The sequence below is a fragment of the Glycine max genome, chromosome 3 (genome assembly GCF_000004515.6).
Source record: "Glycine max cultivar Williams 82 chromosome 3, Glycine_max_v4.0, whole genome shotgun sequence".
Taxonomy (NCBI): domain Eukaryota; kingdom Viridiplantae; phylum Streptophyta; class Magnoliopsida; order Fabales; family Fabaceae; genus Glycine; species Glycine max.
Window position 1 is genome coordinate 28,316,578 of NC_016090.4, and position 144,179 is coordinate 28,460,756.

At 33.6% G+C, this 144,179-nt stretch overlaps 2 protein-coding genes, 1 long non-coding RNA gene, 1 other non-coding gene and 4 pseudogenes across 7 annotated transcripts in view; 3 read left to right on the top strand and 5 right to left on the bottom strand.

Annotated features, from left to right (window-relative positions):
* Nucleotides 1-1,859, bottom strand: part of LOC100802375 (protein FAR1-RELATED SEQUENCE 5-like) — a 3,108-nt gene extending 1,249 nt beyond the window's left edge. Inside the window, exons 1-2 of one of the 2 annotated variants that reach the window (XM_006576178.4) lie at nucleotides 1,711-1,859; nucleotides 622-1,046 (exon numbers count right to left, since the gene is read on the bottom strand). In XM_006576178.4, coding sequence (XP_006576241.1) covers nucleotides 622-1,046; nucleotide 1,711 — 426 coding nt within the window. In that variant the 5' untranslated portion in view covers nucleotides 1,712-1,859. 2 annotated transcript variants of the gene reach the window in all.
* Nucleotides 1,860-22,984: 21,125 nt separating this feature from the next.
* Nucleotides 22,985-26,833, top strand: LOC100800579 (cytochrome c oxidase assembly protein COX15-like; annotated as a pseudogene).
* Nucleotides 26,834-39,668: 12,835 nt separating this feature from the next.
* Nucleotides 39,669-46,493, bottom strand: LOC100801667 (nuclear transcription factor Y subunit B-3-like; annotated as a pseudogene).
* A 798-nt stretch (nucleotides 46,494-47,291) lies between these two features.
* On the bottom strand, nucleotides 47,292-54,301 carry LOC102660602 (uncharacterized). 3 transcript variants are annotated; one of them, XR_005890665.1, is made up of 6 exons: nucleotides 53,267-54,301; nucleotides 53,094-53,194; nucleotides 52,838-53,016; nucleotides 48,523-48,579; nucleotides 48,093-48,334; nucleotides 47,292-47,916 (listed from the first exon to the last, which is right to left on the bottom strand). It is a non-coding gene; the product is annotated as an uncharacterized lncRNA (long non-coding RNA). The 3 variants fall into 3 exon arrangements; XR_413543.4 differs by having other exon boundaries at nucleotides 53,094-54,301; XR_005890664.1 differs by having other exon boundaries at nucleotides 52,838-54,301.
* Nucleotides 54,302-69,633: 15,332 nt separating this feature from the next.
* LOC113001238 (lysine-specific demethylase 3A-like) lies at nucleotides 69,634-70,657 on the bottom strand (annotated as a pseudogene).
* Nucleotides 70,658-71,679: 1,022 nt separating this feature from the next.
* Nucleotides 71,680-73,149, top strand: LOC102667762 (BAHD acyltransferase At5g47980-like; annotated as a pseudogene).
* Nucleotides 73,150-77,475: 4,326 nt separating this feature from the next.
* On the bottom strand, nucleotides 77,476-89,858 carry LOC100803793 (protein transport protein SEC23). The gene is made up of 12 exons (XM_003520959.4): nucleotides 88,911-89,858; nucleotides 87,982-88,155; nucleotides 86,149-86,310; nucleotides 85,438-85,580; nucleotides 84,201-84,276; nucleotides 83,947-84,122; nucleotides 83,768-83,849; nucleotides 82,259-82,336; nucleotides 79,947-80,108; nucleotides 79,581-79,844; nucleotides 78,700-78,804; nucleotides 77,476-77,781 (listed from the first exon to the last, which is right to left on the bottom strand). The coding sequence occupies exons 1-12, from the start codon at nucleotides 89,649-89,651 to the stop codon at nucleotides 77,641-77,643; spliced, it is 2,304 nt and encodes a 767-aa protein (XP_003521007.1). The 5' UTR covers nucleotides 89,652-89,858; the 3' UTR covers nucleotides 77,476-77,640.
* Nucleotides 89,859-134,245: 44,387 nt separating this feature from the next.
* LOC113001292 (small nucleolar RNA R71) lies at nucleotides 134,246-134,352 on the top strand. Its single transcript, XR_003266611.1, has one exon. It is a non-coding gene; the product is annotated as a small nucleolar RNA R71 (small nucleolar RNA).
* The last annotated feature ends 9,827 nt before the right edge of the window (nucleotides 134,353-144,179 follow it).

Sequence of the window (144,179 nt, forward strand, 5' to 3'; positions counted from 1 at the left end):
AGTCCAGGTCATAGCTGTTCAGAAGCATTGAATTAGAATAAAATAAGTTTTAATTCTTAAAAACCAAAAAGAACAGCTACAATGAGATTTTTTAGCATTTTACTAAATTAATCTTGTCAGCATTCTGGATGCTAACAAAATAAAATGAAATAAGAAAGAGCATACGTCAGTGGTGTTCAATCTAGACAAGTTTGAGGATACAAACAACAAAACAATCTTTAAAATATAGGAATCTAAAATTAATTACATTTCCACACTGCACCTATAAATTATAATAGTCACTCGCGACTACGTGCTACCTAAGAGAACTATAAGTAACAAATGATTTTACCTTCCTAGAAAGAGTAACAAATCTGTAATTTACCAATATTTATGCAGATTTGGCAATCTGTAATGAAGTCTGATAGCAACAATCTTCAATAAATATTCTTAAAGACTATCACTTCAAAAGTTAAAGGGGTGCAAACAGGAATAACTACTTTAAATAACATTTCAGGTCCCAATATGCAATAGATTAAAGTAAAATTCGAAACACAACTGTATTCAATTTTAAAAGTTTTAACATTATCAACGCAGAGAATTAACTATTCAATGTCTGGGACTGAAGAAGATAAGACTCACTATCAGTGAATTATAAGGCAAAGCAGAAGCATTTAGCAGATGACTGTGTTCCTTCACAAATTTAGTAACCACCCACTTCCCGCATGTATTAACTTTAACATACATCATAGCTTCACAGCCTTCTCTTATGCTAGCCCGTGGTTTATGAACAGGCTTGGTTTTATTTCGTACCCTCACATGAAAACCTTGCTTATTGCACGAAAAACGGCGTGAAATGATTTGCTTGTCAACCTCAGAACGATGGCAGCGATCAAGGCGCACAACGAACCCTTCCCGTCTCGCATATTCTTCATAGAAGTTCTTGGCAGCTTCTTCAGACTGAAACTCCATCCCAACATTTGGCTCCTCAATGGAACTGCCTTCACATGCTGCTGATATTATTTCAGCAGAATTTTCAACAGCCTCTGCCACAGCTTCCAAATCCACTAATCAGACAACAGTAAGAAAATCATCATCCAACGAAACTATTCAATCCTGAGCTTATCTACTCATACTTAAATCTTGCATATATACATCTTCAATAAAATAAAATAAAATAAAAAATCACTGAAGAAAAATACTATCTTCAAATTTCAACAACAAAAGTCTTATCCTACAAAATGAGATCAGCTACATGGATTACACAGTGCCATGTGGCCCAGTTAAATATCAAATTTTTAGAGATATCATTCATTGTAAGATTTTTCTTAACAACTTCTGCTCTCCCAGTCTCTCTTTTCACATGACTGAAGACAAGTGCATTTCTAACAATTTTCAATATGCAACCAGCCAAATTGAACCTACCCTTCAACAAGAGATAAAAAAAAATTACATAAGACCCATATTGAATCCCAATATTTCGAAATCTCAACAAACAGTAACAAATTGCCATTTTCTGAACTCAAATTACAAAATCACACACGACCCATTTGAAATAACCAAAATTCCTTGGAAAATCCAACCCTACTTGAGCTCTAGCAAACACAAAAACAAAAGGGGCAAAAAGAAATTCCCCACATACATGAATAATCCTGGAATTACACACATAAGTGAAAAATGTGAAATTTTAAAGACAGAGAAGTGAAGTGAACCGAGAATGAGTAAACATACTTGGTACGAGTTAACAAAGGGGAATGTGAAAGTAGGGTTAATTGGGTGGAATAGAACGTGTGAGAGTTGAACAATGGAAATGTGTGTTCAACGAAGGAAGTCGTCATGATTTTTATGTTTTTGGTCATTTATGACTTCTCTCATTTTGTTTTCCTTCTAAATTTCGTTGTGAGTAATTAGTATTTAAGTCTGTGTCTGATGCAGTACAAAAAAAAGTCTATGTTTGATAAATAAATATTTGTATCTATATATGAATTATATTATAATGAAAATTTACAATAAATTACCATATAAGATTATTTTTAACTATTGTCAAATTCTTTTAAAAAAATTTATTGAAATTTAATTTAGAGATAAGATAAAAAATTATATTAAAATTAATATATAGCTAATATTTTTTGTATGAGTAGACATTAAACACATTATCAAGATTTATGACACTTATATATTTGCTAAACCAACTCAACTAGATCTTGTTATGATCGGTGCAATATCCTGCAATTCGAGGCCCAGGAAATCCTCCAGAAAACAAGATAAGAGAAGGAGATTTTATTTATGCTTACATTTCTATTACATTTATTGTTCATTTATAGGCACCAAATGCTAAGGCTAATTCCTTCTGCAGGTCCTACAATGGTGCTAGCAATAACAAAATTTGGAAATATCCTAACAGAAAGATGCTTTCTTTCTAGCAAACAGGATATTCCTCCTGACCAATACTAATGTGCCAGCTGAACGTTCTTTGTCAGAATTGGTTATGAAGTACCTCAGGTATTGTGGCCTAGTGCTCTGCCTTTTTGATTCTCGGGTAAGTGTTTGTCTCTTCTCTGTTTGGTAGCATTTTTCCCTTGCCTGTGTTGTGTATTGCTTATTCATAACATCCCTTTGCTCTTCTGAAAGCACCTTTGTCCTCAAGGTGATAAGCTTCTTTCAGCTGGGCCCATGATTCCCACTAAGTATCTTCAGGTAGCAGGCCCTGCCACTGAGCCAGGACCATTAACTTTGGCCCAGTGTCTGAAGTAACCCACTTTGTGTTAAGAATGACAAGGGGAGTAACTACGGGTTCATTATCTTCTGACTGAGAGGGTAAGTCAGCGACATGCGTGGTCAAAGTGTTGGAAGGGTGGAAGGGCTTAAGGAGTGAACAACGAAAGACAGGGTGTATTCGTGACTCTGGGGGAAGCTTAAGCTGATAAGCAACTGGGCCAATTTTCTGTAAGACTTAGAATGGGCCGTAATATCGTTTGGCTAGTTTAGAGATAACCTGTCTGACGATAGATATTTGTCGGCGAGGTCGTAACTTAACCAACACCCAATCTCCTTCTTGGAAGTAGACCCTATCGGCAAATCTCTTCATAGTCTATTGTGCCTTAAGCAACTCTTCTTTAACATGGAAAAGACTCATTGCGATTCACGAGGAAGTCATCGATGACATCTATGTTAAAGGCGCCAACGAGGTATTGAGGTATGCTCGGAGGTTTCTTGCCGAAAGTTAATTCGAATGGAGTGAGCCCCATTGTTGAATGGACAAAAGTGTTGTATAACCACTCCGCCTAGATGATGAATTTGCCTCATAATGTTGGATGGTGATGGATGAAAGATCAGAGGTATTGTTCTATGGCCCGGTTCAGGACTTCGGTTTGCCTATTCGACTGGGGGTGATACACGGAGCTCATTCGAAGCTTGGTGCCTGAGAGTTTAAACAATTCTTGCCAGAAACGACTCACGAACAAGGGATCATGGTCAGAAACTAAGCTCTGTGGCATGCCATGGATCTTCCCCACGATATCCATGAAGAGGTTTGCTACAATGGAAGCCGTGTAGTTGGGTCAGAGCATACTCAAATGCACCCCTTTTGAAAAACGGTCAACCACCACCAAGATGACCGTGTGGCCTTGGAAGGCTGGGAGTCTGTCGATAAAATCCAGCGACAAGTCTTCCCATGGCCGAGAAGGTACCGACAAGGGGCATAATAATCCTGGGCTTTTTCAATGATCGTATTTGGTTTGCTGGCACTAAAAGAACACAAGCACGAAATTGCGGACATCATCTTTAATTCTTGGCCCGGTGAAGTTTTGACCAATCCGGCCTAGAGTTTTGGTGATTCCCATATGTCCCCCCGTCGGAGTTGAATGAATTTCTACTAATAATAATGGAATAAAGCTACACCCTTGTGGAAGCAAATTCGATTTTGCTAGAGAATGGAGTCCTTGGTTACAACGTAAGTCGAGTGAGCTTGAGGATTGTCCTCGATGTTCCGCCGGAGTTCTTGGTAGCTTGAGTGATGCTGCAACTCTGTTTTAAGATCCTGCAAGAACATAAAATTAGGAACAATTAACGTCAGTAATTGGCCCGTGGAGGCTTCATGCACCTGAGATAAGGCATCAGCAACATAATTGGTTTTTCCTGACCGATACTGGATGGAATAGTCATAGCCCAGGAGGCGTGCCAAGTAAATTTGTTATTTTGACGTCTGTATCACCTGGGACATGAGTTCGTTAAGACTTCGGTGGTTGGTCAAGATGATGAAGTGATGGCCCAATAGATATTGGCGCCACTTCTTCACTGCCAATTCTCGAACATACGTGGATGAATGGAGGAGTTTGGTGCAAAAGGGCTTGCTGAAGAATGCGATGGGTGGTTTTTTTTAAGTGAGAATAGCCCCCATGCTTACGCTTGAAGCTTCTGTCTCAACCACAAATGGTTGAGAGAAGTTCGGAAATCTCAGAACCAGAGCTGTGCAAATTGTTTCTTTGAGTGTTTCAAAAAGCTAGTCGGGCCTCTGGCGAGCACTGGAATTGATCCTTGACTAGAAGACGAATCAAAGGGGCCACGATGGATGCATAGCATTTAATAAAACGACGATAGAAACCCGAAAGGCCAAGGAAGCCCCACAATGCCCGTGTAGACCGAGGAACAGGCCATGCTTGAATCGCCTAAACTTTGGTGGGAACAAGTTCAACACCATGCCGGGATATGATATGACCCGGGTACTTAACCTGTAGTTGGGCAAAGGTGCACTTAGTGAGTTTGAGGAAGAAGCGTCCTTCTAGTAAAACCCTAAAGGCTTTTGTGAGGTGATCCAGATGATCAGTGAAGGTCTTACTGTAAATTAATATATCGTCAAAGAAGACGATGATGAACCTGCATAGGTAAGGTCCAAAGATGCTATTCATAGTGGCTTGGAAAGATGATGGTGCATTGCACAAGCCGAACGACATGACACATAATTCATAGTGACCATGGTGAGTGTGAAACGTAGTTTTGCATACATCTTCAGCCTTCATCAGAATTTGATGATACCCTTGTAAGAGGTCAAGCTTCGAGAACCAAAATGTGCCGCCTAATTCATCTAATAACTCATCAGTAGTTGGGATAGGGAATCTATCCTTAATTGTAACAGCGTTTAAAGCTCTGTAGTCTACACAAAAAGACCAGGATCCATCGCATTTTTTGACCAATATGACAGGGGAGGAAAAATGGCTGGTGTTCGGACAAATGATGCCACTCTGAAGCATGGATTCTACTTGAGTTTCAATCTCTTGCTTTCGGAAATAGGGATAGCAGTAAGGATGAACATTGATGGGTTCTGAGTTGGGTAGTAAGTGGATGGCGTGGTTGGTGGTATGGGAGTGAGGGAGGGTCGTCGGTGTTTGGAACAGGGCCGAGAATCGGTTGAGTAAATTGGCGATTTCTGGGTATTGGGTAGTCTCTGGTTTGGTTGTGGGTAGGTCTGGGTCAAGAACACAAATATGAAAGAAGGCACTAGCATTATTAGTTTGCACCATTCTACAAAGTTGAGCTGGGGTGATAGCATGAAGGTCATTATCTAAATTCCCCTTTAGTTCAATGATTTTTAAATCATGAATGAATTTCAGAGTAAGGTCATTATAGTATGTAAGTACAGGGCCCAGGGACTTCAACCACTGAACACCAAGGACCAAGTCTGATCCACAGAGGGGTAAGACATGGAGGTCGACGATGAACGTCTGTCCCTGAATGTGAATTGCGAAGCCAGAGCAAAGCTGATGCCAAGCCAATTCGTTGTCGTTAGTCACCACAACCCAAAGAGGATGTGTGGGCTGGGCCCTGAGGCCTAGAGAACGAACCAGTTATTCTTGCATGAAATTGTGCGTGTTTCCTCCATTGATGAGGATGACGACATGCTGCTGTGAAACCCGGGCCAACAAACGAAGTGTTTTTGGGGCTAAATGACCCAAAAAGGCGTAGAGGCTAATTTGGGCTTAGGTTGGGTCTAGCGCGGACGGGTCTGATGAATTGGGGTCAATATTAGGGACGCCGCAAGGGGTTTTTCCTTCCTCATCAGGGTCGGTGATGAGAAGGAAAATTCGAGAGGAACACTTGTGCCCTCGAGTGAACTTCTCATCGCAATTGAAAGAAAGACCCTTCTCTCGGCACATGGTCATCTCTTCTGGCAACAAGAGACAAACATGGGTCGGTGGTGGCTTCACAGGGGAAGGCAACAACAGAGGGGTTGGTGGTGACGGAGGGAGAAGAGGGGAGAGGTTGGGTGGAGCTCGGCCGCAGAAGCCACCATGGACGCCACGGCGTTGGTCGACTAGTTTCTCTTCCTAGAGTCTCGCGAGACCCGCTGCTTGGACCAGTGTCAAAGGTTAGAGGGCCTGAACCTCCCGGCATATATCAGGAGCCAAACCCGAGACAAAGCAACTTAAAAGGAACGATGTTAGTAAGCCAATGATACGATTGGCGAGCGTCTCAAACTGAGAAAGGTAAGCACTAACGGAACCCTGCTATGTTAGTTTGAACAGGGAACCTGTGGGGTCTTCATACTGGGAAGGGGAAATCAATCCTCCAGGGCATGAAGAAGACTTGTCCAGGAGGAAATTTGACCATTACGAGTCAACCATTGGAACCAAGCGAGTGCAAGTCCTTCCATGGCGAAGGAGGCAATGACTAGGCGTTCGGGTTCAAGGGTTGCGTGGTACTCGAAGAATTGTCTAATTTTAAAGGTCCATCCTGAAGGATCAGAGCCATCAAAACGAGGGACCTCGAGCTTCATGCTAGGAAGAATGGGGGTTGTGTGAAGGGAGTGAGGGTTAGCTGATGAAGATGAGGGTGTAGGTGAGTGTTGCTGACTGGTTTCTAGCACTGTGATGCGTTGGATGAGTTCGTCAAGTTTGGTGGTGACATGGAGTTGGTTAGAGGCTAGCTTGGCTATGGCTTCTTCCATGCGCTCCATATTGGTTTTAGATCGAGTTGCTTCAGCCATGATGGCATGGGCTCAATGAAAGCACCAAACTGTTATGATCAGTGCAATGTCATAGAATTCGAGGCCTAGGAAATCCTCCAAAAAACAAGATAAGAGAAGGAGATTTTATTTTTGCTTGCATTTCTGTTACATGTATTGTTCATTTATAGGCACCAAATGCTAAGGCTAATTCCTTCTGCAGGTCCTACAATGGTGCTAGCAATAACAAAATTTGGAAATATCCTAACAGAAAGATGCTTCCTAGCAGGCAAGATATTCCTCCTGACCAATACTAATGCACCAGCTCAGCGTCCTTTATCAGAATTGGTTATGAAGTCCCTCAGGTATTGTGGCCTAGTGCTCTGCCTTTTGATTCTCGAGTGAGTGTTTGTCTCTTCTTTGTCTAGTGGCATTTTTTCCTTGCTTGTGTTGTGTATTGGCTGATTCATAATAGATCTCCTCAACAATATAAAAATTAATAAGGAAAGGAAAAAGTATTGTTTAAGATGGTTGATATTTTTTATAGAACTAATAAGTATAGTGTGTGAAGTACACTTCGACAAGAAAAAACAAGAAAATATTTACTAGAAAGAGCAAAGAAAATGAAAGTCTCGATCCTTTAAATTATATATTCTAATTTATAATACAATAATTAATTTGAAATAATTCAAATTAACCTATGTAAGAAAGAAAAACAAATCTTTGCCTTTTTTATCTTTTATTTTATAAGATTTGAATTAAAGAATTTCCTTACCTTTTTTATTTTAAGAAAAATATTAGTAATATACTATATGACAGACTCTTTTAAACACATTATATCTCATACATTAAAAATTATTTTAAAAAATGACAAAATTGCGTGGATTTCATGTTATATCTAATGATTTTCTCTAATCATTTTTTAAGTCATATTGTTGTAGTTGGTAAAATAATCAAATTATTGGTTAGTACAACACTTAAATCCTATACATGACCACACTAGATCCTTTTTTTACGCACATGTATTTATTCCATTTCATTTATGTTATTATTATTTTTATAGGAAGAAGAAATTAAAAGGGGAGATAATGTCAATTTATTCTTTAAATTAATTGTGTTGCATTGATCGTGAAAGTTTTAAAGGAAATAAATTTCACAACTTGTTTCACGATGTGAAGGCCTTTATGCTATGAAAAAACAAAAAAGATGTATAAAATGAGAAGAAATAATACGTAATGCCAAGAGAAAGTGTGAGAGATAAATAATAACTTAAATAAGAACAAAGAAAAAGGCATGAAAAAAATATGTATAAAATTAGAAGATATAATAACGTGATGCCAAAAAATAGAGACATAAAATAATAACATAAATGATAAGAACAAACAAAAAGATATTTAGGTAAATAGGAACAAACAAAATAAAATAAATGAAATAAAAATGTATGAAAGATGGAACTAGAAATTTTAGATTGTGGCAAAAGCGAGTTAAGGATTTGTTGGTACAACAAGATCTTCTGAAGGGGTTGGGCGAATCAAAGCCTAATAATATGGAGACTTTGGATTTGAAGGAGAAAGATTTGTGGCAACCATACACTTGTGTTTGGTAGACAAGGTCTTCTATCATGTGATGGTGAAGTCTCCGAGGGAGGTATGGAAGAAATTGGAGGGTCAATCCATGTCCAAATCATTAATGAATTGTATCTGAAGCATTAACTGCATGGGCTGAAGATGCAAGAGGGTTTGAATTTCCAACAAAATGTGAATGTCCTCAATCAAATTATTAGTGATATGGCAAGGCTAAATGTAAAAGGTATGGAGAATATCGAGAAACATACCAAATTTTGTGCAAGCAAAGTGAAAGCGTGACAAGAATACAAGAAGATTGAAGATGAAATTAAATTTTAATTGAGGGAAGGATTATTGGGAAACAATTCAAATTTGTAATTTCAAAACTCTTGGATATTGTCTTTTTTCTAGGATGCTCTTTAGAATTAAAGATATATTATGTAAATTAGATATTTGTTTCCTCGTTTAAGATTATGCTACTAGGTCTATATATAGAAGTTCTTAATATGAGAATAATTACCTAGCCCCTGAAGAGGGGGTCACTGTTCGCACTCTCCCAATTGCGATACTAATCAACAAGTGTACTGAGTTGCGCAAGTAATATAAAATGGTAATAACCAAGTATCGAATCACAGGGAACTTGTTTCATTCAGAGAACATTCATTCAATAGGTAAACATTTGTGTAAAACCAATAAATATAAAAAGAAGTTGTGTCTATAGTTCTAATTTAACTACAAAATTAACTATCTAAAGGTGGGAGATAAACAGATGATTAACAACGTTGGGTCTTTCTACTGAACATACTTGATGCTACTGAATATTTTCCTCTATTTAAGGCTGTTTTAGTGTTCTGTGTCAAAAACAACTACCCAAACCAGGATCCCTCGAGTGAATGAGTCTAACTCTATTTAAACTTCGTTCTAGATCCCTCATCGAACTTAGCCTAAACGAGTTGCATTAAGATTACGACATAATATAAACTAAATCCCCGCACTCCGTGTCCAGACAGACAGTTCTCTAGCCCACTCTATCCAGTTCTAAGGATTTAAAACACTTTCCAATGCTAAAAATCCTAACTTTACACACAAATGGGTGATCAAACCATAAGCATGAAAGAATTAAGTGCAGATAGAAGCAATGAACACATACAAACAACTTTAAATAGATAGTAAACGATTTTACATCATAGTTCAGCAGAAATCCCCAACAAGAGATTTAGCCTTCCATTGCAAGTTAGCACCTTTTAACCCAAGAACAAATTTTTGAAGGATAATTAAGATTGCAAAGTGGTGGGGATGTCTCCTCCACCTCTAAAAACCTAATAATCACTTTTAAACTCAAAATCTCTCAAAGGCTGAGGCTTTTCATCAAAGCTCTTCTCTCTTGTCTATTTTTCGGCTCTGTTACGTCTCTCTAAAAGAACTCCCTAATTTTTCGCCAACTTCAGTCTTTTAAGGGCTTTTTGATCCTGAAGGCTCGTTTAGCGCCATTTTCTTGCTAAGCGCGACTTAGTGAATTTTCGCTTAGCGAGTTGGGCGCGCTGAGCGTGAAAAGAGACAAATGACTTGCTGAGCTAGCTGATGGCGCGCTGGGCGCATGCATGAATGGCAGATTCTCTTCCAGATTCTTCCAACTCGCTAAGTGAGCTGAGTGCCTCACTTAGCGGATGTTACTCGCTAAGCGCATATGCCTCACTTAGTGAGACACCAGCTGCTTCAACCTTCTTCTTCTTCTTCATCCTTTAGCCTGAAACTGAAGTTGAACCACATTAATTCACAATATTGGGAATATCTACTGCGTGAAATTAAACTAAACATAAAAATATGTACAAATCTACAAAAAGAACCATAAATTGGGGAAAAGATATAAATTTCATGAAACTTTTCAATCCAAAAGTTAGTCGTAAATAACGACTAACAGTTACCACCCAAGGTGAGAGAATTGGTTCATGTTGAAGGAAGGTTTACAAGTTTGTCCAACTTGTCCTAAAAACTTCTTGTAATGAGACTGTGGATGTAAGGATGAGAGCCTGAGTCACATTAAACAAATTGAAGTTAAGGTTGTGGATGTAGGGGTGAGGGTCTGAATCATATTAAACAAATTTGTGTTTTTTTTTGTATTTCATTTATGATGTTATCTTTTGTTCTTGATTGTGTGATTTTTGAGTAGTAAAGATACGAGTGTGTCCCCCCTATCAATTGGTGATTGTTGGAGTACAATTGGTAATTTATAATCTCAGACACAATGGACAAGGTTGTTCTTTTCAAAAAGGCTAACTTCTATAAGGGAAAGGAATTGCTAATAAAGGAAGATGAAGATCCTCCACCAACCATATACATCACCTTCAAGAACACATGTTCAACATTTGGAGGTTGAGGTTTTAGAACTCATGAAGCTCTTGCACAAGCTCTAAAAGATAGCTAGTATGATGAGGATCAAGAAGGAAAGTGGTGCTAGATTGGATGCAATGCATTATATTGTGGCATATATGATTCTGCATCTGATAAATTGACATGTTCTTAACTGCCTAATCTTATCAGTCTTTTTACATCTTTTAATTTTTTTTTTGTTTGGCATCATAAAAAAATGTTAAAAGTTGTGTCTTATGCCCACTCAAATTAAAATATTGCATTTAATCTGAAGTTTCAGACAAAACCTGATAAATGTTATGATTTAATGTAACATTTAAGATCTAATTTAAGACTTCATTTAATGCTTTATGTCTGAGATTCATTTTGCAAGAATTGCTTAAGAGGCATTCTCATAGGATCTATCAAAATCCTAAGAAGAATAAAGGAACTTTTAGTGTTTTGAAGTTCAAATAAGTATCAAAAGACGTGTCCTGTTGTGACAGACCTACTATAAGGAAAAACAAGTGGTTTTTTGTTGAAGTATTCTACAAGGAAGCTAAACAGAGTGGTTTTCCATCATGAAGAGGATGTGCATTTAATGCAAGATGCCCCAACAGACACTTCTTCAGGCACGAGCTTTAGTGAAGAACTTTATCTATTTATACACAACGAACACTTAAAGAAGAAGACCTATATATACCAGAAGCTTTTAAGAGTTGTGAGTAATGAACCTACATGAAAAAATTCAAATTCTCTTGTTCTTTCTTCTCAAGCTTTCTCTATATATTTTCAAAAGTTCTCAAAACACCTTAATGTACATTCGTCTATAAGACAATTAAGAACTACTCAGTGAGCAATCACAACAAATATTCTAATTTGTGTTAGATGTGACACCCTCTACCCCGACATACATATAAATAAGAAAAACATATAAAAATGTAGAATTAACTAAAATGATTTTATTCAATTAACATAAAGGAGCTCACGTGAGTAAAAGGGTCACATTCGTTTCACTATTACCAAATAAAACTTATTAAAAACATATCCGACTCAGAACAAGGCCATCAAATTTGACAAAAGAAATCTTATTAAACAGTGGAATAAAATAAAATTATATAACATCATGCAATTGAAATAAAAACTCATGCCCCAATGTCACATCCTATCAAAGCATTGTGTCTCAGTATCCTCTAGCACAAGGTTCTTTAAAGTCAACCACCTAGTCATCTGCTCCCACGAACACAAGGTTCGAAATCATCACAGGATCCAAATACAAACAACACACATGGAGTGAGTTATCACATTTCTAAATAAAATACAGATAAACAAAGACATAATCAATATAAATTATAAAAGTATTTATAACATAGCTCAACTTAATACAATCCACATTATTTCACCACTTTATCATTTAAAATTTATTTTTCAATCACCAATCACATTACGCATGAATCACACACTCGAGTCAAGACATAGCAGCACTCATCAATTTCATAATAAACAATTCAGAGGCATTATGCAATATTTATACTAAGACTCAAGCCTATATGCAATGTGGTACCATGTCAGTGAAAAACAACACCAGGGCACTTAGGAGTATATAACAGGACATGTCACACATTGGGTATGTCAGGTTGATCTCATTAAGTAAAATCATAAGGTGACCAGTCAGGATCACTCTGTTTTGCAAGAATGCTCCAATCATATGGAATCAACATATACTTAAAGGAGCACTCAAATCGAGTGTATCTACCCTTAAGGCCTAGACTCCGAAAAATTCATTAGGGTCTCACCTTCCTAATTCATGTCCAACTTCTCATGAATAATACAATACTCACGACCTCACATTTGTTTTCAAACACATTTAATACATTAGACTACAATTTAACACCTCAGGTTCCTAACTTGGAACCCTACACTTTTCTTTTAACACCTCGCGCATTATGCTCCAATTTAACACCCCAGGTTCCTAAATTGGAATCCTACACTTTCGTTTTAACACCTCGCGCATAAACATTTTTCTCAAGGTAAACACCAGTCGGGTTATTGTATAATTCACAATTCACAACACAAGTAATTGTCATAGAAAGTATTAATCACATACTTATTCACAACTATATCTCATGTCCACAATTTAACAACTCACAATGTCACAATCCACCATCACATGTTTATGTGTATCTCACAAATTAACACATTCTCAACTTTGCATTTATACTCAATCTTAATAATAATGTTATAATCTCAAAGCAACATGTTATCTCATAATTCATCACATATTCAATTTATCACTTATACACAATTTCAATCACAATTTCATGATCCCAATATAACAATTTATCTCGCTAATCTAGTAAATCTTATCCAAAATACATACAAATTATACAAAAATGTTTCTCACAACATGGAGAGTAAAACCCCTCAAACAATTTCACATAATCACACATGAAGAATTACAATACAATAAACATCCCAAAATAAACTCAGTTTGATCCTCTAAAGATCCCTACACGTTTATTTTAACCCCAATTGCAATAAACACATCCCTTACCTCTAAACGGGCTCATGTGTGTAGTTTGGTAATGATAGCAGCGTCTCTAGTGGATCCCTAAGATTACTCAAATTTTTCCTCTGTTTGCTCAGTTGGATTTTCAAGCATTAGAGAGAATGAGAAGGGATTGAAACCTCGAGTTCACTGTCCACGTGTGATGAGGATTTCTCCATCCACAGACAATACTTTGCAAATCCCAACGGTGGAGATGTGTGGAAATTGATTTTGAACCTGGTGTCCAAATTTCATAACGATCCAATGGTTAACAAGTCCGAAATCATAATTTTGCTAGGATAGATTTGGGTGTATGTGGCAAAAATAAATAGCTACGTGCGAGAGACATTCCCCTCACCACAGACAATGTTTTGAAGATCTCAACGGTGGGTATGTGAGAAAAAAGAGAGTTTTGGAAAAGGAAGAAGGGAAAATGAAATTGAGAGGAAAATGAAGTAGAAACGTATCATCAATGTGAAAACTAACCTAACATGTCTCTATTTATAACTAGGATACTCAGGGCTTATTATTTACTCTATTTTTCTTCGTTTTATTATTTTATAAAAAAAACTTTATTTTACGACATATGTTTATTTTATTTACCTTAAAACTATTATAAAATCTTCATTATTTTCCTAAAGCTCTATTTATTTTTAAATAAAATTCTTTTTAATTTATTTTACGAAAAATAGGGTGTTACATTAGAGCTAGTAATGACCTTGTAAAACAAAGAATACTAGGTTTTAAAGCTTGGTGATAAGTTTTGTATGTAAGAGGCATAAAGTGACGGTGAATAATACTTATAATATGTTAAAGTTAGTGAAATGTAGCATTTTGTCAAGAACTGAAGGCAGCCTCAGTCGTTGAGACAAACCAGTATAAACTTTTGTGTCTTATAATCTTTTTTTTTTGTCTTCAACTGACCTAAGGTGCAATATTTTTTATTTATTGAAAAATACGTTCTATCTACAAAATCAATTTTCATTGTTTGATTCAATCTATTGTGAAAATACATTATCTATCTTTCAAAATCTCATTTCAGACAATAACTTTGTATTTGCGAAAAAGGGTTAGAAAATTTATAAAATCACTACCCTACCTCGCCTCTTATGATATTTGTCGCTACAATGTTTATCCAATTTTTTTTTATAAAAAAAACTTTACTTCAGGCGTTAACATGCTATAAAAAAAATTACTTAAGAAACTATTTTACTACTTTTAATAAAATAAATAAGGGATTGTTTTGTAACTTTTTAAAAAATTAAAGATCAAATTACAAAGATAAAGAACTAATCAAGTAATTTAACCTATATATAAAGAAGAATGATACAATAAGATAGGTAGACACATGGAAAAAATAAATAAGGCAACATTAGGAATGTACAATAGTATTTATATAAATAAGACTGCTAAAAGGCCTTTTTTTAAAAAAACTTTTTAGCAGTGATGTACATATTAAGAAATATGATGAACATCTAAACTGCAATGGATATTTTTAAATTTTCTAACGTGAACTTATATAAATGGCGCTATAGAAAATAATATAATGTCATTCAAGCCCATTAGTATCGAAAATCATGTTCACATAATGTTGCCATTACATGTATATCTCAGTTCTTTATTAACAAAGATGTATAACTTAATTGGTAGTAAACCTTTTAGCATCGTCTTGAATTTTTATGGATAAAAAAAAATACATAAAAAAATATCAATTTTTTTATTTATTTTTAAAGCTATTTTAAAAGTTAAACCTCAAAATAATTTATTTTTTTACATCACAAAATAAATAATTTAAAAATAAATTAAGTAGAAGATGTTGGGTATCTTCTTTTTTTTTTTTTTTTTTAGTTTTAAAGCTAGTTTTAAGATAAAAGATGTTGGGTAAATTAAAAACAAATATAAAAACAATTGATAAAATAAAATATTGATATAAATAAATAAAAAGCATTATGTCAAATTAGTTTCGTCAACATAAATTTATTTTAATAAAAATAAATAAAAGTATTTAATTACATGTTAATTTAAGAAAGTTATTGTTTTCAAAATGTTAAAATTATTTAAATAAATAAAAAATAGTTTTAAGGAATATTTTAAAATATCTTGTTCTATAAAATTGTAATTAAAAATTAATTATTAATTACCAAAAATAAAATATTTAAAATATTTATATTTTATTTAAATAATACTTTATAAGATAAAATAAGTTATATGAAAATGATTTTTTATAAGTAATCTAAAAATGTATTTTAATAAGTGATGTAACTCCATGCGGAGCTTGTAGGCCTTGGATCTTCTTCATCAATGAATTCCTTTGCTTCTTGAGGTTTGATTGCAACGGAATGGAGAAGGAGAAAGATGAATGGAGACCCCACTTCAAGTAGAAGATGAGTTTAGAAGAAGTTCACCACCATAGGAAGTCATGGATAAGAGCTTGAAGGTAGAAGATGAATGAAGGGAGAGGAAGAGAAGAGCACGAAATTTAGTGCCTCTAAAGAAGTTTGAACTTTGAAGTTTAATTCTCAAATGATCAAAGTTGAAAAAAATGCACACACATGACTTCTATTTATAGCCTAAGTGTCACACAAAATTGGAGGGAAATTTGAATTTCTATTCAAATTTCACTTGAATTTGAAATTGAATTTGTGGAGCCAAATTTTGGAGCCAAAATTTCACTAATTATGATCAGTGAATTTTAGCTATGCTTCAGCCCACTAATCCAAGATCAAGTCCAAGATTCTCCACTAAGTGTGCTTAGGTGTCATGAGGCATGTAAAGCATGAAGGACATGTACAAAGTGTGACTATATGATGTGGCAATGGGGTGTAGAAAGCAAATGCTCACCTCCCCCTCTAAAATTTAATTGGATTGGGCTTCGCCCAATTCAATTAAATTTATTTCCCAACACACACATCAAATATTCACTCAATGCATGTGAAATTACAAAATTACCCCTAATACAAAAACTAGTCTAGGTGCCTTAAAATACAAGGGCTGAAAAATCTTACATTTTAAGGGTACCCTACCTACATTATGGTGCCCTAAATACAAGACCCAAAAATAATGAAACCTTAATCTAATATGTACAAAGATAAGTGGGATCATACTTAGCCCATGGGCCCGAAATCTACCCTGAGGCTCATGAGAACCTTAGGGCCTTCTCTTGCATCTCTGGCCCAATCTACTTGGAGTTTTCTATCCAATGCCCTTGCAGAGTATGATTGCATCATTCCCTCCCCCTTGAAAAGGATTTGACCTCAAATCCCGAGGTTCCTGAAACTTTGAGGTTTTTTCCTCAACACCTGTAAAAAGAACAAAAACATATATATTAGTGGTGTTTGGTATCTTGAAGTAAGGTAAGGTCTGAAAACCCATTTCCTAGGCATCTTCCCATGGAGGAACATGGTTCCTCACCAACTCAATGAGTGGTGCTACAAGTATAGAAAAATATGGGACAAACCTTTTGTAAAAGTTTGTTAAGTCATTGAAGCCCAAAATTTCCCTTATACTTGGTGGAGTAGGCCACTCAAGAATGACCTTTATTCTCTTAGGGTCCATGGGAAGCCCTTGATCACTATTTAAAAAGTTAAGAAAAATAATGGAATAAAACATACCTTTTTCTTTATTTTCATGTTGATTATTCCTACAAAAATTACGACAAACCTAAGGTGTCCCATATGATATGAGCACCTAGGTTTGTATTGAAACAAAAAAATAAGAACAAACCTATCTAATGAGTCCCTGTGTACACAAATCATGAAGATGTTGGGTGCATGAGTGATTTTACAAAAGAGGGTTGCACCATTCAACACATTCATCATACCACCTATCATAGGGATTTGGTGTCTTATAATACCTATTTTGGGCACTAACAAAGCACAAGGATTTAAGCTCTTACAAACGAAACCCTCATCCAACAACTCTTTTACTTGAGGAATAACCTCAAGCTCAAGAGGTATGGCGGTGCTAAGGGATGTTTCCCTTGATAGGAGAAGGTAGAAAGATTGTTTAAGAAGGAGTGCTATTTTGATATCACATTTTGTTGCAAAATGATTTTCCTTTTTAACATTCTTCTTGGAGGAATCCTTTTCCTCTTTTTCCTTCCCCTTGGCCTTTGTAGACAAGGCCTTACTATCATTCGTTTTCTTTTGGTTTTCAAGTTTTCTTTTCTCATCCCTCTTATCTTTTATAGTTAGTTGATCTTTGGCCACCTGTGAAGGTGTTTGAGGATGCAACACAAATTTAGTGCCAAGATGGGTGAGGGTAACCTCATTAGTTAGGTCATTGTAAATGATCTTCCTATCAAATTTCCATGGTCTTCCTAAAAGAATATACCCTGCCTCTATGGGAACTATATCACAATTAACTTCATCCTTATATGGCCCAATGGAGAAAGGTACCTTCAATTGTTGGTTAACTATCATTTCCCCTTGCTCATTGAGCCATTGAAGTTTATAAGGTTTTGGGTGGGGAATGATAGTGAAGTTTAATTTGGAAACTAATCTTGTGCTACAACAATTGCAACAAGATCCACTATCCATAATGAGAGAACAAGTTTTATCTAAAATTTTGCATCTTGTATGAAAGATGTTCTCTCTTTGGGATTGAGATAGATCACAAGATTGACCTCCAAGGAGCCTTCTAACCATTAAGAGGTCACCTTCTTCATGGGGGTAGACTTCCTCACTACACTTTTCACCCCTTACTTCATCTTCACTTCCACTAGAGGAAGGGCAAGAAGTAGTCTCTTCTTGACTACTATAAATGTCTTGACCCCTCATTATTAGGGTTTTCTTTGTGGGCCATTGAGAGGCAATGTGACCTTTCCCAAGATATTTGAAGCATTTAATGTTGCTAGTCCTTTCTTAGGAACTAGTCTTAGGGGTGTATTTCCCTAAGGTATTACCCTTATCTTCCTTGGGTTTTGAAGGTACAGCCCCTAAAATTCCATGGGCTTGGTCCTTCCATGGATAAGAGTGAGAGCCATATGATTTTGAAGAAGGTTTTCTTTTAAGTTGTTGCTTTACTCTTAAGATCATTCCAATACTCTACTAGAGGATCCCCATGAATCATTCGTTTCCTAACAAGGGAAGTCCACCAATAGAGGGCATACCCTTGAAAGCTAAGGGTAGCCAATGAAACGTTTCTCTCTTCGCTAATATGATGGCAAGCAAAGAGTTATTCAACCTTCATTTCCCAATCTAAGTAAGCCTCAACATTATCTTTTCTATGGAAATATGGGAGGCAAATGTTAACCTCTTAAGGCCTTCTATCCTTTTCTCTTCTTTGGGAGTGATGTTTAGTATGTGAACTATGACGTCCTCTATAATAGTTTTTAAGTTCTTCACTTAAACTCTTGCAAAAGTCATGACTACTATAGGAGACATGTTTTTCTCTTTTCATTTCTTTCATTATTTTTCTTCTTTCTTCCTCTCTTATTTTCTCTCTTTCATCTTGACTTATTTCTTCCACTCTTTTTTTTTACCTTTTTCTTTTCTCTCTTATTTTTCTTTCCATAACTTAAGGGATCTCAACTCATCTAATATCTTATACAAGGGGTCCTTAGGAGTAGAACCCTCACCATTAACACTAGATGAAGAATGAAGACTCATGTTGGTTCATAAGTTGTGGTTCTTTCTTGGTGGGGGTTTGAAAACAAAAGGTAAAAGAAACTATGGTTGAAACTAGCCAAAATAAACACTAAAAGAGGTGTGAAAGATAAGGTAAAAACTAATTGGTAAAAGGCAAGCTATCTAGGCAGTTTGACAATGGAAGGTAAAGGAAATAAGTTATGAAAGTAAGCAAGAAATGCAAACTAGGCGGATCTTAAGAGTGTTTGGATGACCGCATTTAAGGTTCCCAACAAAACACTCACTATCCTAAGGGAAAATTGCCTAAAATTATTACACACAAATGGAAGTAGGGTGACCTATTGGAGGCTCCCAACTTACTTCCAATGAAAGGCCTTTTTGTTACAAAATTTGAAAGCAAAGCAAATTGTCAATTACAAAATTATGAAAAAAAAGTCTTCAATTGCGGTGGCTATTCTCTCTTTGGTGTTTCACTAAATTTGGAGTGCTTCTTAGTCCAATAGCTCTTAAGGTGGTTGGCCCCTTGCTTCTTGACTCAAATTCTTCAAGGGATGACACCAATCCTCCTTTCCAATTCCCTATATGACAACTCACAAACAAGGAAACAAGGAGGCAAGCAATAACCAAAGACCAAAAAATAAAATGAAAGCTAAACCAATAGAGTTTTAACATGACAAATTTTCAATGATTATTCAACAATTAAAGCAATGAAAAGCACATAAAAGCAAGCTAGGACTCAAATAGAAACTTAGAATGGCTTTAGAGTAGAGTAAAACAAAAAAACAAAAAAAAGACTCAAGAATCCTCTAGTTTTGGCACTTGTTTTCAAACTAATTTTCAATTGAAATTTCAGAACTAATATTGGTATAAAATAGGCACCAATTATAGAACAAATTTCGAGCCAAAACAACAAACACACTTTCCTTTCACTTTTTTTTCCTGTACACTGATTTTTCTGCCAACTTGTGTGATTTTTCTTATTTTTTCGTTTTATCCAAATCGCTTGGTTCTTTTTTTATAATTTTGTTCCAGATGGATAGAGAATTCAGTAAAAATTTCAGCTCAAAATTCATAGTAACCAATTCTCAGTAATGTTTACAAGTTCGTATGTTCAAGCTGCCAACACCAACAATTTCAACCTAGAAATTAAGAGTAGTGTTTATGTTGCTTAAGGCTTGGATAATTACAATTTGTGTTTGCTTATGCTTAAATGTCTTGAATAACACAATTCAAGAGAGCTTAAGACTTATTTGATTCACAAATACAGCCACAACTTAGCACCACAGCTCAACTTCATCATAGGCATCATGTAGGAAACTTATAACACACAAAAAAAAGTTCAACAACAAGACTACTTCTAGGAATTGATTTAGAACATGTTATGAACTAAATAACATGCATGAATTAGACTCAAAATTCAAAAGATAGGCTAAGAATGACAAGAATACATGAAAAAATATATCTAGAATTCAATCAACAAAATAAAAATTCAACACAAACTTAGAACATAATGTGACAATTATTATGACTAAACATGACTCTAAGACTACATGGATTAAGTGATTTACACTTAGATTTTTGTGTTTTTTTTTCTAATCAATATTTTGGAAGAAAATTTAGATCTAAAGGTTCAACACAAGAAGATTATGACTGAAAAAATGATAGAACCTAAAATCAACACAAAAACATGATTCAAGAGTAGATCTATAAAATTTGAACCATAGAAATGCAAGAACAAGTGTAGATCTAAGATTTAATCGGTTTATTTTATTGAATCTACTCTAAACAGAACCAAACCACAAGACAATTGAGGATATACATGGATAATAAGATGAAGAACAAGGAATTACAGTGAGTTGGCCGAACAAAAAGATAGAGAAAGCAAAAGAACATCACCTAGACGAAGATGCTCTTGATACCACATGATGTAGCTCCATGTGGAGCTTGTAGGCCTTGGATCTTCTTCATCAATGAATTCCTTTGCTTCTTGAGGTCTGATTGCAGTGGAATGGAGAAGGAGAAAGATGAATGGAGACGCTACTTCAAGTAAAAGATGAGTCTAGAAGAAGCTCACCACCATAGAAAGCCATGGATAAGAGCTTAAAGGTAGAAGAAGATGAATGAAGGGAGAGGAAGAAAAGAGCACGGAATTTAGTGCCTCTAAAGAAGTCTGAACTTTGAAGTTTAATTCTCAAATGATCAAAGTTGAAAAGAATGCACACACATGACCTTTATTTATAGTCTAAGTGTCACACAAAATTGGAGGGAAATTCGAATTTCTATTCAAATTTCACTTGAATTTGAAATTGAATTTGTGGAGCCAAAATTTGGAGCCAAAATTTAACTAATTATGATTAGTGAATTTTAGCTATGCTTCAGCCCACTAATCCAAGATCAAGTCCAAGATTCTCCACTAAGTGTGCTTAGGTGTCATGAGGCATGTAAAGCATGAAAGACATGCACAAAGTGTGACTATATGATGTGGCAATGGGGTGTAGCAAGCAAATGCTCACCTCCCCTTCTAAAATTTAATTGGATTGAGCTTCTCCCAATTCAATTAAATTTATTTCCCAACACACACATCAAATATTCACTCAATGCATGTGAAATTACAAAACTACCCCTAATACAAAAACTAGTCTAGGTGCCTTAAAATACAAGGGCTAAAAAAATCCAACATTTCAAGGGTACCTTACCTACATTATGGAGCCCTAAATACAAGGCCAAAAAATAATGAAACTTTAATCTATTATGTACAAAGATAAGTGGGTTCATACTTAGCCCATGAGCCCGAAATCTATCCTAAGGCACATGAGAACCCTATGGTCTTCTCTTACATCTCTGGCTCAATCTACTTGGAGTCTTCTATCCAATGTCCTTACGGGATAAGATTGCATCAATAAGTATATCGATGTATTGAAAAATTAAAAAACTAAACTATGAATTATTTTTTAAAAATATGAAATCCAAATTAAATTTAAAGAATAAATTTAAATTGACTTAAAAAACTAAACTATATATTTAAAAATATCAAAGTTTTATGTAACTATTATTACTCATTTTAGTAATGCCTTTTTTATTTAATACAATGAATACTTTTAAAAAATTGAAAATAGAAAAAAATATTTTAATTGATAAAAATTAATTTTTATTTGAAAATGTTTTATTATATTATATCACTACTACAAAAATGTTCTTTTACGATACATGACCAAAGACACTTCTATAAAACCGATATGATAAATTACGTTGTGGTATTTTTGCAAATTATCACAACTTTTCGAAGATGGTTTTATAAAAACCGTCTTTGAAACGTTTGTTCAAAGACAATTTTTGCTAAGACTGCCTTTGAAATAAGATACATAACATTAGTTTTATTAAAATTGTCGTGATATTGATTTCTTCTTCTTCTTGTTTTTTCTCACGACCAGACATCTACACTTTCATATTTTATGTGATATTGAGAGCTGCGGGAGTAGACTGGTGTAATCTTCGCATGCACATCACCCTCGGTGTGGCCCATGACGCTTTCAACACCTTCCTTAGCGAAACTAGATCTGACAAGCATGTTGTGCACATCATCTTCGTCGATCTTCCCACCATCTTTGATGAAGTTCGCTGCGACACCTACTATCAAATCTTCCACCCCAAACAACTCGTCTCTAGCAAGGAAGATGCCGCCAACAACTTTGCCAAAGGCCACAACACCGATTCCTCCCTCTCACATTCTCACTCAATTTCATTTTCTCTTACCTATTTTTTCAATTTCTTACCTAATTTTGATTTTCCCCAATTTCAGTTAGCAAAGAGATCGTAGATCCACGCTTGGATCACGTTCGAAAACTCAAAGACAACAGTGCTAGTCTCTAAGGCTTCCTCGTCTTCAATGTTGTTGACCATGGCATCAGTTTCGGTCTCAAATCTCTCTTATTAGAATGTCTCTTTGTCCACCCTGGTTAAACCCTAAACTCAAAGTTGCATTGCAGGAGCAGGAGAGAAAGAAAGAAGAAGAGATATGTTTGGGAGGGGAACGATGTGGTTAGTGTTAGGGCGCAAAAAGGAAGCATGTGGCGGAATTCACAAGCCAAGAGGAATGCCTTTCTCTTACTTTTATTCTTCAACACCTTTCAAATTCTTAACCCCTCCCATCTCCACCCATTGCTTTCATGTTTTTCGATCCCAACTAATCTCCAGGGTTACCTTACTATCTGATCTAGGCACTCTTCAATTTTCAATTTTTATCCCTTTTAAACTTGTATGATCTTATGAGGCCATGATATGGTCCTTTACTTTTTATATATTCACAACTACTCCCTGCCATTTTCTTGTTCTTTTTGAATCCTTCCTTGTCTTGGGGGATGCTATTATGCGAGTGTGAATGTTTAGTTAGTTATGAGGAAATGATGCTTTTATTTAGGGTCATTATGTTCATGTGCCATAAATGAGGAACTTTTCTAAGATGATTTCTGCTTAACAAAAGAAGGGATTGAAGCTACTAGTGAGTGGGGGTTCTCATGCTTAGAAATTGGTTGGAATATGGCTCTTTGGCAACGACACAGGTGTTCTGTGACACCCTCTACCCCTCACATATATACTAATAAGGAATAAAAAAATTCAAATATTAATTAAAAGTATTTTTAAAACATTTTTTTTAAACAAGTCTTTCAAAGGGGAAAAAGGCTCACATTCATTTTCTTCTACATCATATTCAAACTTGTCCAAATAAATAATAAAGTATTCTCGACTCAACAAGGTTGTCTAAGCTTCATACAATTAATATAGAACCTATATCCTAATGTCACATCCTATCAGAGCATTGTGTTCCCGTGTCCTCTAGCATGAGGTTCTTCATAGTCATCCACCTATTCATCTGCTCCCTCGAACACAAGTTCAAGATCATCATAGGATCCAAACACAACAACACAAAGGGAGTGAGTTATCACATTCCTAGCTAATAGAAAAACAAGACAATTAAATATACATATTATATAAATGAGATACCTCTTGCTTAAACATAGCTCACGTAACTTCACCACTTCATCATTCAAAATTCACTTTTCAATTATCAATCACATTACACAAGAATCCCACACTTCGATCAAGATATAATAACACATCAATTAGCAAACATATGCAATAGTTATGCTAAGACTCAATCCTATATGCAATATGGTACCATGTCAGTGAAAAACCACCCTGGGGCGCTTAGGAGTACATAACAAGACACACCACACAATGGGTTTGTCAGGTCACTCTCACTAAGTAAGATCATAGGGAGACCAGTCAGGGTCACGATGTTTTGCGAGAATGCTCCAACCTTATGGGATCAACATAGGCTTAAAGGAGCACTCAAATCCGGTGACCCCTAAGGCCTACACTCCGAAGAGTCCGTCAGGGCCTCTCCCTCCTGATTCAGGTCCAACCCCTAAAATAATTTTTTTTACATGCAGACACTGCTCATGAATTATACAATACCCACGACCTTACACTCGTGTTTTAAACACGTTCAACACAATTGCGCTACGATTTAACACTGGTTCCTAAATAGGAAGCCTACATTTTCTCTTTAACACTGAGCATCAACGCTTTTCTCAATATAACACTGGTCGGGTTATTGTACAATTCATAGCTTACAACACAAGTAATTTCACATCAAGTGTTAACTACACACTTATCCACAACTATAACTCATTCACAATTTCACATCTCATAGTATCACAATTCACCATCACATGTTTACACGTATCTCACAAATTAACACATGTTGAACTTTACACTTATACTCAATCTCAATAACAATATTATAATCTCAAAGCAACATGTTCTTCTACAATTCATCACATACTCACAATTTGAATCATCATTTCATATCCTCAATATAACAATTTATATAAAAGACTATCACAACATTAGGACTAAAACCCCTTAAATAATATTACACAATTATATCAAAATCATAGGTCGAAATATACAAATATCAAGAGCACAATTTATCAAGAAATTTTCATTAGGACATCAATATTTTATTTATAATCATAAAGGAAAAATTGCAATTTAATAAACATCTCAAAATAAAACCTCAATTTAATCTTCTAAGGATCCCTACACATGTTCTCACTAATCCCCAACTGTGAATAACTCATCCCTTACCTATGAGCGGACTCACGTGTCTTCAGCCAGCGATAGCAACATCTCTAGCGGTTCCCTGAAATTCTTTCACTTATTCATCCGACTGCTCCGATAGAATTCCCAAACGTCAGAGAGACGGAGAAGAGATTGAAATCTTCACTTGTACTGTCTTCATGCGATTCCTTTTTCTCCCTCCACCACAATTATCTCGCAAATCCCAACGGTGGAAGCGTGCGGAATTGAATTTCGAACACAATATCCAAATTGCATGAAAATCCAACGGTTAACGTAACCGGGATCGTAGTTTTAACGAGACAATTTTGGATTTCTGCGGGAAATTAAAATGCTACAATGCGAAGGGTTTTCCTCTAAGCTCAGATATAATTTTGAAATTCCCAACGGTGAGAATGTTTGGTATTGGGTTTTGAACATGATACTCAAATTTCAGGACGATCCAACGGTGAATGATTTTGAGATCGTCGTTTTTCTGAGACAGGTTTTGTGGGCTGCGGGAAAAAGAAAGGGTTTTGAGAGTAAAAGGGGAAAAACGAAAATAAGGCCAAAAAGGAGGCAGCTGACTTAACATAACTATTTATACCTAGGATACTCAGTCTATTATTTGCTCTATATTTATTTATTTATTTATTTTTTACTAAAAAGCTTTTTAAATTTATTTACGAAATATTAGGATGTTACATGTTCAACATGGTGGTGCTCAGGGGTTTAACAAGACTCTCCTGATCTAGTCTTTTAATGACTATTTGGAAATTCATCGATACTCTTCCTCTTTTATCAAATGAAGAATGGTTGCAAAAGTTTGACAAAAATAAGCAATCACCCGAGTACACGCGGTAAATTGCAAACATTTTCTATAGCTTATCACCTTTAAATGCATTTCATGTACACTTTTTATTTTCCATTAACTTATGAAATGCATCAAGGGACTCATTTTTTTTATGAGAGAAAAAGATACAAATTCCTAAACACATGTAAATAAGTCCTCTTGAACTTGACTAACTAATTGCTAATGTTAAAATGAAACGATGGAACTTAGATAATTAAAAATAAAGGAATGGTGGAGAATAATTGATCGAATAGATCAATTTTTAAAATTAGCCTTCTATAACTTTTCCAATGGACAAGCTTGTTTTATCTTTCAAGTTCTAATTACAATATACATTTTTTTAATATTTGTTACGTGAAAAACAAGGGATTAATTAACAAGAAGTGATTCGACACTTGACACTCATTCTGAAAGAGCTTATTAGTTCTTATGAATGTTATGATGATAATTATTTTTGCCCTTGTTGCAGTGTTAACAAAGGCATGAAGATTGAAGAATTCAAATTCATATATTGGATGAAATATGCACATTGTATGTGGGGAAGGGCACTAGGAGTTATGTTTTCTTTGCCATATTCATATTTTCTTCATACGGGGTATATTACCTTGAGATTGGGATTGAGACTCTTTGCTTTGTTTGCCCTAGCTAAGTGTTGGGCAGGGTCTCATCGGTTAATGGATGGTCAAAAGTGGTTTAGAGGTTGGAACATAAATAAAATAAATTTCTCTTTTTATTTGAAGTTAAATTGACTTGCCCTGACAGATTCTAATAACATTTTCTGTCTTTAGTTGTTTCATGATTAACATTTGGTCTAAACTGTAGGTATCCCTTAGGGGAAACAATTTTGTTCGAGTTAGAGGACTTAGCATTCGCAATGTGAAAGTGATATGACTAACATTCTCAGTGAATATATTTAACCATTGAAGGAAATATTGTATTTGGATTGTCTTAGGCTTATAGTCATTTATGTATTTGATTCTAATATTTTTTGTCAGTATAATTTTCCTCTTTTATGATTTTGACCCCTATACTTTTAAAGTTTGGTTTTTAGTGTCATAACATTATTTATTTATTGCCATATATACTATTGAATTGGTTTCCTATACAATTAAAACTTGCTATAATATGACTATAGACCTTTCTGTAAAACAAAATAAACAAAAATAAACAACATCAGTTTCTAGGAAACCGTCTTAGAAATGACACATTCTAAGATTATTTTTTTTTGGAAAAAAACCTTCCTAAGAAGATTTTCTAAAAAATCATCTTTAAATCTTCAAATTTTTAACAATTTTAAAATAAAAAATAATATATTCAAATACAGTTTCTTAGAAAATCAATGTAGAAACTGAGATTTTAAGACGGTTTAAAAACCATTGTAAAAAATGTTGACTTTTCACAATGGAAAATTCAAAGACGATTCATAGCCGTCATGGAAAGCATAAAACAACCGTCTTTGAATACCTTTTTGTGGTAGTGCAATATTAACTTAAAAAATTAAGAATTAATTCCACATGATAAAATATTTAAAACATTATATATTATGTATTCTTTAATATTTTTCAACGATAGTTTTAGAAAATAAAATAAATATTTAATTGCATTAATTTATCTTTTAAAAAATTATTCAATGTAATGAAAACTAAAAAAATAAAAATATATATTTTTAATTCTTTAATATAAATATTTTAAAACAAATTAAGAGCACACGATAAATAATTTTAAAAAAACAAACTAAAATAATTAGAAGGGTAAAATATGCAAACATTAAATATGAAGTATAAACATGCTCAATAAGTTATTGCAAACATCTTCTATTGAGATTTTTTTTTAGAAAAATCATTTGCAACTATGGAGTCAACAAACTCCCTAATTCATCCAATTCTTATATTTCTTTTGGTGTGCAAATAAATAATTCTCCCTTAGACTTAATTAGTATAGCAATAGTGAATGTACTTTATCTAATTTAGTTTATATAAATAAGGTGTTCTTCCATAATAATAACAATAATAAATCATGGTAAATTAAATTATTATGCATTAATTCTTTTGTCCCACAATATATATAATTAAACTAGGGTTTTCATGCAAACAAAAGTAACCATTTTACATAGGAACATGAAACCGAAAAGGGTCAAGTTTCAATAAGTTATTTATTTGCAAAACATCATATGTAATTTGCATCAAGTTAAAACGACTGCTCCAATCCTATCATATAAAGCTCTTTTGAAGCCTCAGTTCATTTACGCCAAATCATCCAAAATGGATTCTATGGTAGCAAAGTCTTCTTCCTGTTGAAGCAAGAAAAAAGAAGGAATAGAAATCAATAAATAAACAAAAAAATATGTGTCCTAACATGTTTGTAAGTAAAAGAGTAAACTAAGTTATGGTTCAAAGCTAATAAAAAGGAGTTATTTCACATGTTATTGTAGGTCAAATACATTTGTAAATAATACAATGTTATAAAGTTACTTTATATGTAAATCATATTTTTTAAATTTACATTTTTATGTCTACCAACTTATTCAAATATTACATTGAGTATGAAATTTATGTTAAATTGGATATGACTACTATGCAACATAATTTTTAAATTAGCAACTCTTAAGGTTTCATCATCTCCTTCTAATCTTTTTCATGTGTTTAAATTGAAGGGTTAACCTAAAGAGGTAGAAGAGAACTACCTTTTCATAGAGAAGTAATCAAGATGAAAAAAAAAGTCACATAAATAAATCTTTCAAAATGAATATAAAAAGTTGAAATTTTACATACCAAACTTGTCTCATTAAGGAGTGGGTCAAATAGCGGAACGTAATCATGACTTTGGTTCAAATTAGCATGGCTATCTGAATTGACTGGTTCTTCATGCTAATAGAAAAAAAAACATCAAATTTATGTGAAAAAGAAAAAACTATATATATATATATATATATATCACTTAAGTTAAAGTTAGTTAGAGAATCTCGCTAATGCTTAATGAATGAATTACTTTAGGAGTTGTACCAATATACCTTCACACTTTTTATTATTGATTAAATTTACTAATAATGGGTGATCCTTTCAATAAATTTTAGTCGACAAAAATAAATGTGGTATCAAATATGTTGCTAACATTTTTCATTAAACTATTAGAAATTATAAAGAAATACAAACAATAAAATACAAATCATGGGGGACCAAACCAATAAAGACTACCTATAGGTAGGAAGACCTAAATTATTACCCCATGATTTCTTGTTATCTTTTCTTCTTTTTTTGGTAATATATATATATATATATATATATATATATATATATATATATATGCAAAATAAAAACAAAATACTAAATCTCAAGAACAATAAAATATCTCAATCAATTAGGAAAGAAAATTATGTGTACTTGCTCATAATAAAAGGTAAACTTTATTGTGATCATAAAAAATATTGTTATATATCTTTTTTATAAGGAGAAAATATTTACATACATTTGGTTCTTTTAAAAGCTAATGGAAATAAACAAACTCTCATGTACCCAAAAGAATTATATTAACCCCCAATTGCTTGTCAAATAACATTAAAATTGGGCTAAGTAAACAATATTTGGATTGTTCTATTGCTAAAAATTATCACCAATGATTGAATTTATGTAATAATATTTTGACAATCAAATCAATGTTTTAAAAATCTTTCACTAAACCTATGTGTTCATGCTCTTACCAAAGAACAACTAGTATGTTAATTAATTATTGAAAATCTCATTATATACATATAAAAATATATATATTACCATTAGTGTAAATCACTATTTTGTTTAAATGATAACTTTTCTTAAATATAGGGAAGCAGAAAAGGTAAATAGTTTGAAATTTTTCCTTTCATGGTAAAAAACACTTACATAATTATTCTTTGATGTGTTGATACCAATAATAAGCAATCCAAGTTAAAAGAAATAAATTTGGAACTCAAATCTTATAGTCCTATTATTTCCACACTCATGAGAAGACTGTGAATCACAATTCATATCGACATTTGAATGAGAAATTTGATGGCATCTGTTAAATTTTAAGGGTTTTGATATTGTTATTGAGAAACTCTTTTCCTCCTTCCTCTTTCTTTATTTTTCTTTATTAGTGTGTTTATTTTCATCTAACTATTGACATAAAAAATCAATCATACTCAAATTATTAAATTTCTCAAAGTATACTACATCAACTCTCCATTTGAATTACTAAAACTAAACATATAGGGAAGACAAAACTATCATAACAACTAGAGAAGTTATTTTACATACCTGCATGTGGAAGTTGTTAAGAATGTCTTCCATTGAGAAAGGATCATCAATTTCTTTGAAATGGAACCCATCAAATGTTCCTTGAGAAGCAAAATTATTGTCCATAGTTGCAAAAGTTTGATGATATCCTTGATTATAAATCTGGTGGTGTTGCCGGGGTTGAAATAAGTTTCCTCCCATAATATTTTCAACATTGTTAATGTCTTCCATTGATGTTGGCAAAGTTTGATCTCTGCTATAAACCTCACCAACAATAGACCCTAAAGAACTTGGTTCCAACAACCCTACAACATTGGAACTTGATGCTTGGCCTGATCTAAGTATTTCAGAAGGGCTACATAGGAGATTTTGTGATGGCTCATTGCATTGCACTAAATTTGAAGAACTTAATGCATCATTAGCATTAGCATTTAGTTTGTTATTGTTGTACTTGTCAAGGTTACTCAACAAAATGGATAGTTTGGATTTTAAGTGAGATATATATATTTCATCGGACTCTAAATGTCTCAAACTTTTACGTTTACTATGCTTTATTGTTTTTTCCAAATAATGTCTAATGTGGTTAAACACTAGTGACCAGTGTATTGATGCCTTCTTAGTAAAAGAGATATCATTGTCTTCATTTGCTTTCTTTATTATCGCAACAAATATTCTTTCAACCTGCCTTAAATAATGCTTATATTTCTGCAAAATTCATATAATAATGCTACAATTACTCACAATATTGAATACAAAATGAACATAAGATAACATATAAGATAACAACAATAGTTAATAATGAATTCTTCAATTCATGTTCTTTTTATATTGCAAAATATTATAATGAACCTGGCTTGTAATAATTTTCTAACCAATATGTATGAAATTGCAGTATTTTGACCATGAACTTAATTATAAAAAAATACATCATGTGAAAAGTATTAACAAAAGAATGTATATGTTATTAATTTTCTTGAATAATGCATATAATTTATATGTTATTGGTACATATTTAAGTTAACAAAAAATTAATAATGTTTAAATTTTCAGACTTACATGGAAAATCTGGAAATCCTAAATTAGATAATTGATATGCAATGTACATGTTATGTAAAATGTTGAAATTGTCAAACATCTCATTAGTTAATTATATTTTTTTGCGATCAAAGTAGTATTATTTTGAATAATTTTCCAATTCATTTAAGCAAGGAAAACTTATATTTTGAATATAATGTTAAGAATACAAAATGATTACTTAATACCAATTGAATTTGGGTGTATGTGTTTATGTAAGTAAATTTAAATTTCTCATTTGAGATAAAAAATTATTAACAAAAAATAAGCATTTTGAAGTCTATGATGCATTGCATGGAATTGTGCAATTTTATAAGACAAGTTTAGTCAAAGCCAAAAAATCTCCTTCATTGAACATGTGTTGAGGTAAAAGAATCCACAAACAAACACTTAGTAGTTGCCATGAAAGTAACAAACCTGCAGATGACTTGCCACATTTCTCCTTTTTAACCCTTCAACATTCATGACTTGAACAATTTTTGTTGGAATTACATCTAATTGAAACAAAAATTGAGACTAAAGTAAGTAATTAATCAATTTATAAGAGTTACATATATATATATATATATATATATATATATATATATATATATATAATGCACAAGAATAAGTCATTATAGCTAACATTCAAATTCATGAAACAAGATTTAGAGAACAATTTATGACTCTAATTTTGACAGGGTCAAAGTTTTTGGAGTGTGTAATAGCCACATGAAGACAATTGTGGCTTCATTAGTCGCATTTGTTACTAATTTCTCACAATACCATGAAATGTGATAAAGGAAAATAAAACCTTGCATTGCAATGAAGTAAAAAAAATAATAGAAAACAAAAAACTACAAAACATACTCTTTGGGCCAAGAATATTAATGGCTTCCTCAAATCGATATCGAAGGTCTTTTGTCCAAACAAATTTGGTATTCTTAGAGGTAGTAGGTTCATCCTCGTTCACAGTATTCATCGATAAATGTTCCTTGCCATCATTGTTTTTCTCATCCCTATTATCTTCTTTTGAAAATGATGCACAACACAATTCTTTGTGATCTTCAATGATATCTCCAACTACTTTTGTCATAGTTGGCATCTTACCTTTCATTACAACTACTGCAAATTGCCAAATACCTATGAAATCTTCTGCTTTTATTGGTTTAAAGATATAGCGCATTACACCAGACATTAAAGCTTTTTCTTGGGTTTCTTCACTTTTGTCAACTGAAATCACTGGATGAGTAAGATATTGTTAATAGAAAATATCTACATAAATTATTTATGTTTCAAACTATTAACAAAACTAGAGTTGAAAAAAATGACTCAACATATGAGCAAAGACTCTCCTCAAAATAGTTTTTCATATGCATAAATTTCAAAATTCAACCCAAGACTGCATACTTGAGATAGAGGTCCCTTCTACAAAGAGCAACATGTTAAGTAGTTGAAATTTTGATTTATTTTGAACAAAGTAATATTCAAATGATATAATTTTGGTTTCGATACAAGCTAGAGAAATATAAAGAGGGTTGAAAACATATAAAATTAAAAGTCATATCTTTTTTTTTTTCAAACCTTTATATATATAACAATATTACTAGTTACTGGATAACATTAAAAGTCAAATATTTTAGAATGCATCTTACTTATGACTGGTATTGCAAATTCTTCATCGATGATTTGTTTTAGTTTGAATCCATCAAGATCTGACATATGAACTTCCATTATAATGAGATGAAAATGTCCTTGATTTTTATGAAGTTGGTCCAAAGCAAGTAAGGAATTTGTGGTACCTACAGCTGAAATACCAAGTATTAAGTAAGGATAATTATAAACATACATTCTCTCTTTTTTAGTGAGAATAATAATTAATTTTTATGAATAGTTATATCCATACACACATTTCTCTATGATTTCATTTTTTACCTTTTTGTTCTTCTTAGATCATCCTATCTCTTTTTTAAAAAAAGTTCACCCTATCTTTTCAATCACATTTCTCTCTCTCTCTCTCTCTCTCTCTCTCTCTCTCTCTCTATATATATATATATATATATATATATATATATATATATATATATATATATATATATATATATATATATTTTCTTTTTCTTCTTATCTCTTTCTTCCACCCCAATCACTTTAAAATGGGGTGGACATCTACCATTTTCATTAATTAATTATTTTGCAAAAATATAGGTATATATATTTTCCATTACATTGGATCCACTAGATAGTTAATTTGTTGCAATATCAGATGAAATAATTTGCCCAAATACTGAGAAAGAAGAAATTGCATATGGAGGAAAAACCTTGCACATAAGCATCCTTGATCTTAATTTTAAAGTCGAAGGACAATATCAATGGATTCATTATTCAAGATTAATCACAATTCTATACACAATCTGAGTCTAGAAACTTAATTTCATTTTAATTTGGGTAAATTCTTGCCTACAAAAAATAAGTTGAGTGAACTCTTTCTAATTGCAATTACCTGATGTATTGGTTAGACAATATGTCTACACCTTGTGTTAATCTTGTGGTATTATGTTTATAATAAATTTTTATCTTTTGTTGTTTCAAAAACAAAATTCTTAAGCTCCAAATAGATCACTCTAATCCAAATTTGGAATCAAAGTGTAATTTTCATCAATGAAATATAAATTTTTCATTTATAATTCTTTAATAAATCTTATCTGTTAATTCATTTGTAGTAGCATAGCCGAAGCAAAAAACAAATGTATTTAGAGAGAAAGTAATCAACACAAGTGTTTTCCTATCTTGTTTAGGAGATCACCAAACTCTTATTTGAAATAGGAAAAACAAAATATTCAATGAAGTAACTAGAAAATAACTTATGTCAAAATAAAATTAAAATAAAAATTGCAATTCAATTAATAAAAAATCTTGTTTCTGAAACAAACTGTGATGTTAATTGTTCAATACTTTTACAAATCTTTTACTTAAGATAAATATATAAAGTACCTTCCATATATATTAAACTTAAGATGAATGTATAAAGTACAAAAAAAAAAAGGCAACACTTAAATATATGGTACCTTTGTAATTCAAGGTTGTTAGTATTTCCATTGTTGTGTGCAGTGCAATAGCATCTTCATCAATAACCATAACATTCACATTGAAGGGAGACTTATTAATTTTTGAAGGATTGCACATAGTCACCTCACCACCTGTTTTCTAAAATTTTGGTTGAATGAAAGAAAAGTTAATGAAAGAGCTTTTATATATGAATTTCTTTCATTCTCTTTATGGGAAAAAAAATCTTTTTTCAATGAATACAATTAATGTAGTGTCAATTAAAAAAAGTTAAAGAAAGGTAAAGTAGTCATACTTTACGCTCATGCCCACCGAATACTAAATTTCATCAATGCAAGATAATATTTTTGACTGATAATTGCATTAAATATAGCTTTTCATATATTAAATATTATTATATAACTATTCTTTAAAACAAATATTAACTATTGCCCTGGAAGCATCTATTGAGGGAGGGAAAAGAAATTGAAAAAGACTATTTATTATTTAAGTAATTGGAAGCATTTATTAAGGTTATTAAATATTTGTTATTCAATACAGTTTGGACACTTGCTACCTAGATTATTTTATTTCTCTATTTATTTTAAAGAAACTGTGTTTATTTTATTTATACCTATTAAAAATTTCAAGCAACATTAACTCTTTTACTCAAAACAACACTAATTCTACCTATTTTTAAAATATTTTTCATACTAATAAAAATGAGAGATAACTAATTATGAGTATCATATTAAAAAGTTAAAAATAATTTAAATATATAAGAAAATGCTAATTACATATGTATTTTGTATGCTATATATCTTTCAAGATAGATAAATAAAAAGAAACGGTTAAATGAGATTTTAGTTCATTTGGTTGAGTAAAATGTGTGAATTATTATTAATTGGTACATGACTTCTATTCTTAACTATAAAAAATAAAATGAAATGGATGAATAATAAATACCTTATAATTTTTTAAAATTAAACTTAAAAATTGATGATAGCATTTAATACCATTTATTATTTTTCCCAGTTCCTCAATTTTAATTGTCATTTGAAAACTAAATTTGTTTCTATTAGGGTAAATACCATTTTCATCCTTGAATCAGTTAGACGATGATAGATTGATAGTTAAGTCCCTAAAAGATGAAAATTTTTAAAAAATTCCTTGAATTTATAAAAAATACGACAAATTAGTCATATTATTAGTTTTCTCCATTAGCACAAATGGTTATACCTAGGTGGCACTCTTGGTGATGGTGTGATAATTGATGATTGCCGCATGTTATCCACATGGTTGCCATGTGTGATTTACATGACTTCCATGTGTCAAAATATTGACTTTTTATTTGGTCTTTTAACTTAGTATCTTATTGTCATTTTAGTCCCTAAATTTAACCACTTATTGACATTTTAGTTCTTGAACTTAACATATACTGTCATTTTGGTCCCTGAAAACACTTTTAAATTAAGTCTCATGTTGCATGAAATTATTAGCACAAACATTACCATATTTCCTCACATATGTTCTTTTTGCAATTTTGTCATTTTAAACTATACTATAATATGAAACTAATTTATGAGTGTTAAATCTAGGACATTAGACCCAAAATATGAGTTCTTATCTTATATGAGTGCTAATTTATGAGTGCTAACAAGATTCTACAAGGTTCTAAACCAAATATTCTATCCAGATCAAGTTATTATCTTATATATTATTAACATGTGTAGAATATTATATTATTTAACTAATCTATTTTGTAGTTTTCAGGGGCGAAAATAAAGTATATGTTAAGACATTATAAAAATAAAAGTGTTAGAACCATGTTCTTGTTTAGTAGTTTTCACATGTTGTTCAATGACATAGACATTACATGTTACATATTATAAGTTAAAAATATACGACCTACAAATTAAATTGAATATAAAATATAGTTCACCCATTATATTCTCAATGGAAAAAAATAGTTATCGTCTATCATGTTGGAGTATACAATGTATACGACCTACAAAATTGATTATGATGAAATATAGTTCACTCATTATATTAGTTATATTGTAGTATAGAAAATAAAAGAAAATAATAAAAGGTGAAAAACAAAAAATATCTAATTCCATCTTAAATTTTCGTTAAATAAAATGATCCATGTTCTCTTTGTTTTTAATTTTCTCCTAAATTAAATAAATATACTGACTTTTAAAATAAATTATTTGTTAGTATCTATATATTTGCTCAAATACACGTTTTTTATTTGATTTTATTGAAAAACTAAATTATTTTAGGCTTAATTGAAAAAATAGTCCCCTTATTTATCCCAACTCACTAAATTGGTCCCCTCTCATTTGATTAACTAATTTAGTCTCCCATTTTTTTGTCCAATTCGGTTATTTGAGTTCTCAATCCCAAAATTAGACATTGACGGTTAATAGGTAACATTAACTGCTACGTGTGTCATAATTCTATTGGACATTAAAATGGTGTATGAAAATTAATGTCCAGTAGGATTATGACACGTGACTGTCAACGTTATCCATAAACAGTTAACGTCCAATTTTTGTTGGATCAAGTGGTCTCAGAATAATTAAGAGGAGGGTGAATTAATTATTAATGTACCTTGACTAATTAAAACTTATCCTTCTTAATGCTACTAGATTCAATTAGACTTTTACTACCAAGTTAAGAAAGTAAAGAGCAGTAATTGAAACTTAACAAAAAGTAAAAATGATAATTAAAAGTGCACAGCGGAAATTAAAGAGTATAGGGAAGAAGAAGACAAACACAAGAATTTTATTCAAAACTTGTCATTGGTAATCGATTACCATAACCATGTAATCGATTACACAAAGCATTTTATAAAAAGATGTGACTCTTCACAATTGAATTTGAATTTCAACGTTCAGATACACTGGTAATCGATTACCAATATATATATTGTAATCGATTACACCATTTAGAAATCATTTGGAACATTGCAAATTCAGTTAAAACTTTTTGAAATCAAATTTTATCACTGGTAATCGATTACAGGAAACAGGTAATCAATTACCAGAGAGTAAATACTCTGGTAACTTAGAAAAATTTGAGAAAACTCTTTTTGTAAAACAAAATTGTGCTATGTTTGGTTTTGGAAAAATCTTTTTCAATACTTCCCTTGTGAAGTCTTGACTTGTTGCTTCTTGGTTTCTTCTCTTGAATCTTAAATTTATCTTCTCTTGAATCTTGATTCTTCTTGATGTCTTTTCTTTAATCTTGAAATTAATCTTGATCTTGAACTTGTTGACTCAATCTTGACATCATTCTTTTGGGATTTTTGTCATCATCAAAACTACTTGAATCATACTTGATTCATCATCATGAAGCTTGCTTCTACAATTTTGAGATTGGGGACTCAAATGACCAGATTGAAAAAAAACGAGGGACTCAATTGGTGAACTAAATTGGAGGGGGGCTGATTTAGTGAGTTGGAATAAATAAGGGGACTATTTTTGTAATTAAACCTTTAATTTTCATATGTTTATTTATTCTCAATTTAGTTATATTGTTAATTTTCAGTGTTATGATGTTATTTGCCAAAAAATTAACTTAATAAAATATAATAAATAAATTAATAGTGATTACAAATAAAATAAAATATTTTTTATTTTTATACTTGATAATTATTTTTCATTTAATTTTCATCATCATAAATCATTGTTATCACTATAAACAATGTCATTTATTATCATTACGCTAATAATTTATATTTAGTATAACATTTAATTAAAAATTCAAAAGTGCTTTCAGTGATTAAAATGACAATATGTGTTAAGTCCATAGACCAAAATGATTAAATTCAGAAACTAAAATGATTACAAGTCTCTAAGTTCAAAGACTATATTAAAAAGTCAACTTTTTGAAACATAGTAAGTCAGGTAGATAACACGTGGCAACATGTATATGACACATGATAACCTTCTATTGTTATGTCATCACAAGTCAATGGAATTCTAAAGCTAAACCTAATTTGTCACACTTTTTGCAAATTTAGAGATAAAATTTAAATTTTTCATCTTTTAGAGACTTGATTGTGAATGTCAAACAAATTCAAAAATGAAAATAAATATTTACCCTATTATTAGTTATTAATCATTTCAAGAATTTGAGATAATATTAATAAATATTTGACCAATTATATTTATATTTTTAAATAGTTCTTAGATTATTTTATACATTTATCATAAATGATAGAAAAAGATTAATAGTGGGAATTAATTAACAGTTTATTATGTTTTTAGTTACTAAATGTTTTGGATTTTTTTAGTTTCTAAATTTTTTATTTTTATTTTTAATTCATAATTTTTTTCCTGATCTCACTTTTAGTTCTTTTAAAGGACTAAAACTAATGATAAAAAAATTAACTAAAAGTAAGGAAAAAAAATATGTTAAAGGACTAAAAGAAGATAAAAAGAGTTAAAATATTAAAAACAAATAGAAAATATTAGGGACTAAAATAAAAATTTCTTATTTAAGAAATAAAAAGATAATAAATCATTAATTAATAATATCAACACATAAATAGAAGGAATAATTAATGACACGTTAGAAGGATGATAAAAAATTTCAAACAAATTAATAAAATATCCATCATATTGCTTAATATGTATATTATTACCAAAATGGTCAATCAAAACGAAATGAACAAGCAATTTTTAAATTTTTTAAAGTGAACTTATCTAAAAATGGTGCTATTCAAATGATGTCATTCAAGCATTTAGTTTTTTATCCTTCTTTATATATAACTAGTTTGTAACCTGTGCGTACGCACGGATTGTTCGATTTTTTTATCCAGCAAGTATTGTAATTTTTTTATTGCATGGTTTCATTGCTCATCTTTCTTGTAAGGTATTCACCACTTGAGCCATAGAAGATGTTTTTTTGACCAATAGGTACATAAACACATATTACATTTTGTCCCTGTTGGTTGAGAATAGTATATGATGGTCTGTACTCAACATAGTGAACAATTATGGCTATGCAAGAGATATCTTCTATTGCATGATAATAATAATAATAATAATAATAATAATAATAATAATAATAATAATAATATTAATATTAATATTAATAACAATAATAATAATAATAATAATAATTAGAAATGAAGGACATAGATATATGATATGCACATAACAAAGGAAACTAACAACATATCAACCTCAATAGGAAAGAAGAAATTTTGACTATAATTTGTTGTCACTCATAAATATAAAGGGAAATAATTAAAATACATTGAACAAACATGAGCAGTTGATTAATCATCATCCTACATAATTTGTCATCAAATAAAATAGAACACAACCCAGTGTTTTGTATTGAAAAATAAAAAATCAAACACATAAAATTAATAAACTATATAGCAAAATTTATAGTGTTGGAAATGGAATCTATACTACTACAAAATTGGCATTCTACATCAGTTAAAATGGTGTTTTTACATCGGTTTTCACGCGTCATTGTAGCCAGTGTCGTTGAAGCAGCTGCGTCTTTCTACATTGGTTGGACGACCATCTTAGATTGAGACGGTTCAAAGACGGGTCTAGAACCACACCTATCTTTGAATTGTGACTATTCTACATCGGTTGTCAGGACAACCGATTTAGAATGTCCAGTGTTCTACATCGGTTTCGGCTCTAAAATGTCATAGATTGTCATCCATGGTAAAACATTCTACATCGGTTTTGCGTAATAACTGATGTAGAATGTCAACCAATTCTACATCGGTTTATTTAATAACCGATGTAGAATTATTGATTTTTTTTTAAATTTTCTTTTTCTACATGAATGGCAATAACAATGCAAATATAATTAAATTTTCCAGAATTGAAAGACGTATACAAGACACAAACCACACATTCACATAGACAAAAGCACACATTGATAAAATCTTTGATGACGGAAAGAAAAACAAAATAACAAAACTAACGAACATGATAAATAATAGGCCATACATTTATGAAAACAACAAACCGGATAGAGAGGAATAAACGACAAACATTTCATGCTCTAGTTAAGATCAAAAGCAAATTTTAATCACTTCCTACCACGCTAAACTGAATTTAGGGCCTATTAGAGACTCAAGCTCCCCATTTAAGAATTAATATCAACATTCCATTGAAGTTCCAAATTTTAAATTTGTTTTCTATGTTACTGAAATCTTGATACCCATAGCATTAAAAAGGATATTCCAAACACACGCAAAGATAAGGGATTGGAATATCCCAGGACAAAGTGAAGAAATATAAGCAAGTCAGGAAATAAAGGAGTAAACTGTAATGGTAAATATGAAGTATAAATGGAAGGTATTAGTCATTATAGATAATCTCCTCATCTCTTATACCTACAAACTATGAGTTATCTTTTATAGAACATTTTAATTGTAGTACTTAATCTAAATTCATAGGGCCGAGACCCAGAGAAGATTCTTAGATAATTCCTTGGTATTTTAAGAGTTCTCAAAATGTGCATTGGTTAAGAATACTATAGTATTATTTACCATGTTTTCACATCTTAGATTGAAGGACAGTTCTACAAGAAATGTTGCCACATAACACTGGCTATTTTTTTTAACAAAAACCAAATTTAACCAATTACATAGCTTTTAGGGGAGCAAATGAAAAAGAATGACTGAGACCTCCAACAAGAGTATATATAGTTGTGGCACCATAGAATTTACTCATCAAGGAAAAGAAAAAATATATATAATTAAAAAAAGAAGACACCTCCTAGGTCATTGAGCTACTGCACTTGTAAAAATGGACAAGGAAACTTACCACTAAAATTCCCTCTAGAAGAGATGATTTAAGCTTGCAGACTTCATCACTAATTGTGAAATTGGTTGATTCATTCCCGACTGTACTTTCTACTACCAATCTTTGCAGATCCCTGTAAGAAATGAGGTTATTCAACTTATTGGGAGTTGAACCATTCACTATAGCAGGAACTTTGAAAATAACATTGGAGAAAAGTATAACTTAATAACCGAAAATCTACATCCTCAAACATATCCAAAGACAACATAACGACATAATTAACATTAGTAACATTGGCTAAATTTAACCAAAAATGAGTTACAAGGTGAGACTCAAATGTAGAGTAGTTACTAGTTAGTATTGAATAAATTATAAAGAAACGAAGGAAACAAAAAGATTAATATTGAACTTGAAGTGTTGGAAAAATAATTCAATGCGATCATGATAAGTAGTTAATTACAATGAACTTTATACACGAGCTCGTGCAAAAAGCTGGTTATAAAATATTTCATTCATTCAATTCATGATACCAACAGCTGAATAACAAAATTTAAAATTAATCATAAATAACTACATCAGAGAAAGAGATATAAGAGGTAATTAATGTGAGTGAAAGAGAGATATAGAAAGAAATAAGAGGTATTGATGGGATGTTTTAAAAAAGTGAGTGTTCAAATATCGTTGTCCTTCCTTTCACCAAAAAAATTATTTCCTCCACTTGTGCCCGTTATGTTCTAGTACAACACGTTCTTGATTTGGATCCCGGATTTCTTCGATAGCTACACCAAAAAATCATTAGATACATACGAAAATCAGTAGTGAAATATGTATATGCATGTTGGTTCCAAAAAAAGAAAGAAAAAAAGATGTTTATATATATATATATATATATATATATATTAATTTACCATTTTTTTGCATGGCTTCTTTTTCTTGTCACAATAATTCTGATTAATTATTATGGAGTTGGTGACATTGTCCGCATTTCTATGTTCTGAAACTGGATGTTGCTAGCACTTCCATTTCAGTATGACTGAATTTTTTTTTTTACCAATATTGGTATAATTTTTTTTAAAATTATTTAATTAGTTATAAAAATGAGAAAATAATTAAAACAAGAGTACGTACATGCATCTAAAAATCAGAAAATAATTAAAGGGTACATATATCATAATTCTACTAAAAACTATATTTATACTAATTAAATAATTAAAAAACAAGAGTACGTACATGCATCTAAAACATGACTACTAATTAAATAACTATATTTCATTTTAAAACTATAAAAATGAGAAAATAATTAAAAGGTACAGATATCATAATTCTACTAAAAAACAAGAGTACCTACATGCATCTAAAAAATAGTATATTTCAACAATTAAACACCATAACAAGTTTTAGGCTTGTAGTCATACTTGAGATGTATATCTAGAAAAAGAATAACAGAAAACATCTAACAGTGTGATCGGAATAAATAAATTATTATACAAGCCAACCTTTGTTGTTGAAAACTCTAAGCCCAATGCAAAGAGCAAAAAGATGACACCAAATTAAGCAACTGTCTCAACCTGCAAGGAATGAACACAATATGTGAAATTACTAGGAGATAAAATAGATGACATTTAAATGATAACTTCATTTCAGTATGACTGACAATTATAACTTCATTTCAGCATTTCAAATTACATTATGGTTGACAATTATAAGCCTGTCTGTTTCTTTGTCGGAAATAGAATTTAGGATATATATATATACCGTAATTATAACTTTCTTTGCATGCATGGGCATAAAAACTCATTACAAACTCATTATCATAATTGTTATATGTTTAAAGAATTTTGGTCAGAATTAAGAGGATTTTCATAAGGAATTAATCAAAGATCTGCTAATAATCATTAGCTCCAACCAAACATGCCATAAAGAGAAAAAAAAATGGGTCAATTTAGAAAGTGGAGTTCATGTTTTCAAGCAAGGCTGCTAAGAAGAAACCTGTGTTAAATTTAATGATAAAGCATCTCAAAGTCACTCAAAGAAATTGGTAATTGATGAACCTTTACAACCAAGTACAGACACCAGATAACTTCTATTACTACAGCAAAACATATAGCGTCAGACTTAAAGGGTGCTCATTGGCACCTCAAGATCAATTAGTGAATCATGTATAATAACTACATGTCTTCAAGTACATTTTTTTTTCTTTTTGTTTCTAACAAGTGAAATGTGAGTACCCGACCAATAAGTACAAAAATGCAAGCAAAAAAGCATTAATAGCCAAAGTTCAAAATCTAGATCAAATCAGAAACAAGTGAAAAAACCAACAGGATAGGTAAATAGATAAACCTTTTGTTTATAATATATGCCTGAAACAAAAATGTTAGGAACCGTGGATAAGTGTTTTAAGGTTTAAAACCATAGGCCCAAAACTAAAAAAGCATCAAAGCCAGGCGAAACTCTTGCATTCCTTCTATTCTTGTCTGATAAATATATAATTAGTATTGCTGCCATTTTTCTCAACCTTTTAGAAAGGTTTTCCCTCCCCAATTGTGGTAACAATAGTTGATATAAATGCCTTGAGAACATCAGACATTATGTAAAATAAATAGCAAATCTCTGCTTCTTTACTTCAAGTGACTACTAATTTTCTCTTTGTGCCAATAACTATATAGATAAAAGGTGAAAAAATGTATACGATTATACTGCCATACTCTCACTAACCTCGTTTTGACTATCTCCACTGAAAGATGCCCCATCACAGTACCGTACTTTAACTCTGTTCCAGTTAAAGAAATCTGTGCACACAAGAAAATATACTCAAAAAAGAGAACACACAAGACTAGAGTAAGCATATCATGTAATCTCCAGAAGTGAATAAAGCAAGCATGCATAAACAGATTAATAGCCTATGAAAATATATATATTAATCCAGATGCATCATCAGACATTTCATATTTCATTTCACTAAACAAGTAATAAAAGATTCAAAAGATGAAAAAATCATCAAGTGCATTCTTCTTTACACCACTATAGTACCATTATCTTTACCACCTACAGGACAAATGCAATAAAGATAAGACCATAAATCTAACCATAGATTTACAACACATAAAATAAGCATACATGCTTCAAAGCAATATGTTGCTTTAAGCTGTGAAAACACTAGGTTGCTCAAATGAGTGATGACTCAACATTAATGTTTGCATAGATACAAAGCCTAATGCTGAAGCACATGTATATTGGATAGGCTATATAAAGCTATCAGATCATACAATCGAAAGAATATAAATATTATCATCAAAAGTAAATTTTGATGCACTAGAAATGGTTTTTAAAAGGATAAAAATATCCCAAAACAGACAAGACACTAGTAAGCACAAATAAATTTGTGGAACAAAATAGTTACCAGGTACAAGCCTCCATTACCAATTAGCATGATTAATAGTGGTTCATATAGTTACTAGCCAACTTGTTCATATGTTTGTCATTCTAATTTTGCAGTACATGTTGAATCACATACGAGTCTTTTACCTAGAGAAATTTCTTGAACAATTGTTGGAATAGTAATGCCAGAGTATGAATTGCCACCAATGTAAACATCAGTTGATAAAAAATTTGGATGTTCAATCAACCACTACAAACATTTAAGCATGATTGTCACAATTTAATTGACCAACAGATTTAACTACAAGGAAAACTGAAATCATCAGATTGTGAAATAAAAACAATAAAATTTGGAGGAACACCTTCCTAAGAAATTGAAGGACTTGGTGAACTAGTATCCAGTCCTTCGTTGAGTAGCAAACTTCGTTGTGGCATAAGTGAAGCCCGTGGAAACAGCCAAGTCTACAAATATAATGCTACTAACCTACCAAAAATAGTTATGGTAAATACCAGTAAATAAGCATAACATAATCAGCGGAAAAAAAAAAACAATAAAAGCTAAAAATATCGATTTCAGCCAACAAAATATTAGATGCATACAAGGCACCTTTGTCCATGAGTGTGGCCTCAAGACCAAATTGGGCAGGCTCCCATTGTACTCCTCATATTAAAATGCAAGTGGACCTGCAACATGCAAATAGAGTAAAATTTCTAAGTCTGAGCTCTTGTTACTTGGTACATACATAAGTATGGAGCAAAAGTAAAATTTGGAAACAGAGTTGGTATTACCTATTTCAATGACAAGGCCAGAGAAAGCTGAGCAACCAGGGCCACTAGTGAGCCAAAGCATGAGAGGATTCTCCTTTGGATTGTTCTCTGACTCATGAGAGGATCCTCCTTTGGAACAAAATAGTTACTAGGTATCAACTACCGGAATGAAGAAAATAAATTTAAAAAAATTAATTGGCAATATATGAACTACTATTAATTGCATAAGGTTGACAATTAATCATGCTAATATATTTTTTTTCATAGCCTGAAACATGAGAAGATCCAAGTCATGCATACCATTGTGCTTACCAAAAGAACAAAGATGTTGCTATGTACATAACATGGTCATGTCACTTAAAAGGGGAAAAATTTCAGAAGAATACACTTACACTCGAGGGCACACAAAGAACTATGCCAAGAACAACATCAGTATGCAGCTCCAGCTACTGAACTGAGTCCAGTGAGGTTAGATTCTTACTCTCAAGTTCTCATTTCAAGCTTTTCATCAACATATAAAGAAGCAAAACAACACAAAATAAAAAAGAATAAGAAGAAATTTATTCCCTCAAAATCTCAAATAAAAAAAATAAAAACAAAATTAGGTACCAGAGATAGCCATGGTGAATCCACAACCACCACCGCAGACATCCTTCCAAGAGTAACCAAAGGGCGGAACCCTAACGAGAACCAGCGTCAACAGTGGCATCCTATGCGGCAGAGCTCTGGGAAGGTAACCCCACATTTTGATCCTTGGTAAGGAAGGGTGTGAGAGTTTCTGGGAAGGGAGCCGCAGTCTTCTCTCCTTCCATTTCTTGGAAGCGCTAGAGGTAGCCTTTGAGAGGCTCCACATAGTCCTCGAAGCCTAGAGTGGTCATCGCCCAGAGCAGGTCGTCGCCGTTGATCACCTTGCGCTTCTCGCGCTGGCACTTGTCGGAGGCCTCGTCGATGATGAAGCTGATGAACTCTGACACGCACTCCTGCACCGTCTCCTTTGCGTACTTCAAGATCTTCGCGTTTGCCAGCAGCGCCTTCTTCATGATGCGGCTCACGTTCGCGATCGGGAGAAACCGGTCCAGCTCCCGTGGCAACACCTTGCCCCCCTTACCGCTGTTGTGTGCGCCACCAGAGTCGTTGTCAGAATCCGCCATTGACTAACGAAAAAATCAAAGGGGCGATGACAAAGATGAAAACGAAACAAAGGCACGAGAAGCGGAATCGATGGAGATTGGAACAAACAAAGGCACGAGAAGCAAAATGGCAGAGTTTATGAGATCTGAATTTAATTTTCAACTTAAAATCAAAGACGGTTAAATAAAAGCCCGTCCTAGTAACCTCCAAATCAAATACGGATTTTCAAAAATCGTCGTTATCGTATTTAAAAAGTTATACTTAATTTAAAAAATGTCACTGGATAATTTTCTACATCGGTTTTCAATAACCGACTTAAATTTGATGTCATGGAAACATGCTTTTTTAGTAGTGCTAGATTTGCTAATTTAATCCATATAGAAGTAGGAATCAGTGAGAAATTAATTAAAAAATGAATTCTTAATTAATAGTAATATAAAAGATTTTATTTAGAAGAGAATATCTATTATAATAGATTATATCTATAACCTGTGCGTATGCACGGGTCGTTTGCAACTTATTTATTTGTTTTGCAATCTAGAAATAAAATGAAAGAAAGTATGAAAATTAAGATAGATTTAACATCGATACATGCACGGGTTGTTTCTTAAATTACTTTGTGAGTTTTTTTAATTGCAATATAGACTTAAAATTAAATTTAGAAATAGGTGAATATTGTTTGAAATGAAATATAAGTAGCTTTTTAAAAAGCATAAATGTTTGAGAAAGGAAGTAACAAAATGAATAAAAACTAGTGGAATGAATAACAAATGAATTAGACTAATTAAGTGGGAGAAATGTTACACAGTAATTAGCCCTAAAAATGTGGAATCACGGGTAATTTGTTGAAATTGTTCCTTGTAGTTGTTTGCTCTATGAGATATTGGGTTTATAACCCACAACACTAGGCATCACGAGAGGGAAAAGGAAGGAACAAAGTAAAAATCGCAAAAAATAAAAATCGAAAAAACCGCAAAAAAGATACTCTGAGGTGGAGAGCTTGCATGCAAATCTCGATAATTAAGCACTGAGGAAAATGCATAAAAATTATAGCTTACCTTGTAGACTATCCCGTAAAACTCTGAACAATATCAGAAATATGAGTTTAAGGAAAAAATAGCAATGAAGCATCCAAAAAAACCACAAAAAATCAGACAAAAAAATGTTCATAACCATTAGAAGTTCAGCGTAAAGGGGAAGAAATTGTTTCATACCCTAAGGTATTTGACTAACAAAATTAAGCAAAATATAAATCAAGCCAAAACCCAAAAAAATATAGTTGTCTGTGGGATGGTCTTCAACTGGAAAGGGTGTCATCCCATATGACTTCTTTCCTATATAGCAATTCCCACGCATGTTCGTCAAACTTGAAGAAGAAGACAACTTCATCTCCAGGCATTAAGTTATTTTCAAACAGGTATTGAAACCATGGTTCCGCAAGGGATGGCAGACCATCATGAATGGTGATCTGCCACTGGTTATGTCTACCATAACCACAGTGGACAAAAATATTTTTTTTTTAGCCAAACAAAAAATTTGAAGCAGCTGCTGGAAGAACCTACAGCCAAATTATAATAGCAATTAAAGGACAATTTTTTTTAATTAGCAGGCAATGTTATCCGAATATAAGGAATATAAAGTACAATTATTTTGCTAATAGTTTTGTTTGAGTGTGTTTAAGAAAAGTTGGCACAAAAAACCAACAACATAATTGAGTGGGTTAGAAACTCCTACCAAAGGCTAGTTGTGTTGCACCATGTCTTGTGTGACATCATTTGTAAAGACGTACCTTCTGGTTGTAACCCCTGACCTTCTCGTTGATTGCCCATGGATAGGTCCCATGACATCAACCTCGAAAGATGTATTTTTTTCGGGAGCAAAAAACTAGATAATGACACTGTCGTTAATGTTGTGGGCTCTCCTAAACTCTTTCAGACCATCAGCAAAAAAAATAGCGGTTGCCATATTTCCGCATCCTAACAAAATGTGTGCTTCCATTATAGTAAAATAAAACATAAATTGGGTAATATGGCCTCCACTGTCTATGGTAAGACAAAGGGACCTCAATGACGTTTTGCAAGGAAACTTGTAAAGAATAGAAAAGTTTTTTTTTTGTATGTGGAAAAAGGAAAATGGGAAAATAGTTGGGATAGTGAATGCTGACCTTGCCAACACGAAATGCCGCTAAAAATCGGGTTTTCACCATCCAATGGGAGGGGCCCTATAGCACAATATATAATGTAATTAGTAAGAGAACAAAATATGAAGGAATTTATAAAAAAACTGAACAGAAACATGCACCCCCAAAAACGGGGTAAATGAGAAAACATTGGGTGCAGTCATGTCTGTGGTGTAAAGAGGATGATATACATGTAAGGAAGAATTCTCCAGTAATAGTAATGTAAAAAAGATTAATGATAGAGGAAAAGAAGAAATATATGAAGGACCATACTGGAACAGATAGTCATAAGGTTAAGATGAAGTCTGGTAAACTGAAAGAAACTTACAGCAATAGAGGTATATACGGAGGTACTCATTGTGACACCCTCTACCCCACACATATATGTACTAATAATAAAAGAAATAATTAAAAAAATTAAACTTAATTCAAGATTTTAAAACATATTTAAATACAAGTCTTTCAAGAGGGTAGGAGGCTCACATTCACGTTTCTAACATCATCATAAAACTTTTCTAAATAAATAATAAATTCACTTCGACTTAAACAAGACCGTCTATAAAACCCTATACCCCAATGCCACATCCTATCAGAGCGTTGTGTCCCGACGTCCTTCAGCACATGGTTCCTTAAAGCAATTCACGTAGTCATCTGCTCCCCCGAACACAAAGTTCAAGATCATCACAAGATCCAAACACAAACAACACACGGGGAGTGAGTTATCACATCCTAACTAATAGAGAAACAAGACAACTAGATATACATATCATATAAACCAAATAAAACTTAGTTACACGTAATTCACGTAATTCCACCACTTTGTCATTCAAAGTTCACTTTTCAATCATCAATCACATTACACAAGAATCACACGCCCTGATCGAGACATAATAACACATCAATTTCATAATAAACAATTAGCAAGCGCATGAGACAGTTATGCTAAGACTCAAGCCTATATGCAATGTGGTACCATGTCAGTGAAAAACCACCCTGGGGCGCTTAGGAGTACATAACAAGACACACCAAACAATGGGTTTGTCAGGTCACTCTCACTAAGTAAGATCATAGGGAGACCAATCAGGGTCACGATGTTTTGCGAGAATGCTCCAACTATATGGGATCAGCATAGGCTTAAAGGAGCACTCAAACCCGGTGACCCCCAAGGCCTACACTCCGAAGAGTCCGTCAGGGCCTCTCCCTCCTGATTCAGGTCCAACCCCTAAAATCATTTTAGCACACAGACACTGCTCGTGAATTATACAATACCAATGACCTCACACTCGTGTGTTAAACACGTACAACATATTGCGCTACAATTTAACACTGGTTCCTAAATAGGAAACCTACATTTTCTCTTTAACACTGCGCATTTACACTTTTCTCAAGATAACACTGGTCGGGTTATTGTACAATTCACAGCTTACAACACAAATAATGTCACATCAAGAGTTAATCACACACTTATTCACAACCAAAACTCATTCACAATTTCACATCTCATAAAGTCACAATCCACCATCACATGTTTTCACGTATCTCACAATTCAACACATGTTCTACTTTACACTTTTACTCAATCTCAATAACAATATTATAATCTCAAGGCATCATATTATTCCATAATTCATCACATATTTCATTTATAAACACTGCTCATGAATTATACAATACCATGACCTCACACTCATGTTTCAAACATGTTTAACACAATTGCGCTACAATTTAACACTGATTCCTAACTAGGAACCCACACTTTCTCTTCAACACTGCGCATAAACAATTTTCTCAATTTCAACACTGGTCGGGTTATTGTATAATTCACAACTCATAACTCAATACACATGTATCTCAAATCTAAACATAGTATTCTCAAACTCCAACACTTGAATAATTTTTGGAATCACACAATAACAACACTACAACATTATTTACATAAAATATTAATATAAATAAATATATAACTAAATCTATATATATATATAAATCCAGCAACGTATATCATATTTGATCATGAATTTTAAGAAAGTTTTCAATGTACCAATTCTAAATAATTATATAAACACTTTCTCATATATATAAGTATACATGAATTCATTTATATATATATATATATATATATATATATATATATATATATATATATATAAAATCTAAGAATACAACACATAGTCTATTAGAATTCTTTTCTCAATTTCAAATATAATATCAATTTTAAACTATAAAAAAAACTAAAAAGCATGAATAGGGGAAAAATACAAACTCAATATCTCCTTACTTAATTTCATCAACTACGGTTCACACTCAACACAAGAGCACATTAATTTCACAAAAATTTCTCATTGGAACATCAAATGATTCATCAAACATATATAATTTATATATAACTCATAGTTATAATTATAAGGATAAAGTAAAAATTATAGAAACACCCCAAAACTCATTCCAATTGATATCTCTAAGGATCCCTACACATATTCTCATTCCCAATTGTGAATAACTCATCCCTTACCTCTAAGCGATAGTAACATCTCTAACGATTCCCTGAGATTCCTTAAGTTATTCCTCCGACTGCTCGGATAGAATTCTCAAACGTCAGAGAGACGGAGAAGAGATTGAAACCTCCACTTGTACTGTCTTCATGCGATTTCTTTTTCTCCCTCCACGAATATTATCTCAAAAATCCCAACGGTGAAAGTGTGCAAAATTGAATTTCGAAAAACATATCCAAATTTCATGAAAATCCAACGGTTAACGAAACCGGGATTGTAGTTTTACCGATACAATTTTGGGTTTCTGCGGGAAATTAAAATGCTACAATGCCAAGGGTTTTCCTCTAATCTCAGATATGATTTTGAAATTCCCAACGGTGAGAATGTTCAAAATTGGGTTGCAAACGTGGTACTCAAATTTCACGATGATCCAACGGTGAACGAGTCCGAGATCATCATTTTTCTGAGACAGGTTTGGTGGGCTGCGGGAAAAAGAAAGGGTTTTGAGAGAAGGAAAAAAACGAAAATGAAGCCAAAAAGAGGTACCTGACTTAACATAACTATTTATACCTAGGGTATTCAGCCTATTATTTGCTTTATATTTATTTATTTTATAAAAACAAACTATTTTATTTTCTATCAAACAAATAAATGAAATACCCTTTTTATTTTCTCTCAAATCATTATTTTAATTAATAATTATATCTCCTTATTTATTTATTTATAAAATCTCATCATTTTTCTAAAACTATATTTATTTATAAATAACAATCTTTTTTAATCTAGATTACAAAAATTTGGATGTTACACTCATGTTGCCATGTGGAAGTTTAAGGTGTCAAGCAAATGGAAGGAGTTACAATGAATATAGTAAATATAAATATATGGCAGTGATTATTGGAAATATTAGCGGTGAATAGTTGCAATGAATAGTTAATAATGTTTGTTTTGTATTTGTCTTTTACGCTTCCCTAAATTGTGTATATCCAATCTGTATATATTTATGATTAGACATAATGGATGGTAGCATTGGGAATCAAAAGTCGTCAATTATGTAGGATAATAAGTAAATGGATTGTGATCTGAGATACACAATAATTACCGTGTACTATTATATGTACAGAAACTATGCAGAAACCAATGCAAATAAAAATTGCAAAGTAAAGCTCGATCAATTAAAATCCCTGAGGAATGGAAAGACTTAATAAGAAGGGTAAACAAAAGCACAACAATGATGAAGATTTTTTGAAAATAAAAGCTAACAAGAAATTGTTGAAAACAAAAAACTGGGCCCCCCAAAAGAACAAAGCACGGAAATTAGCAAAACACGAAAAAAAAAACCTATAAAATAAGGAAAAAAATGAAACACAACCATGCACAATATAAACAAAAGCAAACTCAACCATGGACAACAAAAACAAAAGCAAACTCAACCATGCACAATATAAACAAAAGCAAACCGTAAACCACGAAAGTTAGAAAAACATAACCTTTACTTTTTGCAACCAAGCGGAGAAACCGAGTAAAAGCAAACTGAAATGGGAAAATGGCCTGGTCACATATGTATATTTCATGTTCACTATGTTACAAATATGGAGCCTTTGTTGCGTGAACACTCAATGGCTATCACAAAAGACAAACAAAAGCAGTACAACCAAATGTCTAATTTAGGATAAAAGAACACAATTGTAAGGGACTATATAATAATAATGATAAACAATATAAGTAATAACCTGCAACAAAACAAAAAGATAAGATAAAAACATAAAAATAAGATTGCAAAATAAATCCGCAGAAATGAATACTACCTGGAAGTCAACAAAAAGTTCATTGAATGGCTTGGACAACCTAACTATGGGCCCAGAAACTCTCGACTCTCCTCTTGGAAGGAGTTTGACATTCAGAGGGTGACCAAAGTCATAATCAGAACGCAACTTCTCTGCTAAGGCAGAAAAGTTGTCAAAATCCTCTAAAGAAAAACTCCAACCTGAAAACATAAGAAGATATTATAAACAAATCAATGTGATTTGAAATAAAACAAAAACAAAACAACCGATTACTTACAATAGCGACTTTGTTTTCACCAACAAAAGCAGTAGGCTCATCAGCAAATTTAATTTCAGTTGAAGCAGGACCACTTTGTTTCTTCAAATAGTCAACGATGCCTGCCATTTTAAACATATAAGAGAAAGAAAAACATAATAAAAATGACTGGAAATGAAAGAAAAAAGAGTTACCTTTTCCTCATATTGCACCTCCAGTTGCACATCCACTCAACAAAGCAACAATTTATTTTTTGAACTTGCTTTAAAAAATTGAAATTTAGGGATAAACACTTGTTTTAAAACAAAATAAAAAACTCAGAAACTATAGAAGATCAGAGCCTACATAATAATAATAATAATAATAATAATAATAATGAAACAAAACCAAAATATAAGCATAAGCACATTCCCATGAGTACGAAAAATATAAGCAACTAAAATTTTGATTTCTTAATATCTACAAAAGATGAACCACTTCCCAAATTGCATCCCTTTTTTAAGAAACCCAAAGAAACCAAACACAGAATAACAAAGTGGAATCTTGAAGCATCACAGTTCTGGGTATAAGGTTTCTAAGTCTATTCTATACATGCCTTGAAATGTCATGTATGCCTGTCATTTGTAACATATAAGAGAAAGAAAGACATGTTAAAAATGACTGAAAATGAAAGAAAAAAGAGTTATTTTTTGCTTATATTACACCTCCAGTTGCACATCCACTCAACAAAGCAACAATTTATTTTCTGCACTTGTTATAAAAAATTTAAATTTAGGGATAAACACTTGTTTTAAGACAAAGTAAGTAAGTAAGAAACTATTGAAGACCAGAGCCTACATAATAATAATAATAATAATGAAACAAAACCAAAATATAAGCATAAAGTATGATTGATATCACTATCATCCCAATTCGACATATCATGTGTCGATAAAGTAAAGAAGAGATGAAGAGAGAGGGAAAACGTCGATGAAAAATGAAGACGTAGAGAAGAGAATGATGAATTGAAGAACCTAAACTAACAATATCAAAAAACCAAACAAACCAAAAAGATCAATGCCACCCGCTTTCTCTCTGCCACCGCCATTGCATCTGCCTGCAACCAAGACAAAACTTTAATGTCCAAACTAAGGGAATATGAAACTAATTCACAAAGTTGAGTACTCTGAAGCTCTGAACACAATTGTAAGGGACCATAATAATAATAATAAACAATATAAATAATAACCTATAGCAAACCCAGACAAAACTTTAATGTCCAAACTCCAAACTTCCAAATAAAAAGATGTTGGAAAAATACAGCAACTTGTTGAACTGAATTAGTATATGACATTATCCTTAAGTACCTTCTTTGAAGCATATGGTGTCATATCATTTGATAGAGTGTAGAGCAGACAGAACTCTGGATGTCACGTACATTTTCCCTTAAATAACTCTTCCACAAGCTAACAACACAACCAAGAATAAGATAGATTTACAAATTTATGGGGCAAACAAATAGAAAGATTTTCTTCCGAATAAAAAAGTAAAATGAGTTCTCTTTGTTTATTGTTATAATAATAATAATAATAATAAACAAAATAAATAATAACCTGAAACAAACCCAGACAAAACTTTAATGTCTAAACTAAGGAAAGATGAAATTAGCTCACAAAGTTATGAGTAGTCTGAAGCTCTAAATGCAATTGTAAGGGACCATATAAATAATAATAATAATAATAATAATAAACAACAATATAAATGATAACCTACAACAACAATAATAATATAATAAAATTTTCAAATTTTAAGCTAATCTAATAATAATAATAATAATAATAATAATAATAATAATAATAATAATAATGATAATAATAATAATAATAAAAGAATAAATTGAACAAATAAGTTCTTTAACATGTGACTATTAGGATAGCGGAATATTAATCAAATTAAAACAACAAACTCCCTAGCTACTAAGATGTTTCAGTTCACCCGACTGTCTCTTGCCTACTCATGGATTCAGCGATAGTTCGAAAGGTTGACATATATCGGGAATTCCCGGATCTACGCTTATTAATTCTCCAATCTTATTTAAGTCAATATAGAACTAACTCCTAAGAGTTGCTACTCTGATATCAACATTTCTTTAAATAAATAAAAAATACAAAAAGAGCACCTTTGTAATACATTGAAAATGATATTACTCATCATCAAAATATCACTACACAAAAGAACTAATCACTTTACTAACACATGTTCAAATAGGACTACAATTAGAATCCCTTGCACATGTTTCTCCCCATTTTAATTAACTTCTTAGTCAAAACAGTGAATTAAATTATGAGTGAACTTTCAAAGCTTATCATGGATAGTTTTCAGGGACTTCCAGCAAAATCATTTATCATTTCTAGATCATTTTCAGTTCACAAAACAAACAATAAAGGCTGAAACAGAACATCCAACAAAAGGTCATTTTGTAAGAATAATAACAAATTCATTTCTCACTCAAATAGAACATATTTTATATGGATTTATATGCCCCAAAAGCCTATTTTCATAATATAATTTTAATTTTATAATACAAAGTCTCAGTAAGTCCCAACATTCAATTTTGTGAGACATGTCACAATAGAAATTTTCACAAACACTTCATATGCACAATTTTTAATACCGAACAACATAACAATCATATATATCAAACTTGACCATCGCGTCATTTACTGTGAGTGATGTCATACCGAGCTAGTAATATCAAACAACATAACAATAATATATATCAAACTTTAAATTAAATAGGTATTCAAGAATATCCAAATGCAAAGATATCATACCGAGCTAGTGATCTCATAGACAATGATAGCAGCAACAAAACCTCTATAATACATTGAAAATGATATTACTCATCATCAAAAGATCACTACACAAAAGAACAAATCACTTTACTAACACATGTTCAAATAGGACAACAATTAGAATCCCTTGCACATGTTTCTCCCCATTTTAATTAACTTCTTAGTCAAAATAGTGAATTAAATTATAAGTGAACTTTCAAAGCTTATCATGGATAGTTTTCAAGGACTTCCATCAAAATCATTTACCATTTCTAGATCATTTTCTGTTCACAAAACAAACAATAAAGGCTTAAACAGAACATCCAACAAAAGGTCATTTTGTAAGAATAATAACAAATTCATTTCTCACTCAAATTGAACATATTTTATATGGATTTATATGCCCCAAAAGTCTATTTTCATAATATAATTTTAATTTTATCAAATTCATATGCACAATTTTTAATAATAAACAACATAACATTCATATATATCAAACTTGACTGTCACGTCATTTACCGCGCTAGTGATATCAAACAACATAACAATCATATATATCAAACTTTAAATTAAATAAAGAAACTTAAACCTTGTTAGGTTCCTGAATAAAATATTAAGCATCAAATTTTGATGCTGCAAAAAAAAATGAACAGTAAAACAGTTTCTACACCACCACCAAGCCCACATTGAAAATTTATTTATTGAAAAGAAACTATATAATCAAGCTCAAGCACATACAAACCAACAGTTTTGCAAATTGAAAAATAAAGAAGTTATTATTTCATCCAAAATCCATTAAAAAAATACAAATGGGTTAAATCCAATTAATGGAGGAAAAAAAATTGACATGCAAAAAAGGAGAGCACAAAGCATACTTCGTCGAACAAAAAGAGCTTCAACACCTATTAGCTGGCGAGAATATCACAAAACATAGGGTAACAGCGGATCGAAACCTAGACCAAAAACACAGAAAAACAAAAACTTAACATGCATCAGAACAAGAAGAAAACACGAATGAGAAGAACAGCGGGGAAAGAAAAGCAAAACCTCTTTGCAGTCGAAAAAATGCACTCCAACAAAACCAAGCACGACCGGAACCGAGCTGAAGAATGGACGAAAGTGAACAAAGCCATTCACTAATTCTTCGGCCATAGCAGAAAATACTCGCAGAGAAAAGGAAGGTTAAAAAAAATTAGATACCAAGCTGCCGTGAAAGAAAAAAAAGAGGAAATACTTGAGGTGAGTGTGTTGCGGTCAAAACTCATCCTTAGCAACTTGCGGGCATGGAGCCGGAATCGCCAGCATGAACGAAGAAACAAAATAAATGGAAAAGAGAAGAAGATTCAGGAAGAGAAAGATGGAGAAAGAGAAGATTAAGGGAGAAAACTCAACAGAGAGAAGAAACAGTAATGGAGAAGACACGCACAGTTCCGATTATTAAGCGGAATTAAATGAGCCGTTAAATCCGCCAATCAGGGAGCGACACGTGGCAATGGAAAAAAAAAACTCATCATCAAAAGATTTCTACACAAAAGAACTAATCACTTTACTAACACATGTTCAAATAGGACTACAATTAGAATCCCTTGCACATGTTTCTCCCCATTTTAATTAACTTCTTAGTCAAAACAGTGAATTAAATTATGAGTGAACTTTCAAAGCTTATCATGGATAGTTTTCAGGGACTTCCAGCAAAATCATTTATCATTTCTAGATCATTTTCAGTTCACAAAACAAACAATAAAGGCTGAAACAGAACATCCAACAAAAGGTCATTTTGTAAGAATAATAACAAATTCATTTCTCACTCAAATTGAACATATTTTATATGGATTTATATGCCCCAAAAGTCTATTTTCATAATATAATTTTAATTTTATCAAAAAAAGTCTCAGTAAGTCCCAGCATTCAATTTTGTGACACATGTCACCATAGAAATTTTCACAAACACTTCATATGCACAATTTTTAATACTAAACAACATAACAATCATATATATCAAACTTTAAATTAAATAAAGAAACTTAAACCTTGTTAGGTTCCTGAATAAAATATTAAGCATCAAATTTTGATGTTGCAAAAGAAAAATGAACAGTAAAACAGTTTCTATACCACCACCAAGCCCACATTGAAAATTTATTTATTGAAAAGAAACTATATAATCAAGCTCAAGCACATACAAACCAACAGTTTTGCAAATTCAAAAATAAATAAGTTATTATTACATCTAAAATCCATTAAAAAAATACAAATGGGTTAAATCCAATTAATGGAGGAAAAAATATCGACATGCAAAAAAGGAGAGCATGAAGCATACTTCGTCAAACAAAAAAAGCTTCAACACCTATTAGCTGGCAAGAATCTCACAAAACATAGGGTAACAACGAATCAAAACCTAGACCAAAAACACAGGAAAACGAAAACTTAACATGCATCAGAACAAAAAGAAAACACGAATGAGATGAATAGCAGGGAAAAAAAAGCAAAACCTCGTTTGCAGTCAAAAAAATGCACAACAACAAAACCAAGCACAACCGAAACCGAGCTGAAGAACGGACGAAAGTGAACAAAGCGATTCACAGATTCTTCGGCCATAGCGGAAAATACTCGCAGAGAAAAGGAAGGTTAAAAAAAAATTAGATACCAAGCTACCGTGAAAGAAAAAAAAAGAAAAAATGGAAGAAATACCTGAGGTGAGTGTGTTGCGGTCAAAACTCATCCTCAGCAACTTGCGAACATGGAGCCGGAATCACCTGCATGAACGAAGAAACAAAAGGAATAAATGGAAAAGAGAAGAAGATTCAGGAAGAGAAAGATGGAGAAAGAGAAGATTGAGGGAGAAAACGCAGAGGGCGAAAACTCAAGAGAGAGAAGAAAGAGTAATGGAGAAGACACGCAAGTATTAAGCGGAATTAAATGAGCCGTTAAATCCGCCTATCAGGGAGCAACATGTGGCAATGGTAACAAAAAATGGTGGAGAAAAAAAGAGGGGCAAAATGACCAAAAAACCAATAAATTGGACACGTGTCAAACTCTCAACCATGGGCATTTTAGGGTTTTCCACGACCTTCTCTTTTATTATATACCTTGGATTGGACTAGTGTTCCAATCCGGCATTGCTAGGGTATTTATGTCTTTGAAATATCAAGTTGATATAAAAAAAATTGACTATTTATTCTTCACTCTAGCTAGAAACTGCAATTTAAATCTAATCACTACAAAATATTGGTTACACCTCAAATTCATGCACATTATAATTAAGTTTTTTTTTTTTACAGAAATATACATTATAAGTTTTTTTACAGCAAAATATACATTATGAGTTATAATTAGCTAAAATATTTCTTTTTTCACTAAGGATTTTTTTTTTCAAAATCTACCAATACGTTAATTTTATAATTACTACACAATTTAGCATGTTTTTACAATTCAAGTTGCTAAATGTGAAAAGAAAATAAGAATATAAAGGTTTAGATAAAAAAAATTGGGTTGTAATTATAATATTTTGATGAAATCATATTACTATGTTCCTTTTAATTAAAATAAACATTCAAATAAACTTAATTTAAACAACTTAATCCAGTGCACTGGGTAGAACTAAGTTCAAGTTTCTTAAGTAAAACTTAAGTTTGATTATTTATTGTAGATGGAAAAATTGTAATTCAAAGCAAAAATCTTGTTAAAAATGATTAATCAAGACACATATAAAGATGAATTATTGACAAAACTTATGATACTCAGCAAAACCTTTGAGTGTCTATCATTGTTTGTCATCTAATGCTTATTACATATTAAATATATTAATAAATTACTTTTTTGTAAAATAATTATTATTATTTAATTTAAATAATAAATATTGAATGATTTAAAATTAATTATATTTTGTATTTTCTATTATTATTTAAATAATATATGAATTTCAACTTGGACGAAAATTAAATTTAATTTCAAAGAACAAAATATTTTATATCTTAAAAAGCTCCTTTTATTCAGTAAAAATAACACTTTTTTAGAAGGAAAAAAACACATTTTATATACAATATATATGGTAATTAAAGTCTTTTTTTTTTACAAAACCCATTTGGTTATTTATTACAAATCAAATATTTTAAATCTTATCCCCTCTTCATTTATGAAATTGTAATGGGTAAAAGTTAATCTTTCCTATCCCCTCAAAGAAATGATATTTTTGTCTTTTATTTAAAATATAGGAAAATTTACATGATACATGCTGAAAGTAAAATATTTTAAATTAGAGTTAAATTAAGTAATTTAAACTTAAAGAGAACAATAATCTTAATATATACAAATCTACTTACGTCAGAAGTCAATCTTTCCATCTAATTGCATGACGAGGATGCGCAACACAAAATGCCAACGCCAACGTGGGTACGTGGTCAAGGTGAAATTTCGAGTAAATAGGAATTTTAGTCCTTGACTTTGTAGCCCTTTTGCATATTAGTCCCTAGCTTATTGAAATGTTAAAAATAGTCCATATCTTTACATCCGTTATGCAAATAAGTCTCTGCTGTTAAAATCTAATTTCCTCTGTTAGTCAAATGTCTATGTGGCAAACCTTAGTTCATGTAAGCAAACACATGTGACAAGTTTGAGTTCATGTTAGCAATCCCATATGGCAAGGACTGAATTGAAAAATTAGGAAAAGTTAGGTTAAAAAGCATTCAAAAATGAAGTAAACGCATTTTCCCCCATAACGCGGTTTCATTGTCTTACTGTTATTTGTAGGGTTTTTTAACTGTTCGCACTTTGCTCTTTCCTCGACAGCATTCCCTTTGTCGGTGATTGTAAGTCTTTGCGCTTGGCAGTCAGGTTTGTGGTTGTTTTGTGTTTGTTTTTGTTTGCATTGTTTCTGTGGATTCATTTGGGGTTTTATATGTTGAAGGGTTTTCATTTGCATTGTCTTCACACTTCGCAGTGAGGTTTATAGTCCTTTATTATTTTGATTTATGATGCTCTGTTTTTATAGATGACATTGCATTTTGTTGTGTGATGCGCCTATGTTTGAGTTAGGTTTTTTATTTCCTAATATATGGCAATGTTTATGGTTTCTGATTGTGTGGAATGAATGACAATATAACTTTAATATTGCACCATGGAGCAAGATTCACTCCACGTTCCAGTGATGGAAAAGGTTGCATATATAGGCGAAGAATTTGACGTTTGGGAGGATATATCTGCAGATTGCATGAACACATTTATCCTATATGATCTGATGAAAGCTTGTAAGAAGTATAGCAATATAGGAGATTGATTGTTTTTGGTTGATTGATAAGGACTTAGATTTTAATCATGGGTTAAGGAGTTGTACAACAGATGGATATATATTATACTTAGTGAGGGATGCTTTGGAAAATGAGAATTAGATAAACGTTTATTTTCATCATGAAGTAGATCCAATTTTAGAACAAGTCCCACAAATGTTGTACTTGGAATGTCATCCAATTCCAGAAGTTGTTGAGAATGAGGATGATTTAGATGATGTACCTGTTGCTGGCCATGAGGAAGGTAAGTTTTAATTCATCTGTACTTGGTCCAACATGGTTACCATAATTTTGAATAATTTTGGAATTTAATGTTTATAATTAATTAATATAATTTATTTGTACTTGATCATCATTGATGCAGATGTTGGTGGTAGAGAGAAAGGTATTAATGTGGACGCTGGTGCTGGTGAGCAGAGAGAGACGTTGGTGGTGGTGAAGAAAGAGATGTTGGTGCTGGTGAGCAGAAGTTGGAATTAGGGATGGAGTTTGGTACTCTGGTTGAATTTAAATCTTCCTTGAGGGAGTATAGCATATTCATGGGCAGGGAGTTCAAGTGGAAGAAGAATGATAAACAGAGGGCTAGAGCAAAACGCAAGAAGGCATTTTGTGATTAGGAGATCTATTGTGCAAAGAATGAACTCAGAAACTCTTTTCAGATCAAGTCATTTAATCTACATGTAAAATGAATTCTTGTGCATTCTTTCATTTAATCTACATGTGCATTCCTGCTGCTCATGTTCAAGAAGGTCCTGTGGAGATTAATTTATCTCAGCCTAATTTGTCACGATAGTGACATGGAGTTCATGGTAAATATTTGTCACAACAGAATATTTTTATCTCAACCTAATTTGTTGCAGCACTCCATTTTTATATATTACAAGTGTTATTCATGTTTGGCATTTGCATGTAGGTCCCTACAACTATTGTTCCACCAGTAGCAAGGAATAAGCTAAACATAACAAGGCCCAAACAAAGGAAGGTTGCTGATAAAGATGATGCAGTATAAAAAATGAAGAAAACTAAAGACCCATTTTTTGTTTTATTTTGTTATTAGTATGTGTAGTTGTATATCACTAATTTTTATTTTGTTATTAGGATTCAATAGTTGGATATTTTGAAAGCTTGAATGATGTAAACATTATGGTACTTGTATATGAAAACTTCACTTATTATGATTCAGTAGTTGGATATTTTGAAAGCTTAAACAATGTAAACATTATGGTACTTGTATATGAATGCTTCACTTATCTATTTTGGTTTATGGTGTGAAAGCTTTATATGGTGTGAAAGCTTGCCCTGCTGAACAATTGCTTGTAACTACCACGCTTTGGTATGTGAAACGAAATTATGGCTGAGCCATGTTGGTTCTCTGGTTTAGGAAGTGTTAAATGATATTTGCTAGCAGTTCTCTGGACTAGGACCAGTGTTAAACCTTACATCAGCTTCTAGACTTTGAAAAATAATCACATGATTTAATGTCTGTTTCTTCTCTTTCTTTTATAATTTACACATTGTTTTGGAGCTAGACTAGGACCACCTAGTTTAGTGCTTTTTTTTTCCGGATTGGTTTTTCAAAATTTCTCATGCATTTGCTACTTCAATAACTTCAACAAGCTATACAACAACAAATTTTATTTAATAAATAACAATAAAATTATATTTAATTCAACTGGCTATACAACAACAAATTTTATTTAATAAATAAAATTATATTTAATTGGACTAGGTTTAGGCGAATTGATTAAACTGCAAATTTCAGCAACAAATTTCAGTAACCAATTATATTTAATTGAAATGGGTAATTGACAATAGCAACAAATTTCTTCCTACTACAAATTCTTTAGCAAAACAACAATTACAATATCAAAAGATGTTATTACAAATTTTACCTAAAATACATTCCCCCTAAAACTAACATTATAATTAAAAATGAAAAACCTAACAACACAATGTTTGTTAAATTTCTCATTTTCTTCTGCAAAGCTTCAATTTGTAGGTTCAAATCAGCCACTAGCATTGATCTCTTGTGATAGAAGAAGGATTAGAAACTTGGTTTTCTTCTTCAATCCATTGAAAAATTGACAGTTATCTGGGTCTATTTGGGGCAATGCAAGTATAAAATAACCTTCCTAGGTTCCTCCTTGTTCTTGCAGTTCGAATAGCTGCACGTCTTCCATGGTGGCATTGTCGAATGGTTCTACCAGAAAATGCACAAGAACTATCACTTGCTGACATGGAGAAATCAAGTGAACAAGAAAAAGCAAAGGGTAGAACCTTTACAGATGAGAGAAGAAGAAGCAAGTGAGCGTGCGAGAAGAAGAAGCAAGTGAGTGTGAGAGAAGAATAAGAAGATGCAACTGAGCGTGAAAGAAAAACAGCTTCATAAACCCTAATTTATTTGAGGAAGAAGAAGAAGCAAGTGAGCATGAGAAAAGATTTATAAATGCAGACTTCAATGCCACGTTGGATAGTTTACGTGGCACTTAATTGCCAACAATGCACCTCACTAACAGCATTACTTGGGAATTTAACGACAAGGACTATTTTGCAACACTTATGCAAAGATAGGGACTATTTTTAACATTTCAATAAGCTAGAGACTAATATGCAAAAGGGCTACAAAGTCAGGGACTAAAATGCTTATTTACTCATGAAATTTCACCTATAGGAAATTTTAATTTTAAATATATGAATGTTACAGTCTATTACTAAAATTACGCAATCAATCAGTGTCGTCGAGAACCTTTAAAGTATATAACAATTTTTGAATATTCAATGTTGCGATGAACCTAAGATGTTATGGGCACAAATTAGAACTAAAATACTAACTAGTATAATTATTAAACAAAAAAAATTAGTTATTTCATATTGTGTCAACAACTTGTGATATTCGTGCAATTTGTAGAACTTCAAATTATCACCATAAACTTTAAAATCTCCCGATTAGTACATGTACTAAAGAAATTAATAATGATACCAATAAGTCATTTTGTTCATTTGCCAATAATTCACTAATGTGAAAAGGATGGCATGGCAAAGTCTAAGCCCTCCATCTAGAAGAAATCTTGATCTTTCACTAATATATTCCTTAAATAATAATTCTTATTTTCTCATGTACATAAATTATTAAAAATAAATATATAATTTCTCATGGAGAAAGACTAAAAAAATTGAGGATACTTTAATATTCTCAATTTTTTTTATATCTTTCTCCTCAATTAATCAAATAATTATTTTTTATAACTTAGGACACCCTATTGCATGTAGCTTATGTAAAAATTAGTGCAAGAAAATGTAACTGAAACATTAGTATTTTATGCATACATTGAAAACTTACACATTTTGTTCATTATTTTTCTTTATTGTAGGACTATCACCATCAACATTTTCCTCTTTTATATTTCTTCTTTATTTTGGAGCCACTACCACCAATTTCTTCCTACAAAAGAATTATTTGACACATCAATAGAGGTAGATGACTATTTTTTATCCAACCTCTTAGTGTTCCAGTTGCAAAGATAATCAATTAATCATCCATCATCGTTAATGTATCAAGAAGTTCTTCGTTCTTGATCTTCACTTGTAAAACCAGTTATTTTGTGTTGTTTAACTCTTATGTTATCTTCCAACTTCCCATCAAATGATTCATTCATTGCCATCACTTGTGGGAAAAGGATCCTCGCTTTCTTGATGCACTTCAGCAACAAAGGTATTGTTTTCATGTCACACTAGTGTAGAAAGCGCATTCTATGTCAGTTATTACTGACATTCTGTGTCAATTCTGCATTGTCTTAGAAACCACCGTCGTTGAAAGCAAAAACTTTTGACGACAGTCAAAAAACAACCGTCTAATTGTCAACAATTCAAAGATATTTTTTATTTAAAGACCATCTTTGAATGAGATCATTCTAAGATGGTTTTTAGCTAAATACCGTCGTAGAATGGTACCATTCAACGATGATTTTTATCTTAAAACCCGACTTTGAATTATTACATTTTACGACGGTGTTTACTTAAAAACTGTCTTAGAATTTTCACATTCAAAGACGGTGTTTTCATAAACGCCGTCGTAGAATGTAATCATTCAAAGTCGGGTTTTAAGTTAAACACCGTTGTAGAATGATAACATTCAAAGATGGTTATTTGCTAATAACCATCTTTGAATGTGTTCCTTCTAATTATAAGCCTGATTTCACCTTCTGTTTCACCAAGCTTGCTTGTAGCAGTGAATATAAAACAAACTTAATGATAACAACAAAATAATTTGTACAAATTTAATATCATTCATCAATCTGTCATCACTTTTTCATCTTTAATACAAATGAAAATAACAATACTATTCATCACTTTTTCATTCATTTTTTTTATCAATGTTAGACATTTATACATTGATATTCCATATAATCAACTATAGACTAATAGATAATATTGTCACTAATATATTCTCGTATACAATCATTTTGTATCCTGTCTTTTATTGTATGATCACATATTCATTTAATATACCTATTTCTAACACTTAAAGTATACAAGGAATACACCAATAGGAGAGGTACAACCAATATACATTTGTCTGTCATCCCAAAAAAGCATGATAAAATATACATATCATTTTAAATAGGTATGCTATCACTATTAGAACCATGAACATAAATAGCATGGCCTTGGGTTTTGAAGCTCTGTGCTTAGCTTACAACTAGAACTTCATCTTAAAGTTTCATGTTGGGTTTCAATAGGGTTTAACTGCTTGATTTTGGTTAGGCACGTGAGTTTCTCCCTCTTCCAAATAGGAAGGTTGGAAAAACATCATTGGCTCGCTTTCTATAATATAAAAAATCATTATTAACTACAAAAGGCATACCTTATGTTTGTTGTACAGTGCTCTGCGCCTCTGTTTTGTCCCTTAAATTCCATATTTGATCCCATCATTGTCCATGTAATCACTATTGCATGCCCACTTGCAAGCTATTATCCTCCTTGCATTAACTTGAAAATTCAATGATTGTTATACCTGATATTACATTGATGCATAAATAACAAGATGCAGTGATGATGTTACTTGTAAGTTGACATCTGATTCAACAACAGCTAGGCACTTTCCTCCAAGTTCCAGAATCACTAGAGTAACATGCTTTGCAACAACAACCATGACAATGTGACTTACTATAGCACTACCTGCAAAAAGCTGGACTATCATGCCTGGAACCTTGTAATCAACTAAGCATGTTAAATGAACTAAATACATGTGACTTTATAATCAACTGAAAGCTTCAACCGTGTCAACTCAAATTTCTTCATGCAACTTATGATAACTAATAACTAGAATTAGACATTTATATGGGATGGCTTAAATTAGAGCCAAATTTCATACGGCTTCAAAAGAAAATGATATCAAACAATTAGACCGTACTATTAACATTGATATTTTACTTTTCATGTTGCATACATTCTTTGAGATTGATGAATCTGTTTGATATGGTATGATCTTGTAGGATATTGTCATATTCATACAATAGGAATTAGTAGACACATTACTTGTATAAAGTATCTTATCCCACTTCTGATCCAGGAGTGTAGATGTTTTAGGAATAGCCTCTTCAATAACTCTTATGTTAGCGTTGTCTACATATTGTTCGATCAAATTTGCAAGTTGTTAACTTGTTGGCAAGTGCACCAAATTTGTCACAAGTAATAAAGTACTCGGAAGTCCAAGTGTCGAATCCACAGGGACTTTGTTTGTACTTAGATTAAAACAAATCCAACTTACAAGTAAGAGATAAGAAATTTAAAATATAAGATGCAGAAAGATAAAAGATAAGATAAAGATTTAAAAGGAAAGATAAGGGATAAAAGATAGAGAAGATAGAATATTTAAATTAAAAGATGATAAAGATAAAAAATAGAAAAAAATAAGATAAGAAAAGAAAAATAAAAGATGAAGAATAAGATAAGAAAAAAAATAAAAGATAAGATGAATAAAAGATAAGTTATTAGAATATGATAATGTTGAGACCTGACCTGTCTTGTTTTTCTAGGATGTATGATTTTATGATTTTTCTTTATCAATTCAAGTGAATTTATCCTATCCACATCTATTCATTTACTTGTCCCTAATTCCTCACGATGACAAGCCTATTTTATTTATCTATCTCCCAAATTCCTTTGAAAAGACTCAACAAATAATATGCATGAAGTATGAACTCTAGATGTTTGCATGAATGCATGGGCATAAAATTATCATTCTATGTCTAGCAATGATTTTCTTATGAAATCCTTTCTTTTTGTTCTATTAGAAGTTACCCTTTTCCCGAGCGTCTAACCCCTAAAACTAATGCATGCATACTTTCTTTAAATCTTATTTAAAAGTTACCCTCTCCTGACCTTCTAACCCCTAAAAGAATATAAAGATGAATAATGCAAGATAAAAGCAGAAAAGATAATAGAATAGAAAACACTTGGTATTGCATTGATAAATAGTGAAGAGTATATCATACATCGCTTTGGCTTTTAGGCCTGTCAAGCCCTAACTAGGGGTTTAGCCACTCATGACCATGAGGACTTTACAATGAGAAGGGGTGAAAGAAAGAAAGGGAGAAAATGGTGAAAGGAAGGAAAGATTTTCCCTACTAGAGGGGGTTGGAGGTGTGTTTTTCTGTTTGGCTTGACTCTCTTTTTATAGTTGTTGTAGTGGACTTGGGCCTGATGCTAAAAATCTTCCTTTTTAATATTTTTTCGATCTTTTTCTCTTTTAATCTATCTTTTTCATATTTGTAAGCCATAAATAATAAAAATATCAATTCCTATCATTTAAGCCAAAAATAACTGCTAAATAAATATTTTAAAAGATATTTCAATACATTTTTATTATAAAAAATAGTTCATATTTAGCGGTTATCACAAGCAGTGATGATGTTACTGGAGAAATTGATGATGGTTTCAGGACCACTACATTGCCTGCAGAAACGGCTCCAATGATTGGATCCATTGATAACACTTAAGCCAAAAACTTAAATGAATTAGCAGGTTTCACTTCCTTCATAGGCTTTGTGGAAGCAAAGCTACCATGATGATTCACCAAGATGTTTTGATGATGCCAAAGCTCAAAGAGTTGTTTCAAGATTAAAGAATCAAGCATTCAAGATTCCACTCAAAGATTCAAGAATCAAATGAAGAAATCAAGAAGCATCAATCCAAGTCAAAGTAGGTAGTAAAAAGTATTTTTCAAAAAACATCAAATAGCACACTTTTTGTTTTAAAAAGGATTTTCTAAAATCTTCTAAGCTACCAGAGTTTTTACTCTCTGGTAATCGATTACCATTTGGTAGTAATCGATTACCAGTGACTAGGATGGTTTTCAAACTGGTTTCAATGTTTTGCAACGTTCCAAAATGATTTTCAAATAGTGTAATTGACTACACTATATTAGTAATCGATTACAAGTGAATCTGAATGTTGGAATTCAAATCCAATTGTGAAGAGTCACAACTTTTCATAAAATACATTGTGTAATCGATTACACTATTATGGTAATCGATTACCAGTGAATGTTTTTTGAAGAAAATGTTAAGAGTTATAACTCTTAACATAGTTTTCTCAAAAGGTATCAAGGTTCTATATATATAAGACCTTGGCACGCATTTTAAATAATACAATATACAATAACACAAAAAAAACACATTTTATTACACAAAACTTTCCACTACTTTTCTCTTGCAAAACCTTTGCCAAATTCATTATAAGTTTTTGTTCAATCTTTCCTTGAAGAAAGGAAAATTCTGCAAAAACAAAAATTGTGTTATCCTTCTATTTTTTCTCTTCTTCTTTTTTTCTTCTCCCTCTTGCCAAAAGAGTTCAAAGAAATAATCGTCTGAGAATTCTTTTGATTCCTCAAACAAAGAATTCAAAGAACTAACCGTCTGAGAATGATTTGCCCAAACACTGAATTCAAAGAACTAATCGTCTGAGAATTCTGTGTAAGAAGCGGGTAGCTTCTTGGTTGTAAAGGAATTTTACAAGGAAAGGAAATCTCAAGAGGTTGCTTGAGGACTGGATGTAGACACGAGTCATTGCCGAACCAGTATAAAACATGTGTTTGCTTTCTTCTTCCCTACGCTCTTTACTTTTTCACTGTGCACTTTTTATTTCCGCTTTACTTTTGTCTAAGTTATTGTTTCTATTCTTTACTTTCTCATAACTTAGTAGTAAAGCCTAATTGAATCTAGTAACATTAAGAAGGATAAATTTTAATTAGTCAAGGCACGTTCATAATTAATTCAACCCCCCCCCCCCCTTCTTAATTATTCCTAGGCAACTTGTTCCAACAGGCTTGCTTTGCTAATGAAGGACCTAGGCTTTATTTAAGGAAGTGAGCTAAGATACTATTATAGTGTGTCAGAACCACACCTAAAATCATAAAATACTTATCATTTTATACATTTCTACGCAAACAAGGATGCATCATACCTACAATAAAGATGAAACAAATTCACCATGTATAATCATTTTACCTTCAACATCCCCTACCTTCTGAATAAAAGTCCAAGGCTCAATTCCTACAAGAAATTATGTAACCATCAATGTAGAGGCATAATTCAAACCCTTGCCCCCATTCAAAATATGTGTTACTAACCATACTCCTCCTTAAGCTTCCTTTTATGCTCCACAGTCAGATAGAAGGTCTGGTCATGGATAAGGTGAATAACCTACATTACCAAAGGATATGCCCCATTTAAGAAAAAATAAATCCTAATGAGTGAGGTACTCCCAGATTGATGGATTATCTGTATACATAGTTATTTTCTGCCAAATCAAAACTTCAAAATTGCTAAAGCCAATTACATAAAACATTTATTTGAAAAACTAATGAACATTTTCAACTGGTAATAACACCATAATATTTTTCACTGCTTGTGTTTAAAGAATGGACACAGTAACAAAAACCATTTAATCTCATCTTTAAAAAACTATTCACAAATCACAACTACTTAATAGCAGCTCTATCCTTCACCCAATCCCATATGACATGTATCTAACGAAAATTTTATCAGAAGAAAATAAGGCAATGGAAGAAAGCCAAGGTTATAAGTGTGAAAACCTCCAAATATTATAAATATAACCCAACACTAAAACTATTTTCTAAGAACCAAGCCTTATTAATGACTCAAGTTCACAAGGACTACCCAATATTAGTTTACCTGCTTTAAAGGAGACAACAATGAATATGCCTAAACTCTCTTAAATGCTTCCTCAGATATTCTTGCAATTTAGGTACATCTTGCCTCCAAAAAATATCCCTGAGAGCACCATCTGAACCATCCCCCACAAACAACATATCACTGTCTTGCTTTAGTTTTACTTTGTCAACCTCTTTAAGCTCTGATCTGCATGAAAGACCACCCTCATTAGCAATGGCAACCTCATTACCACCAGAGCGTTGATGGAACTGGTACACTTCTTTCCTATCATATAATCCACCTTTGTGTTCCATGACTTGGACACTGTTTTGATTGTCCAAAGCATTAGTAAAAGATGTATTATTAAGCATGTCAACACTAGTTTCTCTATTATGATAATCACCAAGTAGCTCCTTTTTGTCTTGTTCAAAGTGCTTTTATTCCAACTCCTCTATGACAATAAGTTGGTCTGGTTCTAATTTCACTTCAGCAATATGAGTCAACACATTTACCTAAAACAAACAAATTATTAAGTTGAAAAGGAATAAAAAGATACTTCAATTTCATCATTAGCACGCATGCACTCAGGGCCACATACAACAATAAATATAAAACAACAAATATTTGATCAGGAAAAGCTATACAACAGGCAAAAGTATACACTAATTACACCTTTCTCTAATCCAAATTCACCATTCATTTCAACTTCTTAAAGATACTAAATATGTATATTTTTGTTTAGTATGTATATATGCCTATACATTGAAGGGCAATACATATAATCGTAAATTCTAATTCTATTTAGTAGATTGTTTTTTTACACCCTTCAATTTGGAAGATCTAGCAATAGTATGCATATTTTTGTTCTCTGCCTAGGAAAAATTGTCAACATTTTTTTTTACTCTGGACTGGTTATTTGTCCAAGTGGTAAGGTCGTTAATTCTCTTCAAGTATGATTTCTCTGGGTGGCAAAAATAGGTGACTTTTTTCCCATAATAAACTCTCCAACTTGGGTCAAATTAACCAAAGTTTAATGAAATTTTATAAATATCAAAGTCTGGGAAAATAAACAGAAGGCTCTAATTACCTTAGTATATTGCGAGCCAAATCCATATGTAAAAGTTGAGTTTTTGATAACTAAAAACAATTCAGATACAACTCCTTTGGAAAAAGTGGTTTTATTTTCTATAATACATATAAAAGCTTAAGTGAATTTATGTTCATTTTGTTATCCCTCTTCCCTGTTAAAGAATAAAGAAAGAAATAATACCTTGGATGAAAATTGAAAAAGTTATTGATAACTTTTGTGTGTCTGACCATAACGATATTGTATAATATGTTGACAAAGGTTGCATAATGTATTATAAAACAAAAAGTAGTGTAATAATGCTCAACATTTTTTCAATTAAAAGATTTTTTATTTTAAAAAATTATAACTAATGCACGATATTAATTATCAACTACTATGACGAAATCAACCCTAAAAAGGGGAAAAGAAAACAAGAGTATATATTTGAAGTGAATGAGCTTTTCTTCTTTTGCATGAAAGAGTATTTTTCAATCTAGGAGTGAAGATTATTTTCTTATAAAAATAATTAAAGTTAGTTTTATGTTTGTTGCTATGAAATCAGCTACTGAGAAGCTCAATTGTACCCAAACAAGGAAGGCTACAATAACCCTCTCATGTGTGCTCAATTTAAGTAACTTAATCTGAGACACTAACCATTTTCTACCCGTAGCAGGCACATCACAAGACTCTACATCACTTGCAATGATGAGGGTGCACTTTACTTGGAAGCCAAGTTGAACCTTAACATGGTTGAGTTTCTCACACCACCTAAGCTAGAATTTTTAAACAAATTGCTCCCACTTAACCAATAATAAGATGCATTCACATAGAGAAGCCTGGCCCCAAGTACTTGTACAAGTGAACATATTCAATTGTGTTGGAATAGCTATAAGCACATGCAGTCTCCATACTCTTCTTCATGTTATATGTCACGACTCTAGGGAGGAAGTAGCATTTCCTGATTTAAGTTCCGCTTCCTTTTATTTTTCACCATTCAATGATTTGAGTTTGCATGACCATGTTGATAAAAATAATGAGGATTCAAGTGCAAAAAAATGTGCACCACTACAAGGTTTGTGTTTGGTGTTGAATCGATCAACAGTCTAAAAGCTGAAGAAAAAGACAGGGATTATGATGAAAGCTCAAAGCCTCTTACTAGATATAAAGCATTGGCAGCATTCATTTGGAAACACATGACACCTGCATGCAAGATGAAATCTAATAACACAAGACCAGCAGTTGTTATCCATATTCTGGACAGGAGAAGGAGGATTGGTGAACCTTTCTCTAGATACACAATTAACAACATTTTGTGGCCAGTGATGGTGTTTTGTGAAAAACACAAAGTGCAGAAACTACTGTTACATATTTGGTTAGCATTGTCAGAGACAAATTTGGAAATCTTTCAAGGGAATTGTTTTTAAGAGTCAAAAGTGATCCTAATATCCTAGGGAGCACTCAGTGTATGGACTTGACTCAAGGTATACATTACAAGAAGTCCAATTCCAATCACAAGTTGGTCTGGTTTGAATTTCAGGGGGCCTAGATTTTGGTTTTGGGAAGCCTTTGTGGGTTGGTGTTACAAGAGGGGATAAGGAAACTCTCCCCAATGAAGTTATTATCATGGAAATAAATGAAGCCATTCAAGCTTGGTTGACAATGGAAATGCAACATATTGCTAACTTGGAAAGAGACATTGAGTTTCTAAGATTAGCTTTGCCTAATCCTAGTGTTTGAAACATATGGTTTTGACATCTGCAAATGAATTCACTTTTCAAATAGAAACATTCAAAATATATGTTTGCACAAAAGAATGATAAAATGTTGCAAGATAGTCAACCACATTCTTATTGTCAATTATCTGTTGGGAAATGATCTATAGTACTATCATGGAAAATAAGATGGTGAATGGTACACTTGTTATTTTATGAGACTCTACATACATCTATGTTGCTCTGGTGAACCATATCAGGAATTTGTTTACCAGGAATTGGAACTTGAGTATCCAACATATTTACAAAGAGAGTAATTGTTGTGCAGATTTACTAACTACAAAAGGTTCTTCATGTGATAAGTTAGTTATCGTGGATCAGTGCCCACCATTCCTTATTCTGGCTTTACTATCAGATGCATGTTGTAGTCTCAATGTTAAGGGTTAGTCTCCATGTTATCATGAATAAGTTAGTTATCTCTAACAATACTACCATCATGTACCTATAGCTTCTGATACTGCAAAATGATTAGTTAAGTTCATAATTTTTTTATCGTACCTGAATTGTTGAAAAAATAGGGTTTTGTGTTAGTATCAATAATTCTGTTTGAACTAACAATACACTGAATGACAAGTTTTTACTTGCATGGATTTTAATGTATACAACTCATCACCAACAGATTAAATTAAAAATAAAAGCATATGTTTATACAAAATGTAACTACAGATACTAATACATTATGTACCCTAATCAAGGAAAATCATAGTACATATAATTTGACAAGGATTTGCTCTGTATTACAGAGAAAGCCATGCATGACCATTATTCATTTGACATAAGCCGAAATTAAACTAATTAGGTGTATAAAACCAATAAAGCATCTGTCGAGGGAACAATAAGTATAATAGTTAGGTAGAGAAGAACCTGCCGAGGGAACAATATACGAGGTCCAGCTACCTGACCACCACAAAACCATATGCACATTTCGCAAGAGCTATTGCTGAAATACCATGAAATAGTTCAAAATATGAATTGGCTGTACATTGAACAATAGTTCATTTCCCATTCAACCCTATACAGCATGAAAGTTAGAGGCGATAATTAGACAGTGACGAAAACAAACCTTCAACAATGGCGGTGTTACACTGCAACACATGATGTTCCACCATGAGGTGTTTTGCTCAGAAACCCACGACAGCTGACGAGTGACGGGAGGATGTGAGCTGACTGAGGGGAAACAATGTCAGTATGTGAATGACTATGGGCAAGAGGCTAGGGTCTATGATTCATTTCAGACGCATAAGGGTTAGTCATTTAATTGACTTCGCATACCACAACAGTGTTAATTGAAAAACGTTTTGGATTTCTGATTTCAACGACGGTCATAACTGGACCCGTCGTTGTAAGATCCATACGAAGACGGGTTTTATTTCACTGTCATCGTTTATGCAGATCATAATTACAAAATTACAACTGCATATTCTTCTAAGACGATTTCAAAGGACCGATGTAGAATGTGGGTCGTAAAATAGGATTTTTCTAGTAGTCTCATTGAATAGACATTTTCCTACAATGAAATAGAACTAGCATTGGCAAATTTTGTAGCAATTAAAATGATGTTTTTTGTATGTACTTTTGAAGGAAGAATGATAGGGAGGGGGACAAGATAGTAAATATGATAAATAAATAATACATGAATTGAAAGTATAAATATTTTTTGTAATCTTATTCAATCATAAATAATTATGTATTATATGTTTATTGACTTTTATAATAATTATCTTAAAATTATATTAAAGATTATTTTATTGATTGACGATGTACAAACTTTTACATGCATTAAACATACAAACCTATGAATAATGATTGACTATGAGTACACTCGTAGTATACAACAAATATGTAATAGAAAAAACAGAGATAGAAATAGTAAGTGTAAAAAGAAACCTTGATAAAAAAAAAAATGTGGCTCGTTGTAGCTCTCCGGAAGTTAATAAGAAAAAAAGTACATATATGTAGTTTACTAAACCATGACTTCTGGTTATATTACAATAACAAAAAAAGGAATCAAGCCACAAAAGTTTCACGTCAATTATATTCTTTTCTTGGCAGTTTGAAAGAGAACCAAATAAATTATTTTCTCCCATGAAAAATTACCGTGTTATATCCTCTCTTTTACAAGTGAATCCATTTCTTGGTAGTTTGGAAGGAACCAAAATTCAATTCGCTAATTTTGTGATTACTCGTAATCAAAAGTGAATTACTCAAAACAGCCTTGTCTATGCTGGGTCCACTAATTCTAGCCTGTACAATTTTTTTTCTTACTATTTAATTTCAGCACCAATCTTTAAATGATTCAAATTCAATTAGGGAATTGCTATGCGCACCATTCATTTGACTGGTACACCCAGCACAACATATGCAATTCTCATATTGTCCTTCCGTAATTGGTTTACGGATTCACAATCCGTAAGTGGTCTATAAGATTTTTCTTAATTTTTAAATATATATGTTTTACGAACATAAATTTAATGCACATGTAATACTAAAACTTCTAATATATATTTAATACACATGTAAATTTACATAATAAATTTTGTGACAATTAATTTTGATCTAATAATTAATTTTTTTACATATATAAATTATAAATAAAAATAATAGTTTTAATAAAACTTTATGTGTAAAAAAATAAATTATTAACATAAATCTACTAATGTATTTTTTTTATCTTATTACAATTAATTTTGATCTAATAATATATTTTTTATATATAAATTTTAAATAAAAATCGTAGGTTTCATTTACAATTCATATATGCAAAAAAAATTAATTATTAGATCAAAATTAATTGTCACAAAATTTATTATGTAAATTTACATGTGCATTAAATATATATTAAAAAAAATTGTGTTATATATAACAACATTAATTATTTTATAACATAATTAATATATTAGCTCAGTTGGTTAGAATGTCATACTAATAACTCAAAAATCACAAGTTTGACTCTTACTTGGGCCATATTATGGATTTTTTATCCCTAATTGGTTTAGGAAATTTTATGGATTCCATAAACCAATTATGGAAGGACAATATGAGAGTTACATATATTGTGCTGGGTGTACCAGCATAACAAAAGGTGCAGGTAGCAATTCCCATTCAATTATCACAGGTTTTGGACCCTGGCCTGGCCTAACATAGCTGAGGCTGTTTTTTCCAGCACCCATTAAATTTCAAGTATCACCCTCATTTCATTTAAGGGTAATCCAGACTGTAATTTTTCATTCCGGATTGCCATTTTCAAAATAAAATGAAATGGTGCTTGAGACTTACGAATGAAGAAACAACACATAATTAAAGTAATCTTAATGAGTTGTGCCCGGTGTACTTTAGGTATAGTCCAACCCATTTTCTTCCAGCATCCCACTCATTTTCTTGTCACCATGAGCATAATTAGAAGGCCATTCCTTTTTAATTCAAGAGACATGCTAACAACTCATTCTCTAACAGTTTTGATCAACCCTCTCTTAGACTGTTTGGTTGAGGGGAAAAAGAGAGACTGAAGAAGAAATTGTGTGTCCCATATGGATCTCACACTCTTAGACTCTATTTTAATTCAAAAAAAAAAATTATTTTTATCTTCTCTATTTTCATCTTCTAAATCAATCAGAATATAAGGATTGAAAATTATAAAAATGTGAGTTTCATATTTTATTTAACGACTCATGATTTTGTAATTTCCATAAATTTCAACCAATAATAATGGGTTAAGAGTATGTTAGATTGTGTTGTTAACACTTCTCTTAATTTAATTTCTTCCTAACCATGATTCTGATAAACCCTTATTATTCACATTTGATAGTGACGGGCATCCAACATGAAGTTTTGATGCAGATCGAACCTTCCTAGATAAATTTGGAAAATCAGTTTCTGCACTTATAAAAATAGATAGAGTTGAAACTTTTGACAGCAATTTGTTGCCAGTTTTATCTCATACTTTGTGGATTCCCCGTGAATACCGCAGATACTTAAATTTTGGGATACCTACGTAACAAATAGTTAAATACCCATTTGGATCATCTGAGTTACCTATACCCGTCCCACTCCATTTATCATCCCTAATCAAAACCATCAGCTAGCTTTCTCACTGGTTTCAACCCAACACCTCTACTCTACAAAACAGCAAAATGAACTTTAGTAGACCACGGCACTTCCTTTAGGTTTCTTCGACAATGTCAGTTGCTACCACCAAATAATTCCAGAAATTGATAGACTAGAGCATAGGAGAAAAAACTTTTGACACCTGTGTAAAGTTTTAAATCTGAATAAAAAGCTACACAAAGGAAAATAGATTCAATACTCATGTAATCGATTGGAGAGTGCACGATTCCAAATAATTACAACATTTTGCACAAAATTGGAAATTATAACAGCGTACTAAAATGAAGGTAATGTACAAGCAGGCAGCAATTGAAGGAAAATTTTACATAAAAAGTCTAAGGTCAATATAATTTTATTGAACTACTAATCTCTGTAAGTGATCCAGGAAGACATCAAAGCTAACATCATCCGTAAAGATAATATCCCCTCCGGGATTGTAAGATTCAGTGTTATAAGTAGCAGAAGGGTTTAACTTTGCCAGTAAAAATCGAGCCTGCACATGATTAACATGGACATCAGTACAGGAACATCTTACATAAAAAGAAAACAAATGGAGAAAGTCACACTAGAAAAATACTAATATCCATAAAGCCGGTTCAAAGCGTATGGATCACATCACTTAAATTACAGCTATATTCCAATCCAAGCACACCAAGGAACAAAATAATTGAATTATTCTGAACATGTATAAACAATTTGCTTAGGGAGGGCATTCAATAAGAAACTGATAGGTGAATTATCCTTTTTTTTCCCTTGCATTGGATCTTAAGGAAACCATTAACCACATACACCAATTACAGAAAACCATTGCATCAAAAGTTCTTCCTCACCCATAAATTTTAATGCATTCTTCACACATTCTGACAATATTATAATGAATTGCAGCTTTATTCATTTGCTTTAGTAACTGATGTATAAATCCTTCCTAGCCGCACATAGAGGTACAATGATTGACAAGCTTGCTTAACCTTAAGATAATTTTAATATGTACTTAACAGTCTATTATTCAAAGCAAAAATTATAATGATTGACAATCCATGCCATGTAGAACCTAGAAAGTACATAGCAAATTTTGAAATGCATATATTTACACTGGGCAGAAAATTTATAATATATTCTTTAAATTATAGTTCTTATTTTTACAGCTGCATAAATTATTAAAAAATAATATGATTTTCGGGGAGAAAGACAAAAAAATTGAGGATACTTGGAGTTCTTAGTTGGTGTGCATGTACAGAATTGCTGAGTGAAATACAAAACGAGAGGAAAATGAAAAGAAAAAATAGAGAAAAATAATTCTGGGAATGAAAAGGGTAATTAGTTCGTAGCAAAGAAGAAAAAAAACAGTAGCAAGCAGGTCAACTCTATTGTATTACCAGATGATCAATGGCAAGAAGGAATAGAAAGTAACCTGAGAGCCATGCTGATCACAAACAACCAGGCGAGGTACAGGAAATCTCTCCTTTATAATTAAATCAGCATCATCATGAGGAGCTCGTAGCAATTGAGCAAATGCCTGCAAAATTTAGTTACTTAATCAAATATATTGTCAATGTGAAAGGTAAGAACATTGGTGACACAGTGCAGTTCTAGACATTATGACCTCAAGAAAACACTGATAGAAGCTTACAAAGAACTGGGAAAGGTGTCCAAAGACCAATTCCAATTTTTGTGGAGGGATGTCTACATGACTACAGACCTATGGATGCTTAATTCTAGCAATACAACCTGTATTAGGACTCCATAGATCTTCACATAGTATCGAAACAATGTATATACATCAGTACCACTTGTACTAATCTTATTAATATAATACAAACTAATTTTGCTGATAAAAAAAAAAAGTTGGTTTGACACAGGCCATAGCATGGATTTCCCACTCAAGAGTTAAGACATTAATGATAAAAGCTCAAAAAATAAAATAAGGCACATGTAGTATAAAACTGATGCCCAACTGCAGCCACCATGGAGCTGCCAGATTTATTAAAACTTTGCAGTGCTGCATACATAACCCTATAACTGAAAATATAAACTTAGCAGCAAGCCCAAGCACCTTACTGAATTTAATCTTAAACCAATATGATTAACTAAATCCCATAATCTACAATAACTTGTCTGGAACACTGAAATTAACCAAAATACTTCAACAATTTCACCTACGATTAATCTTACGCTTTATTGGGGATATATTGTCCCTTTAAGTTGGATATTGTAGTTCTCCAACAAAAACCTCGGAACAAAACTAAATAGAATAACTATTTTCAGATTTGCTATAGCATTTCCAAAGAATACCTGATGTTCTGGTTCATTATGATATCCAGCCTTACGCCACTGAGCAATGGTTGAACCATGAAAAATGACAACTGTGAAAAATGAATCCAAAAGCAGGATCTTATCAGCCGCAATGGCTGCAACATCAAGAAGAGCTGGTTCAGGACCAGCATGGAATGAATAAGAAATCAACGAAGGCTGAACCATGACAACAGAATTCGCAACATTTTCACGGTTTAGTATCATTCTAAAGTAAGCAGTCTCATCTGGGCTGTTGTTAAAGACCTGTGATAAATATAATTAAGGAAAATAAGTAAACATTAAAGTACAAAATATTACTGTGACAAATATCACAAACTTATAAATCCAACAATATAAAACACATACCTGAACAAACTGAGAGCGTCGTAAATGAAACATAAATTGAGGGAATATTGACAACCTGGGAGACAAACTGAAAGAAGATGGAGTGTCTTTTTGAAATTCCCCAAACCGAGAACACAAATTTATCAATGCCTTGTCCAACCATCTGATAGGATCAAATTCGGCCTGATACCAGAATCACATCATTACAAAACGTCACAACAACATTAAAAGAGCACAAAACCACATCAAGCAGATCAGTGAGAAAAAGATAAGCAGGTTCCCAGTTCTCACCTCTATGGGTGTGTGTCATGTGTATCAAGTGGCAAAGCAAACTTCTGAGACTCTTGATTCTTTATGTCAATGTACTTTTCAACTGTAGTTCTTGTATAATGGGTTTCAATTCACTATAGTTCCTCATTCTTTTTCATGAAAGGAGGAAAAGAAAAGGAAACCCCATGCCACTTTTCATGCGGTAATGTAGTTTTTAGCTGGATAAACTCAATGTTGTTTGATTTTTTTTCCTATTGCAGAATTTGATTTTAAGATATCAAATAACAATAATTTCTAAAAACCTCCATACATACTTTTTTCTGCATGTGGTATCTATAACATGCAGTAATTAATTATAATGCATTTTTAGTTCTGTAAATTAATTTACACACTCGTGGTGGGGATCCATTTATTGAAGGAGAAGGCATTTTCAAACTTGAACATGATTTTCCTGGTTTGAGACCAACCACAGTCACTCCTATGAGAGACCAAGTGTAAGATCAATTCCTATCCAAGAGGGAGACAGAATTATTGAACTAAACTGATGCTCCCAGCTATGGAGGAAACACCCTAGCCCAATACATATACACATGACAGAAAACAAAATATGTGCACCCCCTGAATGTGATATCTATAACATGCAGTAATTACTTATAATGCATTTTTAGTTCTGTAAATTGATTTTACACACATGGTAGGGATCCACTTATTCAAGGAGAAGGCACTTTCAAACTTGAAAGTGATTTTCCTGGTTTGTGAGAACAACCACAGTAACTGCTATGAGAGACCAAGTGATAAGATCAATTCCAATCCAAGAGGGAGACAATATTATTGAACTAAACAGAAAGTGTTCCAAGAGCAAAAGCATCCAGATGTAGAAGTAGAACCCAACATGGGGCATCAGCAAACCTAGGAGAGAAAACAAACCAACAGCCCGAAAAGTGCAGACAAGGGTGGTACAAGACCCCAAAACGGATAAAGTGAACTCAGATCAGGCATTATAGCAAGCAGAGCCAAGTCTGGCGGCATTAGGAAAGGCCAGAAAAAAAATGACTCAGCCACACATGGCTGGCAATGCAGTGAGGAGGAAGTCACAGCCTAGATGCACATATAAGCACCTCACAGCTCAAATGGCCATGAAACTCCCAGGGACAACAATGTTGATCCTAGAGGTGGTGTCCAGAAAAGTCATCAAAAAAGTGGTCAGAGCAAAGAATAATGCTGAAAAAATGTCTGGACTGGAGACAAAAAGGCAGCTAGAATGAGGCACATGGCCAGCAAAGAAGACCGAGACCAGAAACCAGAGAAGGAATACAGTTTTCAGAAGGGAAAAAAATCACCAATGGACAGTGGTGGGTCCACTGGGAATTCATGGAATAGGGTTGTCTCTAGTCAAACTCTAGACACCATGCAGAAAGAGACAAAAAACAAGAGAGCATTCCATGTGTCTTTTTCTTGGTGAATGAAGGGGGTAAAGCCCAAACAACAAACTAAAAGCCGCGACAGAACACGGTTGAGGATACATCTGCTAAAATAGCATAAGACAAGAAGAAAGGTACAAATTCAAAAATCTTAATCTGTCCCTCAAGCAAATAGCCAAAGTTAGCTAACAAATCAGCAACTTGGTTTCCTTCTCTCTAAGTATGAGACCAATCAAAAAATACCTCCAAGCCTCCTAAAACCATCAATCTTCAGAACCAGAGCATAACAGCATGAGAAGCAGGACAGCCAAACCTTAAAAAGTTAATATTGATAACAGTTACCCTAATTACCTATTTACTATAATTTGATAGGGCTCATAATATCACCAATTAAAATATTTACATAATCTCTAACACCTATGATTGTATGATTTATCAAAAATTTAGTATGCATGGTCAAGATAATATCTCGTAATTCAACAATAAGGTATCTTAAATTTTTATTCTACAAAAAATTATAAAACAAAGTAAATGTTCACGACTTCAGCAATAAGTGGATCCCTTCCACACACACACACAAGCACAGAAGGTTGATACATTTATCCAAATATAAGAAAAGTGAAGAAAACATCCGGCACTAACCTCTGTTTCCATTTTGAAGGAGACTTGGCGTGCCATGACTATAGCAGCTGCTTCTTGGTCAAATCCAGCAATCAAGTCCTACATTTTAGACAAGTAATATAGGAACAGTGAAAATTTTCAGAAAATACCAAACAATGAATGAATAACTAACAAATGATAATTTTTTTAACACCAAAAAAGGAAAGGAGTACTCAAATTACTTGAAAAATCATCCCATGAAACATCAAACCAACCATAAGCACTGACTAATATTATCACACAAAAGACTTTGAAGGCCCCACATCGACTAGGTATATGGCCAAAGTACTCTACAAATGGCTTGAGCAATACCCCCCATGATAGGACTCAGCCCACTCGCCCAACTCAGTCCACTCGTCCAAAGAGAGAGACTCACCCACCAGCTCATTTAGATGACTACGTCCAATATTAAACACGTGCATATTAGTTAGTAGTGGAACGCGCACTCCATTAGGATTGTCAGTAGTTTGTTACGTATTATTTCGTGCATGTAATAGTGAATAGAAGGTTCTGGTACGTGTAAGGGAATACCCTATATAAAGCAAGAATATACGATGAATAAAGTAAGGACGTTTTACTCTCAGCTTTTATAATCTTCTTCTTCACCTTTCCCAGGAGACTCGACCCCTTAGTCTCGAATTCAAGGGGGTGCTTCTATCAAGAGCATAATACGCGTTCGAAAATCACAAATAGGCTGGAAGAGGTGATCCTCCGTCTCACCCAGACCAACCACGATATGTCTCTGCGCTTGGATACCATCCAGGAGCAACTCCACCTCCTGCAACTTCAACACCACACCCCGCCGTCACCTCCACCCTTACCTTCCCCACAGTCGTCACCTTCCTCCCGCCATCACCTCAAGCTGGATATTCCCCGCTTTGACAGCACCGACGCCATGGGATGGATCTTCAAGATCTCCCAGTTCTTCGATTACCACCACACGCCGGATGAGGAACGCATCTCCGTTGCATCCTTCTACATGGATGGGCCAGCTCTCAGCTGGTATCAATGGATGTTTCGAAATGGCTTTATCACATCGTGGACTGCACTTCTTCAGGCTCTCGAGAATCGCTTTGCACCTACATATTTTGAGGACCCCAAAGGTGCTTTGTTCAAGCTTACCCAGACTGGATCAGTCAATGACTACTTGCACGAATTTGAGCGCCTTGCTAATAGAATCACGGGCCTTCCATCATCCTTTTTGCTCAGTTGTTTTGTTTCCGGCCTCGTGCCAGAAATTGCGCCGAGAGGTTCAGGCTTTCCAGCCAACAAGAAGCTAGGCAAGGGAAGAAACATAGTGGTAGAAAAAGTAAACAAAGGAAAAGGCTTTGTTTTGCATCTTAATCTTTATATGTAATGAAAAATGTACAGTGCATCATTCCCAAACTACTTTTATCGCTTTTGCAATTTGAAAACTCCAACCAAATTGTTTTAGCAATGAATGCAGATCAAAAGAATCAGGAAATCACAAGGTTGAAGATGAAACCTTACCTGTATACTTTCAGGTCCAGCAACCCATCTACGTGAAAGGGTCGTAACCCGTAATCTCATTTGCCCACCGTTATTCTGATAACTGAAGCAAAACATCTGTGATGAGTGAGAAATATTTAATGTACATTACCATAACAGACAAAAGATTACTCAAAGCAGGATTAAGATGGTTTTCATACTAAGTCAAGAATTGGAAGTAAAATTGATTGCTTGTGGACTGGATTGTTGCATCAGGAGTTTCCTTCCTCACAACGTCAAAAAATAGACACAATGATGTGGATTTGTCAAGGCCACACATTTTCCATGCACTTGTACCCCCTTGACCAATAGTAACATCTGAGCATAATGGGCCTTTCTGCAAATACAAAGCAGCAGATAAGCATCTATGTTGTGGGGATAAGTAGCAGAAAAAGGCGAGTTCTTATAGACATACCTTTTCAAGAGATGCACAAGGGCCAATAATACCTTGGACTTTCAAGTCCTTAGAGCAGTTTATCTCAAATATTCCACTGCGAAAAGAAGTTAAATGATCAATAAAAGTCGATATATAAAGGAAAACATGACAATCAGGAGCATCTATACTAGCTGTTAAAAGAGATTAAAATGTCTTAGAAATCAGAATAGTATACATTTGTAGTGAGGCTATGCTCATGATAGCATTTATGGTCTATTATCCAGCACTAACTTGGTGTCAGAGCTTGGTTATTCCAATACATAAAAGAATGGAGCTGATTAAGTCAGGCAGTCAGAAGCCATAGGACATGCTGATTAGCACCAGAATATATTTAGGGAATCAGTACGGCTAAAAGAGCTGATGTTCCTTCACCTTCACTGTTCTTCTTTTGGTTAGAAAGCATGCTTCTACTAAACTTGTAACAAGCTTAAACTTAAGGGAGAGTATTAAAAGATATATGGATTAATAGTTTTATTGTAGATTGCTTGAGGGCTAGTACTAGTGCTTGACCTAAGTACAAAAGTATTAGTACAAATAAGAGTTTTAAGTTATGATATTTTATTATATCATCAATAATATATTCAGTTAATACAGTTAGCAGTCTTTTTTCTCTGTTAGGATGTATAATGAGAGTGAATAAGGACGGCTGTTAGTCAGTTATTCTTTTTTTTTATCAGCAAGTTAGTCAGTTATTCTATCAGTTAGTTAGTTGGACTAGTCAGTTGGTTGGTTAGAAGAAATTGGTTATAAATAGGAAAAATCAGATTGGGAGAGGGCAATCAATGAATTTGATAGATTGTGTAAATGAAAGGAGAGATCATTTGTGAAGGGGAAAACCCTTGGGGAGAATTCTATTCTCCATTTTCTATTCTTCTCTTCAACAGAGTTCTGTTCTTTTGGTTCTCTCTCTAGTTTCCATCTTGTTTTCTCTGGATTTCTGTCAATATCTCTTTTGCTTCTTCCCTAACCCTAAAACTTGCCATTTGAACAAGAATCAACTTGTTTTCCAATTTTGCACAATTATACACTGGTACAGTAATCACACAAATGTAACTATAAATCTATAATACTATTTAGCATTTAACTAACATAGTAACTCAACTAACAATGATAAATTTATGCATACAGTTATCCTTACTACACCAACAAGAAACACAACTCAGGAAGATTAATATATCAGATAAAGAAAATAAAAATGAAAATCTTTATGACTTACTTTGAAGATAGGCCCAAATCATAATCACCCGATTGGAAAATACGCTTTAGTGAATCCTTGAACACTGAATGGCCAAAACTTTCAGCAAGTACAACAAGACCTCCGGTTCTTTCAACAGCAGTTTTAAGTTCAGCAATTCCAACCTGGAGGATAAAGTATACAGCAGAAATTTAATATTTTTTAATATATGAAAATTATACAAAGTAAAACAACCACAAGCAGAGATTTCTTAAACCAATGGCTCAATGGCAGGATTGCTTCAAAATATCAAACACTACTTCATTTTAAAAATAATGATTGAAACAATTCTTTTCCATAAAATTAAAATTTAACAAATAAAAATAGAAGAGAAGATTACAGGCAAGAGAGATCAGGAATCCTCTTAAAAATGAAGAAAACAGGGGAAGAAAAAATCAACTTGGCCAAAAGAAAATATGTTTGCATGAAAAAAAAATCATAATCATTCTAATCATAATCCTCCTAATATGTTTGGGAAGAAGTAAATTACAAGTTAAACCACCATCACAAACTCTTGATTACACTGGATGTACTTGGAAGTTGGACTGTTACTTAAATATTCTATGCTTGACAAAAACTTAACAGTGAAAGGTTCTTTAGGTGGAAAACAGAGATAAACATGGTCAACTTTTAAACAGACAAAATGCTGTGTACCAACCAGAAAAGGTCAGTTGATAAAAGTGAAAACATTACCTGATCAAGAGCACAAGCAAAAAGATCTAGTACATGACCTTGATGCACAAGCTGCTTCGAAAGTCCATCATAGAATTTCACACATTTATGGTAATGTGGCACAGAATCTTTATCCAGATCCTTGTGAGAGCGAATTGGTTCAGAAAGTTGTTTGGATACAATCTGCAATATACAATAGTTCATATAGAGAGAATCAGCTTAATGCCATCAACCAATCAAGTGAGATGGAAATCATTCTTGCCCATGATATCAAGAGAAGGAAAAAAAAACTGAAAGCATGACCCTACGACTCATGAAAGTAAATGTTAATTCATACAATTACATTTTTATTTTATATGTGTAGGCATTAAATATCAGCAGCTAGTTTGGACTATGTAGCACCAACATGTGTCAGACACAGACACTTAATGAAACACATATGAAACATGTCAGTCACTTCATCATAGAGACTATAGTACAATATCATGATTCATGAACCAACTATAACAAAAGCTCAAGCTGTTAAGTGAAGGTGCATTAATAGTTTCATTCGTTCACAACATCTCTAGCAATAAATATAACATTACCCATAGGTGGATTTAGCATGCAGGTAATTTCAGACCAGAAAGTTAGATATCTCTATATCAAATACCTACTACCTAGAATTCAAGATCTGATTTGGTATGTAAACTAAGCATCCATTTGGATTTCATTTTGGCCAACAAAGCAAAATTAATGGCTCCTCTTGTCTATAGCACAAGATGTGAGACTAGTTTTAATTGTAGAGAAAATTTCTGCTGTGACCAAACTTCATTTCACCACCTCAACAAAGTGGACACCAAGTAGTTAAATACATTCCCAAGGAATTTAAAGCATGGAGATTTATTGTACTTGCCAGTGGATGACAACATACCAAATGATCCAAAACTACTAAAATATTTGTATTTAGATTAAGAGAAATTAATAAAGAGGATGGGGGAAAAGTACAAAAGAGGGTGTGATTATGATATACTCCAAAAGAAGCCAAAAAAGGACAAAAAGGAAAAACCCACACAAGAAACCTCAGTTCACAATACTCCAAAATCATAAGAACTGTAATGGAGCTATAACTGCCGTCATAAAATAAAACTAGATAACTTCGTCAAATAAGAACTTCCAAATGTAAAGGAAGATTTTAAACTATAAAGCCCAAAACAACTTTCCCTTACCCTCAACACAAAATTCAAATTCAAAACATCAATAAAATCCTATTTAAGAGTTCATTTCCTATGCACCCCTCCACAATTCACTGTAATGACTAATCTTTGTAGCTCCTTCTCTGCTTCCTTCATCATATTCTAGCTCTATGGCAATAAAAACAACTCAACAACCTTACCAACAAATTAACCAGTCTTTACCCCACCGAGTCAAGAAAATATCATCCATCACAGAATTAACTTGCAATGCCTACTGGCATATTGGACATAACCTTTTCCCCCATGATCTTTTCGCTTTGACTGAAAGACGTCACATTTTGAGTATATGGATATGGACAAGAGAGAATTCCTTCTATAACACAGACATGAATAGAAGGATCTAAGTCTAACATATAATCTTGTACTTATGGAATCTTGGAAGCCTAAACTAAAGTATAATTATTAACCTTTACGTAAGCATTTTTTTCTTAAAAGGCTCCTTCACTCCCAGCCTAAACACTCCATGGATCACCCCTTTGCTCATCATAGTTTTACCCAGATAAAACCACAACACTAACTAATTATAGAACTCATATATTGCCACATATATAACTACAACATTAAATAGCGCATTGCTAAGCTTACACAAAAATACACAGGTTTCATGAGTAGCTCTTACAGGAGCAGGTCCTTCAGTAGCCGGTCCTCCAATAAATGCCATTATTCTCGCAGCAGAGCCAGGGACACATGCCCCCAACAAACCCGCCGCGATACTCAGTGCCGTGCTGGTGCACCGAGCAGCACGCTGATCCGCCGGCACCGCCCAAGGATCCTTCTGCAGCTCCTCCAATACCTGCCAACCAAACCACACAAATTAACATAAAATACACTCCAAATTCATTTCATTCCACTACAAGAAACACTCAATACACAAATTAACAGCAATACACTCCAAATTCATTTCATTCCACCACAAGAGACACACGACAAACATTACCGAATTGACAGTAGAGTGCACACGCACAAACTTACACCAAATAAAGTCCAAATTCATTTCATTCCACACAAGCACTACCGAACTGAGAGTAGAGTGCATGCATGCACACAAATTAACACCAAATAGAGTTATACACTCTACATTCATTTAATTCCATGAGAGACACTCTTCTCAAATTGAAACTGGAGTGCACACACAAATTAACAACAAATACCAGGGTTTTAAAAACGGTCTAGGACCACAATTTTGACCACATCATCCTCAAGGATTTTAGAGTCTCTACAACAACATCACAACTGCAATTGCGGTCACATCAGGTGCATTTGTTAGCAATTTCCCACATCATCAAGCATCACAACAAAACAGCAACTGCAATTATAAACCTTGTAAAAAACAGTGCTAATTCATTTCATTCCACTACAACAGACACTCAACAAACATAACTGAATTGAAAGTGAAATGTAAGTGCACACGCACAAATCAACACAAAACATATACATTCCTCCAAATCCATTCCACTCCAGTGCTACACACACTCAACAAACAATACCAAATTGAGAGCAGCACACACAAATCACCACCAAACACACACCAAAAACCAACAACCTTACCGAATTGATAGTGAACTCGCACTCCGACGCCGGCACGAGGAACCTCGAAATACTTTCCGGGGAGAGCCCGTCCCTCGCGCCAGCCACCACGCCGACCGCCGGGCGCGGCTTCTTCGCGAAAAAACTCATCTGCTCGAGCAGCTGGTCCTTCGTCAAATCCTTAGATCCCTTGAAAACATAAGTCTTCGGCACCGCACCAAACCCTAATTCGTGAACATGAACAAACGTTCCAAACGTAATGAGTCCAACGAGCGAGTTCTCGGGCAAAAGCTCAACCGCCTGCGCGAGCGCGGAGCGCAGGAACCCGATCTCCTCTTCGATGACGCACGTGTCGACGACAAAGAGGAAAACAGGGGGTACGGAGGGGTTATTATAAGTGGGGCCCACGGCGGCGTCGGAGTTGTACTCGACGGTGGTGTACTGCGGGAAGAGCTCGGCGGGGAGGGAGTCGTCGGAGATGGAGGAGTAGTGAGGGGGGAAGTGGTTGCGCTGGAAGCAGAAGGGGCAGATCCAGATCTTGGCGGCGAAGTCGACGATGCAGAAGGGGTTGAGGACGGAGCGGCACGTGCGGCACCGGAGAGGGGAGTAGTTGAGGACCGGCATCGAGGGGAAGTGCTTTATCGGAGTGTAGACGGCGGAGATGGGGACGACGGCGTTTTGGGCGTCCTGCTTCGTGCCGGGGATCACGTTCCACGGCATTCGAACGCCGTCTTGGGATTCGAGATCCAGAAATTCGGCCATGGTGAAAGCGAAGGTTTGGATCTGCTGCAATGGAATGTGCAGTTCTTCTACTTCTTTGCGAAGGCTTGATCACAGTGTGTAGTGGAAAAGCATGCGTTCTCAAGGGTGAATTTGATTGGTAAGTTGATGCATAGATTCTACTAACCACAACAACTAACTAGAGATTTTGACTGAGGAAGATTGAGCTTATTATTGTTTGAAAATCAATGTTTGTATTTAAAAAATAAATTGATTATATATAAAAAAATTTATACGGATACTCAATCACAACCTATCATTTAAAAGTTATATTAATGCGAAGTATGACACTCAATATTTTATACTATTACGACATGATTATTGATCTCTTTTTTTTTTAATAATAATCAAAAATTGAAAGAAAGAAAAAATTGTGTATTTTTGAATGATGGTTCAAAAAGTACTCTGAGTTCTTTTCTTTTGTTTTTGAACTAAAATGATACTCATTATTTGATGAAGAATAAGTATCAATGGCATGATTAAAAACATGATGACCATCATACAATCTAAACGTCCTTGACAATTAATAGGTGACTTGATTCGCTTGTTTTTGAATAAAACTAATCAACTAGTGTTGAATTGAAAAGTTGTATGTATTTATCAAGAATAGAGTCAAACTCTAGAACATTTGTTGATTGTTGCATAAGGCCATCAATCACCATTATGCAATCTGATTCAATGACCACATTTTGCAAACGCAAGTCCCCAATCCATGAGAGAGCAGCTAATAAAGCCATAACTTCAGCTTCATGAAAGGGAGAAGAATCATGTTGCCATGAAATTTTTGCTGTCAAAAAACTTCCTTGGCTATTTCAGATACATATACAATTGCAAATCTACCTTGTTCAACTCATATAGATGCATTGATATTGCATTTGAAAATGTCATATGTGATGAGAATCCTGAAACTGGTCAAATACAGGCTAAAGGCCCAAGTGGAGAAGGACGAAAATCCAAGTGGAGAAGGATAAAGCCCCCGAGTGGAGAAGGATAAAGGCCCAAGTGGAGAAGGATTAAGGTCTAGAGGCAGAGACACTATCAAGACTATTAATTGTTGTTGACGACCCAAACTAATTTAAAGGCCCAAGTTAAATATGTTTTTAGTTATAATTTTTATTTATTGTAATTTTGGCTCAAACAGTTTAGAAGGTTCATGTCTATTTTTATCTTTTTGTTCAGATACATTATAAGTATTCGTATTTATTTTCAATAAAGAGAACTTTTGGCATTTGATAAAATTTGGGTGAGAGTTTCTCCCTGGGTTCCTTGTTGAACCAATCTTAGACTTATCAAGGTAATCCTTGTGGCGTCTACCCTGACTTATCTTCCTTCACCGAAAGTGGCGTTATCCAAGTCTCTGTAACCTGTATCAAGCGATCCGCCCCGTAAGGTTCATATCATCTGGTATCAGAGCTTCGGCTCTTGATACAGGTTTTATCCTATCCAAATCTTTTTCTTTGTATTCTGTCCAAGTTAGTGTTTTTGTCCTTGTTCTGTTATTTGCGTTCTTGTTTACATCTTGTTTCGTTCTTGTTTGCGTCTTGTAATTTGTTATTTGCGTTCTTGTTCTTGTTCTTGTTCTTGTCACGTTCTTGTTCTTGTTCTTGTTCTTGTTGCTTGTGTCTTTCACACTTTGTGTCAAAAAAAAAAGTTACAGAAATTTTGAAAAAAAAATGGATGTTTGTTCTTTGAATACGAAATTGAGGCATTTAGAGGTATCTTTTTTTGGAAATAAAATCGTGGATCAAATCCCCTATTCCAGATTCTCCTCTGAATTCTGAGCGTTTTGATATATAGTGGGCCTCAAACGGACAACCGTAGCAAAAGTTATGAGCATTTGAAGTTTACTTGTCCTATCTATTGTCATATTTGTTATCCTATCTAGTATCTTATTTGTTATCCTATCTAATATCTTATTTGTTATCATATTTGTTACCCAAATTAAAGCTAATATGTTATCCAAATCCAATCTAATATATTATTATCCAAATCAAGTCCAAGTTGTTATCCCAAATCAAATCTGTTTGAGATCATTATATTGTCTTTCCTTTTATTTTATATTACCTTGTGTGTCTAATTTGGTCCATCCAGGAACTTAAGAGGAAAGGCAAGAGGGAATACATTACACAAAAGCCTATATTGAGAGCATCAAACACGAGTGAACTACCATCAAAGAGAGAAACACGTGAGTAGAGTATGGTGAGGTCCTGAATTTTTTTAATTTACTGCAAAATTCTTTGTTCCTTAATCATGGCAAGAGCTGGTGACAATAGTGGTGTATATCATCAACTGGACAGATCTCAGCACTTATTTTTGGACGCGATGACTACACAAATGCAACGTTTGTTGAATCGTAACAAAGAAGAGCTCTACAGACGAATAGCCAAATCTTCCTTGTTTACTCTTAAATCTTTATCCCCTAGAGAAGTGTGTGATGACCAAATCAGAATGAGAGAAAAGAGAGAACAAGAGAAAGAAAATAGTGAGGCACCACAAAGGAATATGAAAAAGAAGAGTGATACACCCGAGGAAAAGAGTGATACACATAAGAGAGAGAGTGATACACATGAGAGAAAATTTAATTATTTTGCAGAGGCGAGTGAAGTGAGGAAAGTGTTACCTGCTCATGAACCACTCAATCTACAGTATTGCAAAGACAGTAAAATTTCTACTGATAATTCTAATGAGTTTACTATTTCTATTTCTCCTAGTGTTCAACCCTTATTGCAGAAATTTAAAAATGTTTTTCCTAAGGAGATTCCTCATGGACTGCCACCTTCAAGAGGCATAGAACATCAAGTTGATCTCCTCCCCAGAGCTTCATTACCTAACAGGCCAAGTGAATGTGCAAATTGCATCCCCAAGAGACTCAACGTAAGGATGCACATGCCAAAGTTGAGTATGTGAAAAGATTGTATGACCAAGTGAATGTGCAAATTGCAAAGAAGAATGAAAGCTATACCAAGCAAGCCAACAAGAAAAGGAAGGAAGTGGTACTTGAACCCGGTGATGATCTTGGACATTTGAGGGCAAATGTTTTCCAAGAAGGAGGGAATGATGAGAATCCTGAAACTGGTCAAATACAGGCTAAAGGCCCAAGTGGAGAAGGACAAAGACCCAAGTGGAGAAGGATAAAGCCCCCGAGTGGAGAAGGATAAAGGCCCAAGTGGAGAAGGATTAAGGTCTAGAGGCAGAGACACTATCAAGACTATTAATTGTTGCTGACGACCCAAACTAATTTAAAGGCCCAAGTTAAATATGTTTTTAGTTATAATTTTTATTTATTGTAATTTTGGCTCAAACTGTTTAGAAGGTTCATGTCTATTTTTATCTTTTTGTTCAGATACACTATAAGTATTCGTATTTATTTTCAATAAAGAGAACTTTTGGCATTTGATAAAATTTGGGTGAGAGTTTCTCCCTGGGTTCCTTGTTGAACCAATCTTAGACTTATCAAGGTAATCCTTATGGCGTCTACCCTGACTTATCTTCCTTCACCGGAAGTGGCGTCATCCAAATCTCTGTAACCTGTATCAAGCGATCCGCCCCGTAAAGTTCACATCAATATAGTGGTTTGGTCTAGCGGTAAAAATGTTAAGTATTTGGAGTATTGTTATTGGTATTTGCAATCCAATCACATTGTCTAGCATGAACCAACTATCAATCTCTCAAATAGTCAAGAGTGTATTTGACTTGAATATTTGGTGGCTTATGAGAATCATATCATATTATTTTGTTTCGTCACCTCCATAAACACTAGAAAAACAGATGAAAGTAGAGATGTATATTGCCCTGGAATGTGTTCCAATAAATCCAAGAAAGGTTCAATGAAACCTTCAACATTATCTACAATAGAACACATGTTTCCCATAAACCTAAAATCTGCCAAACTTGACGTGCAAGATCATAGCCAAGGAAAATGTGCCACTCGATCTCGAGAACAACATTACAAAATGAACACGTAAATGGGTGTCATACCCTAATTTCGTCTGGGGACTATTGTTTGATGGCATGCAACCTTTGGTTGACCGCTTCGAGATACTTGACACCCTTTGTTACACAATACGTGAAGTTCCGAGACATGCCGAAAATCAAAAGGAAGCATTGTTACGCAATTCGTGAAATTCTGTAACATGCCGAAAATCAAAAGGAAGTATTGTTACGCAATCCGAGAGTTTCCGTAACATTCCGAAAGCTAAAAAAGGGAGTAATTACATGACCCGTAAGGTTCCGTAACCTTACAGAAAGAAAACAAGTATCGTTACGAAATTCGTAAAGTTTCGTAATGTTACGGAAAAAGAATCACCAAAAAAGTAAAGGGAGTGTATTTAGTAAAAAGGGGGTGCAAATAGCAACCAGGCCCACTTGGGCCTTCCAGGATGTTCCTCCAGAAGGCATTTGCTTCTGGAGGAAACAACCTGGCTCGCCTGGGTGAGCTGGGTGGCAAGCTCCTCCCCTATTTTCCTATAAATAGAGGGAGGAGTGAAGGAGAAAGGGGTTCAGTCCTTCTGGTACTTCGTAATCACTTAAAATTAGAGAGGAAAATTGTTTCCGTGAAGAAAATTCAAGTGGAGGCGCTTCCGTAACGTTTCCGTGGGTGATTTCGCGAAGATTTTCAACCGTTCTTCGTCGTTCGTCGTTCGTTCTTCGTCGTTCTTCGGTCTTCAACCGGTAAGTTCCCGAAATTGAACTTTTCAATTCATTTTATGTACCCTTAGTGGTCCCCACTTGTTTCGCATGCTTTTATTTTCATTTCATTTACTTTCCGTACCCCCTTTTGACGTGCTTTAGTCATTTACTTAAGTCATTTTCTTGCCTAATCAAAAAATAAAATAAATTTCCACCGATCATTTGAATTGTAATATCCGTTAATTTCTATTAAAGTGAAATCCGATCGTTCGGTCTTGCCGTAACCACGTTGGAAACCAAAAAGAGGTAAAATAATAATATAATAATCAAAAAATATCTTTTAGTAAAATAAACCAAAAAAATCAATCGGATGTTTCTCTTTGGGATTTCTCTTTCTTGATTGAATTGAATAATAACTAAAGTGAAACTAAGGCTAAAATCAACTCGCAAAGTCAAGCTCGTCCACAAAAATCACTAAAAAGGATTTTAAGGTTCGATACCTCAGTTTTTTCTCACCAAGTAAAAATGGATTATTTTAAGGTCCAACGCCTTAAAAGGACCACCTTCCAAGTAAAAAGAATCGCTTGATTCGCCTTTTAGAAAGAACTACGTAGGTCTGATTTCCTCTTCGATGGAGGGTACGTAGGAGCAAGAGCCCCGCTTTTGTTGACCTAAAAAAATAAAAAAGAAAAATAAAAGTTTAGGTATACAATTTCACACAATTCTAAAATTAAGGCTGTTGTCCTTTGGGACAAACGTGAGAGGTGCTAATACATTCCTCAAACGTAAATACAACTCCCGAATCTGGAATATTCTTTATGACCGGTTTCCTTCGGTTTTTCTGACGTTTTCCACAAATAAACGTTGGTGGCGACTCCGCGCATTTTCCTCCTTTGGAAGACGCACTCGTGAGCCTCGCCTCGCTCGCCCGCAAAAGGGTAGGTTGTGACAATGGGCATTAAACCTATTTAGATAAAAGATGTTGGGAGGCACCCTCTAACCATCCTCCAAAAACTTTTCATCTTTTAGGGAATCTTAAGGTTCCAAATATGAGCATCATTTACCAGGTACTTTGAGAGCATCATTCTAGATGAGTGAATTCATCATGAAAATAGTAGATGGACTAAATTGTGCGTGTGTCATGCTTGGTCAATTTCCAAGTAATGTGATCTTTATCATCATGGTTATATATAGGAAGCCTCATGGTCTCCAAAACATTACGAGAGTTAAATGTATCATCAAGCAAATCATCAATCCCAAAATTTGTGATAGGGTCCATCAGATCACATACCCTAAATTGATCAATACCATTTAAAGGGATGCTTGTGATAAAAGAATTTTCATTTGTGCACAACCATGGATCTTTCAACATGTGGATATTGCTTATCTCCCCTAAATACCAACTTTAACCATCACCCGTGAAACCTAGATGCTATGTCAAACATAACTAGCTAGGATTATGGCTCAATTGGGCATCCATAAAATCTCCATCAAAGAAATATTTGGTTATGAAAATGCGATAAACAATAACATCAATGTTAGATAAGAATCTCCAACCTTGCTTCCCTAGCATAGCTAAATTGAAGCCATATAAGTTACAAAAACGCATACCCCCAAATTCTTTCCACATGGTAATAAACTTAGCAAGATGATTCCTTTTCCAAAGCTTTTATATGATCCCAACCAAAATGAATTTAGCATCCTTTGTATTTTATCACTCAAATACAAGGAGAAAGTCATTCACCTGTCAAGCTAGTGACATTAAAAAAGCGCTTACTGAGAGGCAACCTTGCTCATCCTTTTTCTCTCTTAGCTTTGTTTTAATTTTGTCACTATTTTTTTTATTTCTTCTTGCTCTCTTTTATGTTTTGTGTTGCTTTATGTGATTTTAGGCTCCCCTTCACAAAATGAAGATACTAAAAAAAATTTCTTAAAAAAATATGGTGGGGGTATGACGTTCATCATGGTCGTGACCATTATCACAAAAAAATTCCTCTACAATCCAGCAAAGGTCATAGGGGTTCATGAATTCATTCATGACCATGACAAGCGTCGTTCGGAAAAAGCCCTTCAAATTCTAGCACAAATCACGGGGGCATGCTTGCATTCACGATTGTGACATCCCTAATTGCTAGCTTCTCGGCGACTTTCACACGGGGAAACTTTACTCAATTCCTTATTGGTCAGAACTCTCCATCGATTAGAACCTTCCATAGGTACAGTCCCATACATGAGACTTTTCAGTGTTCTTTGTCTTTACTCACTCGCTCTCTGGGAAACTTCCCAGAAGATCACTCAACTCATAATTGCTCCAAGTTAAGCATGTTTAACTGTGAAATTCTTAAGTGATGGACTACCGAAAAGTAGATGCATCTTGTTGGTATAGGTAGTACCAATTAATTCCTTTAAGTCATTTTCAATTGTACAGACCTATACCTACACAACCTTTGGATCACTTATTTCAATGCGATTCATTCGAGGTGTTACATGCTCACCAACTTACGTATGATTTATCCTCAAATCACATCATACTAAAAAAGAACTCTTCTCTGATACCATGTGCAATGCCCCTGATTATTGATATCTCGACAACTCACACCCTATGACATTTCTCTCAGTGATACTTTATTAAGCTTCTTGTTGGTTAGAATCTTTCACTAGTTAAACCCTTCGAATGTAACCTTTTTTGAGACCTCAACAATTTGTTTCAACAGCTTTCAGGATCAATGACTATCCCCATAAACTAACACGAGACTTTTTAATATGTTTTGTTCTCACTCACATGTTCTCCGAGAAACTTCCTAAAAGGTCACCCATCCTATAATTCTCCAAGTCAAGGACAATTAGCTGTGGAGCTATTAAGTGATGGGTTCTCGAAAAGTACATGTATCTTATTGGTATAGGTAATACCAGTTAATTCATTTAAGTCATCTTCAATTATATAGTCTCATACCTACACAACCTCTGAACCTTTCTCATTTCGGTGTGATTTGTTCAGGGTGTTACAAGCATCATTTTAGAAATGACATTCAACATCCAATACAAATCATGGGGGCGTGATTTGAATCATGGTCATGACAAGAGTCGATTATGGCCACTTTAAGGTTCAAAAAGAGGTCACCCCCTAAGCATGATGGCCATGAAAAAAAAAGAAGCTAAAAGAGGGGTGCAAATTGTAAAGGTTAGGGTATAGAAAGAAAATGACAAAAAAATAAATTCTCCAACCCTCAAAATTTTCTTCCTTTCTTCTTTTCTCCAACATCGCAAGACCATATCTTCTTCTTCTTTTTCATTTTGAAGCCACCAACAACATGACCACCACTGCACGCCCCAACTCCACCATTGCACTACCATATCCTTCACAATGCCATCATCAGTGTACCATGTCATTTTGTATGCTACCCGTATGAGTTTTATCCACCCCCTCTTAAGACTGTGGTCCACCTTGATTGGCCAATGAGAGTTGAGGACAAACACTTTCTTGGCCAGGGGGGGTAAGATCATGGACCTATGATGAATGGAGGAGGACGTTGACTTGTCCTCTTGAGGTTAGTTTTTCGTTATTTTCTTTTACTATTTTTTGTTAATGTATGTTTTTAGAATAATTGTGAACTATTGGCTTGCAATGCTTTCTTGCTTGTTTTTGTTGAGGCATGAATAAAAGTGTTTTTGGTTCCATGCATGATTGTGGTTGCACTCCTAAAATTTTTGTGTATGTTTCCAATTGTGGTTAATGTGTGTGAAAATCTTACATGGAGGCCTTTGTTTCCTTGAGACCTAGCCTAATGAGGAATTATTGCTATATATGAGTGGCACCATTAATATTGACACTTACGATTTTGTTTGATTTTCTTGAGTCTAGATTGCATGCATACTGCTTACTTGGAAAATGATCATGGCCTTGTATCTTAATTTTAGCCAATGGCCAAAAAGCTTTTCCCTGAACAATAAAATCCTTTGCACCCTTTTTGAGCTAAACAATGGATTTTTTTCCTAATGTATGTGCCTTTACCCTAAAAATAAAGACAATATTTTCCCAATCCTAGGAATACAAGAGCAATTTGAGAGGTAAGGTCTAACATTATGTTTGGGGTGTCTTACCAAACACCTAAAATTTTTGTGAAGAAGGGTGTCCTAAGAAAATCACAGTGTCACAATTGGTTACAAAAAAATGTCTAACCTTTGTGATGCAATCCTACCCCGCAAGGGCATTGGAGAGAAGACTCCAAGTAGATTAGGCCAGAGATCCAAGGGAAGGCCCTAGGGCTCTTATGAGCCTTAGGGTAGATTTTGAGCTCATGGGCTAAGTATGAGCCTTCTTATCTTTGTAAATATTAGAATAGGTTTTTTCCTTCGTTTAGGCCTTGTATTTTGGCCATTCTAGTAGTATAGGGTTTTAGCCTTGTATTTCGAGGCATTTTGAGTAGTCTTTGTAGTAGGGAATTTTTTTGTATTTTCATGTATTTTGTCATGGGGGTGAGCTTAGCTATTATAGGGGGTGTGTAGCTAAGTTCTAGCTTCTCATCTCAAGGAGGTGAGCTTAGCTATTAGAGAGGTGTGTGTAGCTAAGCTCTAGTTTCTTTAGGAATCTTTTCAAGGAAGCTTCTCAAGGAGGTGAGCTTAGTTATTAGAGGGGTGTGTGTAGCTAAGCTCTAGCTTCTCAAGGAAGTTTTCTCAAAGAAGCTTCTCAAGGAAATTTTCTCAAGAAAGCTTCTCAAGGAAGCTACCTAGTCTATAAATAGAAACATGTGTAACACTTGTTGTAACTTTGATGAATGAGAGTCTTGTGAGACATACTTCAAAGTTCACTTCTCTCCCTCTTTTATTCCTTCAATTTCGTGCTCCCCCTCTCTCTTTCTCTCCCTCTTTCTTTTCCTCCATTGAAACATCCTTCCAAGCTTCTTATCCAAGGCTCATCTTGGTGGTGAAGCTCCTTCTTCCATGGCTTATTCCCTAGTGGATGGCGCCTCCTCTCACCTCTTCTCCTTTGTCTTCCGCTGCATCTCCATGGTGGAAAATCACCATTAAAGGACCTCATTGAAGCTCAAAGATTCAGCCTCCATAGAAGCCCCACAAGCAAGCTTCCATCACTTTGTCCCACAATGAGTAAAAAAAGAAATAAATGAACAAGTGAGACCTAGGTGAAACCAAATGAGTGGTTTGAGTTAATGAGAAAATTTGGGACACAAATTTTTCTAATTGTTGGGATTGAATTGAGATTCCACTTTCTTTTTGGTCTTATATTCTCCAGGTTTTTAAATCCCAAGAAAAACCAATTTTGTTTGTTTGCCCAATTGCGTTGCAAGCCAATAAATCCCTTAGTGATTCTTCCTTGCATGTGTGTTGATTGTGAAATTTTGAGAAATGAAAAGTAAAATCAACATTTGTGGTTTCAATGTGTTGCTTGATAGCTACACTTACCCATGTTGTGTGATTGAGTGATACACTTTGTGAGGACCAATGAACATCAGTGGTTTTTTGCTTTCTTTGTCATCCATATTAATCTCTTGATGAATGGTCACTTGAATCTTCTACATGAGTACCACATTATGTTTAGACTAGGTTGCTTTGGATTTTGTTTTGATATCATTCTTGATAATGATAAATTGAAAATTTATTGCAAGACATATTTTTGTGTTTTTAATGCTTCTTAGGATTGTCATTGCTAGTTGTTTGATTTGTTGCTCAAGGACGAGCAACGTTCTAAGTTTGGGATATTGATAATTATTTTTCCTTCCTACATTTTATAGTGTTGTAGAGACAATTGTGTGATATTCCTTATGCTTTTGAGCTTTGCTTGTAGGCATTTTTAGTCAAATTTGAATAAAAAAATAGTTTATTTAGGATTTGTGTTTATATCTTTTATGTTTGATCTTTGGGTTGTTTGCTTATGTTTGTAGGAACTTTGTTTAAGCCTGAATCAAGTAAAGGAGAGTCCTCAATTAACTACATTAGGAGATTTTTAGAAGCCTTAAAGCTAAGAAGAAAAGAGTGATCCATGCTAAAGGAATAAAAAAAGATCATGGACCCATGATTAGAAGCTAAACAAATTGATTTTAATAGTCAGAACAATTCATAGGGGGGCATGGAACCGGTCTTGCCTATGACTGTGACTTGCAAGATTTTTATTTCAAAGTTTCATTTTATTGTATTTTGGGCTAGATTTTATCCCAAAGCTTTAAATAAGAAATTTCTGCCCTAGTCTAGGGTTCCACACTTTTGAGAGAGAAAGATACTCGAGATGTGTAGACGGATTTGGATGCATTTGGATTCATCCTCCATTATTCCTCCATCAAAAGCTTATCCCCCATGGTTATGAGTAGCTAACTCTTCTCTTTCGTTGAAGTTTAATGTAATTATTCATACTTTCATGCAATTCCTACATTGTTTCTATTTAATAAAGCATAGTTATTGTTCTTCTTTCATTCTTAATGCTTGTGTTTGGCATGATCGACCTATTTACATAATTCTATGCTTCCAATTGTATTTAGGAAATTCCTTTGGGTTGCAAACTAAAGAAGACAACTATTTTTCTTTATGCCTAGGGATAAGGTAAAGAGGATAAGTCATCAATACAGCTGGCAAAACGGACGGGTTGGCTTGGGTTGGCCCGACCATCGGGCCATACATTGAAAATAGGTCGGCCTAGGCCTAGTCATATTCGTTCAGGGTTGGAATCTCTTAGGCCCAACTCAGGCTTATGTCTAGATATCGAGCCTATTTGGGCCAATTTAGAAATTAATAAAAAGTAAAAAAATTGATTTTATGCAAAAAAATATATTTTAAAAAAATTTCTAAGACAAAATTATTTATTATGCATTTATTCTGCCTAACAAGTATTGGCAAAACCATTTAAATAATGTTTAATGAATATTCAAATTAATAATATTGCTTTGGCATTGTTAGTTCTTGTGGATACTTAATTTTATGTTTAATGAATATGTTTTTTCTTTTAAAAAAAATAAATTGTAATTTAAAATTATAAATTATATTAATAAGTTACTATATTTTATTTAATATTTATTATATATTATCAATCGGTTCAGCCTGTGGCCTATCGGGTCAGCCTCGACCCAAGTCCATTTGGCCCGTCGGGCCAAATAGATCAAGGCAAAAAAGGCTCATTTCTATTCAAGCTTACTTTTTTTTAGTCCAACATGGCTCTAACGGTGGGTCGGCCAGCCCATCGGGCCAGGTCCATTTTGTTAGCCCTAGTCATTAATGAACTCTTTTTCTTAATGCAAATCGTTTGATTATGCTAATTCAAGGGATTGATAGTATAATCAAAGGATTTAGGTCATTTCACTTAAGAATTTAAGGTTAGGGTAAAATTGTTGCTTGATGATAATATAAGCTCAATTGGATAGGAATATGTAGTGATTACTTGTTAGGAACTCCAATGAAGTTAAACATTGGCAATTTCTCTCATTGAATTCATCTCAATTTTTTATACATGCCAAGTGCTGGATAAAATTTCTCAACCACTTTTCTTTTATTTTTCTCTTTTAATTTCTATGTCATTGTCATTTAATTTGGTTACAAGACAAGAAGCCTCTATGGGATGAGTTGATCAATTTTGGTGGACTCTTCATATTGGGTTGATTAGATAATAATTAAGCCCAACATGCTCAAATTTTAGCCAACTTTTAGAATAAGATTTATTTTCATTTTTAATTGTATTGTAGGCCTGTTTTCAAACTTGTAATGGGCTGCCACAACCTTTTATTGTTATTTTAAAGTATTTTAATTATTAGATTAGTTATTGGGCCTTGAGCCTAAATTACGATTATTAGTAGGAGTATAAATAGACTCCTTAAACACTTTGTTGGAAGAATTGGAAGATTAATGAAATTTAAGAGTTTCTCTATTGTGAGAGTTTTTCCTTTGTTCTTGGGTTAAGAACTGATAGTGTTGGTTCTACCGGCAGGTCGCGGTTAGGGTCATGCTCCTTTTGATAACTTTGGTTCTACCGACAGGTTGTGGTTAAAGTCAAGTTCCTTTTGAAAACTTTGGTTCTACCGGCAAGTCACGGTTAAGGTCAAGTTCCTTTCTTTTTATACATATTTTCAAGACGATTCTAAGTGTTCTCTTATCAAAGACTTTTTCATATTTGACTCTATGGCTCTTCCTAGATTTCCTTTAGCTAAGAAAGTCATTTCAAATAAGTGGTTTGTCAATTGACCTTTACCCTCTACTTTGGTGATCCTTCCATGCAATTTGCTCCTTCAGACTTGCTCAATTATAGAATTAACCAATAGTTAGACGTTATTATGACCATTAGAGGTTGAATTCAAACTTCAAATGTTATGATTTTTCTATGTTCTTGTTGCTAGCCATTATGCTCTAATTCAACCTCTATCATACAACTCTCAAGTTATCTTCTTCATCTCTACTTTTGCTCTATTGTCAATTAGCTTGCACCTTGTATCTGTTGAAGGATCCATTGAGATAAATCCATTGGTGCTAGCTATTGTCTTAGTGGCTTCCACATGAATTCAAATTTTGAATCATGGAAAGTTTTATAGAAATTGTTTTTGCGACAAATCTTCTATAGATGCATTGCTATTGCAACACAATTCTCTCTTATGCTTGGTTGTTGGTTCTTTGGGTAGGATAATTGTCTTCTTTAAGTTTCTATGACTTGGACTTTGTTAAAGATCATAAAGAGCAATAACTTCATATTCAGTGTTGTCAAAGCACAAATTCATTCTTAATTGGTGTGTGCTTCTTGAGTGTGAGACAAGTCTGTCTTCACATTCTAATTGCAATTCAACTTTTAATGATTCTCAAACCATGTATAGCTTTTGATATCGACCCCTTTACTTAAGTTACCCTCAACATCATGCTTTTGACATCTACACTTTGACCTAAAAAAATGACTATTTCCCCATCTTTTGAACAACTCTCTTTCTGGTAGTTTTACTTATGATTTCAAAACCTATGTCATGGAAAACTTCCACTGTAGGACTATCCTCCCCACATGTTCTATGCTTCTAAACATGTTATGTCTTAATAAAGAAAACTCAAACCAACTATTAGTAGTTAAGTTCAATGACTTTGATTTTTCTTCATAGTGGTTTGTCATCATTAAAACATTAGCTTCTTAAGGGACTCTCTCATGAAAACAACATGGTTAAATGATTGCATGGTGTAAATGCCATATCACTATTTAGAACACAACATCCCGCAATTGGAGACGTGTATGACCACATGATCATTTACCATAAAAATAAATAACCAGGACTAAAAGTATAGATGAAAAATAAGTTTAGGGAGCTTGACTAGTCAATGAAAAGTTTAAGGAACAAAAATAAAAATCCTAAAACGTTTAGGACAAAAAAAAAAGTAAATCCCCAAAAAAGCTTATTATTAATAAAGGGAAGATAAAATGGGAGCCTAAAATGAAAACACCTTGCACTAGCTTTTCCCTAGTTTATTAAAGAAAGGTCATCTTCAATTCCCAACCATTATCAAACTATTGGTCTCTCTGGATACAAAGGTACAAGTGTTTTTGAGAGCTTTTCAAAGTTCTTCTACTGGAAAAAAAACTCCACATTCTCATTAGAGAAGCTCTCAAAAAACACTTATGACTTGTATCCAAACAGACACTATGACTTTTTCTTATGTCATCATACATCCACACACACACGCACATGCGCACGCATGCGCGCACACACATACACACACACATGAGAGGAGATCCACTCATTTCACCCGTACTAATTCTCTACACCGGAGAGCTAGCTCTTTGAAAATGTGGTCTCTGTGTTTGCCTTTGGTAAATGATCTTCTATCCTCTCATCCCGTACTGATTCTCCATCATCCCGAAACTTTCAGAGCTCTTGAACCGTGACCTGTAAACACTCAAAGTGTGACCTTGTTGATTTCCTTCCTTCATGATATGGTTGAAACTTGTTTGTTTAAAGGCTTACATGCTGCTAGCATAATTGGATAGCTTGTTTAAAGGCTTGAAGCTTGTAACATATCAAGGAAAAAATGCTCTGATTTCCTGAATCTTTTGATTAGAAAGGAGAAGAAAGTTATGATTATTAAATTAATAAACTATTATATGGTGTTTAAATGTATTTAGGTGCCTAACTCTGGAACTCTTTCAACCTTGACATCTTTATATGGTGTTTAAATACATTTGGATTTTGAATAATTGGTGAAATTAAAATGACGAAAATAATGTTTTATAAGCTGCCGCTTTCTCATACACAAATTTTTATCTTTTATTTTTATTAAATTTAATATAATGTGTGTTGCACTTCCATGTTGCCATTTGCATAACAGTATGCAACTGTACTGTTAGCCATTGTTGCATTTATTCGTTTGGTGTTCTCTTTGGCTTTATATCTATCGGTGACTAGGAACAAAGGAGAGAATAAAGTGAGTGTTGTCGCCACTGCAGGGCTCAAAAAGCTTCCTTGTGCTGGAAGATTGTTACAGGATGACAAGATAGAAATTATGAAAAATTGGTGTGGTGCGGGATGAGAAGATGGAAGGACACTACAATTGAAAGACAAAGATCATGAATTGGAAGATAGAGGTCACATGAGATATTAAGAGTAACATTCTAAACTTCACCCAAGTCATCAATTTAAAATGAAATGGATGGTCCAGATTGAGAAATTTAATATAATGTGTGTTGCACTTCCATGTTGCCATTTGCATAACAGTATGCAACTGTACTGTTAGCCATTGTTGCATTTATTCGTTTGGTGTTCTCTTTGGCTTTATATCTATCGGTGACTAGGAACAAAGGAGAGAATAAAGTGAGTGTTGTCGCCACTGCAGGGCTCAAAAAGCTTCCTTGTGCTGGAAGATTGTTACAGGATGACAAGATAGAAATTATGAAAAATTGGTGTGGTGCGGGATGAGAAGATGGAAGGACACTACAATTGAAAGACAAAGATCATGAATTGGAAGATAGAGGTCACATGAGATATTAAGAGTAACATTCTAAACTTCACCCAAGTCATCAATTTAAAATGAAATGGATGGTCCAGATTGAGAGTAACTTCTTAAACTTATTCTTGAGTATCCTAGACCAAAAACAAAAATCCTAAAATATTTAGGACTAAAAAAAATAGTAAATCCCCCAAAAAATCTTATTATTAAAATGGGAGCCTAAAAAGAAAAATCCTTGCACTAGCTTTTCCCTAGTTTATTAAAGAAATGTTATCTTTAATTCCCACCATTATCAACTATACTTTTTCTTATATATATATATATATATATATATATATATATATATATATATATATATATATATATATATATATAGAGAGAGAGAGAGAGAGAGAGAGAGAGAGAGAGAGAGGTATCACGTGAGATGAGTGTTTGTAGTGAAAGGATATAAGGAGAAAATTTGGATTATACAATCATACATGGATGATCAAGAACTCGAGATTATAAGTTATTTAGTAATAAGATAATCACACTTTAAAAAGTTATGTACATTTGTCTAGTAATCTTGACTATTTAAACATTATCTAATGGTCTATATTTGTAGTTCTTATTTCTCATAATAAAATGAATTATCATTTGATACGTTCTCATGTATTATATATTATCTGAAAATTATTATTAAAATAAACTTTTAAGAATTTTGACATTTTAAAAAAATAAGGTAAAACATATTTTTCGTCCCTGAACTTTTCGGCGATTGGTCTTAGTCTTCAAACTTTTATTCCGTCCTATGTTTTAGTCCTTTCCATCTATGTTGGATGTTAAGTGATGACATATCATTAAAGTTAGTGATATTTCACTTACGTAATTTCCAACTCCCATTTATCATACACCTCTTAAGTCATTTCACAAAGTCAGACTAGAGTCGAGCTCAACAAAGTCTTATTTCCCCATTGATTTTGCCAAGCCTGTTCCCTTCACCATGTTTTTAAAAGAACTAAATACTTTGTGATGGTTTTTAGCAGCCACAAATTGCTACACCCTGAATAATTTAAAATCTAGATACTTTCTAACATTTGAACACAACAACACAATAGAGTAAAACATACAGACCCATTAAACAATGAAGGTTGACTTTAAAAAAAACCACTAGAAATCTCTATTGGATTTTGAAAAGGCTTCTAATATTGCATGAGGTTTTAACCCAACACCAAAAAACTCTAGCACCTATGACATTTACATGCTCAAGCTCATTTCAACCTCGAGGACCAAAAAGAGCTCCACCACGTCGTGTTTGGAGTTGCGGCGTGTTGTGGCTCCCACAAATAAGATGGATGTCTATGGTGTAACGCCCCTAATTATCGAATTCTTGATGACTCTTATACTACGATACTTCACACGGTGACACTTCACTCAACTCCTCATTGTTCGGAACCCTCCACCAGTTAGAACCCTTCATAGGTAGCTTTTTCTGAGACTTTGACAATCTATTTTGGTTGCTTTCAAGATCAATGACTATCCCCACAAACCAACACAAGACTTTTTAGCGTGTTTTGTCCTTACTCACATGCTTTATGGGAAACTTCCCAAAAGGTCACCCATCCCATAACTAATCTAAGCCAAGCACCCTTAAATATGAAGTTCTTATGTGATAGGCTACCGAAAAGTAGATGCATCTTGTTGATATAGGTAGTACCAATTAATTCCTTTTAAGTCATCTTTAACTATATAGTCCCATACCTGCACAACCTTTGGATCCCTATCTTTCTGGTGTGATTCATCGGGGTGTTACATGCTCACTAACATTCACCTAGTTCATCCTCAAACCACACCGTACTAGGAGAAAGGTTAGCTCTGATACCATTTGTAACATCCTTCATTGTCGAATTCTTGACAACTCTCACACTATGACACTTCACATGGTGACACTTTACTAAACTCCTCATTGGTTAGAATCTACGGTGGAAGGATGCTACATGTGGCAGTGGTGAAAAGACCTATAGAGGAAGATGTGATCCTTGTCATCGACAAGCACTAGATTTAAAACTATGAGTGATGGCTCCATGATTTGTTATGAGGAGAGAACGACAATGGGTTACAGTGGGTGTGGGTACGATGATGGACAAAGAGGGAAGCATTGCTGCTATCATGGTGTGTAGTGGCTCCAGTGTAGAAGATGAATGTTTACGGTGGTGGTGAAGAGACCTATTAAGAAAGGTACAATCCTCGTCATCGACAAACATTATATCTAAAACAATAGGCACCAGATCTAAAACTGTTGTGGTGGCTTCGACGATTTATGACGAGGAGAGATCAAATATGGTTTGTGGTGGGTGTGGGCATGATGATGTCTTGAGGTGTGAGTGTTGTTGTCATAGCGACAATGATGAAGAAAGAGGTGGTGAAGGATATTTGCCAGAGAGGATAGAAAGAGGATGAGTCTTAACCTTTTAGGGTTTGTTTGGTGGCCATGATAGAATAGGATAAGGTAGGATAACTATACTATCCTGTTGTAATCTATTGTTTGGTGCACCAACATGATATGATTTATTTATCCTATTTTGTTGGTCTAGTGTATTTATTATCCTAAGGAAGGAGTTGGGATTAAAAGCAGCAAGATAGGACAATGGCTTTCTCTCCCTTCTCTTCCCTTCACCACCCATGCCACCAACCCTATCACCATTGTCACTTTCGCCACCACCACCCTTGTCACTGTCGTTGTCATCATCACCACTACAACCATTGTCACCGCCGCCACTGTCTCCATCATTGCAACCACCATTGCAACTACCGTCACTATTGTCATCACTATTGTCATCACCGCAACCACCACAGTTACCATTATTGTCACCACCACTACCACCGTCGTCACCACCACCATAATCTTCAACATAACAAGCACCACCACCGTCGTTGCTACCACTCACTGCCACCATTCATTGCCATTACTGCCACTGCAACCACCACCACCACTACCATTGTCGCCACTGCACCACCACCATTATCGTTGCTGTCGGCTGCCATCATCGTCATCGCTATTGTTGCCATTGTAACCTCCAACACCATTACTGCTATTGTCACCACCATTGTTGTCATCGCAACTACTGTCGCCATCGTCATCGTTACCACCATCCCTTATCGTTATTTGGTTCGCATCATAGTATGCACTAAACATTGGATTGGATTAAGGCTTTTCATACTCTTATCTTGCTCGTATATCTTATCTTATCATATCCTATCTTGAACACCAAACAGACCCTTAGGAGTAGAGGGAGTTCAGGGAGAGAGAAAGTGTCACTCTTCTAGAGGCAAAGTGTAAAAAGGGAAAAAAGAAGAATTTTGGTGTTTCAATTTTTGATGTTTTTTAGCTGCCATAAAATGTAATAAAATAAAATAATAAGAAAATAAATGTCACATCACCACTTAACATCTAAAATAGATGGAAAGGGCTAAAACACTAAACAAAAACAAAACTTTAAGGACTAAAATTAGTCGAAGAAAAGTTTAAGGACAAAAACCATAAATTTGAAAAAGTTTAAGGATAGAAAAAAATACTTTATGTAAAGACAAATATCACAATAAGGAGGTTGAATTGTGTTTTTAGGAAAATTTTAAACCTTTTTTCAAACACAAAGCTATCATTCGAAATAACTTTGAAAGACAGATAACTAATTTTTGCAAAAGGCCAAATCAGACGATGGAATATATTTTGTAAATGAAATGTATTTTCAAAATTAAAATCAAATTCGAACCCTAGGTCCATTAAAGATAAAGAGATAAACTATATGCCACAAAGATCTATATTGGCTCTTCTTAACCACTAAGACTACGTCCAGTTCTTGACAAACCACCAAGTTGCACTAACTTTGACAATTTATAAATATATGTTTCACTACCACTTCTGGCTCTTACAGGCAAAGCTTAACACCAAGCTTTAGAACCCAATATTCTTTGTTCTAACAAGACAGTACTAGCTCTAACACAAATAAGAAGATTTGTTGTTAGATTGCTGAGTGACTAGTTCTTAATCATCTATACTCCTAAGATAATTAAGGTGTTTTAAGAGCTTTTAAACTTTACAAGATTTACAGAGAAAGCTTGAGAAGAGAGAACAAGAGAATTTGAATCTTTGCGCATAGGTTCATTAACCATAACTCTTCAAAGCATTTGGTGTTTATAGGTCTTCTTCTTCAAGTGTTTGTTGTGTCTAAATGAATAGAATTCTTCACTGAAGCTTGCATCTGAAGAAATGTTCGTTGGGGCTTTCATTAAATGCACATCATCTTCATGCACTGGAAAATCTTTAGCTTCCTTGAAGATTACTTCAACAGAAAAAGTACTTATTTTTCATTAGAGCAGGTCTGTCACAACAAGACGCGTCTTTTGATACTATTTGAACTTCAAAGCACTGAAAGTTCCTTTATGCTTCTTAGGATTTCAATAGGTACTAGGAGAATGTCTTGTAAGATAGTTCCTGCAAAATGAATCTCAGACAAAGTATTAAATGAAGTCTTAAATAAGATCGTAAAAGTTGCATTAGATCATAATATTTGTCTGTCTCATTCTTTTTTCAGACACAACTATAATGTTTTTTATCTGAGTGCGCATAATAATCAACTTTTAATTTTTGTATTTATTTTCAAATAATATAAATATTCGAGGATCCTTAATTGTCATATGACTTAACATTTTACCCAAGTAAATATTATTTTAAATATTTATTTTTTAATATTTTTATTTTTATTTTTCATTAAAATGATTTTATGTAAATTAAATTAATTTTATATAAAATTTCATATTTTATAAATATACTTTTTTATCATAGAAGGAAACTAGTTTTAAATAGACCTAAATCTTTTAACTTTTTACAAAATAACTTTTAATAGTACAAGATTTTTTAAGTTAAAAAATAAAAATCGACGAACAACTTCAACATTTTTTAGTTGTTTTTTTTGTCTGAATTTAATTGTTTTTTTTGTGTGTTCCAATCTTTCCCACTAATAAATTAGTAGTTAACATTGATCTTAAAAAAAATTACATCAAGAGGATTAGTAAATTATAACTAAAAAATATTCATTCAAAAATAAAACTTGGATTACATAAAAATGGATATATTTAACAAGAATATATTTATGTAGACATCAAAATTACATCATAAAATGTTAAAAATATCAAAATATTTTCAAAAGGGCTAATTTAAAATATTACTAAATGAATTTATCAGATTTGTCTGTTTAATTAATTTATATAAAAAGTATTTCCCCATAAATCATCGATATTAAAATTTATAAATAATAAAAATTATACGTATTTGAATTTAAGTTGAATCTTAAAATGCATATCTTTTAATAAACCATTATATCTGAATATTTGTTCTCATATTATCTACACAATTAAAAATTATAAGTATTGTATTATTATATTATATATTTAATAGTTTTTAATTGTAATGAAAGTGAATTGTGACTTTGTGCAAATTTAAATTTCAATATAAAGAATTCATGAATTATTGCTTTAATAATAAATTGCTTGAATGTACTCATGGATTATTTTCTTAATTATGTAAACAAAAATTCCAAAATATTTTTTCTCTTTGTACATAAAAATGATTATATTTTCATCTAAAATTTAACTCTTAGAATATTTTGCATGAAAAAAAATTAGAAACTATTTTATTCGTGATATTATTTAAGAAATAACTTAATCTTATTTTGTAATAAATCAATTTAATTATACTATATTTTTTTTTATATTTTAATAAGTTGCCCTTTTTCCTTATCCTTTGTTTCTCACACTAATAAAAAAATCAATTTTATACAAAAATGTTAATCAATTTTTTAATATATGAAGTTATGAAAGATTAAATCAAAATATTATTTGTAGTAAATATATACTAATAAATTATATTTAAACTTATTTTCATATAAAATATTCTATGTAATAATTTAAATATTAAGAAAATAAAATTTATTTATGAAATTATTAAAAATAATTTTATACAAATTCAAATAAAAAATAAGTTTATTCAATGAAGGAAGCTAATTGAAACATTGAATTGAAAGAAAAGTATAAGACATTTAAGAAGGATAAAAAATAACCTTCTTTCAAGAACATCGACCAAAAAAATTGATTTATAAAATATAAGGCATAAGTATTTTAAAAAAACGATTCAAACATATCAATGGAGTTGTAAAATAGATGAATCAAATAAATAATATAGTATTTAAGCTAATTATATTCATTTAATAAATTAATAATTTAAATAAGAGAATCTTGTCCAGTAAATTTGTAGTTATCCCGTGTAATAAACTATTTTGTAAATAACAGTCCACCTAAGACTCACAATGAATTTGACCGTGGGAGTTTCTTTGAAGCTTTTTAAATAATACCAACTTAATAGAGCCCTATATGATAAAAAAAAATTCTCAAAACTTTAATGACAAAAAAAACATAAAGGAATCCTCAATTAGCAAAAAAATGAAAGTATTGCAATAACACAAAAGTAACACCGCAATTATGATAAAAAAAAAAAACTTGTCTTATTATTTTATCAGGGAAAAATAGGAACGTCATGTCTAACTGTTTTTTTTCTTCATTTTTTAAGATAGAAAAGATAATAAAATTTAGTGGGAGGTTTGTGAAAATAATTATCTAGATAAAATAGTAACTTATGAATTTAGTTATGAGGATAAAATAGATATGAAAATGTGTATACCAAAATATATATTTTTTTATAGAAACTTATTTCTTTTATCTATAGTTATAGATTTACTTTTATCTCATAATATCATTTGATAAATGTATTGTAGAAAGTAAATCTTAAGTAATGTAGGCCTTTTATTTTTAAAATATAAAAAATTAACGTAATACAAAATAAAATTATTTTTAATCATAATAATTTACTTATGTTAAAAAAATATTATATAAAAGTCTCTGTTCTTATTTATCTCAACAAAGTTCTATGTTGATTTGGAGTTAAATAAAATAAAAATAACAAACTTAATGATACTTTGTAAGTGGATCAAAATAGAAAAATCAATTGGAATAATAAAAAATCATCAAATTCTTTTTTGACACAAAATTACCAAATTCTAATAACAATATAAAGGACATTCCAAATTATAGAAGCCATAGATAAATAGATTGAAAAATGGACCCACATATCTTACTAATTTATTTGATAATCAAAGTCGCAACAATATTAGAAACTAAAGAAATCACCTTCAATCACCATAGACCCCACATATAATGATAATCACTTTTAATTTAATAATAAATTTGTTTGGATGGGTAAAATAAAAAATAATTTAAATTTAAATTGAAGAGAAAATTTTAAATTTTTTGTTTCTGCTATTAAACAACATAATTTTAAATTTCAAAAGTTTATTTTTTTTCTATTTTATTTTCTCCATCCAGTAATTGTACATGTCTCTTAAAAAGCTATAATTTATATTCTTTTAAATTTCTTTTCAGATAACGAATATTTAATTAAACATTATAAATTTAACGCTTAATTAAAAGTCACTCTTGATGTATATTAGCAAAGCAAATTTAACTTCAGATCAAATTAAGAATGTAGTGTTTGTATTTTTTTTTATTAGATAAAAATTATAAAAATTGTATAAACTAGAAATTTGAATTTATTCAAGCGTATTATTTGCTTGACCAACAAACCATCTCCCGATTTCAACGCTTCAAATTTGTCATTTTAATTGAAACTATCTTACATTTGATACCAAAGAAACCATTCTGAGTTTCTGCAAAAACATGTAAGAAAATAAAACAAGAAATAGATCTACAGAGAGAAAGAGATTGGTGTAAATATATACAAATTCTTTATTGATCGATCTTTCTCATCATCTAGTCTTCCTCTTCAATGGGAGATAGAAAAGGAGATGTCAGAATATATCTCATCTCTGGGTTGTTTTTGGCATCCACCGTTGGAGGAGGGATCTTTCTTTGTATGTACATAATATATTCAAATTCAGAATATGTACGATATTATCTCATCGCAGGCATGACCTTGGTTGCAGTTCCATGGTGGTTTTGGTTTCTCATCTTTTTATATAGATGTTGCTTTAAACCCAAGGTTGGCCAACAATTTGATAATCGTGGTAAAGTTGGAGCAACTAAAAATTGTTCCCTAACAGCAGTTGTGACCAACCCTTCTGGTAAAAAATCTCCTGATGAATTCCTTGATGATGGAGGGCGCCATGTTCATTTTGGCGCAGTTGTTGAGATGGGGAGCGGAATTCAAGATCACCAAGAAGTTGCGGATAAGTTACAACGTGAGTCCAAGGAAGAAACAACATGATACCATCTTTGGTAATGGTTGAGTCAAAAGAAAGTGAAAATGCCTTTAAAATCTTAATAGATGATTATTTGCATGGTATTGTTTAATGAAGTCAAATGCAAGTGATAGTGTTCATATATTGAATTTGCGTACATAGAATGCATGACAAACAATTTTTACTTAGGTAATATTGTTGGAGATAGAGGTCCATGCATCAATGAAAATATATGAGATGAGACAAAATAGTGATATAAAATAGTCAAATTGCTTAATTAGATTGTAAGTCTTAATTAATTGTAGAGAAGGGACAAAGTGCCAAGGGAAAAGTTCACTAAATAGTTTGTCTTTGAGTAGTGATTGTAAGGAGTTATATACTCTCTTTTTAAGGACACGAGTTGAATGAATGATTGTAAATATTATTGCAATGAGCTAGAATTGGAATAGGAAAAAGAAATTTACAAACCTTCTTCGTCTTGATCTTTATCGAATTCTTTTTTTTTTCTTGTATATACATTTTCAGTTTTTGTTTGGGTAAATAAATGGGGCAAGAGATATAGACAAAGAAAAAAAAAGAAGATACATGGATAAGGGTCAAGGATTTGACGTCCTAGCCAAATTTGAGAACAATTAATACAGAAAATAAAATGAAGAGACTGTAGGAGAATAACAAACTTTTCAAATGTATTGGCTCACATAGCTTATTTCAGTAAACGTTTAAATACAAAGCTAACAACTAACATAAGGCTGAACGGAAGAAATTGATACTTGTACAATAATAGAGAAATAAAGAAAAAAGAGTTGTTGTATGTTATGCAACAAATTTTGCAGATTTATTACCCATAATTTATTCTACAAGATATGTAGAATAATTGCCTATAATATTATTGCCAAATTTCAATATTCTCTCTCAAGTTGGAGCACCGGATGTCTATGATGCCAACTTACGAAGATGTGCATGAAAGGTGGTTTTTCCAAGAATCTTGGTAAATAGATCTGTAACTTGAGTTTGTGATGTAGTGAAAGAAGTAACAATTGTGTCCATATTGTATTTTCTCCAAAAATCACATTACAATCCATTCTCGATATGTTTAGTTCATTAGTGAAACACTATATTCGCTACAATATTGAGTGCTACTTGGTTTTCATAATAAAACTAGGCAGGAGTCACAATGTTAACTTGTAAGTCTTTGAAGAGATATCTCAATCAAGGTGTAGTTCACAAGTAATGGCTGCCTTGGCTATATACTATGCTTCTACTGAAGATCGCAAGATTGTTGTTTGTTGCTTGGTCTTCCAAGAGATGAGAGAGGAACCAATGAAAACATAGTAACCAAAAAATTGATTTCCTTGTAGGATGACAACCTCCCCAATTTGCACGAATTACAATAGCCATTTAACTTCAACTCATTTTGTGTTGAAAAAACATGCTATCCTTATTCCAAGAAAATATTTCAACTTCCCAAGGTCTTTGATTCCAAAATGCTCATTAAGAGTTTGTATTGCTATTGGACGTTGCCAATGATGATCATATCATCAAGGTATATCGAAAATAGTTGTGAATGAAATTCCATGTAGCTTAGTAAAGAGAGAATAATTAATTGTGGGTTGCTTGAAACTAGCTTTGGAAATGACACAAGAAAACTTGGAATACCAATTACGAGAAGCTTGCCTCAGTCCATAAATTAAAGTGATTTATTAAGTTGACAAACCAAGTTCTCTCTCCTGATGATTGTAATAACCTGGTGGTGGAAGTATATATACCTCTTCATCAAGATCACCATGGAGGTTTAGTGGTCCAAGGTTTAACTCCTGGTTAGCCCTTAGGTATGAAATAAATCGTATTGGGAGGGAAACACTCTTTTGTGTATGCTCACATCCCGTGACGAAGATTAGTCATCCCTTTTGATGGGAGCTATTTCCTACTAATACCATGATCAATAAAAAAAATCACCATGCATGGAGGAAGACTTTATGAACATCTAGTTGATGGAGAGACGAATTTCTTGCTGCAGCAACAACCAAAAGACAATGAATAGTAACAAGTTTGGCCACCAAAACAAATGCTTTGTGTAATATCCATCCCTTCAACTTGATTGTATCCCTTAGTAATTAGTCAAGTTTTGTACTGATCAATGGTTCCATCAGAGTGATACTTTATTTTATAGACCCACTTACATCCAATCAATATCTTTCCTTTTGGCAACATAGTAAGGGCCCAAGTACCACAAGCTTCAAGTACTTCAATTTCTGAACTCATTACTTCAAGCCACTTAGGATCATGCACAACCTATGCAAATGTGTTAGGTTTAGTAAGAAATCATAGGTCTAGACTCATGGTTAGGTATGGAATTGGGTAAAACTTGCAAAGTAGAACCAACATTATTTTGAGGCAAAGAATGAAAATGTGTCCTCATGAAAGGTAACATCTTAACTTGAAAATATTTTTTTTTGGTTACAAAATCATAAACATCCAAACACACATAAATTGTTATAAGTAGGTGATTGTCTATGGAGAATGTCAACATGTGTTTTTTTTTCTAGAAAGTAAAAGCCTAGTAGGTGTATGATAATGAGATAGACTATAGTAAGCACACTCTTCCCACAAAAGATTAAAGGTAAATGCGATTGAAATCACAAGGCTTGGGTGACATTCAAGATGTGGTGATCGATGTTTGCATTCCATAACACCATTTTGTTGAGGTGTGAAAATACAACTATGCTAAAAAATAATCCCTTGGTCATGAAAGAAGTCTTTCATAGAAGTGAACTCCCAACCATTGTTTACTTGAAACCTTTTAACTTTACGATTGAATTGGGTGCTAACAAGACTAAAGAAGAATTTTAACAAATTTTGTGTTTCTGATTTAAACCTCATAAGATAAACCCATGCATGTCTAAAAAAAATCATCCACAATAGTCAAAAAGTAATTAGCACTAGAAAGAGAAGGAACACATAAAGCTCCCTAAATATTATAATGAATTAGTTCAAAAGGTTCTTTAGTAGAAATGGAACTTAAACCAAAAGGTAATCTTGTTTGCTTTGCCAAAGGGCAAAGCATCACAAACTTTATTAGGAATGAAAGAAATTTCAGGGATCAAATCTGCAAGATGCTTCATGAGTTGAGCATAAGGATGTTCGTAACGACATATTTCATTGCTATGATATCACTAACTCTAAAATGTGACATTTCAGTTTTAAGTGAAATTTCCATTAATTTGATTATGAAAAATAAGGGTGAATTTTTTTCATGATATACATTTTCCAAATAGCGCAAAAAATACTTAAATAATTACACACACACACACACACACACACATATAATAAACCACCATAGATCATTCAAATGACAAAAAGTAATTTAATTTGTACATGTGACTAAGCCTGAGATTTACATGTCCAGATAAAAAAGAATCAACGAACTAGCTACGAAGGAATTTATAACAAAACACAACTCTCTCCCAAAATAATCTCAACGTTATAACGTCGACTTGGCGGTTCCAACAAATGTATCTCTCTCCACATCATCTACTGTTGTTCCCTGCTCCCACGAACGAAGGTTTACGATCATCACATGTACCAATCACACAATACAAAATTGCAAGGGTGAGTTTATTATAAAAGAAATCAACAAACATCAAATGACCATAATTAGCAAGAAAACAATAACACAAGCCATAATCATACACAAATATCCATTATTTCAACATACACTTAACAACTAGTCATCAACTTTTCCACAATTCCAACCAATCTTGCTTAGTATGATGCATGCACCTAATCTCAACTCTCAAATGCAATGTGATACCATTCGTCAGGAAATAGTCTAAGTGTGTCCATGCGACACTTACACTTAGGAAAACTAGGCAACAAGTGTCAAGGTTACCCTATCGTGCACAGGCAACTCCCCCCCATGGTGATAAGCCTGAGTCACAAGGGAGTTTCAAACCGAGTGACATACCCCCAAGTGTTTCCCTCATGAAAAATTACAAGTACTTACTAACAAAGTTTATACTATTTCCATGTAGTATGAAGTATGAAAAATGGACACTATCAATGCACTGATCGTGGATCATTAAAGATTCTAAGCCATCCCCCACCAGAGATGCTTAAAACTCTTTAACCACTCTATTTCTCCCAGCAAGGATATCCATCATGGTCATTGCACCCCCATGTACATACACAACATTCATCATCACAATAACATCATCATATCTCAAGGTCATTATCAACATCAACATCATCTCATCTCAATGTCATCATCAACATCAACATCAACATCATCTAGTCTCAATGACATTATCAACATCAACAACAACTCATCTCAACATCATCATCTACACCAACATGATCTCATATCAACATTATCATAAACATCAACATCATTTTATATCACTTTATCATAAACATCAATACCATCTCATATCAACATTATCATAAACATCAACATCATCCCATATCAATATTATCATAAACATCAATATTATCTCATCTCTATGTCATCAATGTCATCAGTAATAGCATTCCACATTTTCACATATATATACATATAAAATTTGTGCCTGGGATTCACACTCCCCAGTTTTTTAGACAACACAAGTCTCATCAAATACCAATATCATTCATCAATAACAAATATATTGCATCCCATTAGTCGAAAGTTCAGTTTTCTTGAAAACTAGCATGTATAGAGACATACATACATCCCCATAATTAGGTTCCCTAACCCCAACTATGGTATTAAAAATCGTAAATCAATAATAAAATCCCCTCATGTATTGATATCTCTTTGTCATCTCCTCTCTGTGTTGCTCGGAGGTCTCTCACGTTCATGTTCGTCGGTCAAATCGCAAAGTTCTATATACCAAATTGGAGACAATTTAGTGTAGATTTAAAAAATAAGGTTAATATCAACATTCGGGGTCAAATTAAAAAGGGACTAAGGGGTGTTTCAGGGTCTACATCACAAAGGCTTCATTTTGAAATTCTGATCACGCCAATGCAACCGGGGTTCAACAAAGGTAATGAAAAAACATCAATTTCATAAAAGGGTAACTTTTACAATGTCTCATTTTAAAAGGTTTTTCAAAGGAAGTGTAAAAATATCCTATTACGGTATCAAAATCGCAAGAGATACTAAGAGAACCTCAAACTAACTAGGAAAAAGACATAGAAGTCAAGGTTACCTCAAAGAAACTATGAAAGAAAGGATCGAGAGCTTCATTCGCTATTGAATCCCTAGGATGGATTCTGAGGATTTTGCTCCGATTAAAGCGTTCTTCTCCGTGCAGTGGTCTGACGACATACAATGACAGCTCGTGGTGGCCTCCAATAGTCATGAGTGGTGGAGGAGGATGGGTTAGGGTTTTTTTGGGTGAAAGTTTAGAAAGAGAGAGAATCTCTAATATGTAGATCTCGCTTAGCAAGCTCATCTCACTAAGTGAAACTTTACTTTTGGCACTGAGCGTGACCTCTCGTGCTAAGCGAGTTACTTCCTTGGGTTGGAATTACGTTTAGCGTGCTGGTCTTGCTAAGCGAATTTCCCTCTCGGGTTAGGAATTGCTCTTAGCATGCCTGTCTCGCTAAGCAAGCTATCCAAAACTGTTATCTAGAAAATCCCAACGGTTTGAACATGCAGACTTGAGTTAGGAACCTACAATTCAAGTTTGAAGACGATCCAACGGTTAACAAATCCAAGATCACGATTTTACCGAAACAGGTTTGGGTAAAACATGAAATCTCACAATTTCAACATAGGTGAATCAAACTCCACATGACCTAAAATCCACATCAAATAGTCACACATAGCTAATTCACACAACACCTCAACTCATCCAAATCAATCAAATAATCAAATAACACAAGAAATACATTAAACATCAATTTTCAGTTATCAAAATTTTAGGGAGTTACAATGTCCAAGTCATGTATGCCAAATCCTGCAATATATATAAATAAGGAAAAATGTGATAGAACAATTTAATGATTTTCTCATTAACAGACAACAAATTAATATGAAAGGAAAAGATGTGAAGAACTTATAAAAGAGAAAAAATAGATCCAAATTTAATTGAACATATTGAGTTTATTTGAACCTTATTCCCATTGGGTAGTGCAACAAAGGAATGTAGAGATGTACTTACTTTGTGTAATAAATTAAGAGAAGAGGTGATGTGATCAGTTGCACCACTATATCTATTAAGGGACTTTGTGTATTTGCCAACAAAACTTCTCTAGAGACAATCAAGTCACATTGTTTTTCTTGGAAAATCATGGAATAAATATTCCCAATGGTGGGAAGTGGCTGAATGAGAAGGATTTGACCACCATACATAGCATAATATGAATCATTTAAACCCATAAGAAATTGTATTACCTTCCCCTTTTTTCTCGTTCTTTATTTTTCTTACTTGCTCCACACTACAAATAGGTAAGTCGTTGTATGATGAAAGTTCATCTTATAAGCCTTTCAACTTGGAATAATATGTTGCCACGGGTAAGATCCCTTGGTTGAGAGAGACAATGTCTCTCTCAATTTGAAAAATTATAGGAACATTGTTATGAGAGTATCTCACTTTTAGATCTATCCAAATTAAACTTTTATTTTTGATTCTTTTTACAAGACACTCTCACCTAGATTAGGATAAACAGAATTAAGAATCCAAGTTAAGGCCATATCATTGCAAATTTCCCGAAGGCATACTTTTCATTTGTTGGTGATGACTTTTGTGTTGAACCATCAACAAAAAAAATTCCCAAGAACATATTTCTATGGCTCCATGTAAAAAAACAAAAAGAAAAGAAAAAATGAGAAAAAATGTATTGACTCATATAGCTCATCAGTTTAGTACCTGATTAAATATAAAGTTATAAACTAATCATATATAAGGCTAAAAGGAAGGAATTTAAATATGTACAATAATAGACTTGTTATATGTTATCCATCAAATTCTACAAACTTATTGCCCTTAATTTATTTTGCAGGATCTGTAGAATAATTGCCTATCATTTTATCAAATTCCAACTTGTTTGCATATTTCCTTCTCTTAAGATGTAACTTGCATGTTCTAGTTATTTGTATTGATTAAGTTAGTGATTGAATTCCGTCACCATGAACACAAAAAATGGTAATATGATAACTATATTGAATAGAAGGGAGAACATAACTTGAATTGACTATAAGTAAGATATTAGTATGCCCATGATGTTCCTCAAGACATAAACCATACCAAGCACCTCAAGGTCTAATAAATACCTTTAGTGTATGCGAGAAACTTATAATAGTATATTGAATAAGTCCCTCCTAAGTCACACTAGTACCTTGTGGTAGAAGAGATTCACTCGTGTTTAGTTCAAACTAACCACACCAAGTTGTCCATTTTTTCAACATGGCATGCTCATACAAGTTGCTAACTTATGTGTTGTTTTCAAGCTTTTTTTCCCTTTTTCTTTCAATATGTTATTCTTGTCATCCCAAAGTTACATTAGATCCCAACTAACAAATGTTTAGTGGATCTATTGAAGCTGATAAAGGTATCTTAGTGTCTTTTTTATTTTATTTTTGTTGAACAAGTGATCAATAACTTAAGAGGAGGGGTGAATTAAGTCTTAAAATTTTTCCGATTAACAAGTTTTAATTCCATTTTTAAATGATATGTAATAGACTTAGAATGTAGAAGAAGAAGCATCAATCAATTTAACAATATTCTTCAAAGGTGCAAGAAAAAACAAGTTGCAATAAAATAAATGAGATAAGGGAAGAGAGAATTGCAAACTTGATTTATACTGGTTCGGCCACTTCTCGTGCCTACGTCCAGTCCTCAAGTAACCCACTTGATATTTTCCACTATCCTTGTAAGTTCTTTACAATCTTTGAATACACCTTGGGATCCCTCACCCTTGTGTTCAAGTTTCTCACACACCAAGAGACAAACAATCTCTTGATTACAACTGAGTTTTCAAAAGATGAACAGATTGATTTCTTTCTTTTAGAGCAGATGATACAATTTGAAGTTCCTAAAAGAATTCTTTTTCAAGAGTTTGACCAAAGTTGTTTAGAGAGATCTTTAAAGTTAATTTCTCTGAGAATTTTCCTTTTTTTTTTTGAAGTAAGGACACACATATATATAGGTCCATTGTGCCTATTCAAAACAGTTTGAAGAGATGTGTCTTTTCAAAAAGTTTTTCTGAAACTTTTTCACTAGTAATCGATTACATAGTTATATTTTTGAAGAGTTATGACTTTTCAAAAGTTTTTCTAAAATTTCTTTGTTGGTAATCAATTACAAGATTCTGGTAATTGATACACAGATCAAAATTCAAATAAGTTTGTGTCGTTATTTCACCAGTTCAAAATTTCAAAATGCCATGTTCGCAATCTCTCTGGTAATTGATTACAAAAACCTGATAATCGATTAACAGTTCAAAAAGATATTATTTTGAACTGATTTAACTTTGATAAAAGAATTCTGATAGTAAAGATTTTGAGGCCAAACTATAGCAATCAAATTTGAGATTCTCTTAACAAATTGACTAAGTTCTTATCTTAGATTTGCTTAATCTTGTTTGTTGACTTGATTGAATTCGTCCTCGTCAAGTAAACTTTTTGGCATCATCAAAACCTGCACGATATACATTCACAATTTCTTTTTTTAATTTATAATACTTAAAAATTAAAACCAATATAATTTATTTTAAAAAAATCAATCTTTTTCCTGTCAAGTACTTTTTCAATGTTATTTATACAAAAACTACAATTAATTATTTGAAGAATATACTAATGGAAAAACAATAATAATTGATATAGTTACTAAACTATAAGGGAATTAATGTAAATAAAATTTATAGTTGTTAGTTGTCCTTTTTGCTATGATGTAATACCTTTTGGGTCTGTAGTTTTTTGTTGAAGATAGTATTGGTACGTAGTAGTACCTGTCAGAAGCACAGAAGATAAGTATTTTTCTCCCAACACAATTTAGTCCATATTCAAGGGTCAATCAGGATTTGAACCTTGAACTGTTTGGTTAAGGGACACAAATTGTTACCACTTGTGTCAACCATTATTGATATATTTGGGTTTAGATTTTGCCACATCTTGTATTGAAATCTAGCCTATTAGCTCTTTAATAAAATTTAGTTTAGCTTCTAAAAAAATTTATACTTGTCCATTTCACATTACTAAAATTTTTTAAATTATTTTCAAAATATCTCATTTTTAAAATTATTTATCAATATGTAGTGATTTTTAAAAGTATTAGAATGTTGGTTTTAGGAGAATTCACTTCTCAATGTATAGTTGTTTTTTCTATTTAATTTTTTATGTAATTTATTGAATTTTAAAAAATATTTTCACATATATACTATTTTAAATTTTGATAAACTTAAAAATGCTTGAGTGGGGGAAGGTAATGTACAAGACATTAATTTATATTATATATATTTTTATGGATATACTTTAATTTAAATACACTTTTCACATAAATTATATTATACAAATTTTCTATATATTATATAATTTAATTTAAATAAACCTTTTGCATCATATTATATTATATAATTTGTATATATTAAAAAATTTATTTTGACCCTTATGTTCTTGATGCTTCAGAAGCTCATTGTTCAAGAAACCCACAGATTTCTTGTGTTCTACACATTCCACCCAAAGATTATGTTTACTCATTTTGAAGTCTTCATAATCTTTGTGTGCTTGTGCACACTATCTCCAAAGATCATATATGTCGTCCTTTTGATGATTATGAAGTTCATTAAGCTCTTTCAGATCCTTTTGAAGATCTTTTAATTTGTTTTCCAACTCTTGAAATTTCTTAAGAATGATAGTTTTTTTGCTGACATTTGTCTTTATCTCAAGACATAACTTGGACTCTTTTTCCTTAAGAGTTACTCAAGCTTCACATGTCTGAGCGGACTCAAGTGAAACATCTACTTGATCTTGAAGGGTTTTCTAAAGTTTTAAATGATCTTTCGATAGATTTTTGAAATCTCTTTCATATGTTTTTATAAGCTTTTGAGAGAATAAGTGAATTAGATAAAAGTTCATGATAAGCTTTTCTAAGAGACTTAGGGTCATCGAAATTTACCTCATCTTCCTGGTCTGATTCGGATCCTTCAGAAGTTGTGTCTGCCATCAGGCATATGTTGGCTTCTTCATCATCTTCATTAGATGATGTGTCATCCAGGTCTTCCCACATGCTCATAAACCCCTTATTTTCTTTAGTCTTAAAGATTTTATTCTTATCTTGGTTTGGCTCTAAATCTGGACATTCAGACTTGAAGTGTCCAGGCTTTTTACACTCATAGAAAACTATGGATCTTTTGTCTTTATCCTTCTTGTCTCAAGGAATTCATCTTGAAGAGCTTTTCCACTCGAACCCATTTTTGTTTCTCCACATCTTGTAGATTTTTTGAGAGATGAAGGCGAGCTCATCTTCATCTGAGTCTTCTTCAGATTCATCATCAGATTAATCATTTACTTTAAGTGCTTTGGAGGAACTTCTCTAGATTTGTTCTCTAGACGATGATTCTTTCTTGTTCTTCCGAGTATTGAGAGCCAAAGACTTTTCTCTTATGAGACCTTTGTATTGCTGGAGCTCTTGTTCATGAACCTTGAGGGTACCAATAAGTTCCTCAAGAGACATTGAATCAAGATTCTTTAACACTCTCAATGTTGTTACCTATGGTCTCCACTTCCTAGATAGATTTATCCAAATTTTGCCAATGTGGTTGTAATTATCATAAGTTCTTTGTAAGGATCTTAGTTCATTAAGAATGTTTTGAAGATGTCCGAATATACAATGTATGTCTTTGTTTTCTTCGATGGAAAAAAGTCATACTTATAGGTGAGAAGACTGAGTTTGTTCCTCTTTACCTGTGACGTCACTTCGTATGTAACAACAAGAGTGTCCCATATTTGTTTGGCACTTCTCAAGTTGTGTACCTTGGTGTACTCTTCTTCTAAAAAAGTGTACAACATCACATTTCGAGCCTTGGAGTTTAGTGAAAAATTGAGCTTTTGTTGTTCCATCCACTAGCTTTTAGGGATCTCATTTAGCTGGTTATCGTAAGGCATATAATCTTTGTTTTCTATCACATCTCTTAGATCTATATGAATAGATTCAAAATGGGTTATCATTCACTTCTTCCAATAGTCATATTTTATCCCTCTAAATAGAGGTGGTTTGTAGGAGGCAAATCCTTCTTCCATATCTTTGATATATAAGATCTTTTCATTAATACTATAAGATACTCAACCCTTTAAGGCCAAGCTCTAATACAAACTGAAACTACAAGAAACACACTAAAGGGGAAGGGGGTTGAATAATGTGTATATCAAAGATGCAAACTTTTCTTGATATAAAGGATAATATAGATAGTACTTTGTTAAATATTGGTCGTCCATTGAGGATAAAACAAATATATAGTGATCAATATTATGGTTGTCCAATGAGAGATAAAAAGATTCTTAAAAAAGTTTTTCAAATAAACACTTGGTGCAAAATGGTGATATAAAGTGTAATAACAATGCTTAATAAACCTTTATGGAGAGAAGTAGAAAAACATGGTTCATATTGGTCCACTCAACTTGAGTTAGGTCTAGTTCTCCTTTACTAACTAGTAAATAGTTCCACTAATCAAAACTTGATTACAAAACAAGTATTCTAACTTGCCACTCGTAGCTTTACAAGTGTTCTAAATACCAATTATGCTACCTTCTAAGACTCCCCCTGAATTTAAGAACCCAAGTATTGTTTAACACTAAGTCACTCCTGGCCTTCTGAAGTAGAAGTATCCATTACATGATCAACATCGATATCTTGAAAGGATAACTATCTCACATAGAAGAATAAAGCGACGTGTCAAGCTCTGAATAATGAGGATTTTACCCATAGTACAGGCAATTCCATGTGCTTTTTGTTCATAGTGAAAGCGACCTTTAAGGGAATATTCCATGAAAACCTTTTATTCTCTTCTATATTATATTTTTCTTAAATTTAAATATTAGTTATTAAAAAATAATAGAGGCAAATATAATTTGAATAAAACAATACATGTGCAGTTCCTTTTTTCGTGATATTTTGTCTTTTAGACTTGACACGCGAGTTTACCTTATGGCACTATGTTATACTAATTTGCATAAGAGTGAACGCTCACTAGATAAAACATGTTGGACGCTAGATTAAAATATAGCATACTTTCTATAGCTATGGATGATACTTAATGTTCTAAATATCATTGACATAATAATCCTGTCCACTTGTCAGAACTCATTAGAATATCAAGAATTTATACTTACTGTTATGCATCAAAATCTAAGGTGCATGAGACACGTGGTCATCTAGACCTAATAATCTCCAACCTTTTGATGATGACAAACAATATAAATTTTGATTTATAATTATAAATAAAGTTTTAAGAGAGGGATGAGGATGTAATGCAGTTAAACTCCCCCTAATTTCAATCATGGCAAGAAAATGAAATATGATAAAAGTAGCAACATAATTATAATAGATAATAACTAAGGAGATAATATATATGAAATTACTTCATTTGAAGTTGTAAACTTCTTGGAGGAGTGGGGTCGAAACTGGTCGAATAAACAATGACAACATCATGCTCACCCTTATCTTGAGAAGTGACCTAATTTGAAGTTGTAGACTGCTTGGACGTAGGATCTTGAATATATGATTCAACTTCATCAATCATAGTTGCATTGGACGCTTCACTAGTCTCGTCCATGACACCAGTGATTGTAAGATCAATGATGACCCAATGCATAATGGTGTTGTCCATAAATTTAGCAAATGCTTCAGCTTGGACGGAAGCAACAAGTTCTTTCTCAGCAATAGCTATAACTTCTTCTTCAGCCTTCTTCTTCTATTGAGCTTCCTGGAGCTAAGTCACATGAGCTACCATCTGGGCTTCTGCCACCTTTTTCAAGTCATAAGTCCCCTTATACTTAAGATTGGAAGCTTGAGAAGACAGTGTATAAAAGAGTAGCTATCATCATTTTTGGTAAAATAGATGTAGGTGTCATAAAAATAATACTTCCTAACAGAACGTAACACCTGAAGAACCTCGTGGTGCACAACATTGTCACTTCCATCATAGCCAAAAGTGGAGGCTTTTTAAGAATCCATTCACACAATCTGACTCTAGAAGTTCCTAGCATCATGAGTGTCTGGAACGCATTAAAAAAAAATGCAGTATCTAGGAAGTGATCCTAGGTCGTCTCTCAGTGAGCAATGATCAACCAAACGTTCATAACATATGTTAATCAAACAGTAATGAAGTGGGTGGGTGGGGGGGGGGGGTTGTTTGTTTTTGTAATTTAAACATCAAGCAAACTTGAATAAGAAAATAATAGAATTAAAACATGTTGTTTCCCCTTGATTCAAAAGCAAGTCTCTTATCCTAGGTTACGAGAATTTATCCCTAATCAGTTCAACCACTTAATCCAACCTGGAATTAATTTACTAAGCAAAAATTAACATAAGGCTGTCATTATGTGATTAAGCAACACATACACCAATTAATCCCTCTCACATGTCCATTAAGCATGAACAAACTGATCATTAAGCATGAACGTAAATTAAGCATAGAGACAATTAATCAAGCATTAAGAATGCATGGATTAATAACAACAAATACAGAGCAATTGGTGAAGGGGAAAAACTTATCAGAATTCAATAGTAATAACAAAACCTCAAAGAGAGATGTGCTTGATCCTCAAGAGAAAACAACATTGGAGACTCAACCTTCCATTAATCAGCAGAAACGAAAATGAATTCAAAGGCAGAAGCAGAAAACGAAATTGCAATTTGAAGCAGAAAACGAAATTTGATTGCTACGTGAACAGTGCACGTGAACAGTAACATGAAACTAAAAATGCAAAACCGTAAAATTTTCTCCTATGTCAACAGTATGCCTTCTACTAAAACCCTGGTGCTGTTATATAGGTCCTCAGTCCCAAAGCTTACAAATTTGTTTTAAGTCCAAGCCCAAAAATGAAATAAAATAAAACTGGACGAAATAAAATAAAATTGGATGAAATAAAATAAAATTGTCTGCTCTCTTCAAGTCCAATCCGGTTCAGTCCAATTGCTTATAATTCTCCTGAAATTAAATTAAAAACACAAAATTAATCAAGTAGGCCCAAATGATAAAACTACATAATTCATTTGACAATTAAGGCTAATCAGTAATTAAAATGGTGACAAAAAGGGTTAAGAAATAGGAGAAAATAATGATACATCAAATTCTCCCACACTTAGCCTTTTGCACTCCTGGACAAAATTAAAAAGCAGAGCAAGGAACAAATTCAGAGACATTAAAGAGAGACAAACAAACACAAAAACATTTATATATTTCTCAATGAATCCCAAGGAATGGGCAACATCCAACACATAAATAGTTAAAGAATCAAGACAGCCATGAAAATCATCCAAGCACCTCAAATATGGCAAGGTAGTCAATCAACTCAAGAATTGAATGAAAAGTGATAAAGCCTCACGAGATATGCACTCTATCTCTCAAGTGTCTAGGCTACTGTTTACTCTCAGAGCACCCTTGAAAACAAACACCACATAGACTTGGCAAAACTCTAAAATTGACAACCAAACTCAACAAACACATACATATGAGGATCAAAAGGTCTTTTAAGGTTATAATGGGGCCAGGGACAAGGTAGAGGAAAGTATGGGATAAGTTAGCTAAAACCCAAAGGAATAGAGGAGCAATGGGGAATAAGTGAAAATTAAGCAAAAGTAGTAAACCCAAAACCTCCAATATCAATAAAATCAACCAAGTCTTCAAACCAGTCCAAGACCTCATTTATTCAACTTCACTCTTTTTGTGTTTTTCTCTTCTGTTTTTTTTTTTGAGAATAGAAACGAAAATTTAAAAGCATTTTGAATATTTGAAAAATAAAGCAACAATTAGGAAATATATGTATGTACATCAAGCATGGCCAAAATACATCATCAAGCATGGCCAACAAAAACATATCATCCAATGAAACATACCCCCCCCCCCCCCCCCACTTATTTCCCAAACAATTTCAAGCCCCAAAATTCCTTAAGGGTAGGGGGAAATTCTGGGTTTTCACTTAAGGGTTTTAATGAACTTCAAAATCAAAAAAGGGGAACATAGGCTCAAAGGGGCTATTAAAGGAATTAATTTCAGGTAGGCTCATTTGGCTAGAGGCTTATAAGAACAAAATGCCTAAATCATCTCCCAACATGCATGTGAAGCAAGAAGTATCAACAAAAGTCAAGCCAAGGCTATTGTGCAAGCAATCAATGGGGCAAAACACACCGAATAAAATAGATGATGATGGCTCAAAATCTCACCAAGGGTAAATCTATCACTTTCAATTCGACCTTTCAAAACTAACTTGACATGTAGAGAAAAACAAGGATTTCAATTCACAAAATTCCAAGAAACTCCTATTTCAAAAACAATTACCCATTACCTGTACATAACCTAAAATTCAAAGAGAAACATGCAATGTTGTACACAAAAACATAAAACCAAAAATAACAAAATTAACCTAGAAAACCCCAAACAAAGAACAATCTCCCCCCCACACTTAAACAACACATTGTCCTCAATGTAGCACAATCATAAGATCAAGATCAATAAGAACAATCAATAAATTTGGACAAGTTCAATAAAAGTAAAGAAAGAGACAGAAAAAGAAAACTCCCTAAGTCATGGAGGAAGAGAAGTAGGGTGAAGTAAGGAGGTCTCCTCCACCACTACATCCACTAAGGAGGGATTTGTGAGGATGGTTTCAGCCGGTGTCCATTGACCTTGAAGCTCTTATCTGTGGATTCACTTTTGATCTCAACTGTACCATAATGAAAAACATTAGTCACCACAAAAGGACCAATCCACTTTGACCTCAACTTACCACTCATGAGTCCGAGCCTAGAGTTATACAATAAAAATTTCTCCAACCACGAAGTCCTTCTTAGCTATCAAGCTGTCATGGAACTTCTTGGTCTGCTCCTTGTTGAATTTGGAATTCTCATAGGCTTCTAAACGGATCTCATCTAGCTCACTTAGTTGCAACTTCCTTTCCTCTCCAGCCTGATCAATAGAGAAGTTGCAGGTCTTTATAGCCCAATAGGCTCTGTGCTCTATCTCTATAGGAAGATGACATGTCTTGCCAAAGACAATCCGATAAGGAGACATTCCTGTGGGTGCTTTGTAGGCAGTCCTGTGCGCCCAAAGAGCATCATCCAGCCTGGTGCTCCAATCCTTTTTGTTCGGCTGCACGATCTTCTCCAAGATCCTTTTTATCTCCCTATTTGAAATCTCAACCTGCCCATTAGTTTGGGGGTGATAAGGTGTGGAAATTCTGTGCACGACCCCATACTTTATGAGCAAGGCATACATGGATCTGTTACAAAATGGGTGCCTTGATCACTAACGATGGCTCTAGGGACTCCAAACCTGCAAAACAAATTAGATCTAACAAAATCCACAACAACCTTAGCATCGTTAGTTCTGGTGGCTTTGGCTTCCACCCATTTTGAAACATAATCAACAACAAGGAGAATATAAACAAAACCAAAAGAGACAGGGAAAGGCTCCATAAAGTCTATACCCTAGACATCAAACGCCTCACAAAACAACATGGGTTGTTGAGGCATTTGCTGTTTCCATGAAAGTGAGCCGCCTGCTCTCTGACAAGGCTCACAAGTGCTATAGATTCTCCAAGCATCCTTGAAGATGGTGGGCCAATAGAAACCGCAGTCAAGCACCTTGCGAGCTGTCCTTTGTATGTCAAGATGGCCACCTGGTGCGGAAGAATGACAGAATTGCAGGACTGAGTCAATCTCATGGTCTGGAATGCATCTCCTAATAACCTGGTCACTGCACAACTTCCACAAATAGGGGTCATCCCAAATATAATGCTTAGCATCGCTTTTAATTTTATCAGTTTGAGCTTTAGATGCTAAGGGAGGAAAAACAGAAGCAACCAAATAATTCACAATATTAGCAAACCAAGGAGTGAGGAAGGAATTAGAGATCTTATACTGAATGTACAAATGGTCATCTGAAAAATCATCCGAATGGGTGAGTCCTCATACGCACACTCAATCCTACTCAGGTGGTCAACCACGAGGTTCTGTGCACCGCTCCGATCACGAATTTCCAAATCAAACTCTTGGAGCCAAAACATCCACCTGATCAATCTAGGCTTTGATTCAGTCTTCTTCAATAGGTACTTCAGAGCTGCATGGTTAGTATAAACAATAACATGAGTACCAAGCAAATATGAACGAAATTTCTCAAGAGCAAAAACTATCGCTAATAGCTCCTTCTCTGTGGTAGTATAATTTGCTTGGGCAACATCCAAAGTTCTGGAAGCGTAGTAGATCACCCGAGGCAGCTTGTCAATCTTTTGTGCAAGGACAACCCCCAATGCATAATTGGATACATTGCACATCAGCTCAAATGGGGCTGTCCAATCAGGTGCCTGAATGATAGGGGTGGTAGTCACCGCACGCTTGAGGCAATCAAAAGCCTCTTTGCACTGGTCATCAAAATCAAAATCCACCTCCTTTTGCAGCAGATTGGATAGTGGAAGGGCCACTTTTCTAAAGTCCTTGATAAAGCGCCTATAAAACCCTGCATGGCCAAGAAAAGAACGAACCTCTCGCACGCAAGAAGGGTAAGGAAATTGTGAAATAACAATTATTTTTGCAGGGTCTACCTCTATGCCCCTACTAGAAATGATATGCCCTAAAACTATACCGTGTTCTACCATGAAGTGACATTTTTCAAAATTCAGCACAAGGTTAGTTTCAATGCATCTATTAAGAACTCTATCCAGACTATAAAAACATGCATCAAAAAAGGATCCATAAACAGTAAAATCATCCATAAATACCTCTATGCAACTCTCTAAAATGTCACTGAAAATGCTAAGCATACACCGCTGGAAGGTACCAGGGGCGTTGCATAGGCCAAAGGGCATCCTCCTATAGGCAAAAGTACCAAAGGGACAGGTGAATGTGGTCTTTTCTTGATCCTCAGAAGCAATATGAATTTGTAAATAACCAGAAAAATCATCAATAAAACAGTAATGAGACTTACCTGCCAAGCGCTCAAGCCTTTGATCAATGAATGGTAGGGGAAAATGATCTTTTCTGGTTACCTGGTTCAGCCTCCTATAATCAATGCAGACTCGCCAGCTATTCTGCACTCTTGTGGGGATAAGCTCATCCCTCTCATTCTTGATCACTGTGAGGCCTGTCTTCTTAGGAACCACTTGGACTGGACTCACCCACTGGCTGTCAGAAATGGGGTAGATGATTCCAGCTTGTAAGAGCTTGGTCGCCTCCATTTTCACCACATCTAGAATGACGGGGTTGAGTCACCACTGTGGCTGCCTCACTGGCTTAGCTCCATCCTCTAAAAGTATCCTATGCATGCAAGTAGATGGGCTAATACCAGGAATGTCTGCTAAAGTCCATCCAATGGCTTTCTTGTGCTTCTTGAGCACTAGCAACAACTTCTCCTCTTGCTCAGTAGTAAGGGAGGCAGAGATGATCACTGGAATCTTTTCCTTGTCCTCCAAGTAAGCATACTTGAGGTTTGCTGGTAAGGGCTTCAACTCTGGTGTGGGTGGTGGCTGAACAATGGGAGGAACCAGGGTAGGAGAAGAAGAAGGAGGTTCCAGCCTGTACCTCATAAAGTAAGTCAGAAGTATATGTACTTCCTGCAACATGGTTAGTGCATTATGACTCTAAAAAATCAACATCAAGAGGTACAACACCCAGAAAATTAGAACCAGACTCAAATTCAAATTTACTCTCAGATACAGGATCAAATTCAAACTCATATTCAAATTCATTGCATGAGGAATAACAAGTATGCAGATCAGATAAAAATGGATGTTTCCTACCATGAAGAGAATCAAAATCAAACATAATCATCAATAGTCTGATCAAGTATCTCAGCATGAAAAACTGAATGATCCTTAGATGGATGTTTCATGGCATCAAGAATGTTAAAATGAACAACAATATCACCAAATTCCATAGACAATGTGCCAACATAAACATCTATCTTGGTTCGGGTTGTTTTCATAAATGGCCTGCCTAAAATAATTGGAACTGAACCATGGGAAAATCCCTCTTCCATACCTAGAACATAGAAATCAGCAGGAAAAATAAGTTCACCAACCCGAATCAACACATCCTCTATGAAACCTGCTGGGTAAGCAACACTTCTATTTTCCAAATGAATCACCACATCTGTAGATTGCAAAGGTCCAAGAGATAAAGAATTGAAAATGGACAGAGACATAACACTAACTGATGCTCCTAGATCTAGCATGGCATTCTCAAATTTTTTGTTCCCAATAATGCAAGGTATACAAAAAGTACCTGGGTCCTTACATTTCTTAGGAATGTGAGGAACAGATTTACCTATCAATGTTGACATATTTCTGCCCATGCTAATCCTTCCATTGACTTTGAGCTTCCTTTTGTGGGTGCACAACTCCTTTAGAAACTTGACATATATTGGAATTTGCTTGAGGGCATCTAGCAGAGGTATGTTCACCTCTACTTTCCTGAAGGTCTCCAAGATCTCCTTATCCACTTCTTCCATCTTTTTGTTTGGAATTGCTCTAGGTGGAAATGGAAGAGGGATAGGAGGCTGTTGCAAGTCAGAACTACTAGAAGAAGGTCCACCTGCATGAAAATTTTGGTTAACTCCCTCATGATCAGGAAGCTTTCTCTTTTGTGCAACTATCTCATCCTCTTTTTTAGGTATAGAATGAAGCTTGACAGGTTCAGGTGCAGGTGCTGTTATTGGTGGAGGCACTTCAATTTGCTTGCCAGACCTCAAGGTGATGGCATTCACATTTTTCAGATTCTGCACAGTTTGTGAAGGCAATTTGTCAGAATTTTGGGACTGAGCTTCGTTCAATTGAGTAGCCATCTGCCCCATCTGATTTGTCAGACTCTAAATAGAGGCTCTTGTTTCTTGCTGAAATTGCATATTCTGGATGGTCATTTGCCTCACTAACTCCTCTAAGGAAGGTTGAGAAGGGGCCTTAGTTGGTTGTTGTCTTTGTTGTTGTTGCTGCTGCTGCAGCATTGGAGGAGGAACATATGGCCTGCTTGGACTAGCAACATTCTGGAAAGGAGGGACAAGCTGTTGTTTTTGTAGAGGACTTGCCCATCTCAGATTTGGATGATTCCTCCAACCTGGATTGTATCTGTTGCTTAAAAGATCATAATTATTATATTGTTGTTGGGTTTGCTGCTGAGGGGGTCTATTATAAATGTTTGCAGCATAAGCTTCAGGTTGCTCATTGACTCCAGATTGCTGCAAAGAAGGACAAAGATCTATATGGTGATCTGCAGAAGAACATAGACCATAGACTCTTGCAACAGGTGTAGATGCAGATTTCTGCTTCATGGCAAGCCGAGTTACTAGGTTGACCAAGGAATCAAGTTTTCCCTCAAGCTTTTATTTTCAGCAGATGAAGATGAATCAATGGCCACCTCATGGACTCCTCTAAGGACAATAACATCATTTCTTGCACTGAATTGTTGGGAGTTGGAAGCCATCTTCTCAATAAAAAAATTCCTAGCCTCAAAAGGAGTCATATCACCAAGAGCTCCACCACTAGCAGCATCAATCATATTCCTCTCCATGTTGCTAAGTCCCTCATAGAAATACTGCAGAAGGAGTTGCTCAGAAATCTGGTGGTGAGGACAGCTTGTACACAATTTCTTGAATCTTTCCCAGTACTTATACATGCTCTCTCCACTAAGTTGCTTGATGCCTGAAATGTCTTTTCTGATGGCAGTGGTCCTATATGTAGGGAAGAATTTCTCCAAGAGCACCCTCTTAAGGTCATCCCAGCTGGTAATGGACCTGGGAGCAAGGTAGTACAACTAATCTTTCACCACTCCCTCCAGAGAATGAGCAAAAGCTTTTAGAAAGATATGATCTTCCTGGACATCAGGGGGTTTCATGGTGGAACAGACAATATGGAACTCCTTAAGATGCTTATAAGGATCTTCACCTGCAAGACCATGAAACTTGGGCAGCAATTGTATTAGTCCAGTCTTGAGAACATATGGAACATCCTCATCGGGATATTGAATGCACAAGCTTTCATAAGTGAAATCAAGTGCAACCATCTCCCTAAGAGTCCTCTCACGAGGTGGAGGTTGAGCCATGTTCTCAATATGAAAATTAGTAGTCGAATGCTCAAAATCAGAATGTTTAGAATCACCAGCAACAAAATGCTCAAAATGCTCAAAATGCACAGAATGATCAGGATGCACACTATGCCTAAGTAATTTATGAAAGGTTCTATCTATTTCAGGATGAAAGGGTTGTAAATCACCCGGATTGCCCTTAGTCATGCACTATATGCAGCAAATCATGTGTTTCTCAAACAAGCACCAAGGGAGGGTTAAAACTACAACTATAGTCAAAAGATATCCATATGAGCTGAAATTTTGTGAGCAACACCCTAAAATCATGAAAAGATAACACAAAAATTTTCAGATAAAAATTCAAAGTCTAACTATGAAAACTGCCTAAGGAAAATTTAGAAAAATAGGACAATAATACTCGAAAAATAAAAAAAAAACTTAGTAAACAGATGGTTTTTTAAGTTTGGGAAACTCCAACCAGCTAAACTAGGTTGTCACAATATGAGAATTTTTTTTCTACCCCAAATGCATATATAATAATAGTCATTCGGATAACCGGAACAAAAGTTATGACTGTTTTAAGTTTTGCTAAAAACAAGTTCCCAAATTTTTTGAATCTCTTAAATTCAGCCACAACAAGTGCTTCTGGTATTTTTCACACAAAATATGGATCAAAAGAAACTGCCATACAAAAAATCAGCCAAAAATAACAACTCTAACTATCAAAACAAAAATCGCCAATTAAATTGCAAAATCAGTCGCTAATCACTGTTCACAGCACTACACAAAACTGAATCAGGGAAGCGCCTAACAGGGGACACGACTGAAATGCAAAACAGAACACTACACAAAACAAAGCAACACACACTCACAACACTAAACAACAGAGCTACACTCAAAACAACTAAACACTATTATGAACCTTTGGACCACTACTTCCCGGCAACGATGCCAAATTTGATCGAGGCCATACCCAAATCAAATAAACATTAAAAAAATGCAGTATCTAGGAAGTGATCCTAGGTCGTCTCTCAGTGAGCAATGATCAACCAAACGTTCATAACATATGTTAATCAAACAGTAACGAAGTGGGGGAGGGGGTTTGTTTGTTTTTGTAATTTAAACAGCAAGCAAACTTGAATAAGAAAATAACAGAATTAAAACATGTTGTTTCCCCTTGATTCAAAAGCAAGTCTCTTATCCTAGGTTATGAGAATTCATCCCTAATCAGTTCAACCACTTAATCCAACCCGAAATTAATTTACTAAGCAAAAATTAACATAAGGCTGTCATTATGTGATTAAGCAACACATACACCAATTAATCCCTCTCACATGTCCATTAAGCATGAATGAACTGATCATTAAGCATGAACGTAAATTAAGCATAGAGACAATTAATCAAGCATTAAGCATGCATGGATTAATAGCAACAAATACAGAGCAATTGGTGAAGGGGAAAAACTAATCAGAATTCAATAGTAATAACAAAACCTCAAAGAGAGATGTGCTTGATCCTCAAGAGAAAACAACACTGGAGACTCAACCTTCCATTAATCAGCAGAAACGAAAACGAATTCAAAGGTAGAAGCAGAAAATGAAATTGCAATTTGAAGCAGAAAACAAAATTTGATTGCTACGTGAATAGTGCACGTGAACAGTAACACGAAACTGAAAATGCAAAACCGTAAAATTTTCTCCTATTTCAACAATCTGCCTTCTATTAAAACCTTGGTGCTGTTATATAGGTCCTCAGCCCCAAAGCTTACAAATCTGTTTTAAGTCCAAGCCTAAAAAAGAAAAAAAATAAAACTGGACAAAATAAAATAAAATAAAATTGGACGAAATAAAATAAAATTGTCTGCTCTCTTCAAGTCCAAGCCGGTTCAGCCCAATTTCGGATCCAAGCCCAATTGCTTATAATTCTCCTGAAATTAAATTAAAAACACAAAATTAATCAAGTAGGCCCAAATGATAAAATTGCATAATTAATTTGACAATTAAGGCTAATCAGTAATTAAAATGGTGACCAAAAAGGTTAAGAAATAGGAGAAAATAATGACACATCAGGCGTCCATAAGTACACCTTCTTCTGAAATTGTATCTTGGGAGGTCCTACTTCTTGTAAAGAGTCCCTTCCTTGCTTTCCAAATAGTTCATGATAGATACAACCTTGAGAGCTCTTCTTGTCCTTTAGATTCTACATACTTCACCAAGCTTGAGTGGGAGTCACTTTAGTGGAAGGTCAAACTTGTTGTTAAGTTTCAGGTGCTAGCATATGGGGAGGCATCTTAACAATAATTGGTTGCTCTAGATGAGTCCATTGTAGAGGTGAAAGATGAATTATATCATCTGATGATAGAGTCTTAAAGGCCTTAGATGCAGTATGCACATAGTCATATCGTGTCCAGCTAGGTGCTTGAACAAATTCTGTTTCCCTAAACACAGGTTTAGAGAAAATGACTTTAGAGAAAGGGGTTACAAGTGTAGGATTACCTTTATCGAAGGCCAATGGAAATCTTTGAGCATCAGCTAATGGTTCCTTTATAGCTGCTCCTCTGAATCTATCCAAATACAAAGGAGATTGAGGTAGACATGGTTAAGTAGACAGTGCATGCTTGTGGGGGGGCAAGGTAGGAGTGTCACTAGTGGACTCACTATTTGATGAGGAAAAGGTCAGATGTTCCTTGTTTCCAATGAAGGAAACCCCCATTTCATTATCACCCATCTTTGGATTAGCCTCGGTCACCCTCATCTTTATGCATCGTGGAATGGTAGAGGGAATGACCGATGCCCATGCTTTAATGACTGATTGGGCATTCTTGGCCTTCTTTGGAGCAAAGGCTTTTGGAGAAGCAACTTTCCTTTTTTGTAGAGCCATTTGCACCAACCCTTCATCATCTTCAACAATCTCACTTAGGTCCTTCAACTTTTGTGCTACTAAGGTCATTGTTGGTGGACGAGTTGAAGCAAATGTAGCAAACTCATGCCTTTTTTTGTCTTGTGCTCCTTGGCTAGAGGCTTCTCATCTTCTTCATCTCTTTGTGGCTGTTTTTTTGTTTTTTTTTCTTCTTTTGTTGTGTAGCCATGATCTTCTAAATTTTTCTTGAAATGCCAAAGTTTTTCAGACCTAGTGTAGAAACAAGCGTCATGATGATGAATCAAGATTGATTCAAGGAGTTTTGATGATAACAAAGATGATGACAAAAAGCCCAAGAGAATAAGTTAAAGATTGAGTCAAGAACACTTCAAGAATTAAGAGAAATTTGATTTCAAGATTCAAGAATCAAGTTTCAAGATTCAAGTTTCAGAATCAAGAATCAAGAATAATCAAGTTGAAGATTCAAGAATCAAGAAAAGACTCAATCAAGATAAGTACTAAAAAGTTTTTTCAAAACATTGAGTAGCACATGAATTTTTCACAAAAGCTTTTACCAAAGAGTTTTTACTCTCTGATAAACGATTACCAGTTTATTGTAATCGATTACCAGTAGCAAAGATTGTTTTCAAAAAGCTTTCAACTAAATTTACAACGTTCCAGTTGATTTCAAAATGGTGTAATCGATTACAATTATTTGGTAATCGATTCCAGTATGTTTGAACGTTGAAATTCAAATTCAATTATGAAGAGTCACATCCTTTCACCAAAATGCTTTGTGTAATCGATTACAATGATTTGGTAATCGATTACTAGTGACAAGTTTTGAATAAAAATCAAAAGATGTAACTCTTCCAATGGGTTTCAAGTTTTTCTAAAGGTTATAACTATTCTAATGGTTTTCTTGACCAGACATGAAGAGTTTATAAAAGCAAGACCTTGACTTGCATTTGAAGAAAAATTATTTACAACTTTTCCAATTAACTTTTGAACATCTCTTTGAACTTCTACTTCTTCTTCTTCCTTTGCCAAAAGCTTTCAAAGTTTTCTGGTTTCTAAACCTTGTTCTTTCACAAAAAACAAAAGTGTGCTATTCATCTTTTTCATTCCCTTCTCCCTTTGCCAAAAAGAATTTGCCAAGGACTAACTGCCTGAATTCTTTTTGTGTCTCTCTTCTCCCTTTTCCAAAAGAACAAAAGACTAACCGCTTGATTTCTTTTGTGTCTCCCTTCTCCCTTGTCAAAGAATTCAAAACGACACAGTCTAAGAATTCTTTTGATTCTTCCCTTTCCCATAAACAAAAGATTTCAAAGGACTAACCTCCTGAGAATTCTTTTGTTTCCCCATTCACAAAGTTTCAAAGGACTAACCGCCTGAGAACTTTGTCTTAACACATTGGAGGGTACTTCCTTTGTGGTACAAGTAGAGGGTACATCTACTTGGGTTGTTGTGACTGAGAACAAGAGAGGGTACATCTCTTGTGGATCAGTTCTAGTGGAGGGTACCTCCACTAGGTTGTTCAAAGAGAACAAGGGAGGGTACATCTCTTGTGGATCTTTGCTTGTAAAGGAATTTACAAGGTTGAAAAGAAATCTGAAGGACCGCAGGTCGCTTGGGGACTGGATGTAGGCACGGGTTGTTGCCGAACCAGTATAAAACTCTTGTGTGTTTATCTTCTTCTTCCCTACTCTTTTAATTTCCGCTGTGCACTTTAATTACCGCTTTTACTTTTGGTTAAGTTTATATTTCTGTTCTTTACTTTCATAATAGCATAGTAAAAACCTAAGAAGGGTAAATTTTAATTAGTAAAGGTTCATTAATAATTAATTCAACCCCCCCTTCTTAATTATTCTGAGGCCACTTGATCCAACTCCTAGGTCTTCATCAGGGAGGGCCTTGTCAAGCCTTTTCTGTTTTTTCTTGTTGATGGTGTCCACGTCCACTTTTGGAGCCTCCTTTAAACTTTGTTCTAAAGCCACATTCATAGCTTTAAGGTTAGTCTTGCTAAAAAAATTTTGTTTAGCAACCACTGAACCCTTAACTATCAGGGTGTGCTTAGATTCCTTGTCCATCTTGTTGAACACATGATATACTCCTTGATCCCACAAGAGCTTGTTGATGAAGCTTGCATAGTAGATCTCGTCCTGACCACCAAAGCCCTTGAGGTTCTTCAACATGTTGATGTAAATTATGTGTGGAAGGTAAAACAGAAGGTTCTCCATCAAGTGAAACAACACAAACTTATGGAGATCTGAGAGGGTTATTTTGGAACCTGCTTTGTGGAGCACACTTTTGTTCTAAATGTTAGCCCATATTTTTACCTTCTCACATATTAGGTTATACACTGTCGTCTTTTAGTCACCAGCCTTATCAGCATTTTCTTTGTAGAGTGTTCTAGTGACATGGGATTCATAGTTCTTCTCCCAACCTTCTTGGTAAGTACTACCCTCATGTAGACATCCTATTTCCTTAGCAATAGTGTTGCAAAACAATACTACCTTCACTCCCAAAACCTTGGGGGCAATAGTCTTCTTATTTACGAACTCAGCATGCTCTAGAAGGTTCTTATCATTTCAGGGTAGATGGTTTGTTGTTCATTGAAGAAGTGTACGACACCACAGAACAATAGGGTTTCATTGAGCTTTAGACCCATTTATTTGAGTTCTTGAATGTTGAAAAAGTGTTCTACATGGATGGATGACTCATTGTCTGTGTGAATGGTGATGATTTCCATGGTTGGGATTATCTCAGTAATGAGGGTGTTTGTAGAGGTCACTATAGAGAGATAAGAGCTTGGGTTTGAATTCTTAGGAAGGAAGTTGAAGTGTTTGTAGAGAGAGTGTAATGCCAAGAGTTTCAACATAATATGGTTTTATAGTAGGCTTTTTGGTTTTTTCAAAAATAATCATTAGGCCTGTTTCCCAAAACCGACTTAGCATGAAGTGTTACAACATTCCACTACAAAAATATTGCATTTCATATATAAGAATAAAATGCATGATATATTGTCCATATATTGAACATTGTGAGTGTGTGTTAAGGTCCAGTGGATGATATATCCTTGGATGCAGCAATGGATGACATATAGAAATTAAGTCAATAAATGACAAAGATCATTCCAAGTTGACTTCTTAGCAGAATCAACCTTTCTTCAATTAATGGTTTTGTAAAAATAACAACAAGTTGATCATTAATGGTTACAAACTGTAAATCCACTGTTCCATTTTGAAAATGATCTCTGTCGCAACTTGCCCTTTGATGGGGGCCACAAAAAGGGCCTCTCAAGTGGGCCAAGGGTGCGTCTTCCATTGAAGGAAAACGCGTGGAGTGGCCACAAACGTTTATTCGAGGAAAACGTCGGAAAAACCAAAATGAAAAAGGTCGAGGGTCTGCGTATTTTTGAAAATGAGGGTTCGGGAGTTGTTTACGCACGTGTAAGGTATTAGCACCCCATGCGTCCGTCACAAGGGACGAAAACCTCTAATTGAGTGTGCAAATCATGACTTCAAAACTATGTATTTTCCCTTTTTATGTTATCTTTTCCCTTTTTTATGTTTTTTAACTTTTATTCCTTTTTATGTTTTTTACTTTTTTGGGGTCGACAAGGGTGTTTCCCTCGCTCCTACGTATTCCTCAATTGCGATGAGGATATTAGACCTACGTAGTTCTTTAAGAACTAAATGTTGGTTAAATTGTTTTTTTTTTTATCCTTTTTTTGAAAGATTGATTTTAACTGAAAAAAGTCGTTTAAGGCATTGGACCTTGAAACAATCTTCTCAAGTTTGAAAGGTGAGAATTGTTAAGGCGTTGGACCTTTGAACGATCTCTTGATTTTTGAAAAGGGGAGAAAGAGTCGTATAGTCATTAGACCTTGAAACGATCTTCTCAAGTTTGAAAGGCGAGAATCGTTAAGCCATTGGACCTTTGAACGATATCTTGATTTTTTTGATGAAATGAAGAAGTTTATGAGTTGGTTTTATTTGGTTTTGGCTCATTAATCTGCAATCCTTTTTTAGAGATAACTTGCGACGCTAATGACCGGTTAAAACTTATTTTTTGATGAAAAGAGTGTACGACACAAACGATCGGTTGAAACTTATTTAAATAGTGATTAAGTGAGATTAAAACACAAATGATCGGTTGAAATTCATTTAAACAGTGATTAAGTGAGATTACAACACAAACGATCGGTTGAATTTTATTTTAATGGTGATTAAACGAGATTACGGTATGAACGATCGGTCGAAACTCGCTTTAAACAAAGAAAAAGATCACCGATGATCGAAGAAGGAGATGAAGATGCACAAACAATAAAGGGGACCCCTAAGGGTCCATAAATGAAATTCAAATCCTTAAAGCAAGCTTTAACCGAATGAAGAACGAAGAACGAATGAAGAATGGCGAAGAACGTTCACAGAATTGATCACGGAAGTGTTACTGAAGTGCTTCGGCCTTGATTTTCTTCTTCTTTCTCCTTCTTTTCACTAATTTTATGTGAAATATGCTTGCTAAGGGTGCTAAATCCCTTCCCCTCAGCCTCACATGCCTTTTTATAGCCAAAATAAGGGAGGAGCTTGCCGCCCAGCTCGCCCAGGCGAGCTGGTTGCTTCATGTTGAAGTTTCCTAATGGGCCTAGATGGTCCCAGTGCTGAAGAACTGATGTAGCTCCATTGGAGCTTGTAGGCCTTGGATCTTCTTCATTAATGCAGTCCTTTGCTTCTTGAATTTGAATGGCAGCGGAATGGAGAAGAAGAAAAGTTGATAGGAGATGCCACTGCTGTTGGATCAAGTGGCCTCGAAATAATTAAGAAGGTGGGAGGGGGGTTAAATTAATTATGAACGTGTCTTGACTAATTAAAAATCTATCCTTCTTAATGTTACTTGATTCAATTAGGCTTTTACTACTAAGTTAAGAAAGTAAAGAACAGAAATAGAAACTTAACCAAAAGTAAAAGCGATAATTAAAAGTACACAATGGAAATTAAAGAATGTAGGGAAGAAGAAGACAAACTCAAGATTTATACTGGTTCGGCCACAAATCGTGCCTACATCCAGTCCCTAAGCAACCTGCGGTTCTTGAGATTTCTTTCAACCTTGAATAAACCTTTACAAGCCAAAGATCCACAAAGGATGTCCCCTCCCTTGTTCTCTTTGAAAAAACTAAGTGGATGTAACCTCCACTTGAACTAATCCACAAGAGATGTACCCTTTCTTGTTCTCAGTATAACAATCCCTAAGTAGATGTACCCTCTACTTGTACCACAAAGGATGTACCCTCCAATGTGTTGGGACAAAGAATTTTTAGGCGGTTAGTCCTTTGAATCTTTGTAAGGGGAAACAAAAGATATCTCAGGCGGTTAGTCCTTTGAAATCTTTTGCTTAAGGGGAAGGGAAGAATCAAAAGAATTCTCAGGCGGTTAATCCTTTGAATCTTCTGTAAGGGAGAAGAGAGACACAAAAGAATTCAGGCGGTTAGTCCTTTGTTCTTTTGGCAAAGGGAGAAGAGAATGAAAAAGATGAATAACACAAGTTTTTTTATCAAAGAACTTTTCTTAAAAGAGAAAGTATTGAACAAAAACTTTTAGAAAGATGAAGAGAAAATGAATCAGAAAATTCTATAGAAAGAGTTGAAAAGATTGATTGAAGAATGTTGAAAGAAGATTGAAAGATAGATAATTGATTATTCATTCATTTTGAAATTCATGCCATGGTCACATATTTATAATCTCTTGATAACTCAAGTCAAAGCTTGTGACTCTTGGCAATTTCTTTTAAAACTAATCACTTAAAAAAGTTGTGACTTTTGAAAGAATCTTCAAAAACAAGTCACTTGAAGAATTGTGACATTTGGAAATGTATTTTTCGAAATCAGTCACTGGTAATCGATTACCATTAAGGTGTAATCGATTACACATCAACATATGTGACTCTTCATTTTGAATTTTGAAAATTAAAACATTTAGAAACACTGGTAATTGATTATAAGGATTGTGTAATCGATTACACAAGTTAAAAATGTTTAAACACAAGTTGTAACTCTTGAAATTTGAAATCTTAACATTTTAAAACACTGGTAATCAATTACTATCTTCTGGTAATCGATTACCAAAGAGTAAAACTCTTTGGTAATGATTTTGTGAAAACTTCTTGTGCTACTCAATGTTTTGGAAAAATTTTTTAATACTTATCTTGATTGAGTCTTCTCGTGATTCTTGAATCTTGAGTCTTGAATCTTTTGATTATTCTTGAATCTTGATTCTTGAATCTTGAATCTTGAATCTTGAAACTTAAAGCTTGATTCTTGAATCTTGAATCTTGATTCTTGAAACTTGATTCTTGAATCTTTGGATTTTTCTTGACTCTTGATTCTTTGGCATCATCAAAATAACCTTGGAAGACATTGCTTCCACAACTTCAAGAAGAAGATGAGTCTAGAAGAAGTTTACCACCATAGGAAGCCATGGATAAGAGCTTGAAGGTAGGAAAAGATGAATTGAGGGAGAGGGAGAGAAGGAGCACGAAATTTTGAGCCTCAAAAGAGGTTTAAACTTGAAGTTTAATTCTCAAAAATCAAAGTTGAAAAAATACAC

Coding starts and splice junctions, on each gene's coding strand:
- LOC100803793 (XM_003520959.4), bottom strand. CDS start 89,651: ATGGCCGAATTTCTGGATCTCGAATCCCAAGACGGCGTTCGAATGCCG. Junction 84,123..84,200: donor CTTGTGCATCTCTTGAAAAG/GTATGTCTATAA, acceptor TTGTATTTGCAG/AAAGGCCCATTATGCTCAGA. Junction 79,845..79,946: donor GACGCTCTCAGTTTGTTCAG/GTATGTGTTTTA, acceptor TATTTATCACAG/GTCTTTAACAACAGCCCAGA.